We start from the raw sequence: 113,435 nt of genomic DNA on the forward strand, positions 1-113,435 counted from the left end.
GCACCTTGGAGGACAGGCTCAAAGGGTTTACCTTCTATCTTAGGTGACTAAGAATTCTCCCAGTGCTGAGGCAGCTACCCTCAGACATTTGTCAAGAACATTTAAAGGCAGGTGTGCTAGTCACAGCTACCCGGAACAATGGATAGCAGTTGGGGCAAACAACGGACTAATCAAAAAGCATGAGAGGAAAGAGCAGAAGATGAGATGCTTTGGCAAGTAATGGCTTTGGAAAGCTCTGACATATCTCTGGTGTTACGGGTTGAATTGTGTCACCCCAAAAAGACAAGCTGAGGTCCTAATCCCCAAAACTTCTGAATGTGTCCTTATTTGGAAACAGAACCATCGCAGATGTAATTAGTTAAGATGAGGTCATGCTGGAAGGTTAGGGTGAGCCACTAATCCAATACTACCCGAGTGCTTACAGGACAGCCATGCAAACAAAGATGTGGAGAAACGGGGAGAATGCCTCATGATGATGGAGGTGGAGACAGGAGCAATGCCTCTCCGAGCCAAGTAATGCTAAGGATTCTAGCTGTCACCAGAAGCTCGGAGGCATGGCACAGATTCTCCTTCATTGCTTCCAGAAGGAACCGACCCTGCCAACACCTTTATTTTAGACTTTTGGGATCCAGAACTGTGAGAGAATACATTTCTGCCTCTTTAAACCACCCTATTAGTAGTACTTCGAAGCTCCAAGAAACTAATACAATAGGTCAATATTAAAAGAAAGTATAAATGTATTTGTTGCTTGTAACTCCTTTTTTTCTTCAGATTTAAGACACTACCCAGACCAGTAATTATAAATCTGGCGATGGGCACACAATGTACAAAGATGTCGCGAGGCACCCGGGTGGCTCAGTCGGATATGTGTCCACCTCTTGATTTTGGTTCAGGTCATGATCTCACGGTTCGTGAGTTCGAGCCCTGTGTCACTGGCAGCATGGAGCCTGCGAGGGATTCTCTCTTCCTCTAACCCCTCCCCTGCTCATGTTCTCTCTCTCTCTCTCTCTCAAAATAAATAAAGCTTAAAAAATTTCAAAGATGTCACCTGGAACACCACATAAGCAGGGAGTGAGTAAAGTTGGATGGGAGCAAACTTCTGTATCTTATTACCAGACAATACTGAAGGGAGAAATATGTCAATGATAAGAGATGGAGAATCCAGTATTCCACACTCAATGCTGGACCAAAAACTCCATAGAAGATCAGTAAGGAAACAGAAGACTGAAGCTCCACTATAAACCAACCAGTTCTGACAAACACCAGAAAACACTCTACCCAACAGCGGCACAACACACGTTTTTCTTCAGTGCAGAAAGAACATTCTCCAGTACAGACCATATGTTAGGCCACAAAACAAATCTCAGTACATTTTAAACGATCAAAATCACACAAAGTGTGTTCACTAAGTAAGTGGCATGAAATGAGAAATCAATAACAGAAGGAAATTTAGAAAATTCAGAAATACGTGGAACTTAGACAACACACTCTTCAATAACTAATGGGTCAAAGATGAAATCACAAGGGAAATTAGAAAACACTTTGAGGGGGGCACCTAGGTGGCTCAGTCAGTTGAGCATCTGACTTGGGCTCAGGTGATGATCTCACAGTTGGTGAGTTCGAGCCCCAACTTGGGCTCTGTGCTGACAGCTCAGAGCCTGGAACCTGCGTCGGATTCTGTGTCTCCCTCTCTCTCTCTAACTTTACATATATATATTCATTTTTTAAAAAAGAAAGAAAACACTTTGAGGGGTGCCTGGGTGGCTCAGTTGGGTATGTGTCCAACTTTTGATCTCGACTCAGGTCACGATCTCATGGTTTGTGAGACAGAGCCCCACGTCTGGCTCTGCACTGACAGAGAGGAGCCTGCCTGGGATTCTCTCCCTCTCTGCCCCTCCCTTATACACACTGTGTATGCACACACTCTCTTGCTCTCTCTCTCAAAATAAATAAATAAACCTAAAGAAAAAACTAGAAAACACTTTGAGACAATGAAAACCTATGGGAGGCGGGTGAAAACAGTGCTGGGAGACAAATATAAAGCTAGGACTACCTTGAAAAAGAAGAAAGATCTCAAAGCAATAACCTAATCTCCCACCTGAAGGAAACGGCCAAGAGCAAACTAAATGCTAAACAAGCAGAAGGAAAGAAAGATTAGAGTGGAGATAAATAAAATAGACTCAATAAAACCGAAAGTTGGTTCTTTGAAAACAGAACTGATACAAACAAAATGGATAAACCTTTGGCTTCACATTCCCTTCTCAACTTAATTTTTGTTCCCACCACTCGAGACTGCACCTGTCTCATCCAAGGACCACTACTGTTCACAACTTACTTGAACTCTTACCAGCATTTGAGCACCTGAGCACTGCCTTCTTCGTTGGACTGTCCTGTCACTCTCTTGGTTTCCGTTCCTTGATGCCCAATCCTTTCGTATCTCCTTTGCTGGCTTCTCTCCTTAGCCTGTTCCCTAATACTGGAAACCAAGAGCTCTGCCTAGGCTCTCTATCAACAGACTCTTCTTATGTGGCCACATCTCGTGGCTTTGTTGTTGTTCACTGTTTATAGCCTGCCTCCCCCAAGGACGGATGTACCTGCAGGGTAGGACAGGACTTTGACCCCTGACAGCAGATCCAGGGGACAATATAGATGCCCTTAAATCGAACAAATGTTAACAGTTCATGCATTTCTCCCCCAGGATTTATTTTATGCATGCATTCACCACCCCCCCAACACACACACACATATATATATTTTTAACACATACCTATCAATATCCGAATGAATAACTTGGCCTAAATCTAAGTAACTTGGGCAAGGAAGGTGAATTCTACTTCTCTTGGTTACTCTGATGTGTTAGCAAAAACTGCAAATTATTCTTCCCCATCTGGGGCTCAAGTGGTGGGATAATAAATTGGGCACATATTATATTCAACGTGGTACTCTGATAGGAATTTTAAAAACCTGAAAACAAGTTCTTTTTAACACTACCACTGGAAAAACTAGCTATCCAAAAATGACCATTTTGGGCTTTTGTTTTTTTATGTGACTTGGGGAATAAAAGGAGAAGAGGAATGTTAGTGGGTGGATTTCATTCAGGATTATTGCCATTTTTTCCAAACTATTCTGACTCTTGCAACATCATGCTACAGGCTTTTAAAGATAATGAACTATACTCGTTATTCTCTCTAAATGCCACCTCTTAGCTCCATCTGCTGTATCTATCTGGTGGCCTCACACTTGACAGGGTCTCTGGGTCAACAGCACCATCTGCTGGGCAAAGGCTGCTGTGCATTTTTCTCTGCATTATGCCAGTGGCTCTCAATCTTTGTGCAACTCTAAACTGGACATCATTTAGAGTTAGCAACTAAGGCTAGTCTTCCAGGAAGCCAAGCAAGAAGCCCTGATACTCCACAAATGCTGATAAGATTAGAGAAGCCCCTTTGTCTGAGGATTCCCTTCTAAGAATCAATTTAGGTTTTTGGGATGCCTGGTTGGCTTAGTCAGTAGAGCTTGCGACTCCATCTCCGGGTTGAGTTCAAGCCTTACGCTGGCTGCAGAGTACTTTAAAATCTTTAGGGGCACCTGGGAGGCTCAGTTAAGCATCAGACTCTTGATTTCGGCTCAGGTCATATCTCATAGTTGGAGCCCCATCAGGCTCTGCACTGCCATTGGGATTCTCTCTCTCTCTCTCTCTCTCTCTCTCTCTCGCTCTCTCTCTCTCTGCCCCTCCCCCACTTGCACTCTCTCGCTTTCTCACTCTCTCTCAAAATAAACTGAAAAGAAAATCTTAAAAAAAAAAAACAGGGGCGCCTGGGTGGCGCAGTCGGTTAAGCGTCCGACTTCAGCCAGGTCACGATCTCCCGGTCCGGGAGTTCGAGCCCCGCGTCAGGCTCTGGGCTGATGGCTCAGAGCCTGGAGCTAGTTTCCGATTCTGTGTCTCCCTCTCTCTCTGCCCCTCCCCCGTTCATGCTCTGCCTCTCTCTGTCCCAAAAATAAATAAACGTTGAAAAAAAAAAAATTAAAAAAAAAAAAAAAAACTTTAGGAAATCAACTTGAGTTTTGATCCAAGACTGGAAATCAGTGCCATTGTGAGAAAGAGCAGGACAAGGGGCGCCTGGGTGGCGCAGTCGGTTAAGCATCCGACTTCAGCCAGGTCACGATCTTGCGGTCCGTGAGTTCGAGCCCCGCGTCAGGCTCTGGGCTGATGGCTCAGAGCCTGGAGCCTGTTTCCGATTCTGTGTCTCCCTCTCTCTCTGCCCCTCCCCCGTTCATGCTCTGTCTCTCTCTGTCCCAAAAATAAATAAACGTTGAAAAAAAAAAATTTTTTTTTTTAAAAAATAAAAAAAAGAAAAAAAAAAAAAAGAAAGAGCACGACTGAGGTAGATGTGGATTAACAGGAATAAAAAGGGCGACAGTTTTAAGAGGTCTTTGTTCCCTACATTCTCCACAAACAAAATGTTGACAAAATTTAGTGCATTTGTTCTCTTCTTGGATATTCCAGAGGTGATATTTTTCCTCCTTCCCTTACTAAGGACCATGGATTTTTACGGATGCACCATCTACCTGACTATCTTCTTCCTAGGCAGTTTCCTCCCTCACGACCTATCTACTTTATACCTCAAGTTCTTCCTAAGGTCTTTTTTCCATCACATTTAACTGTGAATGAGTTTCTTAGGGTCTAAGAAATATTCCACTCATCTTTTTCCCTTCCTTTCACTTGCCCCTTTGACAAACTCAATCTAATATTGGAACTTTCTCTTTATTCCTGAATCTATTTCCACCCTCAATTACTCAAAATGAATTATAGTTCTTCTGGTACCCTTTTCATCATGGACAAAAAATGCTTCTTGCTGTAGACTGAATATCTGTGTCCCCCTCAAAATCTGTATGTTGAAATCTAACCCCCAAATTGATGGTATTTGGAGGTGGGGCCTTTGGTGGAGCCCAAGGATAGAATTTGCACCCTTATGTATGTATATATCTTAAAGCAATCTCTATGCCCAACGTGGGACTCCCACACACCACCCTGAGATCGAGTCTCATGCTCTACCAACTGAGCCAGCGTGGCAGCCCAGATTAGCGCCCTTTTAAAAGTACCCCAAGGTACCTGGGTGGCTCAATCGGTTAAGCGTCCAAGTCTTGATTCCAGTTCAAGTCATGATCTCACGGTTTGTGGGAACGAGCCCCACGTCGGGCTCTGTGCAGACAGCTTGAAGCCTATTAGGGATTCCCTCTCTCCCTCTCTCTCTCTGCCCCTTCTCTGCTCACACTCTCAAAGTAAATAAGTAAACAGTTAAAAAAAAAAAAAAAGTAGCCCAAGAATGCCCCTTTGCCCTTCCACCACATGAGGTTACAGGAAAACGACCTTGGTCTGTGAGGAAATGGGCTCTCACCAGACAAGGAATTTGCCAGCACTGGGATCTTAGACTTCTCAGCCTCCAGAATTGTGAGAAATAAAATTTTGTTTATAAGCCACCCAAGTCCTGGGATTTTGTTAGAGCAGTCCAAACAGACTAATCTCTCCACCCCAACTCTCTGTCAGCTACATAGTGAACACCCTTTTCCTTTAATTCCTTTGTCATCTAGACTCTGGTGCATAATTTTCTCTCATTTCTTCCTTACTTTTCCAACTATTCCTTTACTGGCATTAAGAGACCTCTTACCTGTCATCTTCTCATGAGCTTTTTCAAAAACTGTAGGAAGTTCATCATTTTATTGTCATTTGTAGCTTTATCATTTACAAATTACTACCATTTCTAAAATTTACTTAAACTCATTTCCCTTTTATTACCCTTCTATATTTTCATAGTCCTTAGACTTCTTTAATTAGTTACTGGAAGATAAAAATTATCAACATAAAATCTTTTATATTCCCTGTCCTCTCATATTTGTAATCTTTTTCTTATTCAAAGCATTTCCAAAATTATTCCTCCAGGATTCATTACAGCTTTTCTTAATTAAGAGAATACTTGCCTCCTTCTAACATTATTTTATATACCTCAAACGTAAGAGTCTCAAAAATCTAAGAAAACCCACTCATAACATGAATGCTTACTATCCAAATGGAATAATAACCAGGGAGGTCATGTATGTGTATATAACTCAAATAGTAGTCAATGACTTTTCACGGGCAATGCATTAAAATACACACACAACACACACACACCTCCCATCCACAAGATTCAGGCAAAAACCAGAAGTTCTTATTTTTTCAATCTCTCTTCAGTTTCTCTTTTGCTTACGGCAATAGGTGGCATGGTTGGCATGGTTCAGGAACCTACACAAAACTGAGTGAAGAAGAAAATGTTTTTATTAATCACAACATGAAATTGACATGACATCCCATTAGGATTGAACCAGGATAAATAATGCTGTTATAAAATTTACACTCTTCATATCCATTTCAGAGGAAAATATTACATTATTAGGGCTCTTCTAGAAGGGTCTTACAGAATGATTTCAGTAAACCTTTTGCTTTTCAATAGTAAATAGCAACATATATTCTCAAACTGCTAAAAAGTAGTTAGAAAGGCAACCAGAAAACGTATGATGATAACAACCGGCAGGATTAGTGCTATTCTGTTAAACATTAAGAACCACATTCCTATTTTAGCTGTTACATCAATGCACCTTTATCATTGGTAAGGCAACCGTTTGCTGGGGCCACCACAATGATGAGCAAGTTTCCTTGGTAATGGATGCTTGCGTCATCAAGACTCAAATGAGTTTCCTTTCCCAGGTTTGCTGTCTTTTGGAGCAGAAACAAATGGCTTTGACTTCTGTAGAGAAGGAGGCTAATACTTTGAAATTTAGCTGTCGCTAACTTCTAACTTATAATTCTTCTAACTTATAATTCGAAAGGGGAATGAATTATTATTAGGAGTAAGTCTGTGAAACACTTCCAGTTTTTAAAATAACAAGGCTTCTGAATAACTTCTCAACCCTACCTTTCCATGTTGGTACACGATTTGATAAACCTAACACGTGTGATCTACACTGCAGTAATTCTTCTATCAGCTATAGTTTGCTTTCAGTTGGGGTTAGGGTTGTGGTTTCAAACAATTTCTACATAGAAAGCATCTTTAAATAAGTTTCCTTTTCACTGAACTGAGACTTTTTTTTCACTTATGTGCCTGTGGAAGGCAATTTAAACATACACATATATACACGCGCGTACCTGTGTGTGTGTATATATGTCTTTTTTAAGTAAGTTACTTTTACCATTGGAATACAACTAGACTACAGGGACGGCTCTGTGAAGACAGGCTGGTCTTCCCTATGAGTCGTCCTCTAGGTTGAGGAAGGCAGGTACAGTTCGCTGAAGGATGTGATGAGGCTGTAGTAAGTCTTTTCATCATCCGTCAGTCCCGCATTGCCGGGTCTCACCACCACAGCGACATGAACATCTGCTTCCTCAGCAGCACTGGCCTCTGTGAAAATCAAAGTATGTGTCAGAGACATCACAATATGATGTCTGAGATTTGCTTCAAAGTAATCAGGGGGATGTGGAAAACTAGGAAACAGGTTTGGCCCTGATTTGATCATTGTTGAAGCTAGAAGTTGGCAACATGGGGGTCTGGCCACATTATTCTCTTTTATGTAACTTTTAATGTTTCCATAATAGAGTTGCTTTTTTTTTTATTCTTACTATAAAACTATACCTGACAGACTAGAATGGTTTAGACTTCCCTGTCCCAGTGTATAGTGTATAGCATACCCTAGACTTCCGAGCTTTTATTAAGTACTTATGAATGCAGAAGGTAAAGGCCATGTTCTGTCCACGACTCTCCTCCATTCCCTCTCATCAGTCCCACATAAAACTGAGGGTTTCCCAAAAGGCAGGCTGTCCGTAATAATACCAGTTAGGCAGAGATGGGATAAATGGAAGCCCAAGATTCAATCAGGCCAAAATTCCTGCTGTCACTTGCCTGGAAAATTCCTACTCAAATATCTTATCTTTCAGATATCTTCCAGATAAGATATCTTCCAGATAAGATATCTTATCTTCCAGATAAGATTCCTACCATGTGTATTAGAGCATCCCATGTGCTCCTTTAACACCTTGTATTTAGCTCTCTCATGACTATATGAATTGACATGTTATTATCTGTTGTCTCTCTTCTCATTAGACTTAGTGAGTACCTTAAGATCAGTGACTGCATGTGGACAGAAGTGAAAATAGGACTAGTAAAATGAAACTAGGTAAGCTAGGTATAGCAGGAAACATCTCTAATATGCCTTGGGTTACAGTCCTCTCTCCATTGTTTCCATGTGAAAGATAACAGTTAATACCTTATATTAGTTTAGCACCTACTATGTGCCAAGTACTATTCTAGGAACAGACATATGAACAAAACAAAGCTCCTGTCTTCATGGAGCTCCCATTCTCATTTAAATCTTCACAACAACCCTGAGGTAGTTAGTATTACTATCCCTATTCTACAGACACGGAAAGTGAGAGCTAGCAAGTGGCAGAGCTAACGTTTCAAAGTGTCAACCTGACTCTATGGTCTCTGCTCTAGAACAAGGGCGAAAAAATTATGAGCTACACCTGCTTCTGTAAATAAAGTTTTATTAGAACACAGCCATGCCCATTCATTCGTGCATTGTCTATGGCTGCTTTTCCACTCCCAGGACAGAGTTTAAGAGTAGAAACAAAGGCTGTAGGGCCTGCAAAGCCTAAAATACACTACTGGCCCTTTATGGAGCAAGCTTGCCAACTCCTGCTCTAGAGCAATACTACTCCAAGTGTGGTCTATGTACCTATAGGGGGGCAACCACCTGGAAGCTTGTTAGAAATGCAGAATCTCAAGTCCCCAACATGGAACTACTGAATTAGGATCTGCAATTTAACAAATGACTGACTTCTGAGCACACAGGGTAAGTTTTGATCAGAAGTCTCAAGGAAAGAAAACTGGCGAGAGAGGAGGCATTCTGGGCAGACATAAAGCCATGTATAAATATTGGAAGAATAGAGCGAATGAGTGTGGGAGACAGCACACAGGTCAGACAGAGCAAAACTGGTGAAGAATCTGAAACACATTCTATGGAGTTTAGATTTGATGTAATACGAAACCACAGTCATTTCCTATCATTTGGAAAACAGTTGCACCATCAAAATGGGTTACAGGGCAACAGTGCAGAGCGAGTAAGAAGCTCCCAGAGGGAGTGAATGGGGCAGAGCCATCTCTTCCATGTCCACCTTCTGCTCTTCCTGTGAAAGGGCTGTCACTTCCCAGAGCAAACAAAGTGCTCAACAATCCCCTCTTCGTGTGGAAATCCCATCCTCAGGCAAACTCTGCAGACCCCTTCACCCCCAGTTCCCAGCCTGACTGCCTCAAGCAAAGCTTTCCTCTTGACTAGCAACCCAGGATCTCAACTGAGTTGAGCCATCACAATCCACGATCCACGTGGGACCTGACACTAGCCAATGACTTTTGCACATTCAGCCTCTTACCGGCATCACCATGGGGCAAGTGTTGTCCTTGTGCATCTGTCTGCCCTGTTGGCACAATATTGACTTGAAACCCTGGGCCTCCTTCCTTTCCTCCAAGAGGAAAAAGCCTTTCAGGGTCTCTTTTTCATACTTGGATCTTATTTGGGATACCAAATAGTTAGTCTTCCATTCTGTCTTGGCAGTGGAGTCTGGGCATGTGGTACCAAAAACACAGGATCAGAAATAACAGAAAAGAACAAGGCAAGCAGCCAGCTGCCTGGCCGCATCCCAGCTACACATGAGCCCAGTTCTGGCCCTACTGCTTCACTGGGTGTGGAGCTGGCAGAAGATGAGGGACAAGAACAAAACCTCCGTGCGGAGGCCTTGGAGAAAGTCAATTTTGTTTTGAGGCCAACTTGGGGATTATCTCTATTCGCTAAAGTTAAGAATAGTTTCTGGGACTGCAGCCTAAGGAAATCGCTTCAGTGAAAAGAGAAAAGACATAAAATTATAGATGTACTATGATAACAACTAGAAAAAAAATGTGGCTACAGACAAGACTATGAAGAACCTATATGTGATCTTACTAGGGCAGGGATTATAATTATTAATAGTAACCATAAAGTGAGGGAGGGGGGAAAGTCTGGGGATCATAACACATTCAATCCCAGAATGCTCGAGACAGACTCCATGCAGAGCTCCAGCCACAAAGCAGATCTCTGATGCTAAGCCGGCAGAAACTTATCATCCAAACTGCTAGGAAATTAAATAGAAGGCAAACCATTCATTTATATGAATGACAGAAAAGCAATTCACAGATTAAACCAGCTAACCTCAGCAGAGCAGGGCCTATCTCCTTTCCATAAGGAACAAAGCAAAATAAAAGGTATTCAAATTATCATTCCTCACAGAAACTGCTGGCTTTCATACCCTTAACCCGTGTAGACAGTAGAGCAACCTCCCCACCCCACCACTCTAAGTCCCCAAAAGCCATTCTTAAAAGAAGGTAAATCATAACTTTAAATCGGAAGAAGTTTCTGTACAGAAATAAGATAGGCGAATATTTATAGTATATTTATAGTCCGGGGGGAGAAACCGGGTAAAATGGCTGTTATCAAGGTTGATACTTGTCAATGGTACATTTATGTGGCCTGGCTACCTAGTTACACAGCAAACGTTGAAACATCTGTCTCTCTTCTCCCTCAGTGCAGTCAAGCAGTAAATGTAAAGTTTTCCAGGATAGGGAAAAACAAGACAACAGTTTGTAGGAACCCTTGGACTTTGAACTGACCCAAGCCAGGATATGCAAGACAGGGGCTGATCCCCACAACATCTGCTGAGTTTTCAAACTCGAGATAACAAATGGCTGTGATCTGGTACCATCCACCTGGATCAAAATTTCAGTCTACATTCACCAAGGCTTAAAATTTAACAGAAATATTAACAATTACTATATGTCTACTGCATGCTAGGTAAAATTAAGTTCCTCTTTCTCTAGAAAGCATTATTATAACTTTTGGAAGGCATTATATGTGATCTACGCTGGTTAGGATTTTTTTTAAACCGCTTAGCAAATTAGTACTTGCTTAGATACCTGTAACTCTTGCCTAACAGAACAGACCAAAAGCTGGAGGGTTGGCAGCAGAGAGAGAATATAGTTCATACACACTTCTTCTGCTAAGATACCTCTGTCAGCAGCTTGGGTTTGCCTTTGGGCCCTATCTCTGAAAGTCCTAGTGGGTGGGGGTTTCTCGAAGGACTAGAGAGAGGGATTTGGCCTGCAGACTATTGTAGCTGCCGCCGAGGGGCTCTGGAGTCACACGGAGCCAACTAGGCAAGAGAGCACCCAGCCCTGCACCTCTTCTCCCTGACGCCCTTCCCAGCCTGCTGGGGAACAGTGTGTCAGGGCAGCCACACAATACACAAAGTCTTGTTCTGGGGATAAACGGAAGATGAAACTTCCAATCCAAGGTAAACAGAAGAAACAAATATAAAGAACTGCCCTTGGGGCACCTGGGTGTCTCAGTCGGTTGAGCATCTGACTTCAGCTCAGATTATCTCAAGGCTCATGAGTTTCAAGTTCTGCATCAGACTCACAGCTATCAGTGAGGGAGCCTGTTTCAGATCTTCTGTCCCCCCCGGCCCCCGCTCAGGCTCTCTCTCTCTCTAAGATAAAAAAACATTAAAAAAAAAAAGATGGGGCACCTGGGTGGCTCAGTCAGTTGAGCGTCCGACTTCACCTCAGGTCACGATCTTGCGGCTCAGGAGTTCGAGCCCCGCATCTGGCTCACTGCTGTCAGTGCGGAGCCTGCTTCGGATCCTGTCCTCCCTCTCTCTTTGCCCTTCCCCACTTGTACTCTCTCTCTCAAAAATAAATAAATCTTAAAAAAAAAAAAAAAAAAACTGCCTTCAAATACAGGTGCAATTATAAACACACCAAAATTAGGCCCCCTGGAAGACGCACAAACTCTAAGGACAATGAGCATGCAATCAACAGCTGGCATCAGGTGAAGGCGTCCGGGCAAGTCTTACCAAGCAGAGGCTTTCACAGAACAACCAGAGACCAACCTTCCCCCAGCACCCACTATCTCCTCACCTGCCACTGCTTGTTTCCTCATTCACTACCGTTTCCTTCTGTAAATCTCTAGAGGATCTACATTCGTACACAGAAACTGGAGTGTGAGCTTTCTATTCTGACCCAAAGTACTCTTGAAGTCACTTATATTACCAGTACGGTACAGTATATACTGTTACGTGGATTCAATACTTAAAATAATAATGCATCTGGCTAATGTACCCCATATAATAAAGTACTATTATAATGGGTAAAAAAGATGTGTATCTTTAAACAGGTGGATCATGCCAAGAAAGTCCTGAGGTTCAGAGCATGATGGGTGCCTGGGGACTGGGGTCACCTGAGGGAAGTTGGAGAGGAGGCTCCTAGTCACCAGGGGGGAGTGCTTATCAACTGGAACAAGAATGACACAAAAGCTCTCAAACCATTCAGAGTTCTCCTCCCCTCTAGCTTTTTGTTTCTTTTTTTGGTATTTTTCTGAGTGTGCATAGCTCATCTCAGTGCTATTAAATACATATGATCACGTCTACTGTAAGCTGATGTCCCTCACCACGCACCCACCCTCATACTCGTGTCTGCATGCTCCATCACCCAGTGACACCCCTTAAGTTGTCCTTTGTTATTTTGCCATTTCATCCATGTGTGTGTATATACAGAAGGATGGGTGGGAGACCATGGATAAGAGTTACAGTGAGAAGATCTAGTCTTTCCAGTACCACTTGCCCACGCATAACCCCCAAGGAAGGGTAAATGGAGAGAAACATGGGTCATTTGATTCACTGCTCCCTTTTATAAACCTGTTTCATTTTTTGAGGATCCACACAAACTTTCTTTACAGAGGCCACGTGTTTGCAGTGCCAGGCCCAGCACTCACCCTGGAGTATACAACAGAAGAAGTCAGATTACTCGGGGCACCTGGGGAGTTCAGCCGGTTAAGTGTCTTAACTCTTGATTTTGGCTCAGGTCATGATCTCTCACGGTTTGACAGTTCAAGCCCCACATCAGGCTCTGAGCTGACAGTGAGAAGCCTGCTTGGGATTCTCTTTCTCCCCCTCTCCTAACCACAGCCCTGCCCCCCATCTCATGCATGCATGTGCTTTCCCTCTCTCTGTCAAAAAAAAAAAAAAAAATGGAGTCCAATTACTCACCTAGAGTAACATCTGTCAAAAACAAGATGTTGTTGGTTGAGCACCCAATGCTGTTTGCAATCTTTCGGTAACTCTCACTCTCCACTTTGTGTCCAATCTTGGTATCAAAGTGACCATCAACAAGCTGCACAAAGGGAAAGAAAAGACTGACGTCATAAATACACTTGCAACCCAACTCCTTTGTCTTTCCATTTTCTCGGAGATACGTAACAATCATAGCGATTTCGTCCCCTCAGTAAATAATCCCTGAAAGCCTTATGGAGGCTACAGAAAGAAAACATAAGGTAAGATTTTATAGAAATAAACATTTGGAAGAAGTAAACAATTCAATGTATATAAGATCATGTTTTAATTTACTTAGTTTTCTTTGAGAAGCATTAATTTTATATCCAAAATCTTTTAAAACACACATGCCCTACTTTCTATCCTTAAAACCCCATTTATACTCAAAAACTACTTATTGGACTGGGTTTCACTCCTGATGACAGGTCCTGAACACTGTCCTCTGATCCCAGAATGAATAGATCTCTCTAACCTGTCCCACTAATAAGCTGTTACTTAACTTTCAAGAAACTTTCATTTTTTACATTTTGAAATTCTACCCAAGAGCTAGTATATATATCCTTCCTTCTTAAAGATAACTGGGATCAAAATATGTAACTTGCTTATTTAACTAACATGAACCAAAATAAGTTCACATTTAGGATCAGCTATTATGTGATACTTTGAATATTGTCAGAACTTTTCACAAACTAAAAACAAGCCTAACAACACTCAAAGACAAATTAAGGTAATATTAACACTATGATTTTTAAAAACTTTTAAAAAGTTAAGATCGGTTTTATAGATTTTCTTTCTTTCTCAAGTCTGCCTCACTTAGTACTTTTTTATTATTGAATTCAGTAATTACTGTGTCTTATCTACTATCACCTTAATGTCTGTTCCACTAGAGAGAGCAAAACGGTAGTTTACATCTGTATTCAGAGATACAGATATCTGTACACCAATAATGCAAGGGTTTTATTCCTGACTTAATATTTGATTTAAACTAAAACACAGGGAAGTACTAAAATGAGAATATGACAATCTCCAAAGCCAAAGTATTCTCTGTGCACAGTAGAGACTCAATGAATACTTGTTTAAAAGATAGCTGGCTGGATGACCTACTATATATCACTACATTCGGCCTGTATTTGGTTAGCTGGCATTTCTTTTTCAGGTCCTAAACACCCTGCCTTCTTCCACTGACCACCATATCCTCCAGAAGGTGTAGGGATGGTGGGACAGAGGAGCCGGCAGGAATTGTCTCATCTACAAGAAACGTAATAGGTGGCCTGCACGTATCACTCTTCAATAACATGCCCAGTTCTCTCTTACAGAGAATGAAATTTCTGAAATGTCTCTGCAAATCGCCAGAAACAAATGAACCCACACTGCACTCTGCTTCATGAAAGAAGTTTATGTGTGCATGTGTTTGGATGGGGTATGTGCCACTATGGACCACTTACCTGACTTTAAACAACCAAAAGAAGCGGGCCATTAGTGTCCTCTGAGTTGACAATTTTCTGATGTTGGCAAGGTAGCTGATTTATAAGCCAGCTCCTATTTTATTAGTTGTATTACATATACATCTATATATAATATACATTTATATATTCCTGACCCCATCCCAGACCTGCCAATTCAGATCTGCTAAGAAGCATGGCTCAGGGATCTACACTTTTAACAGACTCCCAGGTGATCGTTATTCACAATAGCTTAAGAACCTCCAATGCCAAGACTGGCTCCACAGAAACAGTTTATCCTTCCCTCGAATGTATTCTCCAGTTTATCCACGTCTCTTTATCACCTGCTTAGCATATATGCATGCAATGATCTGATTGTTGATTTAGCTTATAACTGTAGAATATTCCTTTAAGATTCTTTATTTCATGCTTTGATAGTGTCAAAAAACAAAGTAACCTACCTCAGTTAACCTACCTCAAGAATATCTCCCTCTGTAGAATGCCCAAATAATAGCTTCTGGGCCTCTACACTCCCTGAAGAATAGATATACACCTTCATTCCAGCCTCTCTCCATTTCCTGACTGCTGGAACAACATCTTCAAAGAACCTGGAGGGAAGACCACCAAGGTCAAGTGAGGGAACACATTATTCAACCAGATGAAAACCAGGCAAAATAGTTGGAACAAGTTTCTCTATTTGTGCCCATGAGAAGCACCTCCAAGAGACTTCGAGTCCGGTCTGATAAGCCTGTCACTGGAGATTCAGGATCACAGTGGATTAGAAGCAACAACTTAGGTGGAGAGGACAGTTTTGGGCAGACAGCCACACTAATGACAGTAAAAAGTGATTACAAATAAGGGATGAAATAACAGTGTTTTTTAAAGTTCCCAAGGAACTCCAAAAAGCAAATAACAATCATGGAATCTTTGATGTAATCCATGACAAGACAAGGTTAAATTATGTCCAGTGTGTCTTCACAAAGCATGGCAATGCCTTTAAAAAGATGTGCTTCCAGGGGCGCCTGGGTGGCGCAGTCGGTTAAGCGTCCGACTTCAGCCAGGTCACGATCTCGTGGTCCGTAAGTTCGAGCCCCGCGTCGGGCTCTGGGCTGATGGCTCGGAGCCTGGAGCCTGTTTCCGATTCTGTGTCTCCCTCTCTCTCTGCCCCTCCCCCGTTCATGCTCTGTCTCTCTCTGTCCCAAAAATAAATAAACGTTGAAAAAAAAAATTTTTAAAAAGATGTGCTTCCAAACAGTTAAAAGAAAAACATTTGCGGGTTCAAAGCTATTAATATCTGATCAGCTAGAAAATGGAACTTCACTTCTTTACTCTATAGAAAAAAAATTACAAAATAAACCAGTTAAGAGACTTGTACCATCTCACATTAGCAGGTCAGCAGTATCTAGCTTTTGATTCCTGACACTAAGTCCTGCTTACCCCTTCCACAAGGTCTTCCCTATCCGGTAGTAGAAATAATATCGCAGGAAATAGGTGCAAAGAGAAGCACAAGGAACTTGGAATGTGGAACCAGTCATCTCTAAAAGATTAACTGGAAAATGTCAGAGAAGTCTCCTACTGGATAAAACAGCTTAATATGTAATACTAATTGAAGGAAAGAGATCAACTAGTTCAAAACCAGTATACATAATTATGGGTTACTTTGTGCATTACTTTATACTCCTAGAGACAGGATTTCTTCCACGTTGCCAATGCAGGGCTTAGAAGTCTAAGAGAACTTATTTCACGTCTCTGGTTCTATAATTAAGGAAACCAGACCAAGAGAAGAAAGGACTAACTACTTCAAGCATTCTCTCCTGGCTCCACTCTTGTGTTTTACAAAGTGAACCAGCAGACATTCCCAGATCATTGGCCGATCTGGAAATTCTTTTTTTTTTACATTTGTTTTTGAGAGACAGAAAGAGACAGTGTGAGCAGGGGAGAGGCAGACAGAGAGGGAGACACAGAATCAGAAGCAGGCTCCAGGCTCTGAGCTGTCAGCACAGAGCCCGACGCAGGGCTCAAACCCACGAACTGTGAGATCATGACCTGAGCCAAAGTTGGACCCTTAACCGACTGAGCCACCCAGGCTCCCCGGCCTATCTGGAAATTCTAATGCAGCCTTTAAAAAGTGGAAGCCCCTTGTAAAGTACATAAAGGAATGGTATCTCATTCGACAGAAAAACAAAAGAAATACAACAGCTAGAAGTAGACTTGGATCTTAGGGTTTACATCAGGCAATGGCCTAAAACCCTTAGTTGGCAGTGTCTAAGAATTTCTTGGGCACCTGGGTAGCTCAGTCAGTTGAGCGTCTGACTCTTGATTTCAGTTCAACTCATGATCTAATGGTTCGTGGGTTCAAGCCCCAAATCTGCCTCCATACTGACAGTGTGGAGCCTGCCTGGGATTCTTTCTCTCCCTCTCTCTGTCCCTCCCCCATTCTCGCTGTCTCTCAAAATAAATAAACTTAAAAATAAACAAGAATTTATCAGGGTGTCTGGCTGGTTCAGTCAGTAGAGCATGAGCTTCTTGCTCTTAAGGTTCTAAGTTTCAGCCCCATATCGGATGTAGAGATTACTTAAAAATATTGAAAAAAAAAAAAAAAGAATTTCTGAGCAATACAGGACTCCCAGTCTCCTTTGGCAGGAGCACTCCCAGAACACCACAGCCAAGACTCCAGTCAGGGTGGTACTCCTAACACCCTGAGTAACCCCAAAGTAACATGTAAATAATGGCACCCATCTTTCTCCTCTAATAGAGCAAAAGCAAGTGATTGAATGGTCCTGAGACATAGCCCGACAGTGCCGCCACTCGTACGCTAAGGATCAAACAGGACTTAGTTCAAGGAAGTCACCATCTTCTAGGAAGCTGTTTTACACTGGGATAAAAAGTCCTTCGGCCATCCCACAAAGCCAGGCATGCTGGTCTGGGGAATTTAGCCGGATGGAACGCTTTCCCCCGGCTCTGAAACAAACAAAACAAACCCTCACTTGTTAAAATAAAAAGAATGTTGACTTTATCTATTTTATGAATCATACAACGAACACTGGACAGAGAGGACTAGTGGAAAACACATTCGGTTTTGGGGCTGGTGCAATGTTTTGAGTTACATACTCTGCTTTCATACGCCCAGCTGCAAAAGCCGCCCTCCACATGTGGCCCTGCAGCTGTTTCAGCGCCGTGGTCTTTCGATCCAGAGACATCTGCCAGCGCACGTTATCCACCACGGCCTGGATCATCTGCTGCAGGTCATCCGCTCCATTCCCAGATGCAGCAGGGATGGGAACAGCCCCATCCAGGTGGGAATCCTCTTCAGCCTTGAAGTCGTAAACAAGACGTTTGGTTCGGACTTATTTTTAAAAAGATCACTTAAAATGAGACCTGAAAACCAAGCTGAACAATTTTCTCCAACTATCATTATTAGCACCTAGCACTGTGACAAATTAAAGTGTCTTACACTTTGGGGGAGGATAGTGAACGATTCCTAAAGGAAAAGTGGATTCTAATTAATGAATTTACATTACCTTTCCTATATTGTTAAAGCTGAAATTTAAATCAAGAGGCATGTTGTACATGAGAAAAGACACAGCATATAATGGTATAAAATGATATACAGTAAGACCCAGTGTGTTGATTCACTTACTGGGATCAACAAACCAGGACTTTAATTACATCTGATCATTTTTTCTGCACTATAATGAACTGAGGAAGAAACAAAATCTCAACAAAATCCGTTTTCTGCCTGGAATTCAATGAAAAGAAGCTAGCAAAGCAATATCTGGGGTTGGTTCTTTTTCGGTATCTGTCAATATGAAAGGAATTTTTTCTTTGCAAAAAAAAAAAAACAAAAAAACAAAAAAAAACCCCAACAGCTATTTAGAACAATGACTGTGAGTAAGCATATTCCAATGATTCATACACTACAATGGGGGAATATGTATGTATGTTTCAACAACAAGAGTTGTAAGACAAGACAAAGCTGAGGGAGGGGAGTTTCAGACGAACCCTGAGTTATCTAGAATATTTAACAAACCCAAATACTCCGCGGCCCAAAGGAAGGGACTGTACGTCCAATCCCAAATTCAACCATTAAAACATTTCCAGAGCGTTCCACATTGCCCGATGTAGAAAACTAACTAGAAAGTAACTGCCAGAGTTCACCCTGCACAGCCTATAAGATCTTTGCCACTGAGGCAATTTTAATAAGGAAAAAAAAAAAAGCAGCAACAACAGAGGGGTGGCTGGGTGGCTCAGGAGGTTAAACGTTTGCTTTCAGCTCAGGTCATGATCTCACAGTTTGTGTTAGAGCCCCACATTGGGCTCTCTGCTCTCAATGCAGGGCCTACTTTGGATCCTCGGTCTCCCTCATTTTGCTCCCCCTGCCCCCCCCTCGTGTGCATGTGCGTGTGCTCTCCCACTCTCTCAAATAAATAAACGTTTGAAAAAGAAAGAGTCCCATATTGAACTTAAGTTGGAAGAGGCGAGTCCGGTCTCAAAATGGAGGTAAAACCGCCGCCCAGTCGCCCCCAGCCCAACTCTGTCCGTCGCTGCTACCACCGGGGGGAGGAGGGCCATGATCCAAGGAACCAGAGCAGTTGAGAAAACTGTTTATTGGTGGTTTCAGCTTTGAAACTACAGATGATGGTTTAAGAGAAAATTGTGAAAAATGGGGCACACTTACAGACTGTGTGGTGATGAGAGACCCCCAAACAAAATGTTCCAGAGGTTTCGGTTTTGTGACTTACTCTTGTGTGGAGAAGGTGGATGTAGCAATGTGTGCTCGACCACACAAGGTTGATGGGCATGTGGTGGAACCAAAGAGAGCTATTTCTAAAGAGGATTCTGTAAAGCCTGGCACCCATCTAACTGTGAAGAAAATTTTCATTGGTGGTATTAAAGAAGATACAGAAGAATATAATTTGAGAGACTACCTTGAAAACTATGGCAAGATGGAAACCACAGAAGTTATGGAGGACAGACAGAGTGGAACAAAGAGAGGATTTGCTTTTGTAACTTCTGATACAGTTGATACAACTGTTGTTCAGAAATACCACACAATTAATGGGCATAACTGTGAAGTGGAAAAGGCCCTTTCCAAACAAGAAATGCGGTCTGCTGGATCACAAAGAGGTCGTGGAGGTGGATCTGGCAACTTTATGGGTTGTGGAGGAAACTTGGGAGGTGGTGGTAACTTTGGCCGCGGTGGAAACTCTTGTGGAAGAGGAGGCCATGGTGGTGGAGGTGGTGGCAGCAGGGGTAGTTATGGAGGAGGTGATGGTGGATATAATGGATTTGGAGGTGATGGTGGCAACTATGGTGGTGGTCCTGGTTCTAGAGGTGGAGGAGGCTATGGTGGTGGTGGACCAGGATATGGAAACCAAGGAGGTGGATATGGTGGCGGTGGTGGCGGATACATTGGTTACAATGAAGGAGGAAATTTTGGAGGTGGTAAGTATGGTGGTGGTGGGAACTGTAACGATTTTGGAAATTATAGGGGACAACAGCAATCAAATTACGGACCCATGAAGGGGGGCGGTTTTGGTGGAAGAAGCTCGGGCAGTCCCTAAGGTGGTGGTTGTGGATCTGGTGGTGGAAGTGGCGGATGCGGTAGCAGAAGGTTCTAAAAATTTTCAGAAGGGCTACAGTTCTCAGCAGGAGAGAGAGCGAGGAGTTGTCAGGAAAGCTTCAGGTTACTTTGAGACAGTCGTCCCAACTGCATTAGAGGAACTGTAAAAATCTGCCACAGAAGGAACGACGCTCCATAGTCAGAAAAGTTCCTGCAGCTTCAACAGGAAACCCTTCTTGTTCAGGATGGTCATAGCCACAGTTGGCAAAAAGTGCAGCTATTGATTAATGCAATGTAGTGTCAATTAGATGTGTATTCCTGAGGTCTTCTTTCTGTTGTAGCTTTGTCTTTTTCTTTACATTATATCAGGTATGTTGCCCTGTAAATTGTGGTACTGGTACCAGGAAAAAAAAAATTAAGGAATTTTTAATGTTTCAAAACAATAAAAATAAAATAAAAATAAATAAATAAAATAAAAAGAGAGAAAGAAAGAAAGAAAGGAAAAAATCAGTTCTTTCCCAGTTCCACAATGTGGAAGGGAAAAACGGACAGTAAACCGGAGGGAGAATAGAGCAGAGCACCACAAGAGACAGACGCTGGCCCATGAGCAGGGAGACAGGTCTAGAGGGCTGTGTAGATGTGAAGCCCGAGGAGGACTGTGCGGGGGGCGGCACGGCTCCTAGCAAGAGACAGAAGAGAGTGGAGAATGAGGTGCTGAGGTGCTGTCACTGGGAGACATTAATGAAAAATGTGACAAGACAGCACAAAACCTTTTACACACTACCCAGAAAAAGCTTCGTTTTAAAAATACATGACATTTTTATGCTTCTGGAATAGCTCCAGAGAGAAGCAACTGTAGAGACAATGAACTGCCATGATCTGCCCGTTTAATTATGTACTGTGAATTCCTAAGCAGGCAAGTCACTGCAACTGCCATGCCCTGCGAGCCCAGAGAGCTTCTTTTACAATATGCTCAGAGCGCATTCTAAGTCTCCAGGCATCCTCAATTCTCAGACACTTCGGAATGTGGAAGCAATGGAAGAGAAGTGTCCCAACCTGTTTCCTCAGAAGATTGACATCCTGCTGGCACTCCTCTTCTTCCCAATGTGTCTGCAGATACTCTTTAACATTTTCTTTGATGTAAGGAAATAAAATGTCCTGGGTAAATGAGTTTAAAAAAAAAAAAAAAAGAATTAGCTTCAGTCATTTGTATGAGATCAAGTTCTTCAACAATCTCACTTTGCTAGTTGTGGCATGTAAGCCATTGAAAATATGAAAATTACTGCTGTGGATATAGGTGTGAAACAGAAACAGAGACCAAGAAACAAATGAATTAGATCGAGTCAGCAAACTATAGCCCATGGGCCAAATCCAGTCTACCTCCTGTTTTTGTAAATGAAGTTTTCTTTTGTTTTGTTTTGTTTTTAAAGTAAGCTCTGTGTCCAACATGGGTCTTGAACTCACAATCCCAAGATCAACAGTCATATGTTCTACCAACTGAGCCAGCCAGGCGCTCCTGTAAAGCAAGTTTTATTGGAACACAGCCACTCTCACTTGCTTGCATTGTCAGTGGCTACTTTGGGGCCACAATGGCAGAGTTGAATATCTGTAACCAAGACCATATGGTCTGCAAAGTCTAAACATTTACTGTTCAGCCCTTTACAGAAAAAGTCCACTGACTCCTAAACTAGATTGTTGACCATAGGTCCTTGAGGGTAGGGATCAAATATACTTTGCTCACAGCTGTTATCATCAATACACACACACTATTTGGCCCATGTCCATGGATGACAAATATTCCAAAAAAAAAAAGACAATTTGATCACCATGATTTTTTCTTGGTAATCAGACTACCTATAGAATACCCTGTAAGACAGTGATGGGCAAAATAATTCAAAAATAAATACCCTGTCGGTAATCCATACACTAGGACCATGATTTCTCTTAGGTCAAAATTTTTATTTACTTACCACTGAGCTTATGTATCTTTTCTTTTTTTTTTTTTGTTTTTGTTTATTTATTTTGAGAGAGAAGTAGAGTGAGCAAATGGGAGGAGGGACAGAGAGATAGGGAGAGAGAGAATCCTAAGCAGGCTCCATGCTGTCAGTGCAGAGCCCAACTCGGGGCTTAACCCCATAAACTATGAGATCATGACCTGGAGCCGAAATCAAGAGTTGACATTTAACCTACTGAGCCACCCAGATGTTCCAAGTCTATGTATCTTTTCAAAGTAAATGTGGTACATTCAATAAGGTTTTTTTTGTTTTTTTGTTGTCTACTAGTGGGGCACAGAAAAGGGAATTGAAAAGATAAAATAAATCAGAGTCCCTTTTCTCCAAAAGCTTAAGAATTTAGTGGGGGGACAGGAGGATGGCAAGCAAACAAAAACTTGTGATATGGGGCAAAGGGTGAGACAAGCAGAGTATAAGCAGAATGCTGTACAAATCCAGAGTATGATAACCTGCAAGAGTCTTAGCAATTACCAGTATTTTCTAAATATTGTATTTTTCTAAAAAATACAGAAAAATTAATATACACTATGATGTACACCCCAAGTATACAATTCAGAGAAGGTCTCATACTTTAAGGAAAACTGTATAATCAAGTTGAACTCAATAAGTCAGTTTATTGGGGTGCCTGGGTGGCTCATCCAACTTTGGCTCAGGTGATGAACTCAGGGTCCATGGGTTCAAGTCCCATATCAGGTTCTGTGCTGACAGCTCAGAGCCTAGAGCCTACTTTGGATTCTGTGCCTCCCTCTCTTTGTCCCTGTCTCTGTCTCAAAAATAAATAAACATTAAAAAAGAAGTCAGTTTATTTAGGGGCACCTAAGTGGCTCAGTTGGTTGAGCATCCAACTCTTGATTTTGGCTCAGGTCACGATCCCAGGGTTGTGAGATAAAGTCCTCCATCAGGCTCCGTGCAGAGCATGGAGCCTGCTTGAATTTCTCTCTCTTTCCGTGCTCCTCTCTATTGCTCGCATGCTCTCTCTGTCTCTCTCTAAAAAAAATAAAGTTTTTTAAAAAGAAGTCTGTTTATCTAAACTCATCCACTTATTTTTTTAATGTTTTTATTATTTATTTTTGAGACAGCGCAAGTAGGGAAGGGGCAAAGGGGGGGTAGAGGATCCGAAGGGGGTTCTGCACCAATAGCAGCGAGTCCTATGTGGGGTTCAAACCTATGAACCACGAGATCATGACCTGAGCCGAAGTTGGATGCTCAACCAACTGAGCCCCCCAGGTGCCCCTCACTCACTTATTTCTTTACTCAAATATTTACAGAATGCCCTTATAACTTCCAGTTACAAAATAAGTAAGTCACAGGGATATAAAGTACAGCATGGGGAATATACTCGATAATACTGTAGTAACTTTATATGGTTATGGATGGTAATTAAACTTATTATGGTGAGGGTTTCCTAATGTAAAAAAATGTCCAATCACTACGTTGCACACCTGAAACTAATATAATATTGCACGTCAACTGCATTTCAACAGAAAAATAAATGAAGAGTAGGGCTGATGTGTGTACCTCTCTTCATAACACATTATTCAAATTTCACCTGGCCTAGTAAAAATAAAGTCATTCAATTTTGCTTGTTCCCACATGGCGTTCCAGTAAGTAATGGATCATTCAGCAGATTCAAAAGCGTACAGTGTAATCAAGCAAATTGTTCAGCATACTTGACAGAACAGCCTTGTTTAAACTCAATAAAAACTCAATCCTGATCTAAAAGAAGGAAAATGAAGAGCTGAGATTGACAGCTTGCTTTTTCCGCAAGAGACTCCTTTTACCATACTGATAGGCTTCTGTTCTTTAAATACTTGGTTTTCCCATCATGCCCTACATCGTGCCCCTCCTTATCCTTCCTTTCACCTACTAATTTCTCCCCGACTCATATACTGTAGCAGGACTGCAAGCTGGCCCCCTACTCAAGAATGCTGAGAAGATACACAAAAACTGAAGGTACACACACAGCCAGTCCTCTCCTAAGCATATATCATAGACAAACTCTAACACAGGTACACAAAGAGAGAAGTAAAAAAAATGTTTATTTTAGTACTGGATATAATAACAAAATCAATGGAAACAATCTAAATCTTTATTAGCTAGAGAATAAAGTCCAGTATATTCTTTCATTCTCTAAAACATATAAATAAATAAATAAATAAATAAATAAATAAATAAATAAATAAAAATAAAAAATACAACAACATACAGCAGTTAAAAACTCAATGTACTGAGGGGCACCCGGCAGGCTCAGTCAGAGAAGCATATGACTCCTGATCTTGGGTAAGTTTGAGCCCCACGTTGGGTGTAGAGAATACTTAAATAAAAAAAAATAAAATACTTGAAAAAACATCAATGTACTGAAGTTATGAATATAAACGTGAATATAAACCCTAATGTATAAATAAAATTCATACAAAATGAGAGGTACTCAAGAGTCTCACTTATATTTATAATGTTTTATTTCTTTAGGATCTAAAACAAAATAGTCTCAAATTTAAAAAGCTTTGCGGTGGATGCATGGTCATTATATTAATCCGTATTCTTGCTTATTTAAAATGTTTCACAATTAAAACACAAGGCAACTTTGATCCCTCATCCTCTACCTGCTTCTTTCTCACTTGGTCATCCTCCTCCAATGTCCTATCTCCATTATTCCTCAACTCCCAAGCAACTGGAAACATTCCTGGGGAAAAACTATTGGGTTAGATTCATGGCCTCTCAGTAACTGAAAAGTTGAAGTACTTGAAAGGTATAAAAACAGAAACAGTGCTATAGTACTTTGTGTTTCACAAAGCCCAATTTCCCATATCCAGCTTTACTGACCCCAAGAACAATTTATGGAGAGCCTGTGAATCCTGAGAGCCCAAGTCTTTAACCTCTCTGGCAGAAGAGAAGAAATAGACTATAGGCAGTATGCCAGGGCAGGGGGTCCTACCTCTGCTTTTTACTGCCATATTCAACTTACCCCCTCTGAGCCTCAGTTTTCTCACCTGTTAAATGGGAATGATAATACCAAGCAGTCACTGCAGAAATTAGAGATAATTAGCTAGAAAGCACCTAGACCTTACCACTTATCATATTCTCCAGCACAGACAAACATTTAAACTGGACAAGGATCACCTTTGACCCAAACTGAGTGACAAATAATAGCAGAGAAGTTCCCAGAGGATAAATCACAAGCACAATCAAGTCATACATTCAAGTTTTACTGAGGACCTACTGAGTGCCAGATGCCGCTGATAACAGAGTTATGAACCACAGCCTCGCCTCAGCGAACTCACAGGTGCAAGGTTTCAAACAATTTTGAACTTTTAGGAAAAGCTTGAAAAGTTAAACATTACTTTGGAATTCCTGTTCATCCAATTTGCCCCTTTCCTCTAGACATAAAACTCCCTTCTGCACTAAGTACACACGCAAAGCTAGGCAATGAAAGCAGAACTTAGTATGACACATGGAACAACAAGACCACCTGGGGCTGACATGTTAGCAGACTTCTATTTTAGTGCAAAAGTGTTACTGCATCGTATAAAAGTACATGGGGCACATAACTAAATTGTGAAGATTTTATCCTGTTCTTTCAACATACTTTCTGAGCAATCTATTCTGTGAGACAAATAAAACGCCTTCAAGTTGCTTATTTTTTAAGTCAGTAATGATATCGATTATATATGCTATGAAGACATATAAGAAAGCTCTAAAAATAGACTTCAAAGAGCTAGTGCTTCTTGCCCAACTCTGCCCATTGAACATTTTCAGGCTTTAAAAGTAATTCCAGAAAGAACTGTAATGATAAACGCTTTAACTTCAGTCATAATCCATTTATGGATAATTTCAGAATATTATAGCATGAAAACAATGCTGCAGTAAACCCAGGATTCTACAAGTGTGTGAATGTTTTTAGTCCACCAGGCACCGAAGGGGCTGTTATGCTTTAGTAGTACATATAACAAAAGGCCATAGAACTAAATGAGAGTATTTGTCTTTCAGGCGACTATGATTAAATTCCACTAAATGCTGGAGGGGATACTATGCAAGCAGCAATTTACATTACTCTGTACAGCTCAATGGTAGCTTTCTGAAAGAGCTCCATTAAGGCTCCTGAAGGGCCACAAAATTTCTGAACATCTAATTAAAGAAGTTGCCTCATTAATGTTTAGAAGTCCAAATATGGATTTGCTTTACAGTCAAGTGGTCTGGTCGTTTTAATAAAAAGGTCATAGAATCAATAAAAATAAAATAGTTGCTATAATGTTTACTCAAGACTCCTCTGAGGAAAATGGGTAATAAAAAGGTAATGGGTAATACTTAGAGTACAGCTATTTAAAGAAACTATTTTAAAAGCCTTCCAATGAACCACATAGTACGACAAATGATTCAAAGTATTTGAGAACTTAGAACTTTTTCGGCCAGAAAATTAAACACGAAGGCAATACTTTTAGGCTACTATTTTTCTATTAATCTCAGAAGATAAAAAGCAAAGGAAAATTAAGTGGGGTCTTAATTCTCTAAGCAAATCACATTCTCTAAATAAGAAATAAAACAGGCTAAAAATAAAGAACATAATCCCATTCTGGGGAATATCTAATGCACAGAACAAAATTGAGGGGAACATGGACATTTACACTACATTACATTCTCACTGGGTCAGGAGGTCATTTTCTACAATGACAGTGTATAATCTTTTTTTAAAATTGAGATATAATTGACATATATTAGTTTGGAGTGTACAACACAGTGATTTGATACATATATATAATACTGCAAAATGGTCACCACAATAAGCCTAGTTAACATCCATCACCACACAGTTATAAATTTTATCTTGTGATGAGAACTTTTAAGATTTTTCTTGGCAACTTTCAAAATATACAATACAGTCACCATGCTGTACATTATATTCCAGAACTTACTTATTTTATAACTCTAAGTTTGTACCTGCTTGAACACTTCCAATGTTGGGAATTTACTACTTCTTGGAGTGGTCCATGCCACCTGTTAAGACAGCTTCAGCAGTGGTGGTATTAAAATTGCTCCTTCAATATCCTTCCTGAAGACCCTACTAGGAGCTACCAAAAGTTTGGTGCTCTGGCTGCTACATGGGGCCACAGGAGCTCAGAAATTATGACTTTGGTGTCCCTATCTTCAGTGGGGTAGGAAGGGATGTAACCATTCCTCTTTGAAAGCAGAAGCCTTTAGGAATAAACATTAGATTTCATCACCTGAATTCAAAATGATTAAATATGTTGCTGATAAAAAAAAAAAGTGTCTTCTAAATCCCGTTAAGGAGATTAAACTGTAATTAAAGAAAGATAAACTATAATCTAATTAATTGCAATGAATCACATCACACAAGCATTACAAGGGGCTAGTAGCTGGGATAAGGTTTTAAAAAGACGCACAGAGACAGAATTATCAGTATCTCATGAATTTCAGAGAAGGAAACCAGATTGGCCTGGAGTCCTAGCCCCAAATAGTAGAAGGGAAAGAAAAGGAATTGACAATTAGCTTTTTGAATCCACCTACCATCCCTGATGGCGACCCCTCTGAACACATGATGAAGCCTGGGTTCTAAAAGGTTTCATTGCTGGTACAAAGTAAAGGCACAACTCAAACCCAGGCCTATGAAATCCCAATGCCTGAGTCTATCCAGCTCTGTGGGTAGATGACGTTGGGGAGCACTACTCTTGGGATCACCCAACACCCTGGGGATCGTGATATTCTCTACAGATAATTCTAATATACCTTTGGTTTCTCAAAGACATTTGTACAAAGCAAATGAGAGATTTGAGGGGCACCTGGGTGGCTCAGTCGGTTGAACGTCTGACTTGGGCTCAGGTCACGATCTTGCAGTTTAAGATCCTGTGAGTTCAAGCCCCGCATTGGGCTCTGTGTGGACAGCTCAGAGCCTGGAGCCCACTTCAGATTTTGTGTCTCCCTCTCTCTCTGCCCTCCCCTGCTTGCGCTCTTTCTCTCTCTCTCAAAAATAAACATTAAGAAAATTAAAAAAAGAAAAAAAAAGAAAAAGAAAATGAGAGATGTGAGTTCACCTGGCAGTTCTATAACATTTCTAATAAACAGTAGTAATAATATAAGTAAGTTTTATAATAGTGGGAGTAACTGCCAACATTTACTAAGTCCTTATTATTCCAGACACTCTCTATCTATAGTCAATCTTTAGTGACCTCTCATCTAATTTCATGATTTCAAATACCATCTCTTGCTACTGACCCTCAAAACCACAGCTTTAGCACATAACTTCTCCCTGAACTACCAAGCACTCCAAATTTATTCAATGGATTAATGAACGGTCTGAATGATCTCATTTCAATTCTCTTAATAACCCTAATGAAACAAGTATTATTATTTCTCCCATTTTACACAAGCACATAAAGGTTAAGTACAAATTAATAGACTATGGTAACAGTTTATCAATCAGGTCTTGTTCTGTTTTGTTTGAAGAACCAGATCCCAGAGCTTCATCACCCTGGCTGCAGGGATCTAATGAGCTTAACTGAACCTACAGTGACTTAGACCCACACAAGGTCCAGCCCAGGAGTCAGCCAGCCTCTTGCAGCATACCAAGAGAACTGCGAACACTGGCCTGACCACGGCTCCTCTTCAAAGTCCCACCCAGGTCCCACTCTCGGGATTACCACTAGTTTCCAAACTATGTGTCTTAGTCTCTTTCCTCAGTGAAGGGTGTTAGCTCCACACTTTTTAGACTTAAGAAAAGGAATTTGTTCAAAGGTCACAATAATGAATCATTGGGAAAAAAAATCAAGTTCATGAACCCCTCATATACACACCCAGAAGACAAAGAACCTTTTTCTGTATTTAAGACTTCTGTCTTTGAAAAGAAATCTGTGTTTCTGAAATAGAATCCCCTGGGAAGAGGTCCCAAGAGGTTCCAGGAGGGCCTCTAAGGACAGAGCTATTGACTATGTTCACATTCTTTAGAGGAGTGATGGAAAACTGGGTACAACAGGCTCACCGGGGGTTGCCTTCCACCCCTCTCTGACCCCTACATACACCAAAGCCAATTTTGAAAATTAAATGAGCAATTAATTATGAAAACCAAAAGTATGATACAAAAATAAGTTTGGTTTTTTTTTTTTTACTATAAAAAAGAATATCTTTGGGGCGCCTGGGTGGCGCAGTCGGTTAAGCGCCGACTTCAGCCAGGTCACGATCGCGCGGTCTGGGAGTTCGAGCCCCGCGTCAGGCTCTGGGCTGATGGCTCAGAGCCTGGAGCCTGTTTCCAATTCTGTGTCTCCCTCTCTCACTGCCCCTCCCCCGTTCATGCTCTGTCTCTCTCTGTCCCAAAAATAAATAAACGTTGAGAAAAAAAAAATTAAAAAAAAAAAAAAAAAAAGAATACCTTTTTTTTCTTTAGTAAAGGAGTAACGTGGGGGTAAGCTGTAAGAATGGAAAATGTTAAGAATCATCAAACCCGGGAGGGCGCCTGGGTGGCTCAGTCGGTCAAGCGTCCAACTTCGGCTCAGGTCATGATCTCACAGTTCAAGGGTTCGAGTCCCGCATCAGGCTCTGTGCTGACAGCTGAGAGCCTGGAGCCTGTTTCAGATTCTGTGTCTCCCTCTCTCTCTGCCCCTCCCCTGTTCATGCTCTGTCTCTGTCTCAAAAATAAATAAACATTAAAAAATAAAATTTAAAAGAATCATCAAACAGAGAAGGACTTCTCAGAGCTAAATACAGGATATACTTAAAAAGTTTATCTGGGCAAGATAGAGGCCTACCTACATATTTAAAAAGTGGGAGTTAGATATTATAATTGGTGCCTTTTTTTGGAGTAGATCAGACTACATTTATTTCAATAATCTCAACTGCTCTACGCAAAGGAAAAAAATCAGAAGGAATAGTCACCAAATTCTTAACGGTCATCTCTGGGTGGCAGGAGCAAAAGGAGACATTCAGTCTCTATATTACTATATTATACTCTTCCATGATGTGTGTGCAATTTATAACAAACATGAATTACTTTGAGAAAAACTTGGGGGGAAAAGACTTTCCTCTATTCTCACAATAACAGATACAAGTTTCCATAGGAGAATATATTTAACTTTTAAACTTAATTTTTTAAATGTTTACTTATTTATTTTGAGAGAGAGAGAGAGAGAGAGAGAGAGAGAGAGAGAGCACAAGAGCTGAGGAGGGGCAGAGAGAGAGTCCCAAGCAGGCTCCACACCCCCAGTGCAGATGTGGGGCTCGAACTCATGAACCGTGAGATCATGACCTGAGCCGAGATTAAGAATAGGATGCTCAACCAACTGTGCCACCCAGGTGCCCCATAGCTTTTTTTCTCCAATTTTTTTTAAGTTTATTTATTTATTTGGGGGGGCGGAGAGAGGGAAAGAAAACCAGTGGGGGAGGGGCAGACAGAAGATCTCAAGCCAGCTCTGTGCTGACAGCAGTGAGCCCATTGCAGGGCTTAAACTCAGGAACCATGAGATCGTGACCTGAGCTGAAGTAGGATGCTTAACCAATTGAGCCACCCAGGTGCCCCAACCCCACAGCCTTTTAACTTAATTTTAATTGTTAATAAAATGTCTACCTTTTATTTTTTTTTTTAAGTAAACTCTATCCCCAAGATGGGGCTCGAACTCATGACACCAAGTCATTACACCGAAATCAAGAGTCACATGCTCCCTGACTGAGCCCACCAGGCGCCCCTCTTTCATAGTTTTTAAGGTCCATTTTTTGCTGATTTCTTCCTTTGGACTTCTAGGTTTTAGAAATGTTGATCAATGAAAATTCTAATGTCACTCTAGAAACACTTCAGATAAGTTATATGCTGTTCAAATGAGATAAAGTACTACCTTGAGGAAATGTGAAATAGCAAGGACAGACAAGGTGGGGAAAAACTCAGTCCCAACCCTGCCCATGACCATTCTGGAACACATCATACCACCATCACAGAGCATTTACTGAATGCCTTATGTGCCTTTTTAAAAAATTCTTACGTTTTAGATTGTATTGGGCCCCAATCAATTCATACATACAAAGTTACGCTATGTAATTGTCGACCATTACCCAAATAACCTACCAGGTTTTCCATCTAAGAAATAAGTAAATTAAACAGTTGCTATCAAAATTAAAAAAAAAAAAAAAAGGAAAGAAAGGCTTCAGTCTCTGTCCATGAGGAGCTCTCAACATTGCTGGGAGACAGGACACAAATATAACACCAGAGGCAGCATGTGCTGCAGTGGCAAATATACGGCCCTACAAAGGAAGGAGAGGATTCTGAAATTCCTGCTCAAACAAAACTCCTTTGAGAGCAGAAGCAGATCTTACTTCTGCGTTTCCATAGCCTAGCACAATAAATATTTTTTAAGTTAATGAGTACATGGAACCAACCTGCACTTGGAGAGGAAAAAGTATTACATTCTAAGCTGAAGAAACAGTGGTGGCATGAAAGGGCATGACCTGAATGGGCATTTTCAGCTATAAAACATGTAACAGAATAAAGGGACAGGAAATTGGAAAATCCTGTTCACTGAAGTGAAGAAGTTGAAACTTTATCTCTCAGCCAACAGGAAACCAGAAAGGATTTCCATGGTGTAAAGACAACCTATTTATGTACCTGTCCTCCTTACCAAGTTCCGTGAGGGTGATGGCTGGGTCTTAAGGATTCTGGATCCTAGAAGAGCCTGGCACATGATTGGTATTTAAATAAATGTGAGAGAAAGGAAGGAAAGATCATACAAGTGCAGTGACACAAAAGGTTCTAGAGTAAGAGACCAGAAAGTCAAGCCAGGGGTGCTTTCCATCCACTTCTTGATATACTCAGACCTAATACAGTGATTCTCCAAAGCCTCTTCCCTTTGTTTCTGGTTGAATCAACAAAAATCCTCTCATGTACCAAACATGGGTATATGTCCCTTTCGGAAACAGAATGAAGCAATGGGGAAGGTTTGGGAGAATGTTAAGTAAACCACCCAACAGCTACTTATCAAGACAGTCCTGCCATTCTAGTGCTTCCACAAATTCTTTGAAAGTAGATACACTGGTCTCATTGTTACTGTATTTTTGACTAGAGCCATAAGGAGTAGAGGTGGAGGTAATCATGGTGGGGAAAATATGTGGAGCAGGTGTCAGTAAATGTTAGTTGCCCCTTTTCCTTACTGAATCTTCACAAGCACTCTCTGTATCCCTTAGTCTGATACTTCTTGCATTATCATCAGTGTTTCTACAGAGCTTTATAATTTTTCAAAGTGTTCTGCGTTCTATTCCATTCAGTCTTCATCACCACCTGATAAGCACCCCAGATCCTACTATCTCATCCTTGCAGATGAAAAAGCCTAAATTCAGAGATTCAATGAAGACGGGGAACATAACTCAATTGCAGTTACTGGTGTCAATAATACACAGTATAGGTAGAAGGAATTTTCTAGTTTGCTGTCCCTTGAGGGCTGTCTTCTAGCCGGTTTCATATTGAGGGCAGAATGGGCATCATATATTTCTCAGTGCTAAAAACGGTAGAAGTGACAATACTTATCATTTGGATGTTTAACCAAAGTTGGGATATACTGTCAGACAACACAAGCTCTCTTCCCAGAAAAACCATAAAATTAACATAGCAGTTGGGGCGCCTGGGTGGCTCAGTCGGTTAAGCGTCCGACTTCAACTCAGGTCACGATCTCGCAGTCTGTGAGTTCGAGCCCCGCGTCGGGCTCTGGGCTGATGGCTCAGAGCCTGGAGCCTGTTTCCGATTCTGTGTTCCCTCTCTCTCTGCCCCTCCCCTGTTCATGCTCTGTCTCGCTCTGTCTCAAAAATAAATAAACGTTAAAAAAAAAAAATTTTTTTAAAAAGTAACATAGCAGTTTTCATGAGAAAGAAATATCAACCTCAACATTTCTCAATTATTATCTTTTAAAATACACTGCTGAAATATAAAAGAACATATAAGAGTAAATTACAAGCATCGGTAAACAATCAAGAATACATCAGTCATTTCTAAAAGTGTTTTAACCTAAAATATATTTCAAAAATATACATATTAAACTAACACTAGAAAAGTATATAAGCAGGATTATGTTTCTAAAGGGAATCAAGAAGCACCTGGCTGGCTCAGTCGGTGGATTGTTCTATTCTTGATCTTGGGGTTGTGAGCTCAAGCCCCACATCGGGTGTTGAGATTGCTTAAAAATAAAATCTTTAAAAATAAATAATAAATAAGTAAATAGAATCAAAACCTGTATCATTTTGATCTCAATCATTTGCTCTCAATGGGTATCTGCTGGGGCACCTGGGTGGCTCAGTCAGTTTAGTGTCTGACTCTTGATTTTGGCTCAGGTCATGATCTCACAGCTCATGGGTTTGAGCCCCGAGTCAGGCTCTGCACTGAAAGCACACAGCCTGCTTGGGATTGTGTGTGTGTGTGTGTGTGTGTGTGTGTCTCTCTCTCTCTCTCTCCTTCTCCCCTCCTAGCGTGTGCACATGCTCTCTCAAAAATAAACTGGAAAAAAAAACAAAAACAAAAACAACGGGTATCCACTACCTCAAACAAATATTTATAGGATCAAGGATTTGTCTGTTTAATTCGTATTTTCTAAAACATAGAAGGTTTAGTTTGAGATCTTTTTTTTCCCTTAATCTAACTCAAAACCTTGCCAAATACCTCATTCTCTAAGGTAAAACTCTAGCCCTTAAACAATGTCTTTACCAACCTCCATACCAGCACAATCCTTAAATATCAACACAATCTTTAAAACAAAAACTGTCAGGGACACTTGGGTGGCTCAGGCAGTTGAGTGTGCGACTTCGGCTCAGGTCATGATCTCATGGCTCATGAGTTTGAGCCCCACGTTGAACTGAGCTCAGGCCGAGCTGTCAGCACAGAGCCTGAAGCCTGCTCAGATTCTGTCTCCATCTCTCTCTCTCTGTCTTTCCCCTGCTCGTGCACACTCTCTCTCAAACATAAATATTAATAAAAATATGGAAAAAACTGTCAAATCTTAAAGAAAACATTATAGATTGTATCCAACACCATTAATGATAAATTTGACAAGTGGAGCCAAATATAAATTCTAATTCCTTTATAGCCTAGATCCTCTAAAGGCATCTATTAGAGATGTTTGTGCTAACCAAGCATGGTAGAGGGGAAAATTCCCCCACCCTCAGATGTCCATATCCTAAACCTCAAAACATATGAATATGTTACTTTATATGGCAAAGGGACTGTAGATATAATAAATTAAGATTCTCAAGATGGCAAGATTATCTTTGGATTATGTGGTTGGACCTGATGCAATCCCAAGGGTCCTTATAGGTAAAAGGAAGTAGGAAGGTCAAAGTCAGAGACTGAAAGGCTGGTCTGAAGATGCCATACTGTTGATTCTGAAGACAGAGGAAAGGCCCAAGAACCAGGAAATGTGGGCAGCCTCTAGAAACTGGGAATGGCAAAGAAATTTTTCTAGAATTTTCTAAAATCTTCAGAAGGGACACAACCCTGCCAATACCTTTTTTAACTCCGTTAGATCCACTTCAGTTGAGCCTCTAGAAGTATAACATGATAAATCTGTATTGTCTTAAACCACTAAGTGTGTGGTAATTTTGTTACAGCGACCAGAGGAAAATAATACAACAGGTTTAGCAAGGCACTATTTACCTGCCCCTCTGCCAGGATATCCAAAGGCTTATTATACGCAAGTCCCTATTATACATACACATTCAACTAAATAAACACTTAAGTGTACTATCTAGTTACTCCTGTAAGTACACATAACTCCTTGCTAACAATTCTATTTGTCCTTTAAGAAAGGGGCTTTTGCTTTACAGTTCAGTTTTGGAAGGCCACTTGCAAAAAAAGCTGGGGAAGTGGCGACCTGCTATTAATCCTTGGTGTCTACCAGGCTTACTGCACGACCTTGTTCCCTTGTATACAGCCTTACTGATTCATAATCAATTTACTTAACCTCTCTCTCAGAGGTTGTGGTTCTGTTAATGGTGATAGATCTCTAATTCATCTATACTTTCTTGGTCTGCTTTACCATATCAAATGGGCCATCAGAAAAGAGCAGTGCTAACAGGCCTACACATAGGTATAACTTGCAAATTTCTATGATGCCTAAATCCTTAAAAGTGTGGTACATAGAACGGCAGCAGTGGCATCACCTGGGCATCTGTGAGAAACTCAGCATCAAGTCCCGTTCCAGATCTTTATACCAGAAACTCCATTTTAGGGGCACCTGGGTGGCTCAGTCGGTTAAGTGTCCAACTCTTGATTTCGGCTCAGGTCATGATCTCACAGCTCATGAGTTCCCCCGCACCGGGCTCTGCACTGACAGTGTGGAGCCTGCTTGGGATTCTCTCTCTCCCTCTCCACCCTAACCCCACTCGTGCTCTCTCTAAATAAATAAATCTTTTAAAAATTTTTTAGAAAGGGGGGTGCCTGGGTGGTTCAGTCAGTTAAGTGTCCAACTCTTGATTTCGGCTCCAGGTGATGATCTCACCGTCTGCAAGTTCAAGCCCCATATCAGGCTCTGCACTGACAGCACAGAGCCTGCTTGGGATTCTCTGTCTCCCTCTCTGCCCTAACCCCACTCATGCTCTCGCTCTCTCTCACTCTAAATAAAAATAAAAAACAACTTTAATTTAAAAAAGGGGGGGGCACCTGGGTGGCTCAGTCGGTTAAGCATCCGACTCTTGGTTTCAGTTCAAGTCATGATCTATAGGTTCATGAGTTCGGTCCCCAAATCAGGCTCTGCACTGATGTGCAGAGACTGCTTGGGATTCTCTCTCTCCCTCTCTCACTCTGCCCCTGCCCTGCTTGTGTGTACTCTCAAAATAAACTGGAAAAAAAAGATGTTTTTTTAATAAATAAATAAATAAATAAATAAATAAATCTTTAGAAAGAAAAAAAGAGCCAACTACATTTTAGCAAGGTCCCTAAATTATTTGTATACACATTCAAGTCTGAGAAGCACAAATACAAAGAGCCTCTGGCAAGGGTACCCACCATGCCCCACTTAATATATTTTAGGGACAAAAATCCCAATCAGGTTCTTATTTTCAGTTAATGGAATCTTCTTAATTACCAAGATTTTCTTTTCAAGCACAAAGTTTTCTTAAGGCATAAATGAAAAACATGCTCCCTGCCCACTATTCACTACTACAATTTGTTGGAGTGGTAGGATGAAATATTGATGTAAATATATTCATTTATTTTACAAAGTTTTTTCAAGGGTTAAGCATTCGTTAAATGTTGTCAGTAGCCTTATGAGGTAGAGATCCACACAATATAGCTGAGGAAATATGTACCTACACTCAGAGTCATTAACTAAGTTGTCATAAAATATTTGGGAGAAGCCAGAATGCTAATCCAGACCTGTATAGTCTCCAAACCTATCCCTGTAACTACTACTCTATACTGTCAATCCTCATTATTTGTCGGTTCCGTACTTACAAATTCTCCTACTCACTAAAGTTTATTTGTAACCCCAAAATCAATACTTGCTGCACTTTCCTGATCATTCAGAAACAGGTACACGTGCAAAGTGGCAAAAATCTGTAAACACTTGATGTACACATTCCCCCACACAAAGTGACGATTTGACTTGTTTCACCTCTCATAGTTCAAACAAGTGTCCTTTTCAGAGTCGATTTACTGACATATTTTTTGCATTTTGTGCTTTTTGTTGGTGACCTTGCACTTCAAAAGGGCTCCCAAGCAAAGTGCCTAAGTGCTGCCTAATGTTCCTAAGCCCAAGAAACTGTGATGTGCCTTAGGGAGAAAATACAGGTGTTTAGATAGGCTACACTACAGCATGAGTTACAGTGCCACTGGCTGTCAGTTCAATGTTAATCTATCAATAATATATATTAAGGGAAACAGAAACACACATAAGACAAGGCTACTACTGATCAGCTCACAGAAACGCTATGACCAGAGGCTCACAGGAACCTAACCCTGTATTTTCTCTAGGGGCAACGATTCATTATTTGCTAATATAAGATTCTCGGTGACTTTACAGAACATAACTACGTCAATTGTTAGGTGTACAGATTCAGCACGTAACAACAGGAAACCCACCAAATTAAAGAGTATTTTCAGAAACAAGAGGATAATTGTCTCCAAACCCAGAAACAATAGTTGAAGGCTCTTGACAGGATAACCACAGAGACAGGTGATGGTGTTATTTCACAGGCTTATAGATTAAAAACACTGGAATAATACACCATGCAAAGTCAGAAAGTGAGTATGACAACACATGGACAAAAATCAAGTGGTGGCTCCACGGCCATGCAAGATGATTCAACAGGGTAAGGGAACAGAGTGTAACAACCTTTGTTTACATTTATTACTTTAATCTCATCTTCAAATTCCAATGTGTTTTATAAGTTCATAATTAGACCATAAAATGTGTTCACAATTTATAAATTCTACTGGCAATGCATGCTCCAATTCTGCTGATGGTGTATATGACCAAAAATGTTAGGAGATCAGCACTGTAAAGGATCAGAATCAGCACCTGAAAAGAAAACAAACTCCAGAGGCATATTGCCTGCAGTGAGGGGCGGGGCTAGAGGCTTTGAGAATTCAGATGCACTGTGAATATCTAAGGAAAGCTGGGCTCTACCGCTGCTCTGCCTCCAACAAATTGTAATGATCTTCACACAGGACATCCCTCCAGGTATCAACTCATGAGAAATTAATTAGTCGGTTGAACATTCACTGCATGATTCCATCTAGGAGCCCCTCCTGTTCTAAAAATTAGACAATGCTATGACTCAAGAGAAAATAAGATACACTAGCTGGTAAATAAAACCATTGTTTTTGTTGTCTGACACCTAAGGGCTGAGGCATGTCCTAATAGAGCAGCAGGCTGTCCAGAGAACACCATTTCCCAGACTGGGAGGAGTCTAGGGAATCCCATGAGCTATTGCAAACTGTTAAGTTTTATCTTACATAGGAGCGCCTGGGCGGCTCAGTTGGTTAAACATCCAACTTTGGCTCAGGTCATGATCTTGCGGATTTTGAGTTCGAGCCCCACATCGGGCTCTGTGCTGACATGTCGCTCAGAGTCTAGAGCCTGCTTTCAGATTCTGTGTCTCCCTCTCTCTCTGCCCTTCCCTCTCTCACACTGTCTTTCTCTCAAAAATAAACATTAATAAAATTTTTAAAAAGTGCTATCTTATATAGTTAAGGTACATCATATACACATTTAACTGTAAGTGCTCAGCCCCCCACCCCCTAAAAAAAAGGAGAGGAAAAAATAACCAGAGCCAGTGCTGGCAATCTGTTATTCCACTTAATGGGGGTGTTCTGTTGCCCAATGAAACAGTCTCAGTTTCCCACTGTCTCTTACAGTCTGAGTGGCTCAGTATGAGGCCAATGTTTGACACAACATATTTTTCATTTATATCACCTAATCCCAAACCAACTACTTCCTCTGATGCTAAAGGGAAGAAGCAGGGATATGTTTCCACCCTAAAGGAAAAATGAATGCATGACTTACTGAAAATGGAAATCAGCCTATAAAGAGGAATGACTTCCTAAATTGCTTCCTAATTCCTAATTGCTTCAAGAGCAATTTTTGACAATACTCAATTTTCATAGTATATTCAACTACAGAACCAAATCTGCAAATAAAGACTCAACTATAGTTATTATGGTTCAAGGGTTCACTCCTAAACCTATCACCAAGAGGCAGTATATTTGTTTTTTTAAATGCTTATTTATTTCTGAGACAGAGAGAGACAGAGCATGAGTGGGGGAGGGGCAGAGAGAGAGGGAGACACAGAATCAGAAGCAGGCTCCAGGCTCTGAGCTGTCAGCACAGAGACCGACGTGGGTCTCGAACTCACAAACCGTGAGATCATGACCTGAGCTGAAGTCGGTCGCTCAACCAATTGAGCCACCCAGGCGTTCCTCCAAGAGGTAGTATAAATTAAAATTTGTTACCATATCCTTTTACGATACTTCGTGTTGATTGAAGTGTTATCATATCAACTGTGTCATTTAACATACACAGAAGCCAAGCAAAGACACGGAACAAGCACTGTGGTTTCCATTTTAGAGATCAAGTGCAATAATGTAAAATGTAAGAGTTTCTCAGACAGACAATCTGGGTTCAAATCCTAGGTATAATAGTTCAACTTTTAAGAACCTTAATTTCCTATTAGTAAAATGCAGACAGTGCACACACGTCAGAGTTTCTGAGAATGAGTCAAGTATACAAGTCACCTATATACAATACTCAATGTTTGTTTCCATAGGAAGTGGGGCTACATGTTCCATACACCTAATGTGACTAATAAAGTCCAAAGTAAATAAAGTCCAATTCCCACCTCCATCCTCAGAGATTCAAGAAGGACATAATTTAGTACCTCTTTAAAAGATGTTCAAAAACAAACAAAAATAAATAAATAAAAGATGTCCAAAAGTTAGTCTCTGACAGTCTTCAAAGTTTTTTGTTCAAGTAAATTTGTGAAATTTAAGTCTCTTGAAGACTTATAAAACGTGTGTGTGTGTGTGTGTGTGTGTGTACGTATGCTAGAAAAGCTCAGAGAAGCTGTGCAATGAAGAAACCTAGTTGAATATGTATAGCCTAACATTTCCCAAAAGTGCATTTAATAATGGAATCCTTTTTGCATAGTTACTATAAATATCCACACAGACTTAATGCTCTTCTTAACATACTTTTATACTTGGGGCACCTGGGTGGCTCAGTCGGTTAAGCGTCTGACTTCGGTTCAGGTCATGATCTTGCGGTTTGTGAGTTCGAGCCCCGTGTCAGGCTCTGTGCTGACAGCTCAGAGCCTGGAGCCTGCTTCAGATTCTGTGTCTCTCCATCTCTCAGCCCCTCTCCTGCCCATGTTCTGTGTCTCTCCATCTCTCAATAATAAATGTTAAAAAAAATTTTTTTTAAATAAAAAAAACACAACATACTTTTATACTTGATCTTAGCCAAAAGGCAGAGAAGTGATGAACATACTTTTAGAAACACCAGTTTTGATAAAGTAATGTGTAACAAATTAATAACAGGTTATTAGACTACAATAGATCGATAATCATTATGAAAAAATAATAATAGATTATAGGAAAAAGCACAAGAAACTATCCTTTGAATAAAATCCCCAAATCATTTTTGTAGCCTGCCTTGACTTTACCTATAGATCAGTGTCAAACTTAAAAAAAAGAAAAATCTATTTAGGCCATGAAGGCATTTTAACTCTCAGGAAGATGTCAGAATAAGTCTACCATAAACAAAGATTTCAAGAAGTGGCTTATAATGTCATCTGGCAGAAGACAGGATTGGGAAGAGGTGGGAGAGGCACCTATATTTTGTTATAAAACTGATTTGCATGGGGCTACCTGGGTGGCTCAGTAGGTTAAGCATCCGACTCCTGGTTTCAGCTCAGGCCACAAACTCATAGTTTGTGGGTTCAAGTCCCACATTGGGCTCTGTACTGGCAGCACAGAACCTGATTGGGAGTCTCTCTCTCACCCTCACTCTCTGCCTATTCCTTGCTCTTGCTCTCTCTCTCAAAATAAGCATTAAAAAAAACTGATTTGCATGAAGTATCCTATTCCCTAACCAACTTTCCAAGAATGGTATGTATATATCTTATGCCACATCACTACCTCTGCTGTGATTACCCTTGGTGGAGATAATAAGCTGTGAACTACAAACCACAAATATGAGGAATCATTTTTTCTCTGAAAACTCTAAGAAAGCAATGGTTCTGTCACAATCAGTAGGAAAAAGAAAGTCAACTCCATTAACAGCATTTGGTCAATCCTGAACATTTCTGCAGAGGCCTCTGACATGATTAAAAACTGAGAAAAAATGTCAAATTAGATTTCTTAGGAACATATGCTAAGATGGTATTGTGATTCTTCTAAAAAATTTGCAAGTGGGTCTATATTGAAGTCCTAAAATGTTTATTTGATTGACATCAAGAAAATCATTCTTCACAGGTAATTTTCAAAATAAAACTAACTTGGGTGCCTGGGTGGCTCAGTCAGTTGAGAGTGGGACTCCTGTTTGGCTCAGGTCATACACGATCTCAAGGTTGTGAGATGAAGTCCCATTCCCAGCTCTGTGCTGAACGTGGAGCATGCTGAGGATTCCCTCTCCCTCTTCTCCTCTTTCTCTCTCAAAATAAATCAACATTTTTTAAAAACAATTTTAATGTTTATTTGAGAGAGTATGAGCGAGGAAGAAGCAGACAGAGACACAAAATTCGAAGCAGGTTCCAGGCTCTGAGCTGTCAGCGCAGAGCCTGACGCAGGGCTCAAAGTCAGTTGCTTAACGGACTGAGCCACCCAGGTGCCCCAATAAGCATTTTAAAATAAAAAAATAAATAAATAAAACTAACAAAAAATTTTAAAACTCACGGGGTGCCTGGGTGGCTTAGTTGGTGAAGCGGACAACTTCAGCTCAGGTCATGATCTCTCGGTTTGTGGGTTCAAGTCCCGCCTAGGACTCTGAGCTGACACCTTGGAGCCTGGAGCCTGCTTCAGATTCTATCTCTGTCCCTCCCCTGCTTGTGCTCTCTCTCTCTCTCAAAAATAAAAAAAAATAAAATAAAATAAAATAAATTTTTAACTCAGGGTGCCTGGGTAGCTCAGTCAGTTAAGTCACCGACTGGATTTCAGCTCAGATCATGATCTCTGTGCTGACAGCACTGAGCCTGCTGGGATTCTCTCCCTCTTTCTCTCTGCGCCTTCCCTACTCTCTCTGTCTCTCAAACAAATAAACGTAAAAATATTTAAAACTCAGACTGCTTTGTTTGTTGAAAGATGGGTTTTTCCTACGTTGTAAGTAACCTATTACTGTATGTAAACGCTTCTAGTTAATGCTTTTATCTTAAACCTCTAGAAATCAAATAAAGGGTAGACTAGACCAAGGAATTCTTTTACAAATTACACTAATGCTTGCTACTTACTCTGATAGAACGTATGTATTTTTTAAAACTCTGCTAAAAGCAGAGCTATATGCTTATGAATTACGTGTAGGCAAGTGTTTGGTTAATAATGACACCCTAGAAGAAAGGCTCTGTGTAAGAGCTTCAAGTTTCCATGGTGTTCAGAGGAAAATGAACGGAATCTAGACATGTTTGATCTATAGCTTAATAAATCAGCGCCACATTCCACCTTGCCCAATCCAATAACACGAAGCGTGCAGTTGGCCACTAATGTTGCAAGAGTGGGAAGGGGCGAAGAATAACCACCATGGTCCAAGATACCAGGGTTACCTGAAAAGTTATCTTGACACTTCACTCTACGTTTTGCGCGACTAGACGTCTCCAGGACCACTCCATCGCAGCCACCGCCTAGCCAGGCCCAACCTAGAGCCAAGCAGGCGCTCACCTGCGGGGCGACAGGGCGCACACCTGGCCGGCGGGGGGCGCCCACCTCGCCTCTCCCAGTCCGAGCGCATCTGCCCTCCTCCACCCTTTTTCGCCACCATCTCCACCCATTCCCCACCCATCAGCATCTAACCAAGGACAGGGAATGGCGAGGATGATGAACAGGGTGCGGTGACGAAAAGATCCCCGCAACCTGCCGCAGCCTTTCTACTTCCTCCCATCTCAGAGCGGCGCAAAGCCACACCACCTTTCCTACGCCTCGCGTCTGTGGTACAAGGCCTGCAATACCTAAAAAAAATGTTTTTAATGCTTTTAAGCACAAGTCACTTCCCCGCTCCCTTCCGCCCCTCACCTTCACGAAAGCAATCGGGGTTGTGGTACCTTCGATATCTAACAGGATCACAGTGACTTCGGCGGGCACGGAAAGCACGACCATTTCCCTACCGGATGCAACTACCAGAATCGGCCTACTGGTAGGTAGGGCAGAGGGCGGCGCCGGCTGCGCCCTCAGCACCGTTCTGGGCTTCCGACAGCCCCGCAAGAATCGCCCACCCGGCAACCGCGTGCGGCCCGAAGCTTAAGGTACAGGACCACCTCCACGCCCCTAAAGGTGGATCACACGGCCGTACAGGGGCCCAGAAGTACAGAGCTGCCAAGGGCCAGAGGACGAGACCACGTGGGCAGGGAAAGGGGGCGGTCCTCGCAGGGTTCCGAAGGGGTGGGGGGAGGTAAATGCGTCGATGCCGATTGGCCGCCAGAGGGCCTCGAACCCGATCCGTCAAAATGGGCCTCGCGTGGGCGGGAACAAAGAAGCGAACGCGGGAGCCGGGTCCGCGGGCGCGCGCGCGCTCTCCGCAGACTGGTTGAGCGAGCGGGAGAGGCCCGGGGCACGTGCAGACGGGAGCCCCGCGAGTGGCGCGCCGGGGATGTGAGTGCCCCTTGCCCTCTACGGCACCTAGCCCCCTCCCCGCCCACTGCCTCCGCTTTGCATATTTACAGTAACCTGACCGGGCTCGCGCCCCTCCTCCCGTCCTCAGCCAGCCAAAGAGGCCGTACCGGGACTGGTTTGCCTGACTACGTCGGCCCGGGCTCCCGCCGATCGGTTAGGGAGGCCCGCCGCGCTTCCTCGGCCCGCGCGCCTGTGGCGGTAGCGGAAGAGGCGCCCGCGCCGCGCCGCTGTCCGGAGGGGCCACCGCGCGCCCGCTTCCTGTTCGGCTGGTTCCAGCCAGCTCGAGGACAAAACACGCGTGCGCGCGGCGGAGCGCGCTCGCTGTCTCAGCCGCCGGCGCCGGGCGCAGTCCGCCTTTTTCTGGAGCGACCCGGCCACGGTGCTAATCGATAGCAGCAGCCGCCACCGCAGCAGTCCGCACTGGGGGACCGAGGGCTTTGGAAAAAGGCGGGGTTGATGGCTCTGTACTAGGAGTGGGCTGGACCGGACGCCAGAGACAAAGGCTCTCAAGACAAGAGGGACTGTGGCCCTGCGACGGCACTGCTCGGGATTTTTGACCCCAGGACTTTTCGCCCCTTCGTTTTTCTCTTCTGACGCTTCTCTCATCTTAAGCCCGCGTCCCCTCACCCGCGACCTCGCTCCTCACCGGGAGGGCCGCGATGGAGGTCCCGCCCCGGCTCTCCCATGTGCCGCCGCCATTGTTCCCCTCTGCTCCCGCTACTTTAGCCTCCCGCAGCCTTTCCCATTGGCGGCCGCGGGCGCCTCGGCAGCTCGCCCCGCTCCTCCCTTCGCTCGCTCCCAGCTCCGCCCGGCAGGGGGCGCGCCGGGCCCAGCGCCACGTCACCGCCCAGCAGCCCTCCCGATTGGCGGGAGGGGCGGCTATAAAGGGAGGGCGCAGGCGGCGCCCGGATCTCTTCCGCCGCCATTTTAAATCCAGCTCCATACAACGCTCCGCCGCCGCTGCTGCCGCGACCCGGACTGCGCGCCAGCATCCCCCGGCCGACAGCTCCGCCACCATGGAGGACATGAACGAGTACAGCAACATAGAGGAATTCGCAGAGGGATCCAAGATCAACGCGAGCAAGAATCAGCAGGATGACGGGTACCGCACGCTTCTCTCTTCCCCCTCCCCCAGCGCGCCGCACGCGCCCTTCATCCTTGGGGAGCCGCGCGCTATCCCGGTTCTTGCCCCGAGTCGATTCCTCGCGTGCCTGCCGGGCCCCACTAGCTTAGAAGAAAGAGGAAAGTAGGAAACGGAGGGGTGACTCCAGCGGAGGGTGGGGGAAGGGCGGAGGAGTTGGAGGAGGAGGGCGGCGGCGGCGTCTGTGTCCCGAGTGCGCAGGCGCCGCGTGGGGCCCGAGGGGGAGGGGCCGGCCTCGCTGCGCCACATGCTGCAGCTGCTGCCGCCTTTTCATTGTGTCTGTGCTAGGGCCCCGCGCAGTTTTCCTGGGCGGTGTTACGGAAATACTCGTTTGGAATCGGTGTGTGAGTGGTACTTGGATCCCCAGGACGTGTTAAGAGTTCTTTAGGTGGCATGTTGGCTTGACAGCTGTGAAAGAGGATGAACCTAAGTTGTGAGGGATCAGCTTAGGAAGTTGGGGTTTTTAAATCTTAAAGCAATCGAACATACTTTGCTGATCTTGTTTAAACTTCGTATCATGAAGCATGGCGAGCACGCTGTCCACTGTTTCGAATAAGCGACCTCGATGGAATTGGGGAGAGGGTTTGTGTTTTTTGTTTTAATACTTGATCTGTAGACCCGGATTGAATTCCTTGCATATACCGTTAAACTTCCCCGTGCTTGGTTCGTAGTTAACATAACTCCAGAACTGAAGTAATCGTGTGAGGCGCTGCTAATCTTTTTTAAAAAAATAACTTTATTTCTAGTAAAATGTTTATTGGAGGCTTGAGCTGGGATACAAGCAAGAAAGATCTGACTGAATATTTGTCTCGATTTGGGGAAGTTGTAGACTGTACAATAAAAACAGATCCAGTGACTGGAAGATCAAGAGGATTTGGATTTGTGCTTTTCAAAGATGCTGCTAGTGTTGATAAGGTAGGAGCAGGTTTTGCATTGTAGTCCTTCTGTGTACTTTTGCAAATTGTCTGGGGGTTTTCCTTGCTTGCATAGCGTTGTCAGATTAAATTTGTCTTCTAGGTTTTGGAACTGAAAGAACACAAACTGGATGGCAAATTGATAGACCCCAAAAGGGCCAAAGCTTTAAAAGGGAAAGAACCTCCCAAAAAGGTTTTTGTGGGTGGATTGAGCCCAGATACTTCTGAAGAACAAATTAAAGAATATTTTGGAGCCTTTGGAGAGGTGCGCTTTATGACTACTTTTGTGTATGTTTATGTAATCCCGGCTTTTTACAGAAAAGAACATTATCCGATGTGGAAGAGATTAAACTAACTGCTCAGGTCCTTTTTAGTCACTACCTTAATCACTGTTTACTGTGCTATGATGGAAACCCATACTGAATTTGTTTTGGCCAAATCACAGGTACTTTGGTGTGGTCAGTGTTTGGACTTCTACCAATGGCATCTGTTGGGTACAAAATAATAAATGAAGTTTTGCTCTCCTTTCTAAATGCTTCACAGACGAATCTTTGCAGTTTGAGTTGACAGTAAAGTAGGAGCTTTTATACAGATGTAATGTGACTAGAGTAACATGCAATATGTGTTTGAAACTTGGAAAGGACCTGGGGTATTCTAAAACCTTTTGGTAGCTTTTATCATTACTGGATGATCGTGAGTGTGCTTCTTGATTTCAGATTGAAAATATTGAACTTCCCATGGATACAAAAACAAATGAAAGAAGAGGATTTTGCTTTATTACATACACAGATGAAGAGCCAGTAAAGAAATTGTTAGAAAGCAGATATCATCAAATTGGTTCTGGGAAGGTAAAGCCATCTTGATTCTATTAAGTGAAAATGTTGAGGGTGGTTTTTGTTTTGTTTCTTTTAGTGAATTTCTCAATTTGTTTTGAGAAGAATAAAAGGGCTTGACATAGTAAAAATTCTATTTGTTTTTTTAATGTGTTTATAGTGTGAAATCAAAGTTGCACAACCCAAAGAGGTCTATAGGCAGCAACAGCAACAACAAAAGGAGGAAGAGGTGCTGCAGCTGGTGGACGAGGTGGTACTAGGGGTCGTGGACGAGGTGAGACTTAATTCTTTGAAGATGGCTCAGTGGTTTAGGCTGCAAATTGCTAAATAGGAATAAGCCCATAAGAAAGTAAAGCTAGTTTTAAAACTGTTCGAATATGAAAAATTCTCAGGTTAGTGTGTGGGTTTTTGTTAGTTTACTGGTTTCACCTCTTCAAAGAATGGCCAGCCTGACAGGGCCATTACTAATGGGGAAATAATAACACTTAATGTGATTAAGATTACATGGTACATCATGGTATGTTAGGGGTTTTTTTGGGCAGGAGTCCTTGTTTTAAAGCTAACCAATCTACCTGTTTTCACCTTCTCCTGATTTTCCTTCCTGTTAAAGTTTATTTATTTTGAAGGACAGTGCGCACCTGTGCGCATGGCGGAGGGGCAGAAAGAGATAATCAAAGGCAGGCTCTGCTTGAACTCAACAAACCTTGAGATCATGACCTGAGCTGAAATCAAGTCTGTTGCTTAACCAACTGAGCCACCCAGGTGCCCCTGTCCTGATTTTCCATTACATGTAGGAAGCTTGATAACTGGCACAATTGGACTTTCTGCCCCCTTTTATGATAATTAAAATAATAATTTTCTCCAGTCAGATAGCAATATAGATGTACATTCTGCTTGTTTAAGATTTGTGGAGTGAGAGACAGGAACACAACATTTTATGTTAGGATTGGGGGTCAGAAGTTGTCTCCTAACAATCATTGTGCATTGTTTCAGGTCAGGGCCAAAACTGGAACCAAGGATTTAATAACTATTATGATCAAGGATATGGAAATTACAATAGTGCCTATGGTGGTGATCAAAACTATAGTGGCTATGGCGGCTATGATTATACTGGGTATAACTATGGGAACTATGGATATGGACAGGGATATGCAGACTACAGTGGTAAGAATATTTAACTTAATTTCATAAACCAATGGTATTAAAATTCAGTGTTAAAAGTGCAATCCCATTCTGCAATTGTGTGTGGGTTTTTCCGTTTTTTGAAGTGTTTGGGAGTTTTTGAAGCATTTGATAGTCATAGGATGGTTACTGACAAAGACTTTGGTTAGAAATGTTCTGGAGTACGTGATACATGACTAGTTTATAATAGCTATTTAAGATACATGGTTTTGATGTTTTGGCATGCAGAGTATTACACATTTAAGAGTTTTCTAATATTTATGATGAAACTTTTATAGAAAGCATTCTTAATGTAATTTTTTTGTGTTTTCAAAATAGGCCAACAGAGCACTTACGGCAAGGCGTCTCGAGGGGGTGGCAATCACCAAAACAATTACCAGCCATACTAAAGGAGGACGTTGGAGAAAACAGGTGTGTATAAGAGTACAAGAAACCAGTGGAAATGTCTAATTTAATTTAAAGATCAATAGACAAATGAAAAATAAGTAAAAACAAAATATGATGTAGTCTGTTTTTACTAAATTGTTAATTTTTTAATTGCTTTATGAGCCTGTTTTGCCTAAAGTGTCTATAGATCTTTAACTTTAAAGTCTTATCTCACCTTCTTTAGTATTACAGAAAAACTTAAGAGTTTTTCTGTTTGCTTTGTGTACCAGGTGGTCTAGAGGAATAATTAAACATTTTTAGAACTATTAACAGGTAAAGTACTGAAATGGGTACAACTTAAGGAAAACAAGAATGTTGTCTTCTAACTCTGACATTATACCTTGTTTGTACCCGCCAGCGGGAACTTCATTGCAGGCCGTGTGTCACCCTGACCACGTCTATCTCTGGGGGTCGCACGTTGCGGGCAGAGCGCAAGGCATACACCAGAAAACGCTGTCCTGTGGTATGGTCTCTTCCAACTTCATGTACCAGCGTAAAGATTAAAGTGGAAAACTTCAGACTTTGGCTTCTTTTTTAATCTTTTTGAAGATTAAGTGTCTAAACTTAACTTAAATGGTTTTTTACAGGAGTTAAAGTACATAAATGCCTTTTTACAGCTTAATCATTTTGGTCTTCTGTTTAGTGTTGTATTTCAATTGTGGAGCCTCATTTTAAGTGTTCATTCTTTAAGATTTAATGCTTGCTTTTTCTTTTTATAGCTAATAGTGAAATCTACAAACCAAAACAAGAACTTTAAAATCTGGGATATAAATTAAAGATCATATGCACACAGCAATTCGTTTTCTTCTAATATAATAAGCCTATTAGGAATTCATTTTTGTAAGAGCATTTTTTGGCTTACTAGAGATGCTTCTAGTAGACCTAAATCTAGTATACTTCAGTCTGAATATGGGAACATTGCATTCCCTGATTCCTTACTAAATTTAAATTCACTATCATTTGGGAACTGCAGGGTGAATATTAATTACCCAATCTACATTTTGCAATTGAATATGCATGTGATCTTTAATTATTGAAGAAAAGAATAAATTGAGGACTTAAAACAATTCATGAAAGTGGACCTTTGAAAGCTTTCAGAGTTACACAAATGTAATTGCTATTTTGTTTTTGTTTTTAGGAGGAGATTGCTAAAGTTAACCCATCTTGCAGGACGACAATGAAGATTGGTCTTCTGTTGATCTAAGATGATTATTTTGTAAAAGACTTTCTAGTGTACAAGATACAACTGTGTCCAACTGTATATAGCCGCCAATTAGTTTTCTTTGTTTTTACTTTGTCTTTTGCTATCTGTGTTATGACTCAATGTGGATTTGTGTTTATACAAATTTTATTTGTATGATTTCATGTTAAATCTCAAATAAATGCTTCCTTATGTGATTGTTTTTCTGCGTCAGGTACTAAATAGCTCTGTAAAAGTGTAATTTAAAATAAGCAATAATTAAGGCACAGTTTATTTTGTAGGGAATATTGGTCCATAGGGAGAAACTGTGGTCCTTTTACGAATAGCCAGCTACAGTGTGCCCCTGTTCCCCCTTTTTGTTAGATGTAGTCTATGCTCTAAGGCTTCATTTCCCTGCTGAGGTTTCCACCACACCTGTAACGTTTCTCTGTGTATTTGGAGACCTTGTCATAGTGTTGTCATTAGTGGAAGCTTTCTAGCAGACCATCAGTCTTCTGGATTATATTTTGAAGAACTGTACCTTTTTAGCACAAAGCATGTTGGTAGTTCCTTTTCGTAAATAAAAGTGATTGTGCTTTGTTCCTGTCTCTGGAAAGCCATTGATTAGGGTAAGCTCATTCAGAATCTGGTCTGTTAGAGCTTTGGCTAATTGTAATACCATGACTTTACTTGTTTTCTTGATTAAAACATCCAGATATACCCAGGGAAAAGGCACTGTTAAACAGTGTGTTGGAGCTACAGTTTGAGTATCCGAAATCGTTACAAGGATTTTGGCAGATAGGTATGAGGTGGTTAAAATTTGAGCAAAAGTTAGATGCAGATATTTGAAGTAGTGACTTGAGGAAGTCAGTTGTATTCTATTGGTATTGTCACAGCAAGCACCAAACTGAACAAAATGTTTTGGGGGGTTTTTTAGGAAGCTATATTGGGTGTTAACTGTTAATGTGGTGTGAGTTTTTAGAAAAAGTCATGCTAGTAGATTCCATCATTTTTAATGCATTAGTGCATGAGCTGCATAGTTAAGCATTCCATATTCAGACATAGGAGTAGTGAGGAAAAGTATAATTTAAATTTTATGTATGTCAATGCAAATCTAAGGTGACTGAGTCATTACAACAGATTTTCCTGGTGAATCAAGCAGTTTTAGCTCTAGGTTTTGGAGAAATTCCTGGGTAAATCTAAGCTTCAAATTTTACATTCAGTGTAGTTGGATTTAAGGGTTTTTTTTAAGTTTTGTTTCTGTGGTTCTACGTTAGCCTTTAGGATTGGCATATGTGTTCATATGCAGAGCAGTTGACCTCACCTTCAACCAAATGTAAATTTTTTATGCTGATGAACCTGCCTTTTGTTTTATTTGGTGCCTGCAGCTTTCTTTGTTTAATGATGTTTGTACTCGCTGGCTATCAAGTTACAATGCACTTGGCCTTGTTCTGCTCCTGTTTTGCTATTTGACCTTAAACCTAGGCCAAGTACCAATGTTGGTTATTGCAAGGGACTGTTTATTCTTTCAACATGCAACCTTAGGGAACAAGGGAGATTTTCATTTTAAGTTATGTTGTCAAAGTCTGTAGGTGCAGTGTCTAGGGCAGTGAATCCTGTTAAGTTCAAATTTATGATTAGGTGACAAGTTGACATTGAGATTGTCCTTTCCCTGATCAAAAATGAATAAAGGCTTTTTAAACAAAATCCAAACTCTTCAATCAAGTCTTGGTATATATGGCTTTGAAGAAATACACTACATCTAGAGATTATTGTCTGAGGTTTACAAAAAACAGTGTGCTTGGTTTTTTATCCCCTCAAGAGGCTTTGGACTCTCATTAAGAATTTAGGCTCTGTAAGTGCCAAATGATGTAAATTTTAAATACACCAAGAAAAGTGCTCTAGGCACTTGATTTTGGTGAATGAAAGTTATCAAGATACCCTGAAGTATTCCTTTAGAACTAATTTGATAAGTTAATTGAAGGGGTGAGGATGGAAATTCTGAAAGCCTATGACATTCAAGTAGCCTGTGTATTTTGTTAAGTATGCTATCTGAATGGTTTTGACCAAGTTCTGTGTGGTGTTCCTCATCCTAATAGAAACTTGATTTCATTAGTTTCAGTTAAATTTATATAATTGGGGATATTAAGAATTAAGATGTGTGTTGGGGTACTAATGTGGATAAGCAGAGCTTTTATTCCATTCTCAGATGCATCATTCAGAATGGTGATAGGGACTGGACTTCTTGATAATCTTACACTTTAATAATTTTTTAATATATGAAAACTTCATCATTACCCAATACCAAGATTTGATAAGATGTCAACCACGGGATGCTAAATTTCACTGAATCACTTTTAAGGATGCTGCAGTTGTATAAACTATTTTTTATTGCCTTTTCTATGAAGTCATTCATAAAATACGGTCTGTTAGGATTAGACGGGGTTTCGTATTTTTGTCTTGGGTTGGATGTGGAATTGCAACAAATTTTGGTTGAAATGGTAAGAAACCACTTATAACACTTCAACCACTGCTTTTTATAAACTAGGATAGAATATAGTGCTGTCCTGGGGATTACAGGAAAATAAACATTCTGAAGATTTGTGTTTATGTGGCAGTTTGACCCCTGGTTTTATTCTTTTAGGATTAAGAGGTGCACCCCTTTGGGTTGCTGTCTGGCTTAGGCAGTGGAGCATATGTGTTGATCCCAGGGTTGTAAGTTTGAGTGCCATGTTGGGGGTAGAGAAAACTTAATCTTTTTAAAAAGGTGTACCCCCATTTGGGGGGAGGTATATTGTCAGAGGGTGTTGGGAGTAAGTTGTAGGGTGTTTGTTCTTTTGTTTTGAGAGAGGGGAAGAGAGTCCCACAAACCGTGAGGTCATTACCTGAGCCAAAATCCAGAGTCAGACACTCAACCGATCGAGCCATCCAGGTGCCTGGAGTTGTAGTTTTAAAAAGGATATTCAGTATAATTTCAGATTTATTTAAAACCTAGAAATGTTGAATAAGAATGGTTAGAGTTTATCAAAGGCCAACACAAATTAGAAATATGTAAGAAAGTATCTTGCAGGGGTGCTTGGGTGGCTCGGTTGGTTAAGCGTCCTACTCAATTTTCAGTTCAGGACAGGATGTCAGGGTTTGTGAGATAGAGTCCCCTAACAGACTCTGCACTGACAGTGTGGAGCTGCTTGGGATTCTCTCCCTCTCTCTGCCCTTCCCCTGCTCATGTGCTTGCTCACACGTGCTCTCTCTCAAAAAAAAAAATTTTTCCTTATGCTGTTCCAGTGGTTATGTCCTTTCGAGAATCTGACCAAAAATGAATTCTCTTCTGACAGAAAAATGCCTATCCATACGTAAATATTTTAAGGGTGGATTCAGAGAAATTCTTTGAAAGCTATCTACTTTAAAAGGCTCTTGCAGTTGGTGGCTTTTATGGTAACTGACTAAAATTTACTGAATTTGCTATCATTGATGAGGTTGCACAAGGGGTGTCTTCAGATGTTCTCTACTTCGGTATTTGTGTCTTGGGTTGTCAACACTTACATAGGGTGATAGTTTTATTAAAAGGAGCTGCCAACCCCACAAAAGGCCCTATGCAAAATTTTGGTTAATCTCCTGATTTTAAAATTGTAGAAGTTAGCTAATTAAAAATACCAACTCACAGGGCACTAGCGTGTCTCAGTTAAGCATCCAACTCATGGTTTCAGCTCAGGTTGTGATATCACAGTTCAAGCCCTGTGCAGACGTCTGGGCTGACAGCACAGAGCCTGCTTGGAATTCTCACTTGCTGTCTCTCTCTCTCTCTACCCCTTTGCCACTCATGTGTGCCTGCACTTTCTCTCTCAAACAGTCTCTAAAGAAAAAAAAAAAAATGCACTACATTTTGGAATCTTAGATTTCTATTCCCTTAAGCATCTCTTGAGTCCTAGATTTTGAACAAGCTTTTGCCACCTATGGGAATGATCTGTTAGCATTAAGATTGGTCAGCAGTCTTTAATACAATTAATTTGTAAGTACTGAGATCTTTTGTAGGAAAATAAGATTTTAGTACAGTTGATTGATTCTTTTTCCTCTGATGACACTGAAGCCTTGATAATCTGTAGCAAACTCCTTATTCTCATGACAGATCTGTCCAATGGGATTGACAGTGATTATTTAGGTTGTCTCTTGAACCATGAGACATTTGGGACATAAGTTTCTCATAGACCATGTAAGTGAAAGGATGAAAGAATGATGTGATAGTGGGGCCTAAGTGGTATTTTAGGATAGTTCCAACATTTTCCATTACCAGGACAAGTCTTTTAAATACATTCTTCCATGGACTATATGTTTTGAATACATGTTATCAAGTATATTGCTCTCATGTGATGATACTTTTTTTTTTTTTTTTTTTTTTTTTTAGAGAGCGAGTGCTCGCACAAGCTGTGGAGAGGGGCAGAGAGAGAGAGAGAATCCCAAGTAGGCTCTCTGCTGTTGGCAGATCCCGAGACTGCTGCAGGGCTCAATCCCATGAACCTGTGAGATCATGACCTGAGCCAAAATCAAAAGTCCAATGCTTAAACAACTGAGCCAATCAGAATTTCCATAGTGTGATAATCAGCATCATACCACCAAATTTATTGCCAGTCAAAATCAAAGCAATAATATTTTCATTGGCTTGTGCAGATTTTTTAAAATCTGATTTCTATCAGACTTTTAAAATACTGAAAATAGGGGCGCCTGGGAGGCTTGGTCGGTTAAGCGTCCGACTTTGGCTCAGGTCATGATCTCGCGGTCCGTGAATTTGAGCCCCGCGTCGGGCTCTGTGCTGACAGCTCAGAGCCTGGAGCCTGTTTCAGATTCTGTGTCTCCCTCTCTCTCTGCCCCTCCCCTGTTCGTGCTCTCTCTCTGTCTCAAAAATAAACGTTAAAAAAAATTTTTTTTAAATACTGAAAATAAGTCTAAGAATTTTCATTACTACTTTCTAGGACTGTAGCACTGCACTTAACATATTGGAAATAAGGAAAAGGAAAAGGCATTTTCGAGTATGCATTACTTCATATTCTGGATGAAAAGTGATTTTAAAATACATGCAGTATGGATACAATTCAAGTTCTTTTAAATTATACATTTGAACGACTGCATCAGAAACAAAAAGACTCCCCAATTTTACTTTTGATCTTATTTAAAATACATACTTCTGTGGCACCTGAGTGTCTCTGTTAAGCGTCCGACTTCGTCTCAGGTCATGACCTCACCATCCGTGAGTTTGAGCCCCATGTCATACTCTGTGCCAACACCTCAGATCCTGGAGCCTGTTTCAGATTCTGTGTCTCCCTCTCTGCCCCTTCTCCACTAGTGGTCTGTCTCTCTCTCAAAAATAAAATAAAAACGCAAAAAAAAATTTTAAAATACACTTCTATGTTTTTCATGTATTTATTCTTTAGTTATAATCCATGTAAACATAGGACTTAGAGCCTGTCAAAACCGAGAATAAGTTCACCCTGGCCTAGGTCTTACCTTATTCTTTCAATTAAAAGCTATTTTAATTACTATTAGCATGATGTTTTAGAACACGAAGATACAGACATCAACGAAAGGGTTTTTTTGTTGTTGTTCCCCAACCAACACAGTGACATTCGGTCACACCGTATCATATCACTTTCAGTTCTCTGCTGACAGTGGGATTCTTTCCTTTTTTTTAAATCTTCAACCCCAAGAGAGGAGGGTCTTGGTGTTAGTGGCAGGTACAGAGATTTACCAATGACCCATAGCCAAGTTCCACAATACTACTAGACTAGTGTTACTGTTCAAATCTTTCTATTTAAATTCTCCTGGGTATAAATATTTGCCCCTTGATGAAATCATCCCTCTCTTCATTTAGAGACACAGGGGACAAATTTCTCTCCTTTGCCTTTTAATAGAATCAATCAGATACTCTTAACCAGGAAATACATAGGCATTAGGCATTAATTACTGTTCTCTTGGCAATTCTGGAAAAGGTATGCAAATTTTTAGTACAATTTAGGAACAGTGGTCACAATTTATTAACTACATTTGTTGCCATGAGAAAAGAAAAGGCATTACATGAAGATGTCAAAGGTTCTTAAAATTATTCCATAAAATGCTCCTAAGATCATATTCTATTTTTTTATTTAGTAGTACATACATTTCCATGCATTAGCACATTCCTCCATATAGGGTAATAATATGTACTCAAGTGTATGTCTATAACTATATTAGGATTATCAGACATAATTTTTTCAAAAAGTATTCCATACTTCTGTTTTCAGCAATTATGGCCTAAGTAATTCAAACCAATCCTATGGAAGACCAGCAGGATGCAAAATATTTTTAAATATCCTTAAAAGAGCTAAAAAGATCATGAATAATTCACCTGGCTAAAATCTAATCTAAGAGAATGTTAAAACCAGGAGAATAAGCCTAGCACTCAAAGTTGGGTTTGATGGCCTTACCAATGGGCACAGAAGTCAAAACCCTAGGCCACCTCCAAGGGGAGACTCTGATACCCCAATTAGTCAAATTAAAGGCTTACAAAAGACAAGAGAACCCAGTTTCCTTACCTGGGCAGTTAAGGGAACTTTAATCTCAGAATTTAGATTAAGATAGTTCTAGTAAAGTAAGGGGCCTCAAGTGCCTGGAAAAGCAAATGAAAATAATTTCTTCATCCTTGATTTCTGATTGTGTCTATGAATGTTTTTTCAAACATAATAACCAATACATAATAAAATCCACCATAAGTGAGAACACAGTGAACAAACCCAGCAGATATTAGGCCCCCCCCCCATGCTTATTACATTGAAATAAAATATAAGCTTGAAAATATCTCCAAAGAAGAGGAAGCTATTAAAGCAACATAGTAGTGGCACCTGGGTGGCTCAGTTGGTTGAGTGTCCAACTCTTAATTTTGGCTCAGGTCATGATCCCAGGGTCACGGGATCAAGCCTGGTGTTGGCTCCACACTGAGCTTGGAGCTTGCTTGGGATTCTCTCTCTCCCCCTGCCCCTCTTTTTAAATACATTTTTTTTTAAAGCAATAGTAGATCTGATAAAGTATCAGAACTTATACAAATAAAACAATACAATAAATGAAATTAAAAACCAAGGATGGATGAGTCTGAAAACAAGAGTAGATGCAACTTAAAATTAGTAAACTGAAGGACAGATGAGAAGAAACTATCTAAAATGTAGCATGGAAAGACAAACACATGAAAATTGCCATGGAGAACAAATGACATAAAGGATATAGCAGCCAGCTGAAAAGGTGAGCAAGGTGCATGGCTGAGGGATGGGAGAGGAGCACTAAGGTCTTCCTGCAGGGAGGCCTGCCCCCCCCCCCCCAGAAAAAGAGACAGAATAAGAGGCAATATATGAAGAGAAAATGGCTGAATTTTTTCCAGAATTGATGAAAGACAATCTACAGATTCAATATACCAACAAATTGCAAGTAGGAAAAATACAGTGAAATCTATACAGAGATACATCTTGGTGAAGCCAAAATATTTAACAACAAAGAGAAAAACCTTAAAGGCAGCTAAATCTAGATCCAACCACCAGTAACAAGGAAATACAAGAAATGGAGACACATGTTAAATTACCATGAGAATGCAACCATCTAAATCTGGAATATGGAAAATTCAACAATTAGAATGTTCCATTTCTTCAACAAATAAGTGACTTGAAAAAAGTGTGCAGTGAGGTGGTTCCAAGAGTAAAGAAGACTTATGGAAAGCAAAATTATTATCGCAAGCAACCATTTAATGTACAAATCATTATGCCTTAATTATGACATTGTATGGATTATATGCAAAATGGAGAGAACTTCCCCATGTCTGGAGAATTCTTATCATAGGAGGCCTGGCAAGAAGTAAGGAGAAACACTCAAAAAAAATTTTTAAGACATTTTTGGGGGGCACCTGTGTGGTTCAGTCAGTTAAGCATATGACTTCGGCTCAGGTCATGATCTCATGGTTTGTGAGTTCCAGCCTGCATCAGGCACTGTGCTGATGGCTCAGAGCCTGGAGCCTGCTTCAGATTCTGTGTCTCCCCCTATCTCTGCCCCTTCCCTACTCATTCTCTGTCTTTCTCTCTCAAAAATAAATAAATATTAAACAAATATTAAAGATTTTTGTTTGTTGGTTGGTTTGGTTTATTTTGAGAGAGAGAGAGAGAGAGAGAGAGAGAGAGAGAGAAAGAATCCCAAGCAGGCTCTGCGCTGTCAGCATAGAGCCAGACGTGGGGCTTGAGGTCATGAATTGTGAGATCATGACCTGAGATGAAATCCAGAGTCAGACACTTAACTGACTGAGCCACCCAGATGTCCCTAAAATAGTAATTTAATAATCACCTTCCCAGGCTCACAGCCAGAGCACAGATTTGTGACCTATCAATCAAAATCCTCCTACATTAGACTTGGAGACAGGGAGCTAGTGAATCAAAGTGATTTAGTGGAGTCAGTGCTAGGACAGGTGGCAGCCATGGTTGCAGGTACTTTCTTACAGGAGCTAATTTCCTAAAGGTTCTAGTGGCAGCATCTGTGTGCAACAGGAGCAGCAGTAGAAACAGAGGAATCCTTATGGAACCAATTCTGTGGTATGATTTGGAAATTGTTCCTGGATGAGAGTTTCAAAGCGTGGCTTTCCAACTCTCCTAGAGGGTGTGAGATACTAAAATAGTCATTATTAAATTACTAAATTTATTATTCATTATTAAATATATATGTATATGTGTATATGGACTAGATATACAACAGACAGTAATCAGAAGCACTTACAGAACAGCAGAGTGAGGACATCCAAAATTTCATTTCGCTATAAAAGCAATGAGGGCAGTGGCAAAAAACTGTCAAAATCAACTTTTTTTTAGGTCTCTGGAAATAGTCTTGCAACAATCCAAGATTCTTTTTTTTTTTTTTTTTTTTTTTTTTTTAATGACTGACCCAGAACTTTATGGTGTTGTAACTCCCCTTTAAGGGAATATAATGAACAATTGTATACCAACAAATTAGCTACCCAGGTGAAGTGAACACATTCCTAGAAAGATAAGAACTACTGAAACTATATAAGAAGAAATAGACAAATTGAACAAGAGATTGAATTAATAGTTTTTTTTAAAACTTTCCATGAAGAGGGGTGCCTGGCTGGCTCAGTTGGTAGAGCATGCAACTCTTGATCTTGGGGTTGTGAGTTCAAGCCCACATTGAGGATAGAGATTACTTTAAAACTTAAAAAAAAATTGAAGAAAGTATTTTTTAAGTTTATTTATTTTGAGAGAGAGAGCACATGAGCAGGGGAGGGACAGAGAGAGAGGGAGAGAGAGAGAATCTCAAGCAGGCTTTCCACTGTCAGTGTGGATCCCAACACAGGGCTTGAACCCATGAGCCATGAGATCATGACCTGAACTGAAATTAAGAGTTGGACACTTAACCAACTGAGCCACCCAGGTGCCCCCAAATAAAATTTTTTTAAACATAAAATGTACAAAATTAAAAAATAAAAATTTTAAGTTAAAAAAAAAACTTTCTATGAAGAACCTGATGCTTCACTGGTGAATTTTACCAAAATGTTTAAAGAATTAACAGACAGCCCCCCCCCAATAATTAAAACCAATCCTTCATGAACTCTTCCAAAAAACAAAAGAGGAGAGAACACTTTCTGACTTATTCTATGAGGCCAGTATTACCCTAATATCAAAACCTGGCAAAGATATAACAAGAACACTACAGATTAATATCTCTTATGAATATTTATACACCTAAAGTCTTAAAAAAATTCTAGGAATTCTAGGAAAATTCTAGTAAAGAGAATCCAGCAACATACAAAAACAATTACACAGTATGACCAAGTGGAATTTATCCCAGGAATGCAAGGTTGGCTTAACATTTAAAAAATCAATGCCACATAACATACCATATTAATATACGAAAGAACAAAAACTATATGATAACCTCAACAGTTGCAGAAAAGCATTTGACAAAATCCAATGCCCTTCCATGATAAAAAAAAAAAAAATTCAACAAACTAGGAATACAAAGTGTTATGAACTAAATTGTGTTCCCTTGCTAAAATTCATATGTTAAGTCCCTAACCCCCAACTGTATTTGGAAATAGGACCTTTAAGGAGGTAATTAAGGTTAAATGAAGTCATAAGGGTATGATCCTAATCTGATAGACCTGGTATCCTTATATGAAAGGGAAGAAACACCTGAGATCAATCTCTTCCTCAACACACATTCACAGAAAAGGCCATGCTAGGACACAGCAAGAAGGAGGACATATGTAAGCCAGTAAAAAATGCCTCACCAGAATTCATCCCTGCTGGCACCTTGATCTTGGACTTCTACCCTCCACAACTGTGAGAAAATAAATGCCTACTGTTTAAATCACCCAGTTTGTAATATTTTGTTATGGCAGCCTGAGCAGACATATAGAAGGGAACTTCCTCAACCTGATAAAAACTATCTAGATAATGCCACAGCTAATATCATGCTTAAGAAAGACTGGATGCAAAAAAGAAAACAAAAACAAAAACAAAAATACTGAATGCTTTCTCCCTAAAATGAGTAACTACACAAAGATGTCAACTCTTGATGCTTCTATTGTACTGAAGTTTCTAATCAAACTGGTTAGGCAAGATTGAAAAATAAAAGGTTTCCAGATTGAAAAAGAAGTAAAATGATCTCTATTTGCAGATGACATAATCTTGTATATAGAAAATCCTAAAGACTCCACAAAATATTGGAAGTAATGAATGAGCTCAGCAAGGTTGCAGGGTACAAGATAAATACACGAAAATCAGCTTTATTTCTATACATTAGCAATGAACAATCCAAAAATAAAATTAAGAAAACAATAATTTTTATAATAGCATCAAAAAGAGTGAAAGGCTTAGGAATATATTTAACAAAATAAGTGTAAGACTTGTAAATATCTAACTATAAAATATTGCTGAAAGAAATGAAAGAAGACATTGTTAAATGGAAATCCTGTGCTCAGGGACTAGGCTTAATGTTGTTAAAATGACAGTGTTCCCTAACTTGATCTATAGATTCAATGCAATCACTATCAAAACCTCAGCTGCATATTCTGCAGATATTGACAAGCTAACCTTAAAATTCTTGTGTAAATTTACATGACCCAGAATAGCCAAACAATCTTAGGGGAAAAAAAGAACAAAGTTGGAGGACTCACCCTTCCTGATTTCAAAACTTCCTACAAAACTTCCTTCAAAAACTTCCTACTATATTAATCAAGACAGTGTTGTACTGGCATAAAGATAGATGTATAGATCAATGAGATAGAGTTGAGGGTACAGAAATAAATCATTATGTTTATAATTAATTGAATTTTGACAATGTTACCAACACAATTCAATGGAGGAAACATAATATTTTAAACAAACAGCATTGGAGCGCCTGGGTGGCTCAGTATATTAAGCATCCGTCCAACTTTGTCTCAGGTCATGACCTTGAGGTTCACAAGTTTGAGCCCTGCATCAGGCTCTGTGCTGACAACTCAAAGACTGCACCTTGCTTTTGATTCTGTGTCTCCCTCTCTCTCTGACCCTACCCCACTCACACTCTGTCTCTCTGTCTCTCAAAAGTAACTAAAACATTTTTTAAAAATTAAACAAACAGTATTGGGGCAATTTGATATCAACATGCAAAAAAATTGCATTTGGACCCATACTTCATAACATATACGAACATTAACTGCAGATAGATATAACATCTAAATACAATAGCTAAAACTATAATATTCTTAGAAGAAAATGTAGAGGCATAGGAGTAAATCTTTGTGTTTAGGCAACACTTTCTGAAAGAAAAAATGCAAAAAAAAATAGATAAAGTGGATTTCATCAAAATTAAAAACATGTACTTCAAAGGACAACATCAAGTAAGTAAAAAGGCAGCACATAGAATGGGAGAGCATATTGCAAAAACATATATGTGATAAAAAGACTTGTATCTAGAATATATAAGGAACACTTACAACTCAGAAAAAAAAACCCAATTGTTAAATGTGCAAAAACATCCAAATAAACATTTCTCCAGAGAAGATATGCAAATGGTCAAAAAGTACATGAAAAGATATTGAACATCATTAGTCATTAGGGAAACGAAAATATCAAAACCACAATGAGATACTGCTTCACACACCCTAGGATAACTAAATAAAAAAACCAGACAATAACAAGTTTTGGTTAGAATATGGAGAAATTAGAACCCTCATATATTATTGGTTGGAATGTGAAATAGGAGCAACTTTGGAAAACAATGTGACATAGTCCTCAAAAAGTTACATGTAGAATTATCATAGGGCCCAGCAATTTCATTCTTTTTTTTTCAATGTATGAAATTTATTGTCAAATTGGTTTCCATACAACACCCAGTGCTCATCCCAAAAGGTGCCCTCCTCAATACCCATCACCCACCCTCCTCTCCCTCCCACCCCCAGCAATTTCATTCTTAAATATATACCAAAAAAAATGTAAACATGTCCACACAAAAACTGGTACTTAAGTATTCATAGTAACATTATTCATAATAGCCAAAAAATAGAAACAATCCAAATGTTCATCAATTAAAGAATGGATAAACAAAGTGTGGTATATCCATATGATAGAATATTATTTGGCTGTAAAATATCATAGAGCACATAGTACATACTACGACATGGATGAAACTTGAAAACATCATGCTAACTGAAAGTAGCTGGACACAAAAGGTCGCATACTATGTGGTTCCATTTATGTAAATCCATAAAGACCAAAAAAAGATTAACAGTTGCCCAGGGGCTAGAAGAAGATGTAGAAAATTATTGCTTTTATGTATGAGATTCTTTTTGGGTGAAGAAAAAGTTGTAAAGTGGTGATGGTTGCATAACTCTGTGAACTGCAAACCATTAAATTGTACATTTAAAAAAGATGAATTTTTTAACTATATGAGTTATATCTCCTTCAAGTTATTACTAAAAAAATACAAATCCATCCAGTACAAATTATATGCCTTTATTTGAAACAGATTCAATCAACTATGACAAGACAGTTTTAAAACACATTAAGTTAAAATACGGACATCACAATAGTACATAGTTATTTTTTAGAAAGTTCTTACCTGTTAGAGATACATACAAAAAACATTTGTGCTAACATGGTATGGTATATGGTATTTACAGCATAAGAAGAAAAACATAGAAAAAAAAAGATAGGAATAACACTGATAATTTTTGTAAATAGGTGATGGGTACATGAGTCCTTTATATGATTATTTCTAGTCTAGTGTATTCTTGGAAGTTTTCCTTTAAAAATATGAAAAAACTATAAATAAGGGAGTAAAATAACAAGCAACTGGGGAGAGAAGTATTATTTCCAAAGGAGCAGCAGTAAGGCTTATAGATGACTTCTGAGTGGAAAGTATGGAAGTCAGTCGACAGTGGAATGATATATTTACTATGCTGAAATAGGCTAACTGTGACCAAGAATTCTCTATCAGCCAAACCTTTTTCAAGATTGGAGGTGAAATTAAGATATTTTCTGGAAAAAAAATTAACACTTCACCATGAGGAAGTTTTCACTAAAGGAAATGTTAAAGCCTAAGTAAATATAGAAAATAAGTGAATCCCAGAGAAAAGTACTGAGATACAAAAAGAAATGGAAAGGAGTTAGTGTAAATGTGGGGAAATGTAAATGAATTTTCACTGTGAAAAAATAGGGGCACCTGGGTGGCTCAGTCGGCTAAGCGTCCAACTTCAGCTCAGGTCATGATCTCCCAGTTTATGGGTTCAAGCCCCATGTTGGGCTCAGTGCTGACAGCTTAGAGCCTGGAGCCTGCTTCAGATTCTGTCTCTCCCTCTTGCTCTGAACCTTCCCTGCTCACACTCTGTCTCTCCCACTCTTGCCAAAAATAAATAAACATTAAAAAAAATTTTTTTAAAGAAAAAGTAAATGTTCATAAAGAGGTATGTGTTCTTGTATACATTCCACCATTTTTATAAGATCATGGTTACAATTTGGGGTTTTCAGAATTCAGTTGGTATGAAGGAGGCTATAAATAGCTTTGCATAATATTTTTTATTCCTTTGGATTTGAGTAATTCTTGTACATTTCTCAAAGTAGTATACCTGTATATCTATTGTGCTCTCCAAAAAGGCTGAATAATCTACAGGGCTACTTATAACATATTTGTACTAATTCATTTTATTCTTGTGTGTGTGCCAACATTGGTCTTTACTTGTTTTTTCTAGTTTAAGAGAGAAACAATGTTAGCTTAAGCCCTTTTAGTTTGCTTTCATTATATCTTAATATGACTGAACTAGTTAGTTCCTAAAATGCAAAATAAATTTTATTATCCACCTTATAATTGTGTTACTGAAGTAGGATACTTTGACTCTGTCATTTTGGACATTCAGAATATTTTCATATACCAGTATTTATTCTTTGTATTAGCCATAGTGTGGAAAGTTGTTACATCATATAGAAACTGACCTAAGTATGTGGAGAAATTAGACTGGCCAAATATTAGACCATCCAGTACAATGGAGGAAGCTTGAGTAATTACACACAAAAAGTGTGTAATTTTCTCATGGATTTTCTAAGAGAAAAATACAAATTATCAGTCTTTTGTTAAATCCAAAATGAATATTACTGGTATGAATGACATAAAATAAAAATAATTTCACCTAAAACTGCATATGGTGAAATTAATGATGTAAATTTTATTTCTAAAAATCACATCTCCTTTCATATCATGGAAAATTTTACATATTGACCCAGGAAACCTTAGAAATATTGAACTAAAAGACAATACTTTCAAGGTACCTGAATGGTTCAGTCAGTTAAGGGTACTTCTCTTGATTTTAGCTCAGCTCAAGATCTCATGGTTTGTGGGTTTGAGGCCTGCATGGGGCTCTGCGCTGACACTGGGGAGCCTGCTTAAGAATCTCTCTCTCTTTTTCTCTGCACTTTCCCACTTGAAAATAAATAAATAAACTTAAAATTTTATTTTAAAAACTTTCAACTGAAAGAAGGAAAAACTTTATTAACTAAAACTTGAAGAACAAAATCTTTTTTTGACAAAATTTAGATGTGAATATTAGAGCTGGGAAAATGTGATTTGGTAGACATTATGGTCATAAAAAGAAATGATAGTGGGGTGCCTGGCTGGCTCAGTTGATAGAATATGCAACTCTTGATCTCAGAGTCATGAGTTCAAGTTCCACATTGGGTGTAGGGCTTACTTACAAAAGAAAAGAAAAGAGAAGAAAAAAGAAAAGAAAAGAAATTTTAGTAGCAAAATCTTCAATGATAAAATTAGACATGGGCAAAACATGACTGAATCTTCAAAATAAAGAATTGATTCTGATTAAATAATTTCAGAGACATAAAAAGAAAATGAAAAACATTAGAAATGTTTTTACTGCTCTACATATGAAATTAAAATTTTAAATTTACTTTATATTCACCTAGAGATTTGATAATTGATCAAATTAACATTCTATTGAAATATTTTTTTTAATTTTTTTTTAACATTTATTTATTTTTGAGACAGAAAGAGACAGAGCATGAACGGGGGGAGGGCCAGAGAGAGAGGGAGACACAGAATCTGAAGCAGGCTCCAGGCTCTGAGCTGTCAGCACAGAGCCTGATGCGGGGCTCGAACTCACGGACCGTGAGAACGTGACCTGAGCGAAGTCGGACGCTCAACCGACTGAGCCACCCAGGCGTCCCTCTATTGAAATATTTTTAATAAAAAATATATGATAAAAATTTTTCTAATTTCAAAATAGTGGTATAAAAACTTTTTTAAAATTTAATTTAGTTTTTAAAATTTACATCCAAGTTAGCATATAGTGCAACAATTATTTCAGGAGTAAATTCCTTAGTGCCCATTTGGCCCATCCCCCCTCCCACAACCTGTCCTGCAAACCTCTGTTTGTTCTCCATATTTAAGAGTCTCTTATTTTTGTTCCCCTCCCTGTTTTTATATTACTTTTGCTTCCCTTCCTTTATGTTCACCTGTTTTGTATCTTAAAGTCCTCATATGAGTGAAGTCTTATGATATTTGTCTTTCTCTGACTAATTTCACTTAGCATAATACCCTTTAGTTGCAAATGGCAAGACTTCATTCTTTTTGATTGCCGAGTAATACTCCATTATATATATTTGTGTATATATATATACATTGTGTATATATACATACATTTGTATGTATACAATGTGTATATATATATATACACAATATATATATATATACACTATATATATATATATACATATATATACCCTACATCTTCTTTATCTTTGTATATGTATATATATACATTGTGTATATATACATTGTATATATATATATGTATATATACACAATGTATATAATATGTACACAATGTATATATACAATGTATATATATATATATACACAATGTGTATATATATATATATACACTCACCCCACATCTTCTTTATCCATTCATCCATCAATGGACATTTGAGCTCTTTCCATACTTTGGCTATTGTTGATAGTGCTGCTATAAACATTGGGGCGCATGTGCCCCTTCGGAACAGCATATCTGTATCCTTTGGATAAATACCTAGCAGTGCAATTGCTGGGGCATACAGTAGTTCTATTTTTAATTTTTTAAAGAACCTCCAGACTGTTTCCCATATTGGCTGCACCAGTTTGTATTCCCATCCCAGCAGTGCAAAAGAGATCCTCTTTGCATCCTCGCCAACATCTGTATTGCCTGAATTGTTAATGTTAGACATTCTGACAGGTGTGAGGTGGTATCTCATTGTGGTTTTGATTTGTATTTCCCTGATGATGAGTGATGTTGAGCATTTTTTCATGTGTCAGTTGGCCATCTGGATGTCTTCTTTGGAGAAGTGTCTATTCATGTCTTTGGCCCATTTTTTCACTGGATTATTTGCTTTTTGGGTGTTGAGTTTGATAAGTTCTTTAGATTTTGGATACTAACCCTTTATTTGATATGTCGTTTGCAAATATCTTCTTCCATTCCATCAGTTGTCTTTTAGTTTTGCTGATTGTCTCCTTCACTGTGCAGAAGCTTTTTATCTTGACGTCCCAGTAGTTCATTTTTGCTTTTGTTTCCCTTGCCTCTGGAGACGTGTTGAGTAAGAAGTTGCTGTGGCCAAGATCAAAGAGGTTTTTGCCTGTTTTCTCCTTGAGGATTTTGATGGCTTCCTGTCTCATGTTTAGGTCTTTCATTCATTTTGAGTTTATTTTTGTGAATGGTGTAAGAAAGTGGTCTAGTTTCATTCTTCTACATGTCTCTGTCCAGTTTTTCCAGCACCACTTGCTGAAGAGACTGTCTTTATTCCACTGAATATTCTTTCCTGCTTTGTCAAAGATTATTTGGCCATATGTTTGTGGGTCCATTTCTGGATACTCTATTCTGTTCCATTGACCTGAGTGTCTGTTCTTGTGCCAGTACCATACTGTCTTGAAGATTACAGCTTTGAAGTATAGCTTGAAGTCTGGGATTGTGATGCCTCCCGCTTTGGTTTTCTTTTTCAAGATTGCTTTGGCTATTCAGGGTCTTTTCTGGTTCCATACAAATTTTAGGATTGTTTGTTCTAGCTCTGTGAAGAATGCTGGTGTTATCTTGATAGGGATTGCACTGAATATGTAGATTGCTTTGGATAATGTCGACATTTTAACAATATTTGTTCTTCCTATCCAGGAGCATGGAATCTTTTTCCATTTTTTTGTGTCTTCAATTTCTTTCATAAGCTTTCTATAGTTTTCATTGTATAGATTTTTCACTTCTTTGGTTAGATTTATTCCTAGGTATTTTATGGTTTTTGGTGCAATTGTAAATGGGATCGATTCCTTGATTTCTCTTTCTGTCACTTCATTGTTGGTGTATAGGAATGCAACCAGTTTCTGTGCATTTATTTTATATCCTGCGACTTTGCTGAATTCATGGATTAGTTCTGGTAGTTTTTGGATGGAATCTTTTGGGTTTTTCATATAGACTATCACATCATCTGCGAAGAATGAAAGTTTGACCTCCTCCTGGACAATTTGGATGCCTTTTATTTCTTTGTGTTGTGTGATGGCTGAGGCTAAGACTTCCAATACTATGTTGAATAACAGTGGTGAGAGTGGACATCCCTGTCTTGTCCCTGACCTTAGGGGGAAAGCTGTCAGTTTTTCCCCACTGAGGATAATAACATTGGGTCTTTTTGTTTGTTTGTTTGTTTGTTTGCTGCAAAAAAGCTTTATTGTTTTCATTTGGTCCATGGCTTGGGAGAGGGCTCTAGGTTGGTTAAAAAGCTGCCTAGTGGCTGCAAGGAGAGACTCAGGCACAAGCCCTGACATCTGCGGGGAATGCCAGAGGGACCCTCTCAAAGGCTGCTGGGCTCCAGAGACTTCTAGTCGTGCTTGAGGGTGAGACTTTCGAAGAGATACTCGCCCAGGTTGGCCTGGGGGCCGGACAGCCTGCGGAGATTAGTCAGATGGTCGCCCATCTTCTTAATGAGTTTCACCTCCTCATCTAGAAAGTGATTCTCCAGGAAGTCACAGAGATGGGGGTCTGCACGGGCAGAACCCAGGGCATGCAGATCCAAAAGGCCCTGGTTCAAGTTCTTCTCCAGAAGCAGGGCGGCTTCCATGGCGTCCAGGGTTTTACCCCACTCATCTTGGGAGGGCTTCTGCATGTCCAGGAAGAGGGCGCCGCCGATGCGCTGGTTTTGCATCTTCAAGAGGCGCTCCGGCGCCCTCCCGCTTCTCCTCAGCCAACTCGTGGAAGTGGCCCACGCCCTCCGGAGCCACATCGTCACGGTCGAAATAGAAGCCCAGAGAGAGGTAGGTGTAGGAGGCCCGCAGATGCATGTTGACCAGGCGGTTGATGGCGGCCTCCACCTCGGTGGAATAATTCTGAGGAATCTGGGAGCTCATGGTTGGTTGGTAATGAGGAGCTAAGTCTCCTCATTACCCACTGAGGTAATGAGGGTCTTCATATATGGCTGTTATGATCTCAAGGTATGATCCTTCTATCCCTACTTTCTTAAGAGTTTTTATCAAGAAAGGATGCTGTATTTTGTCAAATGCTTTCTCTGCATTTATTGAGAGGATCATTTGGTTCTTGTCCTTTCTTCTATTGATGTGATGAATCACACTGATTGTTTTGCGGATATTGAACCAGCCCTGTATCCCAGGTATAAATCCCACTTGGTCCTGGTGAATAATCTTTTTTAATGTGTTGTTGGATCCAGTTGGCTAGTATCTTGTTGAAGATTTTTTGCATCCATGTTCATCAGGGAAGTTGGTCTATAGATGGTATAAAAACTCTTAATTTCGGGGCGCCTGGTGGCTCAGTTGGTTAAGCGGCCGACTTCAGCTCAGGTCATGATCTCGCAGTCCCTGAGTTCAAGCCCCGCGTCGGGCTCTGTGTTCACAGCTCAGAGCCTGGAGCCTGTTTCAGATTCTGTGTCTCCCTCTTTCTGACCCTCCCCTGTTCATGCTCTGTCTCTCTCTGTCTCAAAAATAAATAAACGTTAAAAAAAACCCAAACTCTTAATTTCATATTAGATTGGGGCGTGAATGGGTTAAAAATATTATTTTTATTTGTTGATTTTTTTCTTTTGTCTTCATTTCCTGATGACAGCCTTGTGAAATAACTTCAAAATTTTATTTACTACTACAATTCAGATGTACAGGGTAAAAAACAAAAGTTGTTTTTTTGTTTTCCTCTTACACTGGACCTTTTATTCAGTGGAAATATGACATTCTAGTCAATCCTGATATTCTGGGATTCTGTGATTTGTTTGTTCCAAATAAGAATTCATGGCTATGTAATAAATCATCATAAGGCTGTACCATAATGCATCTGTTACCCCCACTGATGTATATTGGAGTCTGGCCAATTTCCCACCAATAAAACAACACTGTAGGGCACAACACAACTGTGCGTTTGTTTGGGATTTTTTTTTTAAGATTTTACTTTTAAGTAATCTCCACACCCACCATGGAGCTTGAACTGACAACTCCAAGATCAAGAGTCACATACATGCTTTTCCAACTGAGCTAGCCAGGCACTCAACCACAATTTTTTTAACCTAAAATTAATCTGCCCTCCCTCTTCTTTAGTGGGAAAGAAAATTATTAAATATCCAATCCAGGATAAGCTTTGTCTAAATGATCCATTCAGATTCATTAAGCCCATATGAAGAGTCTCTGGAGTGAGTCAGATAGCAAAACAGAGTCTTATGCAAGGTAAGGTAATCATGGGGTGATATCTCACCACCTTTGCCGTATTCTGTTCATTAGAAGCAATTAAGAAATCCCATCCACAGTCAAGGGTAGATCATTAACAAAAAAGCGTGCATATGAGGAAGAGGGGATAATGGGGTGTTTGCCACCTTAGAGTTTATCTGACATAGTTGGAAAGAAAGAAAGTTAAAAAGAAAGATAATATACTTAGAAGAAAAAATGATAAATTCAAGGCACAAATTCAGGTGGCTGGAGTAAGTAAATCCAAACATAACAGAAACCATGGCATGGATGAATTAAATTCAAATGATATAAGACAGAATGGGTAAAATAAAGACACGTTAGATGCCATTTATAAGAGATATATCCAAAAGAAAATGATGCAAGAAGGTTAAAAATTGTGACATTGGTGGGGGGGGGGTGCGCCTGGGTGGCTCAGTCAGTTAAAGGTCTAACTCTTGGCTTTGGCTCAAGTCATGATCTTGTGGGTTCCTGGGTTCAGCCCCATGGGGGGCTTCACGCTGACAATGCAGAGCCTGCTTGGGATTCTGTCTCTCTCCCTTTTCTCTCTGCACTCCCCTGCTTGTGATCTCTCGCTCTATTTCTCAAATAAATAAGTAAACTTAAAAAATATATGTTGACATCAGGAAATATACAGCATTACAACAATATACTAACAATACTGGTATAAGGGAAAAGTGAATTCAAGGTAAAAAGCAAAGAAGGTAATGTGAAATATCTCATATTAATAAAAGTATAAAACGCAAGGAAGATATACTGGTTTTGAACCTTTATGAACCAAACACAATTCAAAACACAGAAATCAGGCCAGTTTCACTAACGTCAATGCAATAAAATTAAAAGAAAATAACAGTCATTAAGAAATCCAAACATGTTGAAATTAAGAAATACTGTATTAAACGTATATACAGCCTTTAACCTGTAACCTAACTTTAAAAATGTTTTAATATGAAAAAGATCGGGATGCCTGGGTGGCTCAATCAGTTAAGCATTTGACTCTGGCTCAGGTCATGATCTCACAGTCTGTGAGTTCGAGCCCCAGGTCGAACCCTGCGTCGGGCTCTGTGCTGACAGCTCAGAGTCTGGAGCCTGCTTCAGTTTCTGTTTCTCCCTCCCTGCCCCTCCCTTGCTCGTGCTCAGTCTCCCTCTCTCTCAAAAATAGATAAACATTTAAAAAATGTTTTAATGTGAAAAAGATCATTTTAGAAAAGACAACACACCATAGAGACTATCGTTTTAGACCCCTGCTCCCCCTGTGCAAGCTACAATTATTTCTCTCCCCACCCCCCATCTGCTAGGAGGAATACATCTGTAATTCTAGGGTCCCCTCCTCCACACTTTCTTTTACATTTCAAAGAACAATGATAGATATATTTAGCTGTTAACCTATTTAACTCTCACACTAACCTGATGAGAGAAATCCAGCTTAGAGTGTGAAGTAACTTGCTGAGTACAAGTTGATGAAAACTTCGGCAAAGGCATCTAATTTGTCCAATGTCTCATCCTTTTACAGCCAGGATTTCAAACGTGAATGTGTAGAAACCTGTGCCCTTTTATGTGTGCAACATTGCAGTTTTGTATTCAGAGTTGTTTTCCCTAGCTTGGATCCTTATGGAAAAGTTTATCAAGATGCTCTAGTGGCATCTGGGTGGCTCAGTTGGTTGAGCCTCCAACTCTTGATTTCAGCTCAGGCCATGATCTCATGGTTTGTGGGATAGAGCCCCATGTCAGGCTCTGTGCTGACAGCGTGGAACCGACTTGTGATTCTCTCTCCCTCTCTCTCTGCCTTTCCCCTGTAGACCCACACTCTCTCTTCCTCAAAATAAATAAATAAACTTAAAAAAAAGATCATCTATATACCAGTATATACCCCTTAAGTATATTCAACCAGTAAGAATTGATTTATAATATCTCAATCCTATTTTTTTTTTCTGTCCTGAATAGTGTTAGAAAGAGCATCACTTTTTGGCAGGCTTTAAACTTGAGAAAGTATTAAATTGGCTGGAGCTGGCGAAGTAAAAATATGCCCTGCTATGTGTCAGTCTAGGAGGACAGATACAGATAAAGTTAGCACAAATTTAACAAGGAATAATAATGTTCCCCCCAGAGACATGGTGCAGTGGTAAAGTATCAAAACAGCCCCCTATGTTGAGTGACTTGATGCTTGAAATCATAGACTAGAAACTTTGCTGTTTGAAATAACATCAAGAAGAATGAAATATCCCACTCTTTCTCAGAGAATCTAAGGCCCACAGAAGCAAAACTGATTTGCAGTCCAGGTGTGGAACTTCAGAGAAGAGGTTTCTGAAGACAATATTCCACCCTTACTTCAACTTTGCAGTTTTCAAAGAAACAGGTGCCTGTTCAATTTTGCAGTCCAGATCTGACCTTGCCTCCTTTATATATGACCTTGCTTTGCTTTGATCCTAATAAAACACTACTTCATTTAAATTTCGCCTAAATGTCACTCTTCCCCCAAGTCCTATAACTCATCTTCTCCTTTGTTTAGTGGGACATCCCATAGTTTCTCCATGTGCAGTGTCTCTCATTGCAACAAATGAGTGAATCTCACTTTGTTTGACTACAGGTTTGTCCCAGATGGTCTTTGGCTGATTGGGCCAGAACAATTACTACCACGGATGGCTAAGACCCTCCTGCTATGACTCGGACCTCCATTCAGTAAGAACATGCACATCTGAGACCATTTGAGTTACCCCTGCTCGAGGGCTCTCTGTCCTTGATTGCATGGATTTTGTGCTGTATCTGGACTTTTATGATCTCTCTGTCGCTTCAGGGTCATGCTGATTTCTTGAGTAAATAGGCAGGGCAACTTATCCTTGGGGTTAGGGTCCAAAACTCTGTGATGCTTTTATTTTTGACCAGCTGTCAACCAACTTCTAATGGGTTGCCTACTAATGAATTTGCACTGCTCGCTGACATAACTTCACAGAGGATGGTTTGGAGTTGTAGTGGCTACTCTGAAGATTTTTGACATAAATTATATTTTTCATTTTGGAGATGCCTTAGAACGAAAAGGGGAAAGAACCTCTTGTGAGGGGATTGTCTACCTTTTCTTTTTTCTTTGTTTCTTTGTTTCTTTGTTTCTTTGTTTTTTTCTTTCTTTGTTTCTTTACTTTTCTTTCTTTCTTTCTTTCTTTCTTTCTTTCTTTCTTTCTTTCTTTGGAGCCCAAGCTAGGGAGAGGGGCAGAGTGAGGGAGAGAGAGAGAATCTCAATCTCCATGCTCAGCATGGAGCCCAACACAGTGCTCCACTCTGGGATCATGACCTGAGCCAAAAGCAAGAAGCTTAACCAAATGAGCCCCCCAGGTACCCTGGGACTGTCTATCTTATCTGTCTAAAAGAGATTTCTTTTAAGGAAGACTCCCTCCTTCCATAAACATCCTTCATTTCCATTCTTACTCTTTGACTTGATAAAATTGCCAAGAGCCCAAGTTACTGTTTAAACCAGTTGTTAACGACTCGTGTGTGTGTGTGTGTGTGTGTGTGTGTGTTGAAATGAGTTTTTCTAAATCTAAACTTTTTTCTCACCTTGCAACAGAAAGATTATTAGCCTTTCTCCAATGATAATTTTGTATTTGTCTAAAGCTTGTTCCCACTCACTTTTTCCCCCTTCTGTCCTCTCCCTCTTCCCCTCACTTGAGAAATTTTAAAGGTGGATTGACTAGAAAAAAAATCATTCTGTTGCCATCTACACAGTTTAGGAATACCTAGTCCATGTAAATAATCAAACATCTCTAAAAGAAAGAAAAAGTAAACTGTGTTTTATTGTATAAAATTAATGCTAACACTATATTTTAACTTTTATAGGACTAAAATTAAAATTCTCATGCTTTAATTTATATAAATTTTTATATTGATCTTATAAGTTAAGTAAGTTATCCTTTCTAATAATTGTTTAAGATTAAAAATATAAAATGGTTTTTATTTAAAAATTTTTTTTTTAATTTTTTTAATTTAAATTCAAGTTAGTTAACATATGGTGTAGTCATGGTTTCAGGAGTAGAATTTAGTGATTCATCACTTGCCTATAACACCCAGTGTGCATCCCAAAAAGTGCTCTCCTTAATGCCCATGATCCATTTAACTCATCCCCCCCCCCCACCTACCTCCCCTCCAGCAACCCTCAGTTTATTCTCTATATTTAAGAGTCTTTTATGGTTGCTTCTCACTCTCTTTTCATCTTATTTTTCTTTCTCTTCCCCTATGTTCATTTGTTGTGTTTCTTAAATTCCACATACGAGTGAAATCATATGATACTTGTCTTTCTCTGACTTACTTCGCTTAGCATAATACACTCTAGTTCCATCCACATTGTTGCAAATGGCAAGATTTCATTCTTTTTCATTGCCACGTAGTATTCCATTGTGTATATATACTACACCTTCTTTATCCATTCATCAGTCGATGGACATTTGGGCTCTTTCCATAATTTGGCTATTGTTGATAGCGCTGCTATAAATATTGGGGTGTATGTGCCCTAAAGATTTTTTTTTTTAATTTTTAAGTAATCTCTATATCCAATATGAGGCTCAAACTCAAAGATCAAGAGTCACATCCTCCACCAAATGAGCTAGTCAGGCATCCCTGGGTTTGTTTTATCAGCTTAAAATTTGTAAAGATTATCTAAAATGTGTGCTCAAAAATTAGGTAGATATTTCTTAGTTTACTGTCTTCTAGGCTTCTCTATGTTGGGACAAAACAAAAGTTGGCTACTTTGGTTAAAGGTAGTAATGTGTGGGGTGCCTGGGTGGCTCAGTTGGTTAAGTGTCTGACTTTGGCTCAGGTCATAATCTCACAATTCGTAGGTTTGAGCCCTGCATCAGGCTCTGTGCTGAATGCTTGCTCAGTACCTGGAGCTTTGTGCTAAATGCTTGCTCAGAGCCTGGAGCCTGCTTCAGATTCTCTCTCTGCCCCTCCTCTGCTCATGCTCTGTCTCACTCTGTCTCTCAAAAATAAATAAATGTAAAACAAAAAAAAATAGTAATGTGTGGGGCTAGGGGACTCAGCTGGTTAAATGTTCAACTCTTGATTTTGGCTCAGTTCATGACCTCAGGGTTAGTGGGATCCAGCCCCACTAACTCAGCACAGAGCCCTACGCAGGGTTCAAACTCACGAACCCTGACATCATGACCTGAACTGAAGTTGAACGCCTAACACACCAAGCCACTCAGGTGCCCCTGTTTTTAATTTTTTGATAAACCTCCATATTGTTCTGCTGCAGCAGTTTACATTGCCACCCACAGTGCACAAGTGTTCCCTCTTCTCCACATTCTCACCAATACTTGTTATTTCTTGTCTTTTCTCTCTCTTTTTTCCTTTTTATTTTTAAGTAAGCTCTGTGGCCAATGTGGGGTTTGAACTCACGACACGGAGATCAAGAGTCACATACTCCAATGACTGGGCCAGCCAGGAGCCCCCATTTTTAAAAAATTAGTGCTTCAACAGCAACTTTTTTAAAATTTAATTTTTATTTATTTTAATTTATTTTTTAAAGTAATCTCTACACCGAATGTGGGGTTTGAATTCATGACCCCAAGATCAAGTCTCACATGCTCTACTGACTGAGCCAGCCAGGCGCCCCTCTTGTCTTTTTAATAATGGTCATTCTAACAGGTGTGAGGTGATATCTTATTGTAATTTTGATATACATTTCTCTGATGATTAGTGACATTGAGCATCCTTTAATGTGTCTGTTGGCCATCTATGTGTCTTCCTTGGCAAAATGTCTATTCTGATCCTCTGCACATTTTTTAATCAGATTGCTTTTTTTTTTTTTTTTGGCTATTGAGTTATATGACTTCTTTATATATTTTGAATATTAGCCCCTTATCAGATAGATGATTTGCAAATATTTTCTCCCATTCAGTAGGTCACCATTTCATTTTGCTCATGGTTTTGTTTGCTGTGCAGAAGCTTTTCAGTTTGATGTAGTTCTACTTGTTTATTTTTTCTTTTGTTGCCTTTGATTTTGGTGTGAGATCCAAAATCATTGCCAAGGCCAATTTCAAGGAGTTTACTGCCTGTTTTCTTTTTTTTCCTAGACATTTTATGGTTTTAGATTGTATATTCATGCCTTTAATCCAATTTGAGTTAATTTTTGTGTAGGATGGAAGATAGTAGGCTAGTAAAATTGTTCACAGTGGCTTCTTATGAGCTTTTTTAAAAATTTTAAATTAAAAAAATTTTAATGCCTATTTTTGAGAAACAGAGCTTGAACGGGGGAGGGGCAGAGTGAGGGAGACACAGAATCTGAAGCAGGCTTCAGGTTTTGAGCTGTTGGCACAGAGCCTGACATGGGGCTTGAACCCCTGAACCAGGAGATCATGACCTGAGTCGAAGTTGGACACTTAACTGACTAGGCCACTCAGGTGCCCCTCTTATGAGCCTTTGTATTTGGTAAGTTACATTTCCATTTTCATTTGTCTCAAAATATTTTTTGATTTCTCCTTTTAGTTCTTAATAAAAGTTCTTTTATTTTTTAAAGTAATTTCTGGGGCGCCTGGGTGGCACAGTCGGTTAAGCGTCCGACTTCAGCCAGGTCACGATCTCGCGGTCCGTGGGTTCGAGCCCCGTGTCAGGCTCTGGGCTGATGGCTCAGAGCCTGGAGCCTGTTTCCGATTCTGTGTCTCCCTCTCTCTCTGCCCCTCCCCCGTTCATGCTCTGTCTCTCTCTGTCCCAAAAATAAAAATAAACGTTGAAAAAAATTAAAAAAAAAAATAAAGTAATTTCTAACCCAATGTGGGGCTTGAACTCACAACCCTAAGAACAAGAGTTGAGTATTCCACTGATTGAGCCAGCCAGGCAGCCCATAAATAGGCCTTTTTTACAGGGATGCTGGGGATGTGTTTCAGTCTGCTGTCTGTGTAATACCCCACGGGTGACATCCTGTCAAGAACTGTCTTTGATTATTATAGTCCTGTGGGATCCAGGAATGCATGCCCTGTCCCCAACCACAGCCACCAGAGCTAGGTGATCAAGGAACATCCCCGTGTGGATTGCATGTGCCTGCCAGTTTTCACAGGCGCCTGGAAGAGCACACGGCTGAGGCATGACCACAAGCACTATCAAGATAGAGAGCACAAAAATGGTGCCTGTCAGCACGTAAGTCCCCAGAGAGAGTCCCAACAGAATTCTGCCCCTCTGGCAGATGCTTTAAGATTAGCAAATGAATCTCCTTCACATATAGTCTAGGTGCTTTTCACACTACTGCTTTAGTGTTTATCCTTGGGTCAGGTGAGTTTGTGCACAAGCCCTGTAAGAGAAGTATCTCAGTTCCATATATTTGAGTCTCCTGGATATGAACCCTGTTGGTTTTCAAAGCCAGACATATTGGGGATTTTTCTCTCTATTGCAGGTTTCAAGGTTTGGGGTGCCTGACATAGGACATAAACTCCTTCTCCGAATCTCCAGGTTTGTGAGATCCGTCCCTACTGTGGGGGTTGAGGCTTTTGGCAAGACTCCCTCTCTTACTCCCTCTCAATGTGGCCTTTTTACTATCTGTTGTAAAGGAGCTATTTAGCTAGTTTTCAAGTCCTTTTCAGGGGGAATTATTTCATACGTATCTGTAGACTTCGTGTGTCTATGGAAGAAGTGAGTTCAAGAACTTCCTGTGATGCCATCTTGCTACAATTTCTTTACTACAAATTGTTACATGGATGATAATCTTTCTATTTTTCTTTTTTTTCCAATCTTTTTTTTTTTTAATTATAGTTGACATACAATGTTAAAACATGAGTTTCAGGTGTACAACATAGTGATTGGACAAGTCTATATACTATACTATGCTTACAACAAGTAAAGCTACCATCTGTCACCATATACAACACATTGCAATACTATTGACTGTATTCCCTATGCTCTCTTCATTCCGTAACCGGAAGCCTGTATCTCCTACTCCCCTTCACCCATTTTGCACATTTCCCCACCCTCTTTCTCTCTGGCAACCATTAGTTTGTTCTCTGTATTTGTAGGCTGTTTCTGCCTTTTTTGTTTGTTCATTTTGTTTTTTAGATTCCACATCTGAGTGAAATCATATGGTATTTGCCTTTCTCTATCTTACTTATTTCATGCAGCATAATACCCTCTAGGTCCATCCATGTTATTGCAAATAGCAAGGTCTCATTCTTTAAAACAAAACAGGGGCACCTGGGTGGCGCAGTTGGTTAAGCGTCCGACTTCAGCCAGGTCACGATCTCGTGGTCCGTGAGTTCAAGCCCCGAGTCAGGCTCTGGGCTGATGGCTCAGAGCCTGGAGCCTGTTTCCGATTCTGTGTCTCCCTCTCTCTCTGCCCCTCCCCCGTTCATGCTCTGTCTCTCTCTGTCCCCCCCAAAAATAAATAAACGTTGGGAAAAAAAAATTAAAAACAAAACAAAACAAAAACAAGTAACCACTGCACACATTTTGTTTTGTATGTGGGAAACAAATTTAATCACTAAAAATTTTGTAAAAATCTCATTCTTTTAATGGCTGAGCAATATTTCATTGTATGTATACACACATCTATCAGACACTAGGTTGCTTCCATATCTTGGCTATTGTAAACAAAGCTTCAATAAATATGGATATATTGTTTAAAACATTATTTTTATTTTTATTATTTTTTGGATATATTCTTTTTTAAAAAAGAGTCAAACTAGAATTTGGATTTTCTTTTCGGAAAATGACCAAGTTAATACGTGCATAGATATCAGATGTTCTTTTTAATCACCAAAATATCCTACTAATTCTTTGGACTTCTGGAATGCTCTTGAATAATTTTGACCAAAAATACTTTACTTTTAAATTAAGTTCCTGCGCGCCTGGGTAGCTCAGTTGTTAAGCGTCTGACTTCAGCTCGGGTCATGATCTCACGGTACTTGAGTTCGAGTGCTGCATCAGGCTCTGTGCTGACAGCTCAGAGCCTGGATCCTGCCACAGATTCTGTGTCTCCCTCTGCCCCTTCCCCAGTCACACTCTGTTTCTCTCTCTCACTCTCAAAAATAAATAAACAGTAAAAAAATTTTTTAACAATAAAAAAAATAAATTCCTAGCACTCGCTGTTCTTTATTGCTGTGGCTTTTAAGTATTTATAATAAGTATATCTTGAGTTTTAGGAATTATGACTTCTGTTCATATATTGCCACCTCTGATAATTCTTCTTGATCTTTTCTTTACCGTATTAAACTGTATATTCAGAATAGTAAAAATACTGGGGAACCTGGGTGACTAAGTGGGTTAAGCATCCAACTATTGATTTTGGCTCAGGTCATGATCTCATGATCTCATCACGGTCGAGAGATTGAGCCCCAAGTCAAGCTCCAAGTTGGGCACAGAGTCTTAAGATTCTCTCTTCCTCTCCCTCTGCCTACCCCCCCCCCCACAAAGGAATAGTAAAAATATTAAGATGTCTTTTGTGCTTAAAATATTTTGAGGGTTCTTGGAATGTTCATCAGGTAACACAAAAATTTGTTCCTTCACCTTACAAAAAGGAAGACAAACTGGAAATAATTTAGTTTGTTTTGTATTTTTCAAAATTTCCTTAAACTATGTGAAAGCTTTTTCCTGCACAAATAGCAAAGACTAATATTAATAATAATACAAATAAAAAACAAGAAAAAAGGGAAAAATCCATACTCTTTATATTTTTTATCCTTGTATGCTACCAATATTTTCTTTTTTTTTAACTGGAATTTTCTTTTTTCTGAGTTAAATTTAAATCCCAGTTAGTTAGGGGCACCTGGGTGGCTCAGTTGGTTAAGTGTCCAACTCTTGATTCCCGCTCAGGTCATGACCTCACGATTGGTAGATTCGAGCCCCGTATCGGGCTCTGTGCTGGCAGTGCAGAGCCTGCTTGAGATTCTCTCTGCCTCTCTTTCTGCCCCTCCCTGCTCTCTTTCTCTCTCAAAATAAATAAAAAAATTTTTTAAATAAAATGAAAAATAAAATAAATTCTAGTTAGTTAACATACAGCGTAATATTACTTTCAGGCATATTATATAATGGTTCAGCACTTCCCTACAACACCCCAGTGCTCATGACAACAAGTGCACTCCTTACTCCCCATCACCTGTTTAACCCCTGTACCCTCTCTCTCCCTGGTAACCATCAGTTTGTTCTCTATGGTTAATAGTCTATTTCTTGGTTTACCTCTCTTTTTTCCCCCTTTGCTCATTTGTTTTGTTTCCTAAACGCCACATATGAGTAAAGTCATATGGTATTTGTCTTTTCTCTGAATGATTTATTTCATTTAGCATTTTACTCTCTAGCTCCATCCATGTTGTTGCAATGACAAGACTTTATTCTTTTCTTTGGCTGAATAATATTCGATTATATATATATATATTCCATATACTCTCAGTTTTCTATAATGTGTACATATTATTTTTATTTTTTAAGCTTATTTATTTATGTTATTTTGAGAGAGAGAGAGAGACAGAGAGAGAGCGTGAGCAAGTAAGTGCAAGTGGGGGAGGGGCAGAGAGAGACAAGAAAAGAGAGAATCCCAAGCAGGCTCCACACTGTCAGCCTGGGGCCCAACACCTGGCTGGAACTAATGAACTGTGAGATCATGACCTGAACTGAAATCCAGAGTCAGACGCTTAACCAACTGAGCCACCCAGGCTTTATTTATTTAAAAAAAAATTTTAATGTTTATTCTTTTTTTTTTTTTTTTTTTTTTTTGAGAGAGACAGAGCGTGACTGGGGGAGGGGCAGAGAGAGAGGGGACATAGAATCCGAAATAGGCTCCAGGCTCTGAGCTGTCAGCGCAGAGTCCGATGTGGGGCTTGAACTCGTGAACCTCCAGAGCATGACCTGAGCTGAAGTCAGAGGCTTAACTGACTGAGCCCCCAGGTGCCCTGGGCTTTAATTTTTTAAGTTAATTTATTTCATATTATTTTTATTGTAAAAAGAAGTAATTTTAAAAGAGGTATGTATTACCTTTTCAATTAGAAAGTTAAAGAGACTATGAGTCAAACACATATTTTTTTTAATTTTTTTTTTCAACGTTTATTTATTTTTGGGACAGAGAGAGACAGAGCATGAACGGGGGAGGGGCAGAGAGAGAGGGAGACACAGAATCGGAAACCGGCTCCAGGCTCCGAGCCATCAGCCCAGAGCCTGATGCGGGGCTCGAACTCACGGACCGCGAGATCGTGACCTGGCTGAAGTCGGACGCTTAACCGACTGCGCCACCCAGGCGCCCTGAGTCAAACACATATTTAATTTAAATTGCTTTGTCTGAGTCTGTCTCGGTACACCAACAGTTGGGAGACACCCAGGAAGAAAGTGAAAGTTAATAGGGATAATTTTTGGACTGTGGAGGAATGACAGGAGCAAGGAAGCCCTGTGGGAATCTGCAGTTGTAAAGAGGACTCTGGGCTGTGGAAGGTAGAGGATGTTAGGAAAAACTCTTGGGAAACTTAATTTTTGACAGGCAAATGAATCAGAAAAAACTGCTTTGGATATACCACAGAGCAAGTGAATGATACAGTGTGTCTGGCATGCGAGGGAAGACAAGAAGAATGTCTGGAAGTTGGTGTGTAGGATAACTTACCCTGCTCTTTTACTGGGTGTGCTCACAGGGATGGCTAGGTTTTTCTTTATGAAGTGGAGAGTGAGCATTTTGGACTGGAATGTCAACAGATGATTTTGCCTTTACAGAAATCAGATTTCCACTTTTTTTTTTTTTTAAGTAGGCTCTATGCCCAACGTGGGGCTTGATCTCACAACCCCAAGGTCAAGAGTCACATGCTCCACTGACTGAGCCACCCAGGAGCCCCTCAAATTTCCACTTTTATTTTGAATTTAGAAGAGTGATGTGCTTAACATCACTGAAGTCTCGGGGGCTTTTGAATGTACAATTTTTTATTCTAAAGGAAGCCTTTTGATCTCAGATAGTGGTATAACGTAGAGAAAAAGGGAGAGAAGCATGCATAAAAAAACATTAACACACATATGTATGTGTTTCTCTCCTCTAGCATAGAGGTAACTCCAGTCAACTTAGCAGCTGTGACACACATTCCTTAAAAGAAACCACTGATTCAATACTTGGAAATATGAACTGTATTAATAAAAATTATATATTTTTGGTGTTCAAGTTTCTTCTTCATTTAGCTGAGTTAACCACATTAATATCTGATAACAGTAGACTTCAGGAGATAAAAAAAAGAACCATATGAGGGGGCTCAGGGCTTGCCACCCCAAAATATGCCACTTTGGCATGTGGATTATTTTGAGCTGAAGACAATCAAGGCCCAGCAGGCTCAGGAAGAACTTTTTTTCTTTAATGTTTATTTATTTTTGAGAGAGAGAGAAAGAAAGTGAGAGAGTGAGCAAGGCGTAGGAGCAGAGAGAGAGAGAGACTCCCATGCAGCCTCTGCACTGTCAGCACAGAACCCAAGATGGGGCTCAAACTCATGAACCATGAGATCATGACCTGAGCCAAAATCAAGGTGCCCTTCTGCCTAAAGTAATTTAGATAAGCGGCCTCTGAAAGAGCTCTTCAGCTGCCTCCGTTTTGATCTTAAACTTTCTGGTTGTGTTATCAAAAACTAACCTCCATGCTTCAGAGCCGAAATATAATGCAAAGACAGTAAACAAACAAATAAAATTTTAAAAAGGAGAGTAAAGAAGTGCCTGGGTGGCTCAGGTGGTTGAGCTTCCGACTCTTGATTTCAGCTCAGGTCATGATCCCAAGGGTAGTGAGATCAAGCCCAGCATATGGCTCCACACTGAGCATAGGGCCTGCTTGGGAGTCTCTCTCCCTCTCTCTCTTTCCCTCTCTCTCTCCCTCTGCTCCTCCCCCAGCTTGTGCTTTCTCTTTGTCTCTCAAAATAAAATAAGGTAAAATAAAATAAAACAACACAAAATAAAATAAAATGAAACAAAACAAAATAAAAAGGAACAAACTACTGATACATGTAACAACCTGGGCATAGATTTCCAGAGAATTATGTTGAGTGAAAAAAATCAATCCCAAAAGGTTACAGACAATGTGATTCTTTTATATAATATTTTGAAATGACAAAATTTTAGAAAAGAAATGCTGCTTAGCAGTCCAGGGGTTAGGGTAGAAGGTGAGTAAATTATAAGAGAGTTGCACAAGGTCCTGGAACTGTTTATAGAGTGTGGACTATGGTTATGGGTACATGAACTTGCATATGTGGTAAAATTGTATAATGTACACAAAGTAAAATTGGGGAAATGTGAATAAGATCTTTGGATTACATTAATGTCAATTTCCTGGTTGTGATTTATACTAGTTTTACAAAATGTTATCACTGGGGGAAACCAGATAAAATGAGAGAACATAGAGAACATGAGATCTCTCTATGTTATTTCTTACAACTGCGTGTGAATCTACAATTATCTCAATTAAAAATTCAAGTGAAGAAGAAAATTTGGTGGAATTGTTATCACAATTCTCCTTGTACAAAGCTTTTTGAAATTGGTTATTAAGTTAAAAAAAATCTACTATTTCTTATATGGCAAACAAATTTATGTTGTATAACCAGCCTCTTAGCTTTTAATTCTTTATGTGATGTTAGATGTTCAATCAGTCATCTGAGCTCAGAGTTGTGAGTATAGGAAAATTTACAAAATAATCCTAGAACATTCTCTGTCAAAAAGATTAAGAAGTCAGTGAAGAAACTTTTCCAGTATAAGTAAAGGAGTGTGTAATTTTTAAAAATTAAAAACCTATATTTTTTTCCTGACCAATTTAGATGTTTGCTTCTAGAGACTAATAGCCTGGCAGTTAGTAACCACTGTGAAATTCAGATCATATACTGCACTGAGTGAGTACAAGTGACACTGATTTTTTTTAAGTTATCAAAATGAGATAGTGTTTGAAGTTATGAGTATACTTCATCTATATATGAGGTCACTCAGAGTTTGTAGTAAGAAAAGGACCAAGGACAAAATCTTGAAGAATAACACAGTTTAAACAGAGGAGTAGATCAGAATATCTTTTTTTTTTTTTTTTTCAGAGAGAGAGTAAGGGAGAGAGAGAGAGAGAGAGAGAGAGAGAGATTGAATCTTAAGTAGGCTCCATGCTTAGGGCAAAGCTCAAGGCTAGGCTTGACCCCACGACCCTGGGATCATTACCTGAGCCAAAATCAAGAGTTGCTTGCTTAACCACATGAGCCACCTGGGCACTCCAGGATTTTTTTCTTTTTTAAGTTGGCTCCATGCCCAACATGTGACTCCAACTCAAGACCTAGATCAAGACCTAGAGATCAAGAGTAGCATGTTCTGCAGATTGAGCCAATCAGGTGCCCCAAGGACTTTCTTTATAAATTTCTGTTTGTCTGGATGTTTAGTAAAACTGTATCTGTGAATTATTTGTGCACTTTAATATTACTTTAGAAATAAGAATATAGGACAAAATGAAATAATGAAACCTCACAAGTGGTGGACAGTATAAGGACATGGTTACTAGATCTGTTAGATTGTTAGATGACTCTGTGCTAGGCCTATCAGGCTGCTTGCCACACAACAGGCCACAATGAACTGTTTGCTAACTGAATAGCATTTGGCAACTTCCTAAGAGGACAGAGGCAGCCTTGTTCCCTGCCATGGCCCATGTGGAGGTATGCTGTCTTCCTGGAGTATCTTGCAGAAAAGTGATATATGGTCTACAGTCTCATCAGACTTGACAGTCACTATCTGCTTTTACTCTATGTGGAGAAGGTCATCCATCCCTTGCAGAAGAAACCTAGGATGTATATCTTGAAGTGCTGGACCAAACGATGAAGTACTTAGGAATACAAACAGCATTATCACCAGTGTTTTCAATAGAAGGTTGGCAATGGGAAAGAAGAAGAATGATACGGCATGCAGAGACTTAGGTGCATAGAATTAATCATATCTTTGGATAATGAAAAACTGGTATCTTGCCTAGGGATAGAGCATATCCCTAAAGGACTGAAGAACACGAATTTTCCTAGAAATATGCCGAACTGATCAAGAGGGCTTTAAGTGAAATATTGAAGGACAGGGGTAAAAATCCAGATAATGTTAAATCTATATATGACAGAAGGTACCTAAATTAACATTAAATAACAATGAACAGAAATCCAAAGTCTTTTTTTTTAATTTTTAAAAAATGTTTTATTTATTCTTGAGAGAGACAGAGCATGAGTGAGGGAGGGGCACGGCCAGAGAGTACACAGAATCCGAAGCAGACTCCAGGCTCTGAGCTGTCAGCACAGAGCCCGACGTGGGGCTCAAACTCATGAGCCGTGAGATCGTGACCTGAGCCAAAGTCAGATGCTTAACCAACTGAGCCACCCAGGCACCCCAGAAGTCCAAAGTCTTAAAGTTATCAAAATGAGATGGTGTCTGAAGCTATGAGTGAGATGACATCACTCTATCCTCTTCTTGGGTACTTCTTGCAAATTACAATTGCTTAGCTGGTTATTGTGGTTTCAGGTTTGATGTCTTCCATAATCAATGAGGCAAAGCTCAGAATACAGAGATTGGAATGAAGGGGGCTGGCAAACTTCCCAAAAAGGGCCCTCAGGGTGGAAGTACTTAAGTATGACTGCCCTAGACCAAGGTCTATTCTCAGACTTATAGGTATGGATTATGCCACTGGTACAATCAAACACATAAGATGCCATTGTAAAAACCCAAACACCAAGTTATTAATTTATTAATATAACATTTTAGGAACAATAAAAGGCTTCTTTTCCAGTGGCCTGAACCTTTATGACTACCATAAAAGATAACACCTTCCCCATATAACTATCCTTGGTAACTAGGAGGCTGAATTATTAAGCAAAGTGTGATTGATCCAGAATAGGTCCAAGAAAAAGGTAAACATTAATCTTGAGGTAGGCAAGAAGAGGTAAAGTCTGATTAATTATTTGTAACCTTACAAAAGAGAACTTCTTGCCTGATAAAAATAACTATATTCACTAAGTTAGGAATTTCTGGCCAGAGGGCACTAGCTTATCACCACCATGTTATTTTTATAGTGTATTTATTCAGTAGATTATTAGGCAGCCATTACAAGTTTAGCCATGGAGATTATACAACATAGGAAACATGGCATGAAGAAAGTAGGAAATGCAATCACGTATTATACTCTAATTTCACTGTTTAAAAGCAAACAACATAAAAGGGAAAACTGACATAAATTAAAAGTGTCAAAATGCTCTGGATGGTTGTACTAGGAGGGTAGTCTTATGAGTAATCTGTATTTATTTCCATTGCTTTTCAAGTTGAAGAAGTTTTTGTAATGACTTGAAAAAAATACAGCTAGATTGTGTATAATGGCTACTGCTTTTCTCTTCCCAAGTCTCCCAAGAGTCTGCGTGGAGTCACTACATAATCATCCAGCCTCATGGCACTTTTTTTCCCCTTCTGACAGAACTGGTTATTGTACTATATTAGTGAAGTGATATAGCATTCAATGTATCTTTGCTCTTGATCATGGTTGTTTGGATTACACAGTAACAGAAATCTACACAGATTTGTTCATGTAAAACGTGAATCTAGTGGGGACCAGGAGCACTGTCTATAACCCAAGGGAGGAAGTTCAGCTGAGGACAGAAGTCAGTAACTGCTTTGTCATCAAGGACCAAGGCAGATACCATCTACAGCTTGTCAAGACCATGTGGCCTCTGGTCCCTGGTTCTTTCAACACGTCTGCTTCATTCTCTCTCTCCCCTTTCACACTCAAATCCATGTTCTTGTGTTCTCTGATCTATATGGTGCAAAAAACCTGCTCAGTCTTATAATCAAATTTCCCCCTAGTTCCAGCCCTCTGGCCAACCTCTCAGAGACCCAGTATTTCAATTTTCAATCCCAGGAGGGAAAATCCAATAAATCAGCTTGGGTCAGGTATCCACCCAGGACTTGGCTACAGCAATGGAAGTGGGGTCATGTAAATTTGGCTGCATACGGGCCACCCTTGGTATGGGGGAGAGTTCAGAGAAGGGAGCCATGGCTTGGCAAACAACTCATAAGGTATTTACTACCTGAGTTTCTCATAAGTCCTGAGGATCCAGATGGAAAAACAGGAGTTGGTTGAATAGATGAGGAGGTAGATTGTAACTGGTTAAATGACCATACCCAGAGAAGATAATAAACCAGTGATGTCCTGCCAGAAGTTTCTGGAGAGAGTGACTTTCAGATCTTATAAGTAGATCTCCAGTAGCATCCAGTAAGTCTCTGTGGGGGCTCTGTCCTGATCAGCACTTTTTATTAAAGTCTTGGCTTCTCTGCGCCTAGTGAATTTGTGCTTCCACTTTCCCTAATGTCCTAAGTCCTCTCTGTTTCCACCCCATTACACTCTCAGCTAATGACAGACATCTTAACTGGCTGAGAAAAAAGAAAGATTTAGAACTAATTATATGTTTATCACCAAACCTATCTACTGACCTACATTTGGCTCATAATTTTATTTTCCTCTTATACATCAGATGAACTGTCTCTTCTCCATATTGTGCATCAGATCCCATTTCCTCTCATTTACTTAAGAACTTGCCTTCTGACAACACAAAGAAATGGAAAGGTATTCCATGCTCATGGATTAAAAAACAAATATTGTCAAAATGTCTATACTTCCCAAACCAATCTACAGATTTCATTCAATTTCTATCAAAATACCAAAGCATTTTTCACAGAACTAAAACTAACAATCTTCAAATTTGTGTAGAACCACAAAAGACCCAAAAAGATGGCCAAAGCAATCTTGAAAAAGAAAAGCATAACTGGAGGTACCACAATTCCTGACTTCAAGTTCAAGTACAAAGCTGTAGTAATCAAAACAGCATGGTAATGGAACAAAAACAGACACATAGATCAATGGAACAGAATGGAAAACCCAGAAATAAACCTACAAGTGTATGGTCAATTAATCTTTGACAAAGCAGTAAAGAATAGGCAATGGGAAAAAGTCTTTTCAACAAATGGTGTTGGGAAAACTGGACAGCTACATGCAAACGAATGAAGCTGGACCACTTTCTGACACCATACACAAAAATAAGTTCAAAATGGATTAAAAACCTAAATGTGAGACATAAAACCAGGAAAGTCCTAGAAGAGAACACAGCCAGCAATGCCTCTGACATAGCAAATTTTTCTAGGTATGTCTCCTGAGTCAAGGGAAATAAAAGTAAAAATAAACTTTTGGGACTCCAGTAAAATAAAACAAAAAGCTTCTGCACAGTAAAGGAAACAATCAACAAAACTAAAAGACAGCCTACTGAATGAGAGAAGATATTTGCAAATGACATATCAGATAAAAGGTTAGTATTCAAAATATATAAAGAACTGATAGCTGTTCAACACCCAAAAAACATGGCAGAAAAAATGAACAGACATTTCTCTAAAGAAGACATCCAGATGGCCAACAGACACATGAAAAGATGCTCAACATCACTCATCATCAGAAAATGCAAATCAAAACTACAATGAGATATCACCTCACACCTGTCAGAATGGCTAAAATCAAAAACATAAGAGAAAACAGGTGTTGGTGAGGATGTGGAAAAAAGGAACTCTTGTGCAGTTTGGTGGGAATGCAAACTGGTGCAATCTCTGTAGCAAACAGTATGGAGGTTCCTCAAAGAATTAAAAATAGAACTACCCTACAATCCAGCAATTGCACTACTGGGTATTTACCCCAAAATACAAAAACACGAATTCAAAGGGATAAATGCACTCCCCTGTTTATAGCAGCATTATTTACAATAGCCAAATAATGGAAGCAGCCCAAAAGTCCATCAATAGATGAATGGATATAGAAGATGTGGTACACACACACACACACACACACACACACACACACTGGAATATTTTTCAGCCATAAAAAGAATGAAATCTTGACATTTGCGATAGCATGGATGGAGTTGAGAGTATAATGCTAAGTAAAATAAAATAAGTCATTCAGAGAAGGACAAATACCATATGATTTCACTCATACATGGAATTTAGAAAAAAAAACTAGCAAAGGGGAAAAAAAAGAGAGAGGGAGGAAAACCAAGAAACACTCTTAACTATAGAGAACAAAGTGATGGTTACCAAAGGGGAGGTGGTGGGGGGGCATGGGTGAAATAGGAGATAGGGATTAAGGAGTTCCAATGAGCACTGGGTGAGGTATGGAATTGTTGACTCACTATACTGCACACCTGAAGCTAACACAACACTGTATGTTAACTATACTGGAATAATAATAATAAAAAGAACTTGCCTTCTGCAATTTTCTCCCCACTGCTACCCCACATCACCAGTTTTTGTCTTTCTACTAGATCATTACCATCATCGTACAGTCATGGTGCAATACTAAAGAAAAATATCAGCCCCCACACATAGAGCTATATGTCACCTAGACTGACAGCTATAAAGTATCAGCAGACCAAAAAATTCTTTGTTCTAGTCCTTTTGAACAAATGTTATATCTGCTTTGAGGAATGTTTTAGTAACTTTACAAATAGCTTTCCAGATTTGTTAAACTTTGGTCAACTCAATAGAATATTATGCAATATACTTGCTCCACCGGGGTCTTCCAAGATTTGAGTCTAGTTATTCATCTACAAGCAATGCAATGAGTCTTGAAGAAAATCAGCATTCCTCTGCAAAACAACCATTTCAGGATAGGTCATTACAAGTTCTTTAGGCAAGAGGAGAGGCTAATCTCCAGACAGTAGATAGACCAGATTCCTGTTGCTGCTTAACAAATAACCACAAGTTTAGAGGCTTAACACAACACAAATTTATTATCTTAAAGTTCTGGAGGTCTCATTGGGCTAAATTAAGGTATCAGCAGGACTGCATTCCTTCTAGAGGCATCAGGGGAGAATTTCTTTCCTTGCCTTTTCCAGCCTCTAGAGGCCACATGCATTCCTGGGCACGACCCTCTCCACACTCCTTCCTTCCTTCATCCCCAAAGCCAGCAATATATCATCTTCAAATCTCTCTGACTTTGGCCCTCCTACCTCCCTCTTATAAGGACTCTTGTGATTACATTGCACCCTCCCAGATTGTCCAGGATAATTTCTCCATCCCAAGAGTCTCAAACACATGTCAACAATCCCTTTGCTATGTGAGGTAACACATTCACAGGTTTGGGGGATTAGGATATGGACATCTGTGGGGGGCTATTATGCTGCCTACCACATTAGAGGAAAATCTGTTTTTTTGCTGGCAAGGAAGCCTCCACAATATTTCGGGGTTCAAGGTCTTCAGTTTCAATTAAATTTGTCCAAATGTCCCCATCTAATGTTCAGTTCCATTCTTTCCTGACCAATACTTTAACATAAGATAACGTAAATTAATTCAATTTTCTTGGTAATTCATCCATCTTCATGGTCAGATTTTGGATTGTTGTTTTTCCCCCCAGAAATCTTGACCCTGTAGCTTTTTCTTTTTTAAAAAAAATTTTTTTTAACGTTTATTTATTTTTGAGACAGAGAGAGACAGAGCATGAACAGGGGAGGGGCAGAGAGAGAGGGAGACACAGAATCGGAATCAGGCTCCAGGCTCTGAGCCGTCAGCCCAGAGCCCGACGCGGGGCTCGAACTCGCGGACCGCGAGATCGTGACCTGAGCCGAAGTCGGAGGCTTAATCGACTGAGCCACCCAGGCGCCCCGACCCTATAGCTTTTTCAAGTAAGGATTATTCTTTTTTTCCCCCAGGGAAGGTAAGAAACTTTCTGGTTTCTTACCCAGATCTTGAAGTGGGAATTTCAAACCTTGAGTTTATCATTTTCCTTCTCTAAGTTCCCCAGTATAATTTGATATAGCCAACCCACTCCACAGTCCTTGTTGCCTTTATTCCCACTACGTTATCCTGTTTCAGCAATTTTTTAGTCATCCAAGGTGATAATAAATCAGCCATTTGCCACAATATGCTGTGAACTAAAAATGCTATTTTTACTGGCAATGGGGTCCTTTAAATCTAGTGGGATCTGAGAATCAATTCTGGTCCCTAAAGTGCTGTGCCTCTTGGAAACCATTTCTGTTACTAATAACTAAATGTAGTGAGGAGCGCAAAGCCATTGCAAGTATTCTGGCACAAAGAGATTTAATGTAGGAACTGCAGGTTAGGTGAATGCAGCAAAAGCTGGAAGTGTGAAGGTCTGGGAGCTGCAGTCAAAGGATTAGAGAACATTCACTTGACGGATTGAAGCATTGGAGCAGATGAAGAAACCAGAATTCATGGAGAAATAGAAGATGCCAGGACTTGTAGAGTACTCTAAGAAGCTGCCATTTATGGCCCCTTGACTACAAAGCAAGAGTTTGCACAGAAGTCTGAGAAGGCACTGTGTTTTGCTGCCATAAGTGCAAAGCACGTGCTCGTGGTGAGATCTGAGAAGCTGGAAACTGCCAGTTTCCTGGGAGAAGAGAAGTCTGTGAAGCTGCCACAGCCTCCTGAGAATGAAAGCTTCTTTTCTCTGCCTTTCCTATCTACTGTGAGTACCTCTCGCTGGCAAACTTTAACTCAGAACCATAGAGGGCAGGGGATTCTGGAAAATGTTTCTAGCTTCTTTGCAAAGCAGAGATGGTACAAGTGGGTGGTAGTAATGCAAAGTTGACAACCTACAATTCAGCATAGTTAGAATACTTTGAATTTTTAGAAATAAACTGGCAACTTAAACTGGCTTAAATTATAAAGGGAATTTATTAAGTCATGTGACTACGTCTAGAGGTAGAGATAACTGTAGGGGGAAATTGAGCTGGTAGCTCAAAGAATGTAACCAAGACCTAGTATCCCATCCCCTGAGTCTTGACAACTCTTCATTGCTCTTTGATTCCTATCTTCACGGGCATCTTTTTGTTGCATAATGGATGTCAGTGGTTCCCTCAGCTACATGCTTCTCGGTTTATGAATGAGCAGGGGGTAGGAGAGTATTTCTTCACTCAAACATCAAAAAGAAGTTCCTCAATGTAATTGGATGACTTAGGCTCTGTCCCCTCCCTAAACCAAACAATGTGACCAAGGGTGATGGTCACCCTTGGTCTTATTAGCCAACTCCAGAAAGGAAAACTGATGTCAGGGGGCTCCAACCTCAAATGTCTACTGCAGGAGCCAAAACATGGAGGACATGAACCAGTTAAACAGAATAAACCCCTCCTACTGTGGCCAGAGGGACTTTTCATTATGTGTCACTACTTTTAAAGTGTGAATTTTGAGCAACTGTACTGCGTCTGAGCACCTGAAAACTCTCAGCCTTGGTGTAAGGAAATGATTATTCTCCTGCAGCGTGTATGGAATAAGGAATATTGAATAACTCAGAGCCACTACAACAAAGGAAAAGATTCCAAAGAGCCCCAAGACAAAATGCATGTTCTTAAACTTTTTTTAAACAGGTTTTCAATAGTTCTTAGTTGAACCTTAATCTGAAAACCCCAATTTTTCTGATTATGTTCTTTTTCACTAAGTATTCTCTTGAACTGTAGCTTCTACAAAGTAGGACAATTTTAAAATTAGCAGCTAAAACAACTGTAAAAGTATGTTATGAAGCAAAACCTGATACTATTTGGCTTCAGCCTTGGTCCCTGGGAAAAAAAAGAAGTCTGGAGAATCCAAGACTCCAGAACTCAGTTCAAGTCAAAATATTGTGCTTATTGAGGTATCTGGTGGGCTCAGTCAGAATATGTGACTCTTGATCTCAAGGTAATGAGTTCAAGCCCCATGTTGGGTGTAGAGACTACTTAAAAAGAAAAAAAAAAGAGTTAAAAAATACTGTACTTATTGTAATGCCTGAGGCAGGATTATGAAAAGGCTCTGGATAAAACCTAACTGCAGCACTTAACCAAAATTTTATTCTAGAGCTGCAGAATGAGGAAGAAAAAGAAGGAAAAAGTACTGAATTTAAAGAAAATTCTCTATTGCAAATGTTATCAGTAGTATTAATCTTATTCTTATTTTATTTTTAATGATCTCTTGTCATTAGAGCATGTTTTTCTTTCTTTTGATTTTTAAATTTTATTTTAAATCCAGTATAGTTAACACACAGTGTTAGTTTCAGGTATACAGCACAGTGATTCAACAATTTTATACATTATTCAGTGCTCATCAAGATTAGTGTACTCTTAGTCCTCTTCACCTATATCACCTATCTCCCTAACCATCTCCTCTCTGGTAACCATCACTTTGTTCTCTATAGTTAAGTCTGGTTTTTTAATTTGTCTTTTTTCCCTTTGTTCATTTTTTTCATATATTCCACATGAGTGAAAGCATGTGGTATTTTTCTTTCTCTTATTTAGCTTAGCATCATAGTCCCCAGCTCCATCCATGTTGCAAATGACAAGATTTCATCTTTTTTATGACTGAGTAATATTCCAGTGTGTGTGTGTGTATGTGTGTGTGTGTGTGTGTATGTACCACATCTTCTTTATCCATTCATCTGTTGATGGACACTTGGTCTGCTTCCATATTTTGGCTATTGTAAATAATGTTGCAATAAACATAGGGGTGCCTTTATCTTTTCAAATTAGTTTTTTTCATAATCTTTGGGTAAATAGCAGTGGAATTACTGGATCATATGGTAAATAGAATTATTAGCTTTTCGAAGAACCTCCATACTGTTTCCCACAGGGACTGCACTAGTTTGCATTTCCACCAACAGTGCACAAGGATTCCTTTTTCTCCACATCCTCACCATAACTGGTTGTTTCTTACATTTCATTGATTGATTTATATTTTAGAGAGACAGCATACAAAGAGGGGAGAAGGGCAGAGATAGAGAATCTTAAGCAGGCTCCATGCTCAGCGTGGAGCTTGACATGGGGCTTGATTCCATGACCCTGTGATCATGACCTGAGGTGAAATCAAGAGTCAGACGTTCAGGTGACTGAGCCACCCAGATACCCCTCTTATGTTTTTCAGTTTAGCCATTCTGACAGGTGTGAGATGGTGTCTGTGTGGTTTTGATTTGCATTTCCCTGATGAGTGATGTTGAGAATCTTTTTCTTTTAAAGAAAATAAAGTCATATGACCACATAGAAATAACACCCTATTTGTAGATTTGCCTCTTGTCAGAAGAAATCAATCATGAAAGGCCTCATGACAGTGGCCTTCTAATTCATCTTCCTGATACCCTACCTCAGTCCACTGTCCATACGTCTGGAATAATCTGGATTATTCTGGCCACTTAACATTTAAGTCAGGTCATATCCTTCCCTGGCTCAAAACCTCCCATGGTTTCTTGTCACATTTAAAATAAAAGTAAAATGCTAACCGCAGCTTACAAGGCCCTGGGTAACCTTGTTCCTGGATACTTTGTAGGTATGATCTATTACACTTTCTCTCCTTCACTCTATTCAGCTACACTGGCCTCTATCATTCATTGAAAGTGTCAAGCACACTCCTGTCTTTGCCTTGTACAGTCTTCCCTAACTATGTTTATGGCTTTCTCTTTTACTTGAGAGTTCTACTCAAAACTTACCTCCTTTAAGTCTTCTCAGAGTAACCTACCTGAAATAGTACATACTCTATCTCTGGCACCTTACTCATTATCTTCCTTCCAATCACTACCTATTGTATATTAGTCTGTTGTTTCTTTCTCCTACTAGAATGTCAGCTCCGTGAGATCAAAGTCTTTGCTGTTTTGGTCAGTTACATTCTCAGCACCAGAAATGTAACTGTTTCATGTGTTGCATGGTTGAATGTGAATAAAACTAGGAATAACATCACTATTTATGTTTTTTTAAATGTTTATTTATTCATAGTTTATTCATAGAGAGAGAGAGACAGAGAGAGCGAGCAGGGGAGGGACAGGGAGAGCGCACAAGAGAGAGTTCCAAGCAGGCTCCATGTTGTCAGTACAGAGGCAGTTGTGGGGATCGATTTCACAAACTGTAAGATCAATACCTAACCCAAAATCAAGAGTTGGACGTTCAAACGACTGAGCCACCCAGGCGCCTCTCCGCTAAGAAGCATTTAGATGAATCAAGACATATTTTGGAAGTAGGAGTTGGTTAATTGATTGGATGTGAGTGGTTTGGGTGATACCAACGACTCCCTGATATTTGCCAGGAGCACAGAGGTGGGTGGAGATGTCATTTAACGAGAAGACGAAGACTAAAGAAGCTGATTTGTAGGGAAGGTGGAGTTCAGTTTTGGACATCTAAAGTTTGAGATACCTGTGGAATATCCCAGTGGAGACATTATGTAGGCAGCTGAATATGTAGACCTGGAGTGAGATGTTTAAATTTCCTTATTGTTTGAATCCTTTTTGATCTAGGTTTTTTCCAATTGAGTCTGAGGGCACCCTATTGACCCTTCTGTGGTTAAGCATAACTCAAGATCCCACAACCGATTTGCTGAAAATCTGAAAATTCACAGTGGTGGAGCCTCTATTTTCTCTAAGTGAAGGGAGAGTTTCCTGACAACCAGGACTGATGATAAGTGAGAATGTTCAGTTTGGGCAATTGGTTACTTCACCTAAAATCACAAGATAATTCTTCAACCAAATGCTTGAATCTTACTGAGGGTGTTCTGCAAGTGAGTAAATGTTTAACATGGTTGTAAAGAGGCTCAAGTACGTGTACCTTGTTTAGGAAATGGGTTCTTCCTGTTTTTTTTTCTGGACAGTTTATTCTAGGTTGCTGAATGGAATGCATGTTCCACTTAAAATAAAAATATGAGCATAGGATTTGCTCACGCCATTTGTATTTAGCAGATTAAAACTGTGACGCCTCTATGCGTATCTTGTTCTGGATAAAAGTGATTCCGGTTTTATTTATTTATTTTGAGAGACAGAAAGAGAATAAGATGGGGATGGGAAGAGAGAGAGAGAGAGAGAGAGAGAGAATCTCAAGCAGGCTCTGAGCTGTCAGCACAGAGCCTGACGTGGGGCTTGAATTCACAAACCATGAGATCATGATCTGAGCTGAAGTCAGATGCCCAACCAACTGAGCCACCCAGGCACCCCATGATCTCACAGTTTAAACCCCACATTGGGCTCTCCGCTCTCAGTGTAGAGCCTTCTTCGGATCTTCTGTCTCCCTTTCTTTCTACCCCTCCTCTGCTTGCATGCGTGAGCTCTCTCATAAATAAACAAACATAAAAAAAAATAAAAAGAGTTGTACGCTTAGCCAACTGAGCAACCCAAGCACCCCTACAGTCTTTAGCTTCTTAAACACTACATTCTTGTGATGTGGAGTGAGTTTGTATTTTTCCTTTTTAAGGAATTTCATGCATCAGCAAGTGGTTTTATGCCTGAGATGAAGTGGGATGGTGGGCAGAGAAGACTTTTAAGTCACTGCAAGCACACTTAGTTTGCCTAAGAGGCTCTGAACCTAGCTAGTTGGAAATAATCCAGTATTTTGTCATTCAGTAATTCTACTAGCAACTGAGTCTGTTATGTGTGTGTGTGTATGTGTAGGTAGGGAGGATACACCAAACACATTATCTTTGCTTTCGTGGAACTCATGGTCTAGTACAATTGCATATTTAGAAGACCTTAAGTAAGGCTAAAAGGCTGTGGGACTGGCTGATTAAATCTGCCTCAGGGAGTCTGGGAAGGTTTCACAGAAGTAGTAACATTTGACTGGGTTTTAAAAATAGGAATAGAAGTTTACTAGGCAGATGAAGAACGTGGAAAGAACAAAGGATGAAGTAAAATGAGTTCTAAGAGGAATGTAGGTGAATGAAGGAGCACAGAATAGAGAGATCTGGGCCATAAGTAGGGACATAACTGATATGGCATTATCCAGACTTACATAGCATATGGTAAAGGTATTAGCTTTAAAATCACTCCTAGGTTTTCGGGAATTTTCAATACAATTTCCAGGAAGTCCAGAAGATACTGGACTACTTGTGAATTAAAATGAACCTTTTTGGAAAAGTCTTATTACTAAAAGGTGGGCATGTCTAAAGCTGTCTTAAAAGCCAAAGAATCTTCTGGGGTGCCTGGGTGGCCCAGTCAGTTGAGCATCCAACTCCTGATCCCAGCTCAGGTCCCAGGGTCTTGAGATTGAGCCCTCCATCAGGCTCCATGCTGAGCATGGGGCCTGATTGAGATTTTTCTCTCCCTCTGCCCGTCTCCCCTGCTTGAGCTATTTTTAAAAAAAACAACAACAACAAAAAAATCAAAATACTCTCTTGAAGACAGAAGATATCCAGAGACCTCCTAGTTGTCTCTAAATTTAAGTATTTGGTTTGAGCTCAATACCCGCTTTCTCCTAGGCTATTATTTTGGCAAGTGGAGACATACCTGAAGTCACTACCACTTGCTCTAAGATACGTTCTTTATATCGCCTGTGTATGATTTGCTTAATACAGTTAAGTATATATATAAATAAAATATAGGGGTGCCTGGGTGGCTCAGTCAGTTAAACCTCAGACTTTGGCTCAGGTCATGATCTTGAGGTACGTGAGTTCCAGTTCGAGCCCTGTGGTGGGCTCTGTGCTGACAGCTTGGAGCCTGGAGCCTGCTTCCGATTCTGTGACTTCCTCTCTCTCTGCCACTACCCCTGCTCATGCGGGGTCTCAAAAATGAATAAACATTAAAACAACAACAACAAAATGAGAATATAGGAGTATATAGCTTATTTATTTTGAGAGAGAGAGAGAGAGAGAGAGAGAGCGAGCATGTGAGTGGGAGGGAAGGAGGGAGAGAGAGAAGAGAAACTCTTAAGCCAGTTCCCTGCTGTGAGTGCAGAGCCGCACCCAGGGCTCAATCCTACCAACCTTGTGCTCATTCATTGCCTGAGCTGAAACCAAGAGTCAGAAGCTCAACCAGCTGAACCACCCAAGCACCCCAAGATTGTATTTTTAAGACATTTTCAGAATTTCATCTGTATTTTTGAATTTTAATTATTCTGTAAATTCGGCTAGCTTAATAACAAAAAATAGGTATTTTTAAACATCTTGAGATTTTTGGATAGTGTCCAATTAATACACATTTATTTAATTACATAGTGGAAAAAATACTTATGTTTTCAGAGTTCTTTACTGTATTTTACACTACTCTGTCTCTCCAGAGCCTGGGCACATACGAAATCGGCAAATAATTACTGTTGACTAAAGAAGTACCTAAAAACTTAATGTTCTTCTAGTTGTATCGAGGAAGCTGCAAATCTGAAAGCCCAAATAAGCTAGTTTCCAGCCACCACATCTGGGATTTTTAATAGGTCTATTAAAGAACTTTACTGTTATCCTGCAAGAAACGCTTAGCGGTTCTTTTAAAAACCAGATCCCACAAGACAAGAAGCTCAGAAACCTTGTAAAGACTCACAGCATTTATATATTCTAATTAGTATAAGGACTAAAAAAACATTAAGTGAAATGAACCCCTGGTTGACCTCACACACTTCCTAACTCCGTATTTTTCAAAGAATTGAGCTTTTAGGATCTTCAAATAAATCGAGCAAAACAATCCCTGATATTTGAAATATGCCAGTTACCTGCTTCTTTTGACGAAAAATTTCAGGAGAAAAACAGGCAATCAAAAATCTTACTTGTAAAGTAAACTTAAAAGAAAAAGGAGCCCTAATCCTCAGCGGCTTCAGTCGGCCCGCCTGAGGTCGGGAAGCTCAGCGGCGGCAGCCGGGGAAACCTCAATGTCACCCGGTCGCGGGCAACTACCGCTGGCGGAGGAGCTGCGGCAGTCCGTGCACGCGCGTCGCTTGGCGCACGGCGAGCGTCTCCAGGTGCCGCGGTGGACGGAGCCAGAGTCACGGGGCCACCAGCTCAAGGTAGCTTCCTTCCTCCGGCTAGGCACTACGAGACAGGAGCCGCCGGGTGTGCGCCTCCCCCCCCCCCCCCCCCCCCCCCCACGCCACAGGCGCACGGGGCACAGTCGCCTACTGGGAAGTGCTGCCACACCCCACCCCGACGCCGCGACTCCGGCTCGCAGCTGGGGGGGTGGGTGGGCCGACTCCAGGAACCCTCGGAAGGGCGGGGGCGAGGGAGCGGGCCCCTCTAGCTGCGCCTTCGAAACCGCGTTCCTTGTTCTCGATGGTCCCCGCGCGGCGGTCTTATGGAACGCAACTTCCGGTTCCTTTTAAAGGCCCCAAGCTGTGCGGCGCGGCGCGTGAGGGGAAGGTATAAAAGGGAACGAGAGGGCGGGACCGAAAAGGAAGAGGAAAAAAAGCTAGCGGTAGAGGGGGCGGGGAGGCGCAAAGGGCGCGCTCTCGCGTCACGTGACCGGGACGCGCCGTTCTTCCGTCGGCCATTTTAGGTGGTCCGCGGCGGCGCCATTAAAGCGAGGAGGAGGCAAGAGCGGCCGCCGCTGCTGCTTATTCTTTTTTAGTGCAGCTAGAGAGAGCGGGAGTGCGCGCTGCGCGAGTGTGGGAGGCGAGGGGGGCAGGCCAGGGAGAGGCGCAGGAGCCTTTGCAGCCGCGCGCGCCTTCTCTGTCTTGTTGTGTGCCTCGCGCGGTAGAGCGGGCGCGCGGCAGCGGCGGGGATTACTTTGCTGCTAGTTTCGGTTCGCGGCAGCGGCGGGTGTAGTCTCGGCGGCGGCGGAGGCAGTAAGCACTATGTCGGAGGAGCAGTTCGGCGGGGACGGGGCGGCGGCGGCGGCAACGGCGGCGGTAGGCGGCTCGGCAGGCGAGCAAGAGGGAGCCATGGTGGCGGCGGCGCAGGGGGCAGCAGCGGCGGCGGGAAGTGGAGCCGGGACCGGGGGCGGAACCGCGGCTGGAGGCACCGAAGGGGGCAGCGCCGAGTCGGAAGGGGCGAAGATCGATGCCAGTAAGAACGAGGAGGATGAAGGGTGAGTAAGGGGCGACCCGGGATAGTCAGGCCCAACTAGTCCCCCTCCCCCTCCTTATCCCCCCGCCATTAGGCCTCGTTCCCGCTCTCTGCCCGCCCTCCAGCCCTCCGTGCAGTCTTCTTGCACAGTTCTCTTCTTCTCTATGCTGGGTTCCCCGGGGCTTTCGTTTCCTTCTCCCCCTGCCTGCTTATCGCCCCCTCCCCCATCACACACGTTTCCACCTTTAGCCGTCACCATGCTGCTCCCTGGCCCGCCCTCCTTCCCTCCCTCGCCTTGGGTCTCCTCCCACTGACTTAGCCGCCAGGATTTTTTCCCGCCTGTCGAGGGGTACCTTTTTTCTTGCCCCACTGTCCCATTTCTTCCTTGTTTTATAAAGTCCCAACCATAAAGGTAGACTCGGAAGCTTTTATGCCGGGATCTAAGGTTTATTTGGTGCGTCCACTTTAGCATCCCCAGACGATACGATTCGTTTATAAGCGCATGCTTTGGGGAACGTGTAAGCTGCCCACTCAGCTCCTCCCGCCTCGGCTTCAGGCCGAATGTTTTCTTAGTATTTTGTATAAGTTTGGTTTCAGTCTCTTCGATTTTCCACAATACGTTATGGAACTACAGCTTGAGTACATAGGCCCTACTTTTCAGCCTACGGAACATATTGGGCCTGGTGAGATTCCCTGAATCGCTTGTTGGTACGTTGGCTTTTGCTTTATGGGCTTTGGTTAAGTTCCTTGCCGGCGGGGCCTGCACTTGACTGGAGCTCTTTCTAGCTCGGCTAGCTGGCTGCCCTTCCCCCACCCCGCGGAGTTATTCTAACCGCGCACCCTTTTCGCGCCCTCAGCTATTGGATTCCCTAACTGTTCTTTCTGATCGTAACCTTTTCATGTGCAGTTTCCATTTTTTTTTTTTTTTTTAACCCCATCCCCGTGGCCAGGATCCTTTTTTGGTCTCTCTTGATTTCTCCTTCCCGCTCTCTTACCCACTGTTAAAGGAGGTCTACCAGCCTTCTTTCATAAAAATGAACTCTTTATTGTGCTGTGGCATGATTTTTTTTTTTTGCAGGTTTAAGTACTGACTTGCCTCCCTTCATTCGGAATAAGTTGTATATACTATTTAAAGCTGCATTTGATCTACTAGAGTGCAGCATTTGGGAGCGGAAGCATAATACAGGAGTTAGCAGGAGGGACTAAATCGGGGTTCTTGGTTAGGTTTTCTTACTCCCGTTACCGACCGCTGTTCTTGGGTTAACGCTTCCATTCCTTTTTGTAATGGGTTATGTGTGTCATTCTGTTTGTTTTTTTTTTTTTTTCTTCACTATAACAAGGAGAACGGTGTGGAAAGTAAAAGCAGTAAGATGTCGTTTTGATCCAGTATTAGAAAACATGATTTCCTTTATTGGGAAAGAACACGAGATTTGGAGGGTGGGAAAGAGAAGCACCTTAGAATGTCGAGTTTAATAATCTCAGCCTAGGCAGACTTGTCAGGCTGATTGTGCTGGCTTTGGGAGAATGGAGGTGGGATGGGAAACTAGCTTTTCTTAGTTAATTTTGAATTGCATATGGTTTAAGAAAGGACTATGTTAAATATTTGGAAACTTAAACCTTTAACATTTTGGTTTTTATTTCTGAATTCTGTTCTTTGGACAGAGGCACCAAAATGATTAATTGTATAACGTGCTGTTTGGGGCAGGCTTTAGCCCTGATTTTTCAAATCACAAAGCAGCTGCCTTTGTAGTTTCCTACTGTTGAACTGAAGTGTAAATGAATTAAAGTTTTTAGCCCTAACAATGTCAAAAACTAAAACTAGAATTTTGATTGGTTGCTGTACCGGTTGTTAATTCCCTAGCCATTCAAACTCCTCCCCACGACACTCTGAAGCAGCGACGGCACAGCGGGAAGAATGGTAAAACTTTTAAATTTTATTTCTGTATTATAAAGGTTTCAGTAGTCATAACATGCAGAGGCTGTGTATTGGTTAGTTGCCCATTGATCCCCAGGAAATTCTAGACATAGTACAGTAGGATATCTTGTGCCTGGGATATAAAACCTTTTTAGGCATCGTGCGTGATCTTTGGGCAAAATTAATGCCATTACATGGTTTTTGGTCTGTGGTAATGCATGTAATTGTGGTTTGGTTAAATAAAACTTAATATAATTAGTAATATTTTTATATTTGAACAAGAAAATATAGTACAGTAATTTTAAATTTGATTTCTTTTTTTAGGACAGATATTTTTGTTGGATGTCTAAGTTTAATGTTAAATGGGAAGGTTACTTGATACAAAATCTTGTGTGTTTAAAATGTCTTGCATGTTCTACTGAAATATTTTGGATATGTGAAAAGTAAAACAATTTTTAAAGTAGCGTGTGTATGTATTGTGCAAAAATTTATCTCCAGCCATATTTGTAAGTAGAACTTGAATAACGATTGGATATGTACTAATCAGAGGCGGGCTGATGTGGCTTTTCACTACATTCAGCTCTTACCAGATTTTTTATTTTCAGTGTGATTTGGTTGGAATGTTAATTACAGTTGGTTGGTTCACATGTAGCTGAAATTGCATGACTTTTTCTTGGAAGGCTGGTAGATTATTGTTGTTTTTATCCCTCGTTTCCCCTAAATGTCCATCTTTCTGCTTTTAGGATTGATTATATTTGAGTTTTCCAGGAGTTTGTATCCACCACCACTGGAGTTTAGAGGACCAGTAATTTGTAGATAGTTGACTTAGAGCTGTACAAACTACATTCTATTTGAAGAATCCAATTGGGATAACATTTAAATTTTACATGAGCTTTACTTACTACTATATTCTCATCTACTGAAATCTGTCCAGTTTTACATTGCAGATAAAGCAGACTGAAATAGGCAAAAGGGAAAAGTAAAAAGACTGGGGTTAGTTTGACATACAAAATAAGATACTTTTGATGAAAATAATCCACTTGGCACTGTGATTGTTCATTTTCACTGTTAATTGTGTCAAATTAAGTAAGATTAAACTGTTACTCTTGACTTTTTTACTCTATTACATATTTTAAATCTTACAATAAGCAGTTGAGTGATTAGAAAGGACCATAAACTTAGGTCTGAGATCATTGTTACGATTCTTGTAAGAATTACTCTTGCCCTGCTACCCAATAATGTAACTTTACAAGTTTTTTGAGCAACCTCTTAAGGAAAAATGGACAATTAAATATTGATAGTGAAAGTTTTAGATTATGACCTTTTAATTTTCTGCAAGTAGGATTTAACAGAGTTTCATTCTAAGTTAAGCAAGTTTACATTTAACAAATAATGTCTTTGTTTTAGAGTTTAGTATTTGACTTTTTAAAGTTACTGCCTGATCAGCCAGCCTCATCCTGTTTCAGATACTATTGTTTTTCTTTTTGGGTTGTGTACTTGCCCACTCACTGTTCCTTTCTGTCTCCCAGTTTGAGGGATATCGTGCAGCAGTTTCATAATAGTCTCAGGAGTGAGGATAAGACTGGCTCTACTAGATAGAAAATCATCTGAATTTAGTTTCTTAAACACATTTGGTTTGCATTAGTTTTTATAATTTTAACTTGAATAAAGTGATTACATTTCAGTCCTAAAAATATTTAAAAAACGAGTTTGTTGTGGACTTAAAGTTTGTTTTTTTAAAGTTTTAATTTTGAGAGAGCATGAGTGGGGGGATGAGCAGAGAGGGGGAGAGAGAATCCCTAGCAGGCTCTGAGCAGGCTCTGTCCTGTCAGCGTGGAGCCCCACGTGGGGCTTGATCCCACAGTGAGACCATGACCTGAGCCAAAATCAAGAGTCATACATTTAACTAAGCCACCCAGATACCCCAAAGATTTTTTTTTTTAATGTTGAGTATAAGAATAAACAGTTGTTCTTAGGAGGGCATGCCTGTTACACTTCTTGTGGATGTTTCCACACTTAAGACCTTTAGAGTAATTATTTCTGTAATAAAATGGTTTTCTCAGTTCACCTTATTTTTATCTTTCCAACTCAACATTCCTAGTTTTTACTTTTAAGCAGTTGCACTGGAATTTCCCATTTTGGTGTGGGCTCATGTTCTTTACTGGGCTTCAGTTCTTTTAGAGTAGGTAACAAAATTTTGTGTTGGTCAAAATATACACATCATATAGTAAGCTACTGGAGGAGAGTTTAAGTTTCAAGATCAGTGGGAAACTATAATACTGTGTTAGCTTTCAGACAGTTTTATAAGGTAGGTACATTGACTTGCCCGCATTGGACTGGACAGAAAGCAAAAATAGTTCCATTCGGTTATCAGCCAAAATACAGCAGTACTTTTCTAATAACAGGGCAGTAGATCTAGTCCTATAACCATTAGCATATAAACTAAAGTGTGATTTTTTTGTTTGGGAATTTTGTGAATTTTACTGTCGGTTGACTGCTGTCTGATTTTTAAGAAATGGTCATACATGTTTTTGTTTTAAATATTTGAGATTATTATCTATACCCTATTGCTTTTGGGGCATTCTGAACGTTGCTTTCTAAAACACTTTTAGAGCAATCTCATACCTAATTTACTGGCCTTTAATTCAGTCAATTTGGGTTTACTGTAAAAGTTGAGACCCTGAGTATATGGTCTGAATTTTAGTGTTCTTTGTGACCTTTGATAAGTTTCTAGTGTTAAAATTGCAGAAATTAATGCTCCCGAGTCTCAAGATGGTGAACATATAAAGGAGGAGTATTAAATTCTTTTCATTTCAAAATCTTTAATATGGAAAATACTAAAAATCCACTGACCTTTAGGGTTTGGAATTAGAGAAAATCATTGAGGCTTTTCAGTGCTGCCTTTTGAGATAAATACTTGGCCTTAGGCCTGCGTTTTTCCCTCAAATCATGTGATCTCTTCTATAAGTATATTTACTGTGTATTTTTTTTTTTTTTTTTTTTTACTGTTTTCTGTTTGAGAGTGAGTGAAAGAGCGTGTGAGTGGAGGAAGGGCAGAGAATCCCAAGCAGGCCCCCATCTCAGCTCATGACCTGAGCCGCTGTCGAGTGGACGCTCAACCGACTAAGCCACCCAGGCGCCCCTTTACTGTGTATTTTTAATATTGTCTGGCTCTTCTGTTCCCTGTAAGGCTGCTCTAATATAAGAAAGTTTTGAATCCACTACTGGGATTTGTGGTTTATGGCCAATATGGAGAGTTAGTTTTAGTCTTCAGGTGATAATGTGTTATGCTTGAAAGCATTTTAAAAGGAGTAGAATAATAACTTTTTTCCTATTCCACTCAAAGCTGTGCACTTCAAGTGTGTGTGCAGATTGACAAATGGAATGAAATATAACTCTGTTAGTCCAAGTTTTATTTGACTTTAGTTCTGCTTCAACATTTTAGTAGATAGGGCACTGAACTGGATGCTGGAAGCGTGGGATCTTTTTCTGTTACTTCACTTCAAACAGTGTGGTTTCAGGTAATATAACCTGTTTGTTACTTGGTTTGCTGATCTATGTGTTGGAAACAATGCTCATCACAGGAAGATTGACCACATAGCCTGCTTTCATAGCTTGTGTGTGTTTATCCGGTGCCTTAATAGTTGATACTGCCAGTGATTTACTCCTGTGGAGTAAAGGTAAGCATGTTTTAGTTTCTGGAGTATTAAATTGTATTATTGGAGCTAGATATTCAAGACTATTTGGGGGTGGGGAGACTTTATTACTGGTAGTGTTTGGCCAATAATCAAGGTGATAGTTAAGTATTGGTCATGTCTTATAAACTCCTGCTTATCTGGATTTGAAATACTACACAGTTCAAGCTAGGAAATTCTCCCTCTCCCCCTTTAGTCTTGTAAGAAACACAGATGAAAAATTACTAGCAAATATACTCAAAAAGCAACCAATAGGCATTGTCATGGAAGCAATCTTCTATAATTTTTCTTTTCTGCTGTTAAAAAGTAATGTGATTTTAAAGCATTGCAAGAGTCTTAAAATTTCATCAAGAAAGGCAAAAATCATTTTCTGAGTTCAGTGTTGATGTCTAAATTGATTTCCAATGGAAAACTACAGAATTGTGAATGTGTAGTAATCTCAGTTAACCAGAACTTTAACCTCTAGGTTAAGGAAACCCCATTCCTTAACCTTCAGGTAGATGGGAGTTTACCTTTTAAAGCTGATCGAGAGATTATTTTAAAAGCAAAATTACAGGAAGTCATTCTTTCCTTGGAATGAAAGGAAAAAGGGGAGATTTTTGGGTTGAACATTTAAAAACTGTCATTTTATTAGTTATGTTTTCAACTTAATTATCTTTTTTAGTCATATAAGTTCATGTTAAAGGATGAAGTAGCACTGAGACTTTATATACTAGGCTAGAGAAGTTAATCTTTACTGACTTATTAAAAGTTTGTCAGTCTGTTTCCAAAGGTATTTTTTATACAGATTGTAAAATGATTACCCTACAATATGGTGTCATCTGGTTGTAAAAAGTTACCCCTGCCCCCTGTTATAGGTAACTAGTTACTTAACTTTAAATGTATACTTTCTAAGGAAAAATACTGATTTTACTCATGTTGGTGGGATTTCATTATATTTTGTCATTTTAGGATTTTAAATGAATAATTTTAATGATAACACACTAGAAAATATAAATAAGAATTGGTGGCTTACTTGAGTAATATTCTGAAAGGTGACAGTGATTGGCCAGTCATGTTATGTACTTGACATTTCTGTTGTGTTTTTTAAACTGTCAGAACTTGTTATGAAACCACATACAGGAGTTGTTAGGAAGTGTTTGAAAATTACAGAATATTTTTTTTGACCCTATTTCAAAATTGGGAGTGTAATGGTGTTTATCATTTTACCTTGAAAAAGGTGTTTCAACTTCTTAGAAGAAGGACTTTAAATAAAGTAACTATTGACTTTGGAGTGTTAAACCTAGTGATCTCAGTACAGAGAATGTTTTTTGGGGTGTGAAAAACAGTATTAAATCAATATTTCTATCAGCCCTGTTGCATATGTATTACCTCTTTTATAATTTGAAATTAATTCCTTACTAAACTTGGTGTTTATGTGGAGTACAGACAAGTCCTCAAGATGATTTTTTAACTACATTTTGAGTTTTTTAGACAATCTAATTTCTAGTCTGTATTTTTTACATGGGATATTTAAACATCTCTGGATTACTTTAAGTATTTAATATTGAAAATAATCTTAGGATCCATTTATATGAAACCTCATTCTGGCCTTTTCCTGTTAATGTTGGCAACTTCATATAGCTCATGCAGATTTAAAAAAATTAAGCCTGTGAGTAAATGAAAACATTGCTTTATTAAGTTACTTTAAATTGTGCTCTGCCCCTTTTAAATAACAACTTTATATTGAATACTTGGGATGTTTCAGACAAACGTTCTGTGCCCTTGAAGTGTACTTGCTCGTTTATTAATACTATTTTTTCCTTTTGTAGTTTGTTTTGTTTTGTTTTAATGTTTATATTTTTGAGAGAGAGCATGAGTGGGGGAGGGCAGAGAGAGAGGGAGACACAGAATCCAAAAGTAGGCTCCAGGCTCTGAGCTGTCAGCACAGAGCCTGACGTGGGGCTCAAACTCACAAACTGAGATTCCTGAGCCAAAGTTGGATGTTTAACCAACTGAGCCACCCAGGTGCCCCAATGCTATTTTTCTTTTTAAGTAAGCTCTACACGCGACATGGAGCTTGAACTCATAACCCTGAGGTCAAGATTGATTGGCATGCTGTGTGGACTGAGCCATTCAGGTGCCCCTGTACTTGTTCATTTTATCCTTATTGAAGATTCATGAAATAAATTTTTAGTCCTCTCATTTACAGATGTGGAAACAATCATGGGTATTTGTTTTCCTGAGGGTCATACATACATTTAGTAAGTGGTGGGGGTAGTATATAAACTCAGGGGGTTTGGCTTACTACCTCTAAATTTACTTACTCTAGAAGAGGATGTCCCGCTAAGCAATCTTAAATTCCTAAATGACATTGCATAGCATTTGGAGAGTCATCTGCACTGAGTTGTATAACTTTATGTCTGTTATTTAATATTATGGTGTAATATCAATATCTGTAAAAAGCAAGCTTTCAGTTGTTGAGTTGGTGTTTTTTAATATTTATTTACTTGTTTACTTATTATTTAAAGTTTATTTTGAGAGAGGAAGTATGAGGGAGAGGGAGAGAGAATCTCAAGCAGGCTGTCTGCTGTCAGCTCAGAGCCCAGCTCAGAGCTCAGCCTGGCTCAGTCTTAACAAACCATGAAATCATGACCTGAGCGGAAATTGAGAGCTGGACGCTTGACTGATTGAGTAACCCAGGTGCCTCATTGAGTAGGTGTTTTAAATTGAATACCGTATTGCCTCTTGGGTGCTCAGTAATTTATAGATAGGAATACAAAATTAAACGATGAGTTAACATTCTGTAGATGAAGACCTGTTTTAATTAGGATTGTCAATTCACTTACAACTAAGGATCAAATTTTAAACTTGTAGGATTAGGGGCCCATTTTTGTTGCTATTTGAACAAGTCTTGTGACGTTTTAACTTGGCTGTTTAGGATTTTTCTGAAGTTCAGTCAATCTCATTTTAAGTGTTTGCACAGCTCTGTAGGAGTGACAGTAACCTGAAACTTAGTCTTGAACCAAGGCAGCAGAGATAATCTGGACTAACAGTAGGTGTGCTTTAAGCAAAATACAGAAAAGTAAAAGAATTTAAATTGTATCTTCTGCCATCTCATAATTTGAGGGAGAGCTTGTCAGAATGCTAGTGTTCTGAGAGGCTAAAATAATTTCCATTTATCCAAAATTAAGATAATAGGCTCTTTCTTACTGTACTATTCTGGTGTGCCTATGAATGTGCTATATTTAACATGGAATGCATCTGGAACAGTTTGTGTTCATTGTAGTGTATTTACCTGTCTGGTTATCAGTTGTGCAGCAGCCTTCCTTGTTAGAGTAGGGAAAAAAAAAGTGCTTTGGGCTGCCAAAATGGTAATGCATTTGTCTCAAAGAAGAGTCTCGTAGGCTCAGAGACTGTTTACTTTTTTTACCTTACACAAAATTCGCAAAGTTCAAGTGCTGGCTACCTAGCCACCCTACAAAGTGGTGGTGGGGGCGGATTTAACAGCAACAGGTGATTAATCTGGCAAAAATGAATAATAGAACTTGTTAAAAGAAGTAAGAAATGAGATGCACTTAGTGTATTAATTGTTCTCTCATTTCAGAAGAGCCTTTGGGCATGCTAACAGCTTAATATGAATTAGTGGTGACTGACCCATACAGTGTTAAATCATGATTACTGTATTTAAGAAGGCAGAAATGTGTGTTGTAGAAAAAATACTCATCCCAAATAATGTAGAAATTGGAAGGCAGGCAGTGTTTTAAAGAAGGTGGAATATTTGGCTCATTCTCTAAAGGTGCTGGATAGCTGAAGTTTTACTGTGTGTTTCATTGTAGTTTTTGGGGAAATAATCCTCCTATGGAATATGTTTAAATTATAGTTAGCCAAAAATTTTGGGATTTGATTGTTGAGGAAAAACAACATCTTCAAGTGGCCTTTTAGCTTTAAGGTAGACACATTGAACAGCCCGAACTAACAATTGTATTAAAGGTGAGAAGTTTCTTTAGAGAGTTCTTTATTGGGCCAGTTGATGGGTTAGGGTGCTTATCTATTTAAGAAAACTGACTTCCTATGCTGTGAAAAACATTTGGGGCTTGTGAATAGTAATGGAACATGCCTCAGTCTCATTCATAGGGTTATAATTTATTTTTTTGTAATTTTCTGTTTTTTTAATAATTTTTCTTTTTCTTTGTTTTTTCCTCAGTATGAGTTGGGGAGAGTGACAGAGGGGAAGAGAGACAGAATCTTAAACAGGCTTCATGCTTCGCACTAAGCCCGACTTGGGGCTCTGTCCCATGAACCTGGGATCATGACCTGAGCGAAATCAAGAATTGGACATTTAACTAAGCCACTCAGGCACCCCTTAAATAATTTTATTTTTTTTATAATTTTTTAAATTTGTTTTTTTAACGTATGTTTATTTATTTTGAGAGAGAGCATGCATAAGCATGCAAGCAGAGGAGGCACAGAAAACGAGAATCCCAAGCAGGCTCCGTGCCAACAGCACAGAACCCAACTTGGGGGTTGATCTCACCATGAGATCTTGACCTGAGCTGGAATCAAGAGTCTGATGCTTAACCAACTGAGCCACCCAGGCGCCCCTTAAATAGTTTTAAATCAGGAACACTTATGTAAACTTTGCCTTGGAAATTAAAGTCAAACTTAGTTCTGCTTAATATCAGAGGAACAGATGAGACAATATTCATGCCTTTCAACTTTAGCTTTTTATTTGTTTTATTTTATTTTTTAACATTTATTATGAGAGAGAGTACTTGAGCATGAGTGGGACAGGGGCAGAGCCAGAGGGAGAGAAAATCCCAAGCAGACAGGGGGCCCTATCACTTGAGATCCTGACCTGAGCCGAAATTAAGAGTTGGGTGCTTAACTGTCTGAGCCACCCAGGCACCCCTCAACTTTAGTTTTTTTAAAAAAGGCTTTTGTTATTTATTCTCTTCAGGCTGAAATAATCTTAAATTGTTAAATTATTGATGGAAAATTTTTTAATCCCAGAAGGTGGTAATTCATTAGTTAAATTTCAAATTGAAGTTGTTTCTGTTCTAGAATTGCCATTGATACCTGAGCAAGAGGTCATTGCATTATAGTTTGTTATTTCTCATTTATAAAAATATATCAGTGTCCCTACCTTGAAAGGATAAATGTTGCTAATGAACTTTCATCTCTGAAGGAAGTGCTCTGGTTCTTTAGGTTAAAATTAAAAGTAAAGTGTTTAAGGCATAAATTTAAGTGACAAGGATTGGATTTTAAAAGATGCATTATTTTAATGAAAGAAAATGTATTGAGAAAACTTTTTTCCCGTGAAATTTGCAATAATTAAAAATTATCTGTATATTATGGGTGTTTTCTTATGTTCATTTGATTATAAATATAAAAAGGGTTAATAAAGGTTACTTCAAGCATGAAGATTTTATTAAAGGAAGTCCTAAAAGTTAAGCATATAAATGACCCAGCTTCGCATTATAATACATGTACTAGTTTGAAAACTTAATCTGAAATGGGAAACAAAGTATATACTTAGTCTTCTTGTGCACTGAAAGTTAAACATTGTTGTAAGAAGTTAAAAACAAGTCTATGGTGAGAAAGTAAGATCAGTAACACCTCAGTTAATCTGGCATCTTTAGGGGAGAAGCTGAACAAGATCTCCTTCCAGGGACACAATTGGCCTCTTGTTGCAGGAATTGGCTTTAGTGGCAATGTCCTAAATGCCCACAAGATGGAGATGTTTCCTGCTTTAATTTCTACCTGGAGCCAAAAGTTAGTATCACTTCCCTATCCTCACCCCAATTACAAAGATGAGAAATTGTTGAGCAAGCATGATTTTATTCCCTTAAAAGTTTTAGCCTTCACATAACAAATTCTGACAGTTTACCCTTAAAAAATCTCCAGTCCTGTCTCTTTAAAGGGTAGGTGGTATGTGTAAGCTCTTTGGGGCGGGCTAGGGGGTGGCAAAGGGGGCAGATGTCAAAGGAATCAGAGCTGCCAAGTCTGAGCATTATGGCATTTTGCTGTAATAAAAATAATACTTCACCTGAGAAAAATTTTTTTGAGTATGTATTTTTGGTCTTAAAGTGTTTTGGTGGTTTCCACTTACCACCTGTCACTTTTAGCATCTTCAAGGTTTAAATATTTTATTGCTGGTTAACTGAGGTTCTACTGTAAATAAATCATATAAGTTAATTAGTGGATTGTGCTTCAGTGGGTAATTCTTGTTCACTAAATTGTTCACGTTATTTTTGTCTTTATTAAAGACTCTTAGCAATCCAAAAACTTAAAACCTAATTGTGAGACTTAGAATTTTCCATTTTATGTGCTAAGAGTTTTGTTAATGAGAGAGAATTACTGTTAAATAGAAAGGAGCTTCAGCATAGAAATATGCTGGTTGCTGTGATCAGTGGGGACTACGTAGCCTTTTTACAAGTTTAATGATTGGAAGGGAAATTTGAAGCTAAAATTCTGTGTTCTGCTTTTACCAATACTTAACCTGTAATTTAAGGAAGACTTAGATGTACAGCATTTTTACTTTGGGATTACATTTATCTTTTTGGCAAGTCAAAAGAATTGGCTGCTTGCTCACTATTTTTGTAATTAGGTAGATAGCAGCAGTAATAAGCAAAACCTAACAACTGGAAGGGGTGTTCTTGATACATGATTATGTAGGAAGGACATTATTTAATACACTGCCCAATAAATTGGTGCAGTTTGGGAAAGGTATTACTGTTGTGGAAAAGTTTATTTGTTTTTAGCATTTTAATACTACTTTTTGTCTTTACAGGAAAATGTTTATAGGAGGCCTTAGCTGGGACACTACAAAGAAAGATCTGAAGGACTACTTCTCCAAATTTGGTGAAGTTGTAGACTGCACTCTGAAGTTAGATCCTATCACAGGGCGATCAAGGGGTTTTGGCTTTGTGCTATTTAAAGAGTCGGAGAGTGTAGATAAGGTAGTGTGTTATGTGTTCTGATCAGTTAATAATATATAAGATGTGGATAGTTTGATAACACTAATTCGCCCATTTGTGATTTCCCCTTTTGCAATATATGAAGCTAGAGCTATAGTTCTTAACCAATATATTTTATGAAGAGTCCTCTTTAATTGTTTACTGAATACCTTCTGTATGCCAGGCTCTACTAAATTGAAAAAATTAACTTTAAGAATACTGAGACTTAAAGATACCTAATTAAAGGGATGATCTGTGACAAGTTCACAAAAGTATAGATTTTGAAATTTCTTGGGCTAAGGGGAAATAGCAATCACGTTGATGTTGCTGACAGTTAATGGAGAGTTGGTTTTCTAGTAATTAAATGTTTCCCCTCCTCCCCATTCTTAACTGGCATTTAGGTTTGAATAGTTCTATATTAGCTGATGTCACATCACCACAGTTTGACTTCTTTAATCATAAGCAAGTCAACATATACCTGGCATTAGCTATATTTATTTAACTATAATTATTAAGTTAAGTTAATAATCTGAACTTAAATTAAGGTACATACTTAAAATGAAAAACTTCAATTTCCTAGGTCATGGATCAGAAAGAACATAAATTGAATGGGAAGGTGATTGATCCTAAAAGGGCCAAAGCCATGAAAACAAAAGAGCCTGTTAAAAAAATTTTTGTTGGTGGCCTTTCTCCAGATACACCTGAAGAGAAAATAAGGGAGTACTTTGGTGGTTTTGGTGAGGTATGTGATCATGTTTTGACCCAATTTTTTTCAAAATTAATGTGAATATAATTGTCACATTATATTTTCAAAGTTGTTTTGAAGTTTGGGCTGATTATGTGATTTGTTTTGAAAGCAGGATATTGTAAATACTTCCATTAGCACATCTTTGAAGGTTAGATGATTGTATTTTTTTCATATATTGAAGGTACAGAGTACGCAAAGATGTAACAGACGTTCTTACCTTGAGGAACTTACCAGATTAGAAGAAATAAAAATATAAACATGAGGAAGAAATCCAGGTTGGATTACCTGAGATAATAGAAGGAAATGGTTCAGTTGAAACTAGGAAAGAAATGAATTCTTATGAGTAAGGTGTAGTGCCTTCTCAATTTAAAAACGTACATGTGCAATTTTTATGAGTCTAATTACAGACTTCGAGAAACTGAAGTTCCTTTTGTGAAGTAATGGGTTAAAGCTAAGATGAGAAGTTTGTGGCCTTGCCTGCCAGATACAGCCTGCAGACACTTCTTTTGCTTGATTTTAAACAGAAGATGTTTTGTTAATATTTAGGTTGAGATATTTCCCACAAATACCTGGATATGTAGCATTTCTTACATATTTGCAAGAGCAAGCAACATTGGAATTGCCTTCTTATATGGGCAGCAGCCATCTAAGATGAGAGTAGTAGCCTCCCCCTTTGGTTAGTCATATGTGGTCCTCACCACTTCCCATTTTCTCCCAAATGCGGTCATCTTTATTCTGTTTTTCTTAAAATTGACTGTTGCCTTCTGTTCTTGGTTGGCATTTGAATATGTGACCCTTGAATGAGGTAGCAAATGTCAGTATCCTGGGAAGCTTATTTTTATAAATAGATTTGAAGACTTAGGTGGACTGGATATTTTTATTGGAAGAATTCTTTCAAAAGATTAGAATAAACAGGGAGAGAGACTGCAGAATAGAATTTGAGGGCCAAACATGTTTTTTTGTGCATTTTTCCCCACTAAACTTGTGCTTTTATTGTCAGTCACATGCAAACTAAGGTATTAAAACTTATTTTTGA

General features: G+C 39.8%; 4 protein-coding genes and 1 pseudogene across 12 annotated transcripts in view; 3 read left to right on the forward strand and 2 right to left on the reverse strand.

The window, feature by feature from the left end:
- Positions 1-6,291: 6,291 nt before the first annotated feature.
- Positions 6,292-43,645, reverse strand: ENOPH1 (enolase-phosphatase 1). 4 transcript variants are annotated; one of them, XM_043572365.1, is made up of 6 exons: positions 43,633-43,645; positions 21,287-21,388; positions 17,779-17,981; positions 15,143-15,275; positions 13,163-13,286; positions 6,292-7,433 (listed from the first exon to the last, which is right to left on the reverse strand). In XM_043572365.1, the coding sequence occupies exons 3-6, from the start codon at positions 17,901-17,903 to the stop codon at positions 7,294-7,296; spliced, it is 522 nt and encodes a 173-aa protein (XP_043428300.1). In that variant the 5' UTR covers positions 17,904-17,981; positions 21,287-21,388; positions 43,633-43,645; the 3' UTR covers positions 6,292-7,293. The 4 variants fall into 4 exon arrangements, with proteins under 4 accessions (XP_043428300.1, XP_043428297.1, XP_043428299.1 ...); XM_043572362.1 differs by lacking the exon at positions 43,633-43,645 and adding an exon at positions 42,929-43,271; XM_043572364.1 differs by lacking the exon at positions 43,633-43,645 and adding an exon at positions 42,958-43,266.
- On the forward strand, positions 19,035-20,296 carry LOC122478726 (heterogeneous nuclear ribonucleoprotein A3-like). The gene is given in 2 exon segments (XM_043572361.1): positions 19,035-19,243; positions 19,246-20,296. Coding segments are annotated over 2 exon segments (1,068 nt in total). The 5' UTR covers positions 19,035-19,161; the 3' UTR covers positions 20,232-20,296.
- Positions 43,388-50,908, forward strand: HNRNPDL (heterogeneous nuclear ribonucleoprotein D like). The gene is given in 9 exon segments (XM_043572360.1): positions 43,388-44,627; positions 45,413-45,581; positions 45,684-45,845; positions 46,297-46,428; positions 46,574-46,625; positions 46,628-46,687; positions 47,407-47,577; positions 47,914-48,006; positions 49,160-50,908. Coding segments are annotated over 8 exon segments (1,260 nt in total). The 5' UTR covers positions 43,388-44,184; the 3' UTR covers positions 47,985-48,006; positions 49,160-50,908.
- Positions 50,909-67,423: 16,515 nt separating this feature from the next.
- Positions 67,424-68,143, reverse strand: LOC122478729 (annotated as a pseudogene).
- Positions 68,144-98,567: 30,424 nt separating this feature from the next.
- The window catches only part of HNRNPD (heterogeneous nuclear ribonucleoprotein D), an 18,539-nt gene continuing 3,671 nt past the window's right edge, over positions 98,568-113,435 (forward strand). For 4 of the 6 annotated variants that reach the window (XR_006296156.1, XR_006296157.1, XM_043572366.1 and 1 more), the window contains exons 1-4: positions 98,568-99,125; positions 100,965-101,021; positions 111,486-111,654; positions 112,232-112,393. Coding sequence is in view for 4 of the 6 variants with exons in the window: in XM_043572366.1 (XP_043428301.1) it covers positions 98,893-99,125; positions 100,965-101,021; positions 111,486-111,654; positions 112,232-112,393 (621 nt within the window). In the remaining 2 variants the exon portion in view is untranslated. The remainder of the gene's footprint in view (positions 99,126-100,964; positions 101,022-111,485; positions 111,655-112,231; positions 112,394-113,435) is intronic. The other 2 variants (XM_043572367.1, XM_043572369.1) reach the window with 2 other exon arrangements.

Source organism: Prionailurus bengalensis, chromosome B1 (assembly GCF_016509475.1).
Source record: "Prionailurus bengalensis isolate Pbe53 chromosome B1, Fcat_Pben_1.1_paternal_pri, whole genome shotgun sequence".
NCBI lineage: Eukaryota > Metazoa > Chordata > Mammalia > Carnivora > Felidae > Prionailurus > Prionailurus bengalensis.

Coding starts and splice junctions, on each gene's coding strand:
- ENOPH1 (XM_043572362.1), bottom strand. CDS start 43,012: ATGGTCGTGCTTTCCGTGCCCGCCGAAGTCACTGTGATCCTGTTAGAT. Junction 17,982..21,286: donor TCAATCTTCTGAGGAAACAG/GTTGGGACACTT, acceptor TACGACTTCAAG/GCTGAAGAGGATTCCCACCT. Junction 15,276..17,778: donor GCTGGGCGTATGAAAGCAGA/GTATGTAACTCA, acceptor TCTTCCCTCCAG/GTTCTTTGAAGATGTTGTTC.